The sequence below is a fragment of the Carcharodon carcharias genome, chromosome 9 (assembly GCF_017639515.1).
Source record: "Carcharodon carcharias isolate sCarCar2 chromosome 9, sCarCar2.pri, whole genome shotgun sequence".
In the NCBI taxonomy this organism is placed as follows: domain Eukaryota; kingdom Metazoa; phylum Chordata; class Chondrichthyes; order Lamniformes; family Lamnidae; genus Carcharodon; species Carcharodon carcharias.
In genome coordinates this window covers 73,063,954-73,208,132 of record NC_054475.1, presented here as the reverse complement: position 1 = coordinate 73,208,132, position 144,179 = coordinate 73,063,954, and the positions used below count along the sequence as shown (strand labels likewise).

The 144,179-nt window shown below is 48.2% G+C and overlaps 2 protein-coding genes across 3 annotated transcripts in view; one reads left to right on the top strand and one right to left on the bottom strand.

Annotated features, from left to right (window-relative positions):
• The first annotated feature begins 59,946 nt into the window (after positions 1–59,946).
• On the top strand, positions 59,947–117,388 carry LOC121282159 (gamma-aminobutyric acid receptor subunit beta-4-like). The gene is made up of 7 exons (XM_041195687.1): positions 59,947–59,982; positions 76,918–77,138; positions 93,874–93,956; positions 104,519–104,656; positions 106,898–107,050; positions 109,807–110,051; positions 117,038–117,388. Exons 1-7 carry the CDS (start codon positions 59,965–59,967, stop codon positions 117,386–117,388), a joined length of 1,209 nt encoding a protein of 402 aa, XP_041051621.1. The 5' UTR covers positions 59,947–59,964.
• A 6,372-nt stretch (positions 117,389–123,760) lies between these two features.
• nup62l (nucleoporin 62 like) overlaps positions 123,761–144,179 on the bottom strand; it is a 46,547-nt gene continuing 26,128 nt past the window's right edge. For both annotated transcript variants that reach the window (XM_041194714.1, XM_041194715.1), the window contains exons 7-13: positions 141,322–141,517; positions 138,332–138,476; positions 135,471–135,520; positions 129,135–129,269; positions 128,025–128,136; positions 125,502–125,568; positions 123,761–123,937 (exon numbers count right to left, since the gene is read on the bottom strand). In XM_041194714.1, coding sequence (XP_041050648.1) covers positions 123,846–123,937; positions 125,502–125,568; positions 128,025–128,136; positions 129,135–129,269; positions 135,471–135,520; positions 138,332–138,476; positions 141,322–141,517 — 797 coding nt within the window. In that variant the 3' untranslated portion in view covers positions 123,761–123,845. The remainder of the gene's footprint in view (positions 123,938–125,501; positions 125,569–128,024; positions 128,137–129,134; positions 129,270–135,470; positions 135,521–138,331; positions 138,477–141,321; positions 141,518–144,179) is intronic.

Here is a 144,179-nt window from a genome sequence, read left to right as displayed (position 1 = left end):
CTGGCTTAAGTGAATGTCTCAGTGTCTCCCCATGTTTGGTAATTGTTTGCCTCAGTTACACCCCATGTGGGGTAAGTGACTGTCTCAGTGATTCCCGGTATGGGGTAAGTGAATGTCTCAGTGACTCCCCGTGTGGGGAAATGAATATCTCAGTGACACCCCGTGTCAGTTAATTGAATATATCTGTGATTTCTGTGTGGGGTAAGTGAGTGCCTCAGTGACTACCATTGCAGGGTAAATGTGTGCCTCAGTGACACCCTGTGCGGGGTAAGTGAATTTCTCAGTGACTCCCTGTGTGGGGTAAATGAGAGCCTCAGTGAGTCTCCATGTGGGGTAAGTGAGTGTCTCAGTGACACCCCCTTTCGGGTAAGTGAATATCTCAGTGACTCCTCATGTGGGGTAAGTGAGTGTTTCACTGACACCCAATTTAGGTTGAGTGAATGTCTCAGTGATTTCCCGTGTGGGGTAATTGAGTCCCTCCGTGATCCCCGAGTTGGGTAAGTTAATGTCTCAGTGACTTCCCATGTGGGATAAGTGAATGTCTCAGTGACTCCCCCTGAGGGATAAGTGAATGTCTCTGTGACTCGCCGTGTCCATTAAGTTAAGGCTCAGTGACTCCTCCTGTTCGATACGTGAATGTCTCAGTGACTCCCCGTGTGGTGTAAGTGAGTGTCTCAGTTCCTCATGACTCCCCATGCAGGGTAAATGAGTGCCTCAGTGACTCCCTGTCTGGCGTAAGTGAATGTCTCAGTGACTCCTCGTGTTGGGTAATTGCATGCCTCAGTTACTCCCATGTGGGGTAAGTGAGTGCCTCAGTCAAACCCCGTTTGGACTAACTGAATGTCTCAGTGACTCCCCGCGTGGGGTGATCGAGTGCCTCAGCGACTCTCCGTGTGGGGTAAGTGAATGTCTCCGTGACTCTCCATCTGGTGTAAGTGAATATCTCAGTGACTCCCCGTGTGGGGTAATTGAATGTCTCAGTGATTCCCCGTGTGGAATAAGTCAGTACCTCATAACTCCCCATGCAGGGTAAATGAGTGTCTCAGTGACTCACTGTCTGGCGTAAAGGAATTTGTCAGTGACTCCCCGTGTGGGGTAAGTGAATGTCTCAGTGACTCCCCATGTGGAGTAAGTGAATGTCTCTGTGACCCCACGTGTGGGGTAAATGAGTGCCTCTGTGACTCCCCGTGTGTATTAAGTGAGTGCCTCAGTGACTCCCCATGCAAGATAAATGAGTGCCTCAGTGACTCCCCGTGCGGGGTAAGTAAATGTCTCAGTGACTCCCCGTGTGGGTAAGTGCGTACCTCTGTTATTCCCCATGTGGGTTAAGTGAGTGTCTCAGTGATTCCCGGTGTGGGGTAAGTGAATGTCTCAGTGACTCCCCTTATGGGGTAAATGAATGTCTCAGTGACTAACCCTGTGGGATAAGTGATTGGCTCAGTGACTCCCCGTGTGGGGTATGTGACTGCCTCTGAGATTCCCCATGTGGGGTAAGTGAAAGGCTCAGTGACTCCCCATGTAAGCTAAATGAGTGCCTCAGTGACTCCCCGTGTTGGGTAAGTAAATGTCTCAGTGATTCCCCCTGTGGGGTAAGGGCGTGCCTCTGTTACTCCCCATGTGGCGTAAGTGAGTGTCTCAATGATTCCCGGTGTGGGTAAGTGAATGTCTCAGTGACTCTCCATGTGGGAAAAGTGAATGGCTCAGTGACACCCCGTGTGGGTTAAGTGAATATCTCAGTGACTATCCGTGTGGGGTAATTGAGTGCCTCAGTGAAAACCCGTGTGGGGTCAGTGAGTTCCTCAGTGACTCCCATTGCAGGGTAAATGAGTGCCTCAGTGACTCCCTGTGTGGCGTAAGTGAATTTCTCAGTGACTCCCCATGTGGGGTAAGTGAATGTCTCTGTGAAGTCCCGTGTGGGTTAAGTGAATGTCTCAGTGACTCCCCATACAGGGTAAATGAGTGCCTCAGTTACTCCCTGTCTGGCTTAAGTGAATGTCTCAGTGACTCCCAATGTTTGGTAATTGTGTGCCTCAGTTACTCCCCATGTGGGGAAGTGAATTTCCCAGTGACTCCCCGAGTGGGGTAAGTGAATGTCTCAGTGACACCCCGTTTGTGGTATGTGAGTGCCTCAGTGACTCCCCGTGTCAGTTAAGTGAATGTCTCAGTGACTCCCAATGTAGGCTAAATGAGTGCCCCCGTGACTCCCCGTGTCAGGTAAGTAAATGTCTCAGTGGCTCCCCCTGTGGTGTAAGGACATGCCTCTGTTACTCCCCATGTGGCTAAACTGACTGTCTCAGTGATTCCCGGTGAGGGGTAAGTGAATGTCTCAGTAATTCCCCGTGTGGGGAAAGTGAATGTCTCAGTGACTCCCCGTGTGGATTAAGTGAATATCTCAGTGACTCCCCTTGTGAGCGCCTTGGTGAGTCTCCATGTGGGGTAAGTGAGTGTCAGTGACAACCCCTTTGGGGTAAGTGAATATCTCAGTGACTCCCCGTGTGGGGTCAGTGAGTTCCTCAGTGACTCCCCTTGCAGGGTAAATGAGTGCCTCAGTGACTCCCCGTTTGGGGTAAGATAATGTCTCACTGACTCCCAATTTAGAGTAGGTGAATGTCTCACTGACTTCCCGTGTGGGGTAATTGAGATCCTCAGTGACTCCCCGAGTGAGGTAAGATAATGTCTCAGTGACTCCCCATGTGGGGCAAGTGAATGTCTCTGTGACTCGCCGTGTGGGTTAAGTTAAGGCTCAGTGACTCCTCCTGTGCGATAAGTGAATGTCTCAGTGACTCCCCGTGTGGGGTAAGTGAGTGTTTCAGTTCCTCATGGCTCCCCATGCAGGGTAAATGAGTGCCTCAGTGACTCCCTGTCTGGCGTAAGTGTATGTCTCAGTGACTCCTCCTGTTGGGTAATTGCATTCGTCAGTTTCTCCCCATGTGGGGTAAGTAAGTGTCTCAGGGAAACCCCATTTGGGCTATGTGATTGTCTCAATGAATCCCCGTGTGGGGTAGATGAATGCATCAGTGACTCCCCGAGTGGGGTGATTGAGAGCCTCAGTGACTGCCTGTGTGGGGTAAGTGATATCTCAGTGACTCCCCATGTAGGGTTAAAAATTGCCTCAGTGACACCCCGTGTGGGGTAAATGCGTACCTCTTTTACTCCCCATGTGGGGCAAGTGAGTGTCTAGTGATTCCCGGTGTGGGGTAAGTGAATGTCCCAGTGACTCTCGGTATGGGGTAAGTGAATGTCTCAGTGACTAATCCTGTGGGATAAGTAAGTGGCTCAGTGACTCACCATGTGGGGTAAGTGAATGTCTCCATGACTCCCCGTGTGTGGTAAGTGAATGTCTCAGTTATACCCCATGCGGATTAAGTCAGTTCCTCATGACTCCCCATGCTGGGTATGTGAGTGTCTCAGTGACTCTCTGTCTGGCGTAAGTGAATTTGTCAGTGACACTCCGTGTGGGGTAAGTAAATGTTTCAGTGGCTCCCTGTGTGGGGTAAGTTAATGTCTCTGTGAATCCCCATGTGGGGTAAGTGAATGTCTCAGTGACTCCCCGTGTGTGGTAATTGAGTGCCTCAGTGCCTCTCCATTTGGGGTTAGTGAATGTATCAGTGACTCCCCGTGTGGGGTAAGTGAATGTCTCAGTGACTCCCTGTGTTGGATAAGTGAATGTCTCAGTGACTTCCCAAGCAGGGTAAATGAGTGCCTCAGTTACTCCCTGAGTGGCGTTAGTGAATTTCTCTGTGACTCTCCATGTGGGGTAAGTGAATGTCTCATTGACTCCCCATGTGGGCTAAGTGAGTGTCTCAGGGAAACCCCATTTGGGCTAAGTGAATGTCTCAGTGAATCCCCGTGTGGGGTAGATGAGTGCATCAGTGACTCCCCGAGTGGGGTGATTGAGAGCCTCAGTGACTACCCATGTGGGGTAAGTGGATGTCTCAGTGACTCCCCATGTAGGGTTAAAAAGTGCCTCAGTGACACCCCGTGTGGGGTAAGTGGGTACCTGTGTTACTCCCCATGTGGGGTAACTGAGTGGCACAGTGACTCCCCATGTGGGGTAAGTGAATGTCTCCATGACACCCCGTGTGGGCTAAGTGAATGTCTCAGTTATTCCCCATGTGGATTAAGTCAGTTCCTCATGACTCCCCATGCAGTGTAAGTGAGTGCCTCAATGACTCTCCATCTGGCGTAAGTGAATTTGTCAGTGACTCACCGTGTGGGGTAAGTGAATGTCTCAGTTCCTCATGACTCCCCATGCAGGGTAAATGAGTGCCTCAGTGACTCCCTGTCTGGCGTAAGTGAATGTCTCAGTGACTCCCCGTGTTGGATAATTGCATGCCTCAGTTATTCCCATGTGGGTTAGGTGAGTGTCTCAGTAAAACCCCGTTTGGGCTAATTGAATGTCTCAGTGACTTCCCGCGTGGGGTAGATGAGTGCATCAGTGACTCCCCAAGTGGGGTGATCGAGTGCCTCCGTGACTCCCCGTGTGGGGTAAGTGAATATCTCAGTGACTTCCCGTGTGTGTTAATTGAATGTCTCAGTGATTCCCACCGTGGAATAAGTCAGTACCTCAAAACTCCCCGTGCAGGGTAAATGAGTGTCTCAGTGACTCACTGTCTGACGTAAATTAATTTGTCAGTGACTCCCCGTGTGGGGTAAGTGAATGTCTCAGTGACTCCCTGCGGGGTAAGTGACTGCCTCAGTGACACCCCGTTTGGGGTAAATGAGTGCCTCAGTGACTCCCCGTGTCTATTAAGTGAGTGCCCCAGTGACTCCCCATGCAGGATAAATGATTGCCTAAGTTACTCCCTGCCTGGCATAAGTGAATGTCTCAGTGTCTCCCCGTTTTTGGTAATTGAATGTCTCAGTGACTCCCCATGTTGGGTAAGTGAATGTCTCAGTGACTCCCCGAGTGGGGTAAGTGAATGTCTCAGTGACTTCCCGTGTTGGGTAAGTGAATGTCTCAGTGACTCCCCGATTGGGGTAAGTGAATGTCTCAGTGACTTCCCATGTGGGCTAATTGAGACCCTCAGTGAATCCCCATGTGGGGTAAGTGGATGTCACAGTGACTTCCCATGTGGGGTAAGTGCGTGCCTCTGTTACTCCACATGTGGGGTAAGTGAGTGTCTCTGTTACTCCGCATGTGGGGTAAGTGAGTGTCTCAATGATTCCCGGTGTGGTGTAAGTGAATGTCTCAGTGACTAATCCCGTGGGATGAGTGAGTGGCACAGTGACTCCCCATGTGGGGTAAGTGAATGTTTCCGTGACTCCCTGTGTGGGGTAAGTGAATGTCTCAGTTAATCCCCGTGTGGATTAAATCAGTTCTTCATGACTCCCCAGGCAAGGAAAGTGAGTGTCTCAGTGACATCCGTCTGGCGTAAATGAATTTGTCAGTGACGCACCGTGTGGGGTAAGTGAATGTCTCAGTGACTCACCGTGTGGGGTAAGTGAATGTCTCTGTGAATCCCCGTGTGAGGTATGTGAATGTATCAGTGACTCCCCGTGTCGGGTAAGTGAATGTCTCAGTGACTCCCTGTGTTGGATATGTGAATGTTTCAGTGACTCCCTATGCAGGGTAAATGAGTGCCTCATTTACTCCCTGTCTGGTTTAAGTGAATGTCTCAGTGTCTCCCGATGTTTGGTAATTGTGTGCCTCAGTTACCCCCCATGTGGGTTATGTGATTTTCTCAGTGATTCCCGGTGTGTGGAAAGTTAATGTCTCAGTGATTCACCTTGTCAGTTAAGTGAATATCTCAGTGATTCCCGTGTGTGGTAAGTGAGTGCCTCAGTCACTCCCATTGCAGCGTAAAAATGTGCCTCAGTGACTCCCTGTGTGACGTAAGTGAATTTCTCTGTGACTCCCCATGTGCGGTAAGTGAATGTCTCAGTGAGTCCCCCTGAGGGATAAGTGAATATCTCAGTGAGTCCCCGTGTGGCGGAAGTGAGTGTCTCAGTTCCGCATGACACCCATGCAGGGTAAATGAGTGCCTCAGTGACTCCCTGTCTGGCGTAAGTGAATGTCGCAGTGACTCCCCAGTTGGGGTAAGTGAATGTCTCAGTGACACACCGTGTTGGTTAATTGCATGCCTCAGTTACTCCCCATGTGGGGTAAGTGAGTATCACAGTGACTCCACGTTTGCGCTAACTGAATGTCTCAGTGACACCCCGTGTGGTGTAGATGAGTGCATCAGTGACACCCTGAGTGGTGTAATTGAGTGACTCAGTAAATCCCCGTGTGGGGTAAGTGGATGACTCAGTGACTCCCCGTGTGAGGTAAGGGCGTGCCTCTGTTACTCCCCATGTGGGGTGAGTTAGTGTCTCAATGATTCCCGGTGTGGTGTGAGTGAATGTCTCAGTGACTCTCCGTGTGGGGTCATAGATTTTCTCTGTTACTCCCCATGTTGGGGAAGTGAGTGTCTCAGTGATTCCCGATGTGGTGTAAGTGAATGTCTCAGTGACTCACCCTGTGAGAAGAGTGAGTGGCTCAGTGACTCCCTGTGTGGGGTAAGTGAATGTCTCAGTGACTCCTCGTGTGGGGTAAGTGAGTGCCTCAGTGACTCCACGTGTGGGGTCAGCGAGTTCCTCAGTGACTCTCCTTGCAGGGTAAATGAATGCCTCAGCGACTTCCAGTGTAGCGTAAGTGAATTTCTCTGTGACTCTCCATGTGGGGTAAGTGAATGTCTCATTGACTCCCCGTGTGGGGTAAGTGAGTGTCTCAGTGACTCCCCGTTTGGGGTAAGTGAGTGACTCACTGACTCCCAATTCAGGGTAAGTGAATGTCTCAGTGACTCCCCGAGTGGGGGAAGATACTGTCTCAGTGATTCCCCATGTGGGGCAAGTGAATGTCTCTGTGACTCGACGTGTGGGTTAAGTTAAGGCTAAATGACTCCTCCTGTGCGATAAGTGAATGTCTCAGTGACTCCCCGTGTGGGGTAAGTGAGTGTCTCAGTTCCTCATGGCGCCCCATGCAGGGTAAATGAGTGCCTCAGTGACTCCTTGTCTGGCGTAAGTGAATGTCTCAGTGACTCCCCGTGTTGGATAATTGCATTTGTCAGTTTCTCCCCATGTGGGCTAAGTGAGTGTCTCAGGGAAACCCCATTTGGGCTAAGTGAATGTCTCAGTGAATCCCCGTGTGGGTTAGATGAGCGCATCAGTGACTCCCCGAGTGGGGTGATTGAGAGCCTCAGTGACTACCCATGTGGGGTAAGTGGATGTCTCAGTGACTCCACATGTAGGGTTAAAAAGTGCCTCAGTGACACCCCGTGTGGGATAAGTGGGTACCTGTGTTACTCCCCATGTGGGGTAACTGAGTGTCTCAGTGATTCCAGGTGTGGGGTAAGTGAATGTCTCAGTGACTCCCCGTATGGGGTAAGCGAATGTCTCAGTGACTAATCCTGTGGGATAAGTGAGTGGCTCAGTGACTCCCCATGTGGGGTAAGTGAATGTCTCCATGACACCCCATGTGGGCTAAGTGAATGTCTCAGTTATTCCCCATGTGGATTAAGTCAGTTCCTCATGACTCCCCATGCAGTGTAAGTGAGTGTCTCAGTGACTCTCCGTCTGGCGTAAATGAATTTGTTAGTGACACCCCGTGTGGGGTAAGTGAATGTCTCAGTGACTCCCCGTGTGCAGTAAGTGAATGTCTCAATGACTTCCCGTGTGGGGTAATTGAGTCCCTCAGTGACTCACCGAGTGGGGTAAATGAATGTCTCAGTGACTTCCCGTGTGGGGTAATTGAGACCCTCAGTTAATCCACTAGTGGGGTAAAATAATGTCTCAGTGACTCCGCAAATAGAGTAAGTGAATGTCTCTGTGACTCGCTGTGTGGATTAAGTTAAGGCTAATATACTCCTCCTGTGGGATAAGTGAATGTCTCAGTGACCCCCCGTATGGGGTAAATGAATGTTTCAGTGACTAATCCTGTGGGATAAGTGAGTGGCTCAGTGACTCCACATGTGGGGTAAGTGAATTTCTCCATGACTCCCCGTGTGGGGTAAGTGAATGTCTCAGTTATTCCCCATGTGGACTAAGTCAGTTCCTGATGACTCCCCATGCAGGGTAATTGAGTGTCTCAGTGACTCTCCGTCTGGCGTGATTGAATTTGTCAGTGACTCCCCGTGCGAGGTAAGTGAATGTCTCTGTGAATCCCCGTGTGGGGTAAGTGAATGTCTCAATGACACCCCGTGTTGGTTAATCGCATTCCTCAGTTACTCCCCATGTGGGGTAAGTGAGTATCTCAGTGACTCCACGTTTGCGCTAACTGAATGTCTCAGTGACTCCCCGTTTGGGGTAGATGAGTGCATCAGTGACTCCCCGAGTGGGGTGATTGAGTGCCTCAGTGACTACCCATGTGGGGTAAGTGGATGTCTCAGTGACTCCACATGTAGGGTTAAAAAGTGCCTCAGTGACACCCCATGTGGGCTAAGTGCGTACCTGTGTTACTCCCCATGTGGGGTAAGTGAGTGTCTCAGTGATTCCCGGTGTGGGGTAAGTGAATGTCTCAGTGACTCCCTGTATGGGGTAATTGAATGTCTCAGTGACTAATACTGTGTGATAAGTGAGTGGCTCAGTGTCTCCCTATGTGGGGTAAGTGAATGTCTCCATGACTCCCCGTGTGGGCTAAGTGAATGTCTCAGTTATTCCCATGTGGATTAAGTCAGTTCCTCTTGACTCCCCATGTAGTGTAAGTGAGTGTCTCAATGACTCTCCGTCTGGTGTAAGTGAATTTGTCAGTGACTCCCCGTGTGGGGTAAGTGAATGTCTGAGTGACTCCCTGTGTGGGGTAAGTGAATGTCTCTGTGAATCCCCGTGTAGGGTAAGTGGATGTCTCAATGACTTCCCGTGTGGGGTAATTGAGTCCCTCAGTGACTCACCGAGTGGGGTAAATGAATGTCTCAGTGACTTCCTGTGTGGGGTAATTGAGACCCTCAGTGACAACACGAGTGGGGTAAGATAATGTCTCAGTGACTCCCCAAATGGAGTAAGTGAATGTCTCTGTGACTCGCTGTGTGGATTAAGTTAAGGCTAAGTGACTCCTCCTGTGGGATAAGTGAATGTCTCAGTGACTCCCCGTGTGGGGTAAGTGAGTGTCTCTGTGAATCCCCGTGTAGGGTAAGTGGATGTCTCAATGACTTCCCGTGTGGGGTAATTGAGTCCCTCAGTGACTCACCGAGTGGGGTAAATGAATGTCTCAGTGACTTCCTGTGTGGGGTAATTGAGACCCTCAGTGACAACACGAGTGGGGTAAGATAATGTCTCAGTGACTCCCCAAATGGAGTAAGTGAATGTCTCTGTGACTCGCTGTGTGGATTAAGTTAAGGCTAAGTGACTCCTCCTGTGGGATAAGTGAATGTCTCAGTGACTCCCCGTGTGGGGTAAGTGAGTGTCTCAGTTCCTCATGGCGCCCCATGCAGGGTAAATGAGTGCCTCAGTGACTCCCTGTCTGGCATAAGTGAATGTATCAGTGACTCCACGTGTTGGGTAATTGCATTCATCAGTTTCTCCCCATGTGGGCTAAGTGAGTGTCTCAGGGAAACCCCATTTGGGCTAAGTGAATGTCTCAGTGAATCTCCGTGTGGGTTAGATGAGTGCATCAGTGACTCCACAAGTGGGGTGATTGAGAGCCTCAGTGACCACCCATGTGGGGTAAGTGGATTTCTCAGTGACTCCCCATGTAGGGTTAAAAAGTGCCTCAGTGACACCCCATGTGGGATAAGTGTGTCCCTGTGTTACTCACCATGTGGGGTAAGTGAGTGTCTCAGTGATTCCCGGTGTGGTGTAAGTGAATGTCTCACTGACTCCCCGTATGGGGTAAGTGAATATCTCAGTGACTAATACTGTGGGATAAGTGAGTGGCACAGTGACTCCCCATGTGGGGTAAGTGAATGTCTGCATGACTCCCCGTGTGGGGTAAGTGAATGTCTCAGTTACTCCCCATGTGGGATAAGTGAGTGTCTCAGTGAAACCCCGTTTGGGCTAAGTAAATATCTCAGTGACTCCCCGCGTGGGTTAGATGAGTGCATCAGTGACTACCCGAGTGGGGTGTTTGAGTGCCTCAGTGCCTCCTCGTGTGGGGTAAGTGAATGTCTCAGTGACTCCCCATGTGGGGTAATTGAGCGTCTCATTGACTCTCCATGTTTGTTAAGTGAATGTCTCAGTGACTTCCCGAGTGGGGTGAGTGAATTTCTCAGTGACTTCCCATTTAAGGTAAGCGAATGTTTCAGTTACTTGCCGTGTGGGGTAATTGTGTCCCTCAGTGACTCCCTGAGTGGGATATGTTCATATCACAGTGACTCCCCATGTGAGGTAACTGAATATCTCAGTGACTCCTCCTGTGAGATAAGTGAATGTCTCAGTGACTCCCCGTGTGGGTTAAGTGAAAGTCTCAGTTCCTCATGACGCCCCGTGCAGGGTAAATGAGTGCCTCAATGACTCCCTGTCTGGCGTAAGCCAATGTCTCAGTGACTCTCCGTTTGGGGTAAGTGAATGTCTCAGTGACTTCCCATTTAAGGTAAGTGAATGTCTCAGTTACTTCCCGTGTGGGGTAATTGAGTCCCTCAGTGACTCCCCTTTTGGGCTAACTGAATGTCTCAGTGACTCCTCCCGTGGGATAAGTGAATGTCTCAGTGACTCCCCGTGTTGGGACAGTGAATGTCTCAGTGACTCCCCATGTGGGGTAAATGAGTGTCTCAGTGACTCCGTGTGTGTTTAAAGTGAGTGCCTCTGTGACTCCCCATGCAGGGTAAATGAGTGCATCAATTATTCCCTGTCAGGTGTAAGTGAATGTCTCAGTGTCTCCTTGTGCTTGGTAATTGAATGTCTCAGGGACTTCCCAAGTAGGGTAAGTGAATTTCTCAGTGACATCCCGTGTGGGGTAAGTGAATTTCTCAGTGACATCCCGTGTGGGCTAAGTGAGTGTCTCAGTGACTCCCCGTGTGGGGTAAATGAATGTCTCAGTGACTCAGCCTGTGGGATAAGTAAATGTCTCAGTGACTCCCCGTGTGGGTTAAGTGTGTGCCTCTGTTACTCCCCATGTTGGATAAGTGAGTGTCTCAGTCATTCCCGGTGTGGGGTAAGTGAATGTCACAGTGACTGCCCATGTGGTGTAAGTGAATGTCTCAGTGACTCACCCTGTGGGAAGAGTGGCTCAGTGACTCCCCGTGTGGGGTAAGTTAATGTCTCCGTGACTCCCCGTGTGGGGTAAGCGATTGTCTCAGTGACTCCCCGTGTGGGAAAGTGAGTGCCTCAGTGACTCTCCGTGTGGGGTCAGTGAGTTCCTCAGTGATTCCCCTTGCAGTGTAAATGAGTGCCCCAGTGACTCCCTGTGTGGCGTAAGTGAAATTCACTGTGACTCCCCGTGTGGGGTAATTGAGTGCCTCAGTGACTCTCCATGTGGGGTGTGAGTGTCTCAGTGACTTCCCGTTTGGGGTAAGTGAATGACTCATTGACTCCCATTTTATGGTAAGTGATTCTCTCAGTGACTTCCCGTGTGGGGTAATTGTGTCCCTCAGTGACTCCCCGAGTGGGGTATGTTAATGTCTCAGTGACTCCCCATGCGGGCTAAGTGAATGTCTCTGTGACTCCCCTGTGGGATTAGTGAATGTCTCTGTGACTCACCGTTTGGGTTACGTAAAGACTCAGTGACTCCTCCTGTGGGATAAGTGAATGTCTCAGTGACTCCCCGTGTGGATTAAATCAGTTCCTCGTGATTCCCCATGCAGGGTAAATGAGCGCCTCAGTGACTCACTGTCTCGCATAAGTGATTTTATCAGTGACTCCCCATGTGGGGTAAGTGAATATCTCAGTGACTCCCCATGTGGGGTAAGTGAATATCTCAGTGAGTCCCTGTGTGGGGTAAGTGAATGTCTCAGTGACTCCCTGTGTGGGGTAAATGAATGTCTCAGTCACTCCCCGTGTTGCGTAAGTGAATGTCTCAGTGACTCCCCATGCGGGGTAAATGAGTGCCTCAGTGACTCCCCGTGTTGGGTAATTGCATTCGTCAGTTTCTCCCCATGTGGGCTGAGTGAGTGTCTCAGAGAAACCCCATTTGGGTTAAGTGAATGTCTCAGTGAATCCCCGTGTGGGGTGATTGAGAGCCTCAGTGACTACCCATGTGGGGTAAGTGGATGTCTCAGTGACTCCCCATGTAGGGTTAAAAAGTACCTCAGTGACACCCCGTGTGGGGTAAGTGCGTACCTGTGTTACTCCTCATGTGGGGTAAGTGAGTGTCTCAGTAATTCCTGGTGTGGGGTAAGTGAATGTCTCAGCGACTCCCTGTATGGGGTAAGTGAATGTCTCAGTGACTAATCCTGTGGGAAAAGTGAGTGGCTCAGTGACTCCCCATATGGGGTAATTGAATGTCTCCATGACACCCCGTGTGGGCTAAGTGAAAGTCTCAGTTATTCCCCATGTGGATTAAGTCAGTTCCTCATGACTCCCCATGTAGTGTAACTGAGTGTCTCAGTGACTCTCTGTCTGGCGTAAATGAATTTGTCAGTTACTCCCCGTGTGGGGTAAGTGAATGTCTCAGTGACTCCCCGTGTGGGGTAAGTGAATGTCTCTGTGAATCCCCGTGTGGGGTAAGTGAATGTCTCAATGACACCCCATGTTGGTTAATCGCATGCCTCAGTTACTCCCCATGTTGGGTAAGTGAGTATCTCAGTGACTCCACGTTTGCGCTAACTGAATGTCTCAGTGACGCCCCGTGTGGGGTAGATGAGTGCATCAGTGACCCCCTGATTGGTGTAATTGAGTGACTCAGTGAATCCCCGTGTGGGGTAGGAGGATGTCTCAGTGACTCCCAGTGTGAGGTAAGTGCATGCCTCTGTTACTCTCCATGTGGGCTAAGTTAGTGTCTCAATGTTTCCCGGTGTGGTGTAAGTGAATGTCACAGTGACTCTCCGTGTGGGATCAGAGATCTTCTCTGTTACTCCCCATGTTGGGGAAGTGAGTGTCTCAGTGATTCCCGATATGGTTTAAGTGAATGTCTCAGTGACTCACCCTGTGGGAAGAGTGAGTGGCTCGGAGACTCCCTGTGTGGGGTAAGTGAATGTCTCCGTGACTCCCCGTGTGGTGTAAGTGAATACTTCCGTGACTCTCCGTGTGGGGTAAATGAGTGCCTCAGTGACTCCCCGTGTGGGGTCAGCGAGTTCCTCAGTGACTCACCATCCAGGGTAAGTGAGTGTCTCAGTGACTCTCCGTCTGGTGTAAGTGAATTTGTCAGTGACTCCCTGTGTGGGGTAAGTGAATGAGTGACTCCTCGTGTGGGGTAAGTGAATGTCTCTGTGAATCCCCGTGTGGGGTAAGTGGATGTCTCAGTGACTTCCCGTGTGGGGTAATTGAGACCCTCAGTGACAACACGAGTGGGGTAAGATAATGTCTCAGTGACTCCCCAAATGGAGTAAGTGAATGTCTCTGTGACTCGCTGTGTGGATTAAGTTAAGGCTAAGTGACTCCTCCTGTGGGATAAGTGAATGTCTCAGTGACTCCCCGTGTGGGGTAAGTGAGTGTCTCAGTTCCTCATGGCTCCCCATGCAGGGTAAATGAGTGCCTCAGTGACTCCCTGTCTGGCGTAAGTGAATGTCTCAGTGACTCCACGTGTTGGGTAATTGAATTCGTCAGTTTCTCCCCATGTGGGCTAAGTGAGTGTCTCAGGGAAACCCCATTTGGGCTAAGTGAATGTCTCAGTGAATCCCCGTGTGGGGTAGATGAGTGCATCAGTGACTCCCCAAGTGGGGTGATTGAGAGCCTCAGTGACCACCCATGTGGGGTAAGTGGAAGTCTCAGTGACTCCCCATGTAGGGTTAAAAAGTGCCTCAGTGACACCCCATGTGGGATAAGTGTGTCCCTGTGTTACTCCCCATGTGAGTGTCTCAGTGATTCCCGGTGTGGGGTAAGTGAATGTCTCAGTGACTCCCCGTATGGGGTAAATGAATGTCTCAGTGACTAATCCTGTGGGAAAAGTGAGTGGCTCAGTGACTCCCCATGTGGGGTAAGTGAATGTCTCCATGACTCCCTGTGGGGTAAGAGAATGTCTCAGTTACTCGCCATGTGGGATAAGTGAGTTTCTCAGTGAAACCCTCTTTGGGCTAAGTAAATGTCTCAGTGACTCCCCGCATGGGTTAAATGAGTGCATCAGTGACTCCCCGAGTGGGATGTTTGAGTGCCTCAGTGCCTCCCTGTGTGGGGTAAGTGAATGTCTCAGTGACTCCCCATGTGGGGTAAGTGAGCGTCTCATTGACTCCCCATGTTTGTTAAGTGAATGTCTCAGTGACTCCCCGAGTGGGGTAATTGATTCCCTCAGTGACTCCCTGAGTGGGATATGTTCATATCACAGTGACTCCCCATGTGAGGTAAATGAATGTCTCAGTGACTCCTCCTGTGGGCGAAGTGAATGTCTCAGTGACTCCCCGTGTGTATCAAGTGAGTGCCTCAGTTACTGCCCATGCAGGGTAAATGAGTGCCTCAGTTACTCGCTGTCTGGCATAAGTGAATGTCTCAGGGTCTCCCCATGTTGAGTAAGTGAATTTGTCAGTGAATCCCCGAGTGGGGTAGATGATTGAATCAGGTACTCCCCGAGTGGGGTAAATGAGTGCCTCAGTGAATCCACGTGTAGGGTAAGGGAATATCTCTGTGACTCCCCGTTTGGGGTATGTGAGTGCCTCTGAGATTCCCCATGTGTAGTTAGTGATTGTCTCAGGGACTCCACATGTAGGGTAAATGAGTGCCTCAATGGCTCCCTGTGTGGGGTAAGTAACTGTCTCAGTGGCTCCCCGTGTGGGGTAAGTGCGTTCCTCTGTTACTCCCCAGGTGGTGTAAGTAAATGTCTCAGTGATTCCCAGTGTGGGTTAAGTGAAAGTCTCGGAGACTCCCCGTGTGGGTAAGGGAATGTCTCCGTGACTCCCCTTGTGGGGTAAGTGTTTGCCTCAGTGACTCTCTGTATGGGGTCAGAGAGTTGCTCAGTGACTCCCCCTGCAGGGTAAATGATTGCCACAGTGACTCACTGTCTGGCATAAGTGAATTTGTCAGCGACTCCCCGCGTGGGCTAACTGAATGTCTCTGTGACTTCCCGTGTTGGGTAAGTGAATGTCTCTGACTCCCCATGTGGGGTAAATGAGAGCCTCAGTGACTCACCGTGTGTATTATGTGAGTGCCTCCATGACTCCCCATGCAGGGTAAATCCCTAAACAAAAACAGAATTACCTGGAAAAACTCAGCAGGTCTGGCAGCATCGGCGGAGAAGAAAAGAGTTGATGTTTCGAGTCCTCATGACCCTTCGACAGAACTTGAGTTCGAGTCCAAGAAAGAGTTGAAATATAAGCTGGTTTAAGGTGTGTGTGTGGGGGGGCGGAGAGATAGAGAGACAGAGAGGTGGAGGGGGGGAGGTGTGGTTGTAGGGACAAACAAGCAGTGATAGAAGCAGATCATCAAAAGATGTCAACGACAATAGTACAATAGAACACATAGGTGTTAAAGTTAAAGTTGGTGATATTATCTAAACGAATGTGCTAATTAAGAATGGATGGTAGGGCACTCAAGGTATAGCTCTAGTGGGTTTTTTTTTTATTTTTTATAATGGAAATAGGTGGGAAAAGGATAATCTTTATAATTTATTGGAAAAAAAAGGGAAGGGGAAAACAGAAAGGGGGTGGGGATGGGGGAGGGAGCTCACGACCTAAAGTTGTTGAATTCAATATTCAGTCCGGAAGGCTGTAAAGTCCCTAGTCGGAAGATGAGGTGTTGTTCCTCCAGTTTGCGTTGGGCTTCACTGGAACAATGCAGCAAGCCAAGGACAGACATGTGGGCAAGAGAGCAGGGTGGAGTGTTAAAATGGCAAGCGACAGGGAGGTTTGGGTCATTCTTGCGGACAGACCGCAGGTGTTCTGCAAAGCGGTCACCCAGTTTACGTTTGGTCTCTCCAATGTAGAGGAGACCACATTGGGAGCAACGAATGCAGTAGACTAAGTTGGTTCTGTTCCGATGATGCTACATTCAAAAACAGTTCCTCTGACATGTCCTCCTTCTTCCTTAACCGAGGTTTTCCACCCACGGTCGTTGACAGGGCCCTCAACCGTGTCCGGCCCATCTCCCGCGCATCCGCCCTCACGCCTTCCCCTCCCTCCCAGAAACATGATAGGGTCCCCCTTGTCCTCACTTATCACCCCACCAGCCTCCGCATTCAAAGGATCATCCTCCGCCATTTCCGCCAACTCCAGCATGATGTCACCACCAAACACATCTTCCCTTCACCCCCCTTATCGGCATTCCATAGGGATCGCTCCCTCCGGGACACCCTGGTCCACTCCTCCATCACCCCCTACTCCTCAACCCCCTCCTATGGCACCACCCCATGCCCACGCAAAAGATGCAACACCTGCCCCTTCACTTCCTCTCTCCTCACCGTCCAAGGACCCAAACACTCCTTTCAAGTGAAGCAGCATTTCACTTGCATTTCCCCCAACTTAGTCTACTGCATTCGTTGCTCCCAATGTGGTCTCCTCTACATTGGAGAGACCAAACGTAAACTGGGTGACCGCTTTGCAGAACACCTGCGGTCTGTCCGCAAGAATGACCCAAACCTCCCTGTCGCTTGCCATTTTAACACTCCACCCTGCTCTCTTGCCCACATGTCTGTCCTTGGCTTGCTGAATTGTTCCAGTGAAGCCCAACGCAAACTGGAGGAACAACACCTCATCTCCCTCCCCCATCCCCACCCCCTTTCTGTTTCCCCCTTCCCTTTTTTTTCCAATAAATTATAAAGATTTTCCTTTTCTCACCTATTTCCATTATAAAAAATAAAAAAAACCCCACTAGAGCTATACCTTGAGTGCCCTACCATCCATTCTTAATTATCACATTCGTTTAGATAATATCAAAAACTTTAACTTTAACACCTATGTGTTCTATTGTACTATTGTCGTTGACATCTTTTGATGATCTGCTTCTATCACTGCTTGTTTGTCCCTACAACCACACCTCCCCCCCTCCACCTCTCTGTCTCTCTATCTCTCCGCCGCCCCACACACACCTTAAACCAGCTTATATTTCAACTCTTTCTTGGACTCGAACTCAAGTTCTGTCGAAGGGTCATGAGGACTCGAAACGTCAACTCTTTTCTTCTCCGCCGATGCTGCCGGACCTGCTGAGTTTTTCCAGGTAATTCTGTTTTTGTTTTGGATTTCCAGCATCCGCAGTTTTTTTGTTTTTATCTCAGGGTAAATCCCTGTCTGGCGTAAGTGAATGTCTCAGTGTCTCCCCATGTTTGGTAATTGAATGGGTAAGTGAGTGTCTCAGTGATTCCCTATGGCGTAAGTGAATGTCTCAGCGACTCCCCGTGCGGGGTTAATGAATGTCTCCCTGACTCCCCATGTGGGGTAAGTCAATGTTTCAGTGACTCCCCGAGTGGGGTAAGTGAATGTCTCAGTGACTCCCCATTTGGGGTAAGTGAATGTCTCAGTGACTCCCCATGTGGGGTAAATGAGTGCCTCAGTGACTCCCCATGCAGGGTAAACGAGTGCCTCAGTTACTCCTTGTATGGTGTAAGTGAATGTCTCACTGTCTCCCCATATTTGCTAACTGAATTTCTCAGTGACCTCCCATGTTGGGTAAGTGAATGTCTCAGTGACTCTCCGAGTGGGGTAACTGAATGGCTCAGTAACTCCCCATGTGGGGTAAGCGAGTGTCTCAGTGACTCCCCATTTGGGCTAAGTGAATCGCCGTGTGGGGTAAGCGAGTGTCTCAGTGACTCCCCATTTGGGCTAAGTGAATCGCCATGTGGGGTAGATGAGTGCCTCAGTGACTCAACGTGTGTATTATGTGTGTGCCTCAGTGACTCCCCATGCAAGGTAAACGAGTGCCTCAGTTACTCCTTGTATGGTGTAAGTGAATATCTCAGTGTCTCCCCATATTTGCTAACTGAATTTCTCAGTGACCTCCCATGTTGGGTAAGTAACTGTCTCAGTGACTCCCCGTTTGGGGTAAGTTAACGTCTCAGTGACTCCCTGTGTCGAGTAAGTGCATGCCTCTGTTACTCCCCATGTTGGGTAAGTAAGTGCCTCAGTGACTACCCGTTTGGGCTAAGTGAATGTTTCAGTGACTCCCCGCGTTGGGTAAATGAGTGCCTCAGTTAATCCCCGAGTGGGGTAAGTGGATTTCTCAGTGACTCCCCATTTGGGGTATGTGAGTGCCTCAGAGATTGCCCATGTGGGATAAGTAAATGTCTCAGTGACTCCCCGTGTAGGGTAAGTGCGTGCCTCTGTTACTCCACCTGTGGGGTAAGTGAGTGTCTCAGTGATTCCCGGTGTGGGTAAGTGAATGTCTCAGTGACTCACCCTGTGGGATAAGTGAGTGGCTCAGTTGTTCCCAGTGTTGGGTAAATGAATGTCTCCTTGTCTCCCTGTGCGGGGTAAGTGAATATGTCAGTGACTCCACGTGTGGGGTAAGTGAGTGCATCAGTGACTCCTCGTGTGAATGTCTCAGTGACTCCCCGTATGGTGTAAGTGAATGTCTCAGTGACTCCCCATGTGGGGTAAATGAGTGCCTCAGTGACTCACCGTGTGTATTATGTGTGTGCCTCAGTGACTCCCCATGCAGGGTAAACGAGTGCCTCAGTTACTCCTTGTATGGTGTAAGTGAATGTCTCAGTGTCTCCCCATATTTGCTAACTGAATTTCTCAGTGACCTCCCATGTTGGGTAAGTGAATGTCTCAGTGACTTTCCGAGTAGGGTAACTGAATGTCTTAGTCACTCCCCATGTGGGGTAAGCGAGTGTCTCAGTGACTCCCCATTTGGGCTAAGTGAATCGCCGTGTGGGGTAGATGAGTGCCTCAGTGAATCCCCAAGTGGGGTAAATGAGTGCCTCAGTGAATCCCCGTGCGGGATAAGTGAATGTCGCCGTGACTGCCCCGTTTGGGGTATGTCAGTGCCTCTGAGATTCCCCATGTGGGGTAAGTGAATGTCTCTGTGACTCCCCCTGTAGGGTAAATGTGTGCCTCAGTGACTCCCCCTGTGGCGTAAGTGCGTGCCTCTGTCACTCTCCATGTGGGGTATGCGAGTGTCTCACTGATTCCCGGAGTGGGGTAAGTGAATGTCTTAGTGATTCCCCGTGGAGTGGTAATTGAATGTCTCAGTGACTCACCCTGTGGGAAGAGTGAGTGGCTCAGTGATTCCCCGTGTTGAGTAAGTGAATGTCTCAGTGACTCCCCGTGTGCGGTAAGTGAATGTCTCCGTGACTCCCCATGTGGGGTAAGTGAATGTCTCAGTGACTGCCCGTGTGGGGTAAGGGAATGTCTCAGTGACTCCCCGTGTGCGGTAAGTGAGTGCCTCAGTGATTCTCCATGTGGGGTGTGAGTGTCTCAGTGACTCCTTGAGTGGGGTAAGTGAATGTCTCTGTGACTCCCCATGTTGAGTAAGTGAATGTCTCAGTGAATCCACCTGTGGGATAAGTGCATGTCTCTGTGACTCGCCGTGTGGGTTTCGTAAAGGCCCAGTGCCTCCACCTGCGGGATACTTGAATGTCTCAGTGAATCCCCGTGTGGATTAAGTAAGATCCTCATGACTCCCCATGCAGGGTAAAGAGTGCTTCAGTGACTCCCTGTCTGGCATAATGTCTCAGTGACTCCCCCTGTGGGGTAAGTAAATGTCTCAGTGTCGCCCCGTATTTGCTAACTGAATTTCTCAGTGACCTCCCATGTTGGGTAAGTGAGTGTCTCAGTGACTCCCCGTTTGGGGTAAGTTAATGTCTCAGTGACTCCCTGTGTCGGGTAAGTGCGTGCCTCTGTTACTCCCCATGTTGGGTAAGTGAGTGTCTCAATGATTCCCGGTGTGGACTAAGTGAATGTCTCAGTGACTCACCCTGTGGGATAAGTGAGTGGCTCAGTGACTCCCAGTGTGGGGTAAATGAATGTCTCCTTGTCTCCCCGTGCGGGTTAAGTGAATATGTCAGTGACTCCCCGTGTAGGGTAAGTGAGTACCTCAGTGACTCCTCGTGTGAATGTCTCAGTGACTCCCCATGTGGGGTAAATGAGTGCCTCAGTGACTCAACGTGTGTATTATGTGTGTGCCTCAGTGACTCCCCATGCAAGGTAAACGAGTGCCTCAGTTACTCCTTGTATGGTGTAAGTGAATATCTCAGTGTCTCCCCATATTTGCTAACTGAATTTCTCAGTGACCTCCCATGTTGGGTAAGTGAGTGTCTCAGTGACTCCCCGTTTGGGGTAAGTTAACATCTCAGTGACTCACTGTGCCGAGTAAGTGCGTGCCTCTGTTACTCCCCATGTTGGGTAAGTGAGTGCCTCAGTGACTACCCGTTTGGGCTAAGTGAATGTCTCAGTGACTCCCCGCTTTGGGTAAATGAGTGCCTCAGTTAATCCCCGAGTGGGGTAAGTGGATTTCTCAGTGACTCCCCGTTTGGGGTATGTGAGTGCCTCAGAGATTGCCCATGTGGGATAAGTGAATGTCTCAGTGACTCCCCATGTAGGGTAAAAGAGTGCCTCATTGACTCCCCGTGTGGGGTAAGTAAATGTCTCAGTGACTCCCCGTGTAGGGTAAGTGCGTGCCTCTGTTACTCCACCTGTGGGGTAAGTGAGTGTCTCAGTGATTCCCGGTGTGGGTAAGTGAATGTCTCAGTGACTCACCCTGTGGGATAAGTGAGTGGCTCAGTTGTTCCCAGTGTTGGGTAAATGACTGTCTCCTTGTCTCCCCGTGCGGGGTAAGTGAATATGTCAGTGACTCCACGTGTGGGGTAAGTGAGTGCATCAGTGACTCCTCGTGTGAATGTCTCAGTGACTCCCCATGTGGGGTAAATGAGTGCCTCAGTGACTCACCGTGTGTATTATGTGTGTGCCTCAGTGACTCCCCATGCAGGGTAAACGAGTGCCTCAGTTACTCCTTGTATGGTATAAGTGAATGTCTCAGTGTCTCCCCATATTTGCTAACTGAATTTCTCAGTGACCTCCCATGTTGGGTAAGTGAATGTCTCAGTGACTTTCCGAGTAGGGTAACTGAATGTCTTATTCACTCCCCATGTGGGGTAAGCGAGTGTCTCAGTGACTCCCCATTTGGGCTAAGTGAATCGCCGTGTGGGGTAGATGAGTGCCTCAGTGATTCCCCAAGTGGGGTAAATGAGTGCCTCAGTGAATCCCCGTGCGGGATAAGTGAAGGTCTTCGTGACTGCCCCGTTTGGGGTATGTCAGTGCCTCTGAGATTCCCCATGTTGGGTAACTGAATGTCTCTGTGACTCCCCATGCAGGGTAAATGAGTGCCTCAGTGACTCCCCCTGTGGCGAAAGTGCGTGCCTCTGTTACTCCCTATGTGGGGTAGGTGAGTGTTTCACTGATTCCCGGAGTGGGAATGTCTTAGTGACTCCCCGTGGGGTGGTAATTGAATGTCTCAGTGACTCACCCTGTGGGAAGAGTGAGTGTCTCAGTGATTCCCCATGTTGGGTAAGTGAATGCCTCACTGACTCCCCATGTGGGGTAAGTGAATGTCTCAGTGACTCCCCGTGTGGGGTATGTGAGTGTCTCAGTGATTCCCTGTTTGGGGTAAGTTAATGTCTCAGTGACTCCCTGTGTCGGGTAAGTGCGTGCCTCTGTTACTCCCCATGTTGGGTAAGTGAGTGTCTCAGTGACTACCCGTTTGGGCTAAGTGAATGTCTCAGTGACTCCCCGCGTTGGGTAAATGAGTGCCTCAGTTAATCCCTGAGTGGGGTAAGTGGATTTCTCAGTGACTCCCTGTTTGGGGTATGTGAGTGCCTCAGAGATTGCCCATGTGGGATAAGTGAATGTTTCAGTGACTCCCCATGTAGGGTAAAAGAGTGCCTCATTGACTCCCCGTGTGGGTTAAGAAAATTTTTCAGTGACTCCCCGTGTAGGGTAAGTGTGTGCCTCTGTTACTCCCCCTGTGGGGTAAGTGAGTGTCTCAGTGATTCCCGGTGTGGGGTAAGTGAATGTCTCGGTGACTCACCCTATGGGATAAGTGAGTGTCTCAGTGACTCCCAGTGTGGGGTAAATGAATGTCTCCTTGTCTCCCCGTGCGGGGTAAGTGATTGCCTCAGTGACCCCTCGTGTGAATGTCTCAGTGACTCCCCGTATGGGGTAAGTGAATGTCTCAGTGACTCCCCGTTTGGGCTAAGTGATTGTCTCAGTGACTCTCCGTTTGGGTTAGATGAGTGCATCGGTGACTCCCCGAGTGGGGTCAATGAGTGCCTCAGTGAATCCCCATGAGGGGTAAGTGCATTTCTCAGTGACTCCCCGTTTGAGGTATGTGAGTTGCTCACAGATTGCCCATGTGGGATAAGTGAATGTCTCAGTGACTCCCCATGTAGAGTAAGTGCGTGTCTCTGTTACTCCCCATGTGGTGTAAGTGAGTGTTTCTGTTACTCCCCATGTGGCGTAAGTGAGTGTCTCAGTGATTCCCGGTGTAGGGTAATTGAATGTCTCAGTGACTCCCCGTGTGGGGTAAGTGAATGTCTCAGTGACTGACCCTGAGAGATAAGTGACTGGCTCAGTAACTCCCCGTGTGGGTTAAATGAATGTCTCCGTGTCTCCCCGTGCGAGGTAAGTGAGTGCCTCAGGAACTCCTCAGGTGGGGTCAGTGAGTTCCTCAGTGACTCCCCTTGCAGAATAAATGAGTGCCTCAGTCAGTTCCTGTGTGGCGTAAGTGAATTTCTCAGTGACACCCCGAGTGGGGTAAGTGAGTGCCTCGGTGACTCCCCCTTTGGGGTAAGCGAATTTCTCACTGAATCCCCATTAAGGGTGACTTAATGTCTCAGTGACTCCCCGTGTGGGGTAAGTGCTTGCCTCTGTTACTCCCCATGTGGGGAAAGTGAGTGTCTCAGTGATTCCCCTTGTGGGGTAAGTGAATGTCTCAGTGACTCCCCGTGTGGGGTAAGTGAATGTCTCAGTGACTCCCCGTGTGGGGTAAGTGAATGTCTCAGTGACTCCCCGTGTGGGGTAAGTAAATGTCTCAGTGACTCCCCGTGTGGGGTAAGTGCTTGCCTCTGTTACTCCCCATGTGGGGAAAGTGAGTGTCTCAGTGATTCCCCTTGTGGGGTAAGTGAATGTCTCAGTGACTCCCCGTGTGGGGTAAGTGAATGTCTCAGTGACTCCCCGTGTGGGGTAAGTGAATGTCTCAGTGACTCCCCGTGTGGGGTAAGTAAATGTCTCAGTGACTCCCCATGTGGGGTAAGTGCTTGCCTCTGTTACTCCCCATGTGGGGAAAGTGAGTGTCTCAGTGATTCCCCTTGTGGGGTAAGTGAATGTCTCAGTGACTCCCCGTGTGGGGTAAGTGAAAGTCTCAGTGACTCCCCGTGTGGGGTAAGTGATTGCCTCATTGACTCCCCGTGTGGGGTCAGTGAGTGCCTCAGTGACTCCCCTTGCATGGTAAATGAGTGCCTCAAAGACTCCCTGTGTGGTGTAAGTGATTTTCTTAGTGACTCTCCATGTTGGCTAAGTGAGTGTCTCAGTGACTACCCGTTTGTGGCACGTGAATGACTCAGTGACTTCCGTGTGCGGTAATTGAGTCCCTCAGTGACTCCCCCAGGGGGTTAAGTTAATGTCTCAGTGACTCCCCGTGTGGAGATATTGCGTGTCTCTGTTACTCCCCATGTGGGGTAAGTGAGTGTCTCAGTAATTCCCCGTGTGGGGTAAGTGAATGACTCAGTGACTCGCCTTGTAGGCTAAGTGGGTGCCTCTTTTATTTCCCATGTTGGGTAAGTGAGTGTCTCAGTGATTCCCGATATAGGGTAAGTGAATGTCTCAGTGACTCCCCGTGTGGGGTAAGTGAATGTCTCAGTGACTCCCCGTGTGCGGTAAGTGAGTGCCTCAGTGACTCTCCATGTGGGGTGTGAGTGTCTCAGTGACTCCTTGAGTGGGGTAAGTGAATGTCTCTGTGACTCCCCATGTTGAGTAAGTGAATGTCTTAGTGAATCCACCTGTGGGATAAGTGCATGTCTCTGTGACTCGCCGTGTGGGTTTCGTAAAGGCCCAGTGCCTCCACCTGCAGGATACGTGAATGTCTCAGTGAATCCCCGTGTGGATTAAGTAAGATCCTCATGACTCCCCATGCAGGGTAAAGAGTGCTTCAGTGACTCCCTGTCTGGCGTAATGTCTCAGTGACTCCCCCTGTGGGGTAAGTAAATGTCTCAGTGTCTCCCCGTATTTGCTAACTGAATTTCTCAGTGACCTCCCATGTTGGGTAAGTGAGTGTCTCAGTGACTCCCCGTTTGGGGTAAGTTAATGTCTCAGTGACTCCCTGTGTCGGGTAAGTGTGTGCCTCTGTTACTCCCCATGTTGGGTAAGTGAGTGTCTCAATGATTCCCGGTGTGGACTAAGTGAATGTCTCAGTGACTCACCCTGTGGGATAAGTGAGTGGCTCAGTGACGCCCAGTGTGGGGTAAATGAATGTCTCCTTGTCTCCCCGTGCGGGTTAAGTGAATATGTCAGTGACTCCCCGTGTAGGGTAAGTGAGTACCTCAGTGACTCCTCGTGTGAATGTCTCAGTGACTCCCCATGTGGGGTAAATGAGTGCCTCAGTGACTCAACGTGTGTATTATGTGTGTGCCTCAGTGACTCCCCATGCAAGGTAAACGAGTGCCTCAGTTACTCCTTGTATGGTGTAAGTGAATATCTCAGTGTCTCCCCATATTTGCTAACTGAATTTCTCAGTGACCTCCCATGTTGGGTAAGTGAGTGTTTCAGTGACTCCCCGTTTGGGGTAAGTTAACGTCTCAGTGACTCCCTGTGTCGAGTAAGTGCGTGCCTCTGTTACTCCCCATGTTGGGTAAGTGAGTGCCTCAGTGACTACCCGTTTGGGCTAAGTGAATGTCTCAGTGACTCCCCGCGTTGGGTAAATGAGTGCCTCAGTTAATCCCCGAGTGGGGTAAGTGGATTTCTCAGTGACTCCCCGTTTGGGGTATGTGAGTGCCTCAGAGATTGCCCATGTGGGATAAGTGAATGTCTCAGTGACTCCCCATGTAGGGTAAAAGAGTGCCTCATTGACTCCCCGTGTGGGGTAGTAAATGTCTCAGTGACTCCCCGTGTAGGGTAAGTGCGTGCCTCTGTTACTCCACCTGTGGGGTAAGTGAGTGTCTCAGTGATTCCCGGTGTGGGTAAGTGAATGTCTCAGTGTCTCCCCATATTTGCTAACTGAATTTCTCAGTGACCTCCCATGTTGGGTAAGTGAATGTCTCAGTGACTTTCCGAGTAGGGTAACTGAATGTCTTATTCACTCCCCATGTGGGGTAAGCGAGTGTCTCAGTGACTCCCCATTTGGGCTAAGTGAATTGCCGTGTGGGGTAGATGAGTGCCTCAGTGATTCCCCAAGTGGGGTAAATGAGTGCCTCAGTGAATCCCCGTGCGGGATAAGTGAAGGTCTTCGTGACTGCCCCGTTTGGGGTATGTCAGTGCCTCTGAGATTCCCCATGTTGGGTAACTGAACGTCTCTGTGACTCCCCGTGCAGGGTAAATGTGTGCCTCAGTGACTCCCCCTGTGGCTAAAGTGCGTGCCTCTGTTACTCCCCATGTGGAGTAGGTGAGTGTTTCACTGATTCCCGGAGTGGGAATGTCTTAGTGACTCCCCGTGGGGTGGTAATTGAATGTCTCAGTGACTCACCCTGTGGGAAGAGTGAGTGGCTCAGTGATTCCCCATGTTGGGTAAGTGAATGTCTCACTGACTCCCCATGTGGGATAAGTGAATGTCTCAGTGACTCCCCGTGTGGGGTATGTGAGTGTCTCAGTGATTCCCTGTTTGGGGTAAGTTAATGTCTCAGTGACTCCCTGTGTCGGGTAAGTGCGTGCCTCTGTTACTCCCCATGTTGGGTAAGTGAGTGTCTCAGTGACTACCCGTTTGGGCTAAGTGAATGTCTCAGTGACTCCCCGCGTTGGGTAAATGAGTGCCTCAGTTAATCCCTGAGTGGGGTAAGTGGATTTCTCAGTGACTCCCTGTTTGGGGTATGTGAGTGCCTCAGAGATTGCCCATGTGGGATAAGTGAATGTTTCAGTGACTCCCCATGTAGGGTAAAAGAGTGCCTCATTGACTCCCCGTGTGGGTTAAGAAAATTTTTCAGTGACTCCCCGTGTAGGGTAAGTGTGTGCCTCTGTTACTCCCCCTGTGGGGTAAGTGAGTGTCTCAGTGATTCCCGGTGTGGGGTAAGTGAATGTCTCGGTGACTCACCCTATGGGATAAGTGAGTGTCTCAGTGACTCCCAGTGTGGGGTAAATGAATGTCTCCTTGTCTCCCCGTGCGGGGTAAGTGATTGCCTCAGTGACCCCTCGTGTGAATGTCTCAGTGACTCCCCGTATGGGGTAAGTGAATGTCTCAGTGACTCCCCGTTTGGGCTAAGTGATTGTCTCAGTGACTCTCCGTTTGGGTTAGATGAGTGCATCGGTGACTCCCCGAGTGGGGTCAATGAGTGCCTCAGTGAATCCCCATGAGGGGTAAGTGCATTTCTCAGTGACTCGCCGTTTGAGGTATGTGAGTTGCTCACAGATTGCCCATGTGGGATAAGTGAATGTCTCAGTGACTCCCCATGTAGGGTAAGTGCGTGTCTCTGTTACTCCCCATGTGGTGTAAGTGAGTGTTTCTGTTACTCCCCATGTGGCGTAAGTGAGTGTCTCAGTGATTCCCGGTGTAGGGTAATTGAATGTCTCAGTGACTCCCCGTGTGGGGTAAGTGAATGTCTCAGTGACTGACCCTGAGAGACAAGTGACTGGCTCAGTAACTCCCCGTGTGGGTTAAATGAATGTCTCCGTGTCTCCCCGTGCGAGGTAAGTGAGTGCCTCAGGAACTCCTCGGGTGGGGTCAGTGAGTTCCTCAGTGACTCCCCTTGCAGAATAATTGAGTGCCTCAGTCAGTTCCTGTGTGGCGTAAGTGATTTTCTCAGTGACACCCCGAGTGGGGTAAGTGAGTGCCTCGGTGACTCCCCCTTTGGGGTAAGCGAATTTCTCACTGAATCCCCATTAAGGGTGACTTAATGTCTCAGTGACTCCCCGTGTGGGGTAAGTGCTTGCCTCTGTTACTCCCCATGTGGGGAAAGTGAGTGTCTCAGTGATTCCCCTTGTGGGGTAAGTGAATGTCTCAGTGACTCCCCGTGTGGGGTAAGTGAATGTCTCAGTGACTCCCCGTGTGGGGTAAGTGAATGTCTCAGTGACTCCCCGTGTGGGGTAAGTGCTTGCCTCTGTTACTCCCCATGTGGGGAAAGTGAGTGTCTCAGTGATTCCCCTTGTGGGGTATGTGAATGTCTCAGTGACTCCCCGTGTGGGGTAAGTGAATGTCTCAGTGACTCACCCTCTAGGATAAGTGAGTGGCTCAGTGACTCCCTGTGTGGGGTAAGTGAATGCTTCAGTGTCTCCCCGTGTAGGGTCAGTGAGTGCCTCAGTGACTCCCCTTGCAGGGTAAATGAGTGCCTCAAAGACTCCCTGTGTGGTGTAAGTGATTTTCTTAGTGACTCTCCATGTTGGCTAAGTGAGTGTCTCAGTGACTACCCGTTTGTGGCACGTGAATGACTCAGTGACTTCCGTGTGCGGTAATTGAGTCCCTCAGTTACTCCCCCAGGGTGTTAAGTTAATGTCTCAGTGACTCCCCGTGTGGAGATATTGCGTGTCTCTGTTACTCCCCATGTGGGGTAAGTGAGTGTCTCAGTAATTCCCCGTGTGGGGTAAGTGAATGACTCAGTGACTCGCCTTGTAGGCTAAGTGGGTGCCTCTTTTATTTCCCATGTTGGGTAAGTGAGTGTCTCAGTGATTCCCGATATAGGGTAAGTGAATGTCTCAGTGACTCCCCGTGTGGGGTAAGTGAATGTCTCAGTGACTCCCCGTGTGCGGTAAGTGAGTGCCTCAGTGACTCTCCATGTGGGGTGTGAGTGTCTCAGTGACTCCTTGAGTGGGGTAAGTGAATGTCTCTGTGACTCCCCATGTTGAGTAAGTGAATGTCTTAGTGAATCCACCTGTGGGATAAGTGCATGTCTCTGTGACTCGCCGTGTGGGTTTCGTAAAGGCCCAGTGCCTCCACCTGCAGGATACGTGAATGTCTCAGTGAATCCCCGTGTGGATTAAGTAAGATCCTCATGACTCCCCATGCAGGGTAAAGAGTGCTTCAGTGACTCCCTGTCTGGCGTAATGTCTCAGTGACTCCCCCTGTGGGGTAAGTAAATGTCTCAGTGTCTCCCCGTATTTGCTAACTGAATTTCTCAGTGACCTCCCATGTTGGGTAAGTGAGTGTCTCAGTGACTCCCCGTTTGGGGTAAGTTAATGTCTCAGTGACTCCCTGTGTCGGGTAAGTGCGTGCCTCTGTTACTCCCCATGTTGGGTAAGTGAGTGTCTCAATGATTCCCGGTGTGGACTAAGTGAATGTCTCAGTGACTCACCCTGTGGGATAAGTGAGTGGCTCAGTGACGCCCAGTGTGGGGTAAATGAATGTCTCCTTGTCTCCCCGTGCGGGTTAAGTGAATATGTCAGTGACTCCCCGTGTAGGGTAAGTGAGTACCTCAGTGACTCCTCGTGTGAATGTCTCAGTGACTCCCCATGTGGGGTAAATGAGTGCCTCAGTGACTCAACGTGTGTATTATGTGTGTGCCTCAGTGACTCCCCATGCAAGGTAAACGAGTGCCTCAGTTACTCCTTGTATGGTGTAAGTGAATATCTCAGTGTCTCCCCATATTTGCTAACTGAATTTCTCAGTGACCTCCCATGTTGGGTAAGTGAGTGTTTCAGTGACTCCCCGTTTGGGGTAAGTTAACGTCTCAGTGACTCCCTGTGTCGAGTAAGTGCGTGCCTCTGTTACTCCCCATGTTGGGTAAGTGAGTGCCTCAGTGACTACCCGTTTGGGCTAAGTGAATGTCTCAGTGACTCCCCGCGTTGGGTAAATGAGTGCCTCAGTTAATCCCCGAGTGGGGTAAGTGGATTTCTCAGTGACTCCCCGTTTGGGGTATGTGAGTGCCTCAGAGATTGCCCATGTGGGATAAGTGAATGTCTCAGTGACTCCCCATGTAGGGTAAAAGAGTGCCTCATTGACTCCCCGTGTGGGGTAGTAAATGTCTCAGTGACTCCCCGTGTAGGGTAAGTGCGTGCCTCTGTTACTCCACCTGTGGGGTAAGTGAGTGTCTCAGTGATTCCCGGTGTGGGTAAGTGAATGTCTCAGTGTCTCCCCATATTTGCTAACTGAATTTCTCAGTGACCTCCCATGTTGGGTAAGTGAATGTCTCAGTGACTTTCCGAGTAGGGTAACTGAATGTCTTATTCACTCCCCATGTGGGGTAAGCGAGTGTCTCAGTGACTCCCCATTTGGGCTAAGTGAATTGCCGTGTGGGGTAGATGAGTGCCTCAGTGATTCCCCAAGTGGGGTAAATGAGTGCCTCAGTGAATCCCCGTGCGGGATAAGTGAAGGTCTTCGTGACTGCCCCGTTTGGGGTATGTCAGTGCCTCTGAGATTCCCCATGTTGGGTAACTGAACGTCTCTGTGACTCCCCGTGCAGGGTAAATGTGTGCCTCAGTGACTCCCCCTGTGGCTAAAGTGCGTGCCTCTGTTACTCCCCATGTGGAGTAGGTGAGTGTTTCACTGATTCCCGGAGTGGGAATGTCTTAGTGACTCCCCGTGGGGTGGTAATTGAATGTCTCAGTGACTCACCCTGTGGGAAGAGTGAGTGGCTCAGTGATTCCCCATGTTGGGTAAGTGAATGTCTCACTGACTCCCCATGTGGGATAAGTGAATGTCTCAGTGACTCCCCGTGTGGGGTATGTGAGTGTCTCAGTGATTCCCTGTTTGGGGTAAGTTAATGTCTCAGTGACTCCCTGTGTCGGGTAAGTGCGTGCCTCTGTTACTCCCCATGTTGGGTAAGTGAGTGTCTCAGTGACTACCCGTTTGGGCTAAGTGAATGTCTCAGTGACTCCCCGCGTTGGGTAAATGAGTGCCTCAGTTAATCCCTGAGTGGGGTAAGTGGATTTCTCAGTGACTCCCTGTTTGGGGTATGTGAGTGCCTCAGAGATTGCCCATGTGGGATAAGTGAATGTTTCAGTGACTCCCCATGTAGGGTAAAAGAGTGCCTCATTGACTCCCCGTGTGGGTTAAGAAAATTTTTCAGTGACTCCCCGTGTAGGGTAAGTGTGTGCCTCTGTTACTCCCCCTGTGGGGTAAGTGAGTGTCTCAGTGATTCCCGGTGTGGGGTAAGTGAATGTCTCGGTGACTCACCCTATGGGATAAGTGAGTGTCTCAGTGACTCCCAGTGTGGGGTAAATGAATGTCTCCTTGTCTCCCCGTGCGGGGTAAGTGATTGCCTCAGTGACCCCTCGTGTGAATGTCTCAGTGACTCCCCGTATGGGGTAAGTGAATGTCTCAGTGACTCCCCGTTTGGGCTAAGTGATTGTCTCAGTGACTCTCCGTTTGGGTTAGATGAGTGCATCGGTGACTCCCCGAGTGGGGTCAATGAGTGCCTCAGTGAATCCCCATGAGGGGTAAGTGCATTTCTCAGTGACTCGCCGTTTGAGGTATGTGAGTTGCTCACAGATTGCCCATGTGGGATAAGTGAATGTCTCAGTGACTCCCCATGTAGGGTAAGTGCGTGTCTCTGTTACTCCCCATGTGGTGTAAGTGAGTGTTTCTGTTACTCCCCATGTGGCGTAAGTGAGTGTCTCAGTGATTCCCGGTGTAGGGTAATTGAATGTCTCAGTGACTCCCCGTGTGGGGTAAGTGAATGTCTCAGTGACTGACCCTGAGAGACAAGTGACTGGCTCAGTAACTCCCCGTGTGGGTTAAATGAATGTCTCCGTGTCTCCCCGTGCGAGGTAAGTGAGTGCCTCAGGAACTCCTCGGGTGGGGTCAGTGAGTTCCTCAGTGACTCCCCTTGCAGAATAATTGAGTGCCTCAGTCAGTTCCTGTGTGGCGTAAGTGATTTTCTCAGTGACACCCCGAGTGGGGTAAGTGAGTGCCTCGGTGACTCCCCCTTTGGGGTAAGCGAATTTCTCACTGAATCCCCATTAAGGGTGACTTAATGTCTCAGTGACTCCCCGTGTGGGGTAAGTGCTTGCCTCTGTTACTCCCCATGTGGGGAAAGTGAGTGTCTCAGTGATTCCCCTTGTGGGGTAAGTGAATGTCTCAGTGACTCCCCGTGTGGGGTAAGTGAATGTCTCAGTGACTCCCCGTGTGGGGTAAGTGAATGTCTCAGTGACTCCCCGTGTGGGGTAAGTGCTTGCCTCTGTTACTCCCCATGTGGGGAAAGTGAGTGTCTCAGTGATTCCCCTTGTGGGGTATGTGAATGTCTCAGTGACTCCCCGTGTGGGGTAAGTGAATGTCTCAGTGACTCACCCTCTAGGATAAGTGAGTGGCTCAGTGACTCCCTGTGTGGGGTAAGTGAATGCTTCAGTGTCTCCCCGTGTAGGGTCAGTGAGTGCCTCAGTGACTCCCCTTGCAGGGTAAATGAGTGCCTCAAAGACTCCCGGTGTGGTGTAAGTGATTTTCTTAGTGACTCTCCATGTTGGCTAAGTGAGTGTCTCAGTGACTACCCGTTTGTGGCACGTGAATGACTCAGTGACTTCCGTGTGCGGTAATTGAGTCCCTCAGTTACTCCCCCAGGGTGTTAAGTTAATGTCTCAGTGACTCCCCGTGTGGAGATATTGCGTGTCTCTGTTACTCCCCATGTGGGGTAAGTGAGTGTCTCAGTAATTCCCCGTGTGGGGTAAGTGAATGACTCAGTGACTCGCCTTGTAGGCTAAGTGGGTGCCTCTTTTATTTCCCATGTTGGGTAAGTGAGTGTCTCAGTGATTCCCGATATAGGGTAAGTGAATGTCTCAGTGACTCCCAGTGTGGGCTAATTGCGAGCCTCAGTTACTACCCATATGGGATAAATGAGTGCCGCAATGAATCCCCGTGTGGGGCAAGTGAATGTCGCAGTGACTCCCCAGTTGGGCTATGTCAGCGCCTCTGAGATTCCCCATGTGGGGTAAGTGAATGCCTCTGTGACTCCCCATGTAGGGTATATGAGTACCTCAGTGACTCCCCTTGTGCGCTAAGTAATTGTCTCAGTGACTCCCCGTGTGGTGTATGTGCTTGCCTCTGTTACTAACCATGTGGGGTAAGTGAGTGTCTAAGTGATTTCCGGTGTGGGGTAAGTGAGTGTCTCAGTGACTCCCCGTGTGTGGTAATTGAATGTGTCAGTGACTCACCCTGTGGGGTAATTGAATGTCTCTGTGACTCACCCTGTGGGATAAGTGATTGGCTCAGTGACTCCCTTTGTGGGGTAAGTGAATGTCTCCGTGACTCGCCGTGTGGGGTAAGTGAATATCTCAGTGACTCCCCATGTGGCGTAAGTGAATGTCTCAGTGACTCCCCGTTTGGGGTCAATAAGTTCCTCAGTGAGTCCCCTTGCAGGGTAAATGAGTGCCACAGTGACTTTCCATGTGGGATAATTTAGTGTTTCAGTGACTCCCCATTTGGGGTAAGTGAATGTCTCAGTGACTCCACCTTTGATATAAGTGAATGTTTCACTGACTACCCGTGTGGGGTAATTGAGTCCCGCAATGACTCCCTGAGTGGGGTAATTTAATGTCTCAGTGACTCCCCTTGTGGGGTAAGTGAATGTCATTGTGACTCCCTGGTTGGGGTATGTGAGTGCCTCTGAGATTCCCTATGTAAGATAAGTGAATGACTCAGTGACTCCCCATGTAGTGTAAATGAGTACCTCAGTGACTCCCCGTGTGGGGTAAGTAAATGTCTCAGTGACTCCCCGTGTGGGGTAAGTAAATGTCTCAGTGACTCCCCATGTGGGGTAAGTGCTTGCCTCTATTACTCCCCATGTGGGGTAAGTGAGTGGCTCAGTGATTCCCCGTATGGGGTAATTGCGTGCCTCAGTGACTCCCCGTGTGGGGTCAGTGAGTTCCTCACTGACTCCCCTTGCAGGGGAAATGGGTGCCTCAGAGACTCCCTGTGTGGTGTAAGTGAAATTCTCATTGACTCCCCGTGTGGGGTAAGTGAGTGCCTCAGTGACTCTCCATGTGGGGTAAGTGAGTGTCTCAGTGACTACCCGTTTGTGGTACGTGAATGACTCAGTGACTTCCGTGTGCGGTAATTGAGTCCCTCAGTGATTCCCCGAGGGGGGTAAGTTAATGTCTCAGTGACTCCCCGTGTGGAGAAAGTGCGTGCCTCTGTTACTCCCCATGATGGGTAAGTGAGTGTCTCAGTGACTCCCCGTGTGGGGTAAGTGCTTGCCTCTGTTACTCCCCATGTGGGGAAAGTGAGTGTCTCAGTGATTCCCCTTGTGGGGTAAGTGAATGTCTCAGTGACTCCCCATGCGTGGTAAGTGAATGTCTCAGTGACTCACCCTGTAGGATAAGTGAGTGGCTCAGTGACTCCCCGTGTGGGGTAAGTGATTGCCTCATTGACTCCCCGTGTGGGGTCAGTGAGTGCCTCAGTGACTCCCCTTGCAGGGTAAATGAGTGCCTCAAAGACTCCCTGTGTGGTGTAAGTGATTTTCTTAGTGACTCTCCATGTTGGCTAAGTGAGTGTCTCAGTGACTACCCGTTTGTGGCACGTGAATGACTCAGTGACTTCCGTGTGCGGTAATTGAGTCCCTCAGTGACTCCCCCAGGGTGTTAAGTTAATGTCTCAGTGACTCCCCGTGTGGAGATATTGCGTGTCTCTGTTACTCCCCATGTGGGGTAAGTGAGTGTCTCAGTAATTCCCCGTATGGGGTAAGTGAATGACTCAGTGACTCGCCTTGTAGGCTAAGTGGGTGCCTCTTTTATTTCCCATGTTGGGTAAGTGAGTGTCTCAGTGATTCCCGATATAGGGTAAGTGAATGTCTCAGTGACTCCCCGTGTGGGGTAAGTGAATGTCTCAGTGACTCCCAGTGTGGGCTAATTGCGAGCCTCAGTTACTACCCGTATGGGATAAATGAGTGCCGCAATGAATCCCCGTGTGGGGCAAGGGAAAGTCTCAGTGACTCCCCGGTTGGGGTATGTCAAGGCCTCTGAGATTCCCCATGTGGGGTAAGTGAATGTCTCTGTGACTCCCCATGTAGGGTAAATGAGTACCTCAGTGACTCCCCTTGTGGGCTTAGTAATTGTCTCAGTGACTCCCCGTGTGGTGTATGTGCTTGCCTCTGTTACTAACCATGTGGGGTAAGTGAGTGTCTAAGTGATTTCCAGTGTGGGGTAAGTGAGTGTCTCAGTGACTCCCCGTGTGTGGTAATTGAATGTCTCAGTGACTCACCCTGTGGGATAAGTGATTGGCTCAGTGACTCCCTTTGTGAAGTAAGTGAATGTCTCCGTGACTCCCCGTATGGGGTAAGTGAATATCTCAGTGACTCCCCATGTGGGGTAAGTGAATGTCTCAGTGACTCCCCATGTGCGGTAAGTGAAAGTCTCAGTGACTCCCCGTGTGGTGTCAGTAAGTTCCTCAGTGACTCCCCTTGCAGGGGAAATGGGTGTCTCGGAGACTCCCTGTGTGGTGTAAGTGAATTTCTCAGTGACTCCCTGTGTGGGGTAAGTGAGTGTCTCAGTGACTACCCGTTTGTGGTACATGAATGGCTCAGTGACTTCCGTGTGCGGTAATTGAGTCCCTCAGTGATTCCCCGAGGGGGTAAGTTAATGTCTCAGTGACTCCCCATGTGGAAAAAGTGCGTGCCTCTTTTACTTCCCATGTGGGGTAAGTGAATGTCTCTGTGACTCCCCATGTGGTGTAAGTGCTTGCCTCTGTTACTAACCATGTGGGGTAAGTGAGTGTCTAAGTGATTCCCCGTGTGGGGTAAGTGAATGTCTCAGTGACTCATCCTGTGGGAAGAGTGAGTGGCTCAGTGACTTCCTGTGTGGGGTAAATGAATGTCTCCGTGACTCCCCATGTGCGGTAAGTGAATGCCTCAGTTATTACCCATGTGGGCTAAGTGAATGTCTCAGTGACTCCCCGTGTGGGGTAGATGAGTGCATCAGTGACTCCCCGCGTTGGGTAAATGAGGGCCGCAGTTAATCCCCGTGTGGGGTAAGTGGATTTCTCAGTGACTCCCTGTTTGAGTTATGTGATTGCCTCAGAGATTGCCAATGTGGGATAAGTGAATGTCTCAGTGACTCCCCATGTAGGGTAAAAGAGTGCCTCGCTGACTCCCCATGTGGGTAAGTAAATGTCTCAGTGACTCCCCATGTAGGGTAAGTGCGTGCCTCTGTTACTCCCCATGTGGGTTAGGTCTGTGTCTCAGTGATTCCCGGTATGGGGTAAGTGAATGTCTCCGTGTCTCCACTTATGGGGTAAGTGAATATGTAAGTGACTCCCCGTGTGGCGTCAGTGAGTTCCTCAGTGACTCCCCTTGCAGAGTAAATGAGTGCCTCAGTCAGTCCCTGTGTGGCGTAAGTGAATTTCTCAGTGACTCCCCGAGTGGGGTAAGTGAGTGCCTCGGTGACTCACCATATGGGGCAAGTGAGTATCACAGTGACTTCCCGTGTGTGGTAAGTGAGTGTCTCAGTGACTCCCCGAGTGGGGTAAGTTAATGTCTTAGTGACTTTCGAGTAGGGTAAGTGAATGTCTCAGTGACTCCCCCTGTGTGATAAGTGAATGTCTCTGTGACTTGCCGTGTGAGTAACGTAAAGCATCAGTGACTCCTACTGAGGGAAAATTCAATGTCTCAGTGACTCCCCGTGTGGATTAAATCAGTTCCTCATCACTCCCCATGCAGGGCAAATGAGTGCCTCAGTGACTCCCTGTATGGCGCAAGTGAATGTCTCAGTGACTCCCCGTGTGGGGTAAGTGAATGTCTCAGAGACTCCCCGTGTGGGGTAAGTGAGTGTCTCAGTGACTCCCCATTTGGGGTAAGTTAATGTCTCAGTGACTCCCCATGTGGAGTAAATGAGTGCCTCAGTGACACCCCGTGTTTATTATGTGTGTGGCTCTGTGACTCCCCATGCCTCAGTTTCTCCTTGTATGGCATCAGTGAATGTCTCAGTGCCTCCCCGTATTTGGTAACTGAATGTCTCAGTGACCTCCCATGTTGGGTAAGAGAATGTCTCAGTGACTCCCCGTGTGGGGTAACTGCGTGCCTCAGTTACTCCCCATGTGGGGTAAGTGAGTGTCTCAGTGACTCCCCATTTGGGCTAAGTGAATGTCTTAGTGGCTCGCCGTGTGGGGTAGATGTTTGCCTCAGTGATTCCCCAAGTGGTGTAAATGAGTACCTCAGTGAATCCCCGTGCGGGGTAAGTGAATATCTCAGTGACTCCCCCGTTTGGGGTATGTCAGTGCCTCTGAGATTCCCCATGTCGGGTAACTGAACATCTCTGTGACTCCCCATGTAGGGTAAATGTGTGCCTCAGTGACTCCCTGTGTGGGGTAAGCGCGTGCCTCTGTTACTCCCCCTGTGGGGTAACTGAGTGTCTCAATGATTCCTGGTGTGGGGTATGTGAATGTCTCAGTAACTCCCCGTGTGGAGTAATTGAATGTCTCAGTGACTCACCCTGTGGGATAAGTGAGTATGTCAGAGACTCCCTGTGTGGTGTAAGTCAATATCTCAGTGACTCCCCCTGTGCGGTAAGTGAATACGTCAGTGACTCCCCTTGTGGGGTAAGTGAATGGATCAGTGTGTCCCCGTGTGTGGTCAGTGAGTTCCTCAGTGACTCCCCTTGCAGGGTAAATGAGTGCCTCAGTGACTCCCTGGCTGGCATAATTGAATTTCTCAGTGACTCCCCGTGTGGGATAAGTGAATGTCTCAGTGACTCCCCCTGTGGGATAAGTGAATGTCTCTATGACTCGCCGTGTGGGTTACGTAATGGGTCAGAGACTCCTCCTGTGGGTTTAGTGAATTTCTCAGTGACTTCCAGTGTGGGCTAAGTGATTGTCTCAGTGACTACCAGTTTCGGCTAAGTGAATGTCTCAGTGACTCGCCGTGTGGGGTTGATGAGTGACTCAGTGACTCCCCGAGTGGCGTAAATGAGTGCCGCAGTGAAACCCCGTGTAGGGCAAGTGAAGGTCTCAGTGACTCCCCAGTTGGGGTATGTCAGTGCCTCTGAGATTCCCCACGTGGGGCAAGTGAATATCTCTGTGACTCCCCATGTAGGGTAAAAAAGTACCTCAGTGACTCCCCGTGTGGGCTAAGTAATTGTCTCAGTGACTCCCCGTGTGGTGTAAGTGCTTGCCTCTGTTACTCGCCATGTGGGGTAAGTGAGTGTCTAAGTGATTCCTGGTGTGGGTTAAATGAATGTCTCAGTGACTCCTCGTGTTGGGTAATTGAATATCTCAGTGACTCACCCTGTGGGATAAGTGATTGGCTCAGTGACTCCCTTTGTGGGGTAAGTGAATGTGTCCGTGACTCCCCATATGGGGTAAGTGAATGTCTCAGTGATTCCTCGTGTGGGGTCAGTGAATTCCTGAGTGACTCCCCTTGCAGAGTAAATGAGTGCCTCAGTGTATGGCGCAAGTGAATGTCTCAGTGACACCCCGTGTGGCGTAAGTGAATGTCTCAGAGACTCCCCTTGTGGCGTAAGTGAATGTCTCAGAGACTCCCCTTGTGGGGTAAGTGAATGTCTCAGTGACTCAGCCTCTGGGATAAGTTAATGGCTCAGTGACTCCCCGTGTGGGGTAATCGAGTCCCTCAGGGACTCCCCGAGTGGGGTAAGTTAATGTCTCAGTGACTCCCCATGTGGGGTAAGTGAATGTCTCTATGACTCACCGTGTGGGTTTCGTAAAGGCTCAGAGACTCCTCCTGTGGGATTAGTGAATGTCTCAGTGACACCCAGTGTGGGGTAATTGAGTGTCTCAGTGATTCCCCGAGTAGGGTAAATTAATGTCTCAGTGACTAGCTATATGGGGAAAGTGAATTTCTAAGGGACTCCCCCCTCTGGGATAAGTGAATGTCTCTGTGATTCGCTGTGTGAGTTACGTAAAGCCTCAGTGACTCCTCCTGTGGGATAAGTGATTGTCTCAGTGACTTCCCGTGTGGATTAAGTCAGTTCCCCATCACTCCCCATGCAGGATATGTGAGTGCCTCAGTGAATCCCTGTCTGGCGTAAGTGAACGTCTCAGTGACACCCCCGTGTGGGGTAAGTGAATGTCTCAGTGAATCCCCGTGTGGATTGTCAGTTCCTCATCACTCCCCATGCAGGATAAGTGAGTGCCTCAGTGAATCCCTGTCTGGCGTAAGTGAACGTCTCAGTGACTCCCCCGTGTGGCGTAAGTGAATGTCTCAGTGAATCCCCGTGTGGGGTAAGTGAATGTCTCCATGACACCCCGTGTGGGGTAAGTGAATGTCTCAGTGACTCCCCATGTGGGGTAATTGAGTGCCTCAGTGACTCCCCATGCAGGGTAAATGAGTGCCTCAGTTACTCCCTGTCTGGCGTAAGTGAATGTCTCAGTGCCTCCCCGTGTTTGGTAATTGAATGTCTCAGTGACTTCCCATGTTGGGTAAGTGAATGTCGCAGTGAATCCCCGAGTGAGGTAAGTAAATGTCTCAATGACTCCACATGTTGGGTATGTGCGTGCCTCAGTTACTTCCCATGTGGGGTAAGTGCGTGTCTCAGTGACTCCCCTTTTGGGCTAAGTGAATGTCTTAGTGACTCGCCATGTGGATTAGATGAGTGCCTCAGTGACTCCCCGAGTGGGGTAATGGAGTGCCTCAGTTAAACCCTGTGTGGGGTAAGTGAATGTTTCAGTGACACCCCGTTTGGTGTAAGTGAGTGCCTCTGAGATTACCCATGTGGGGTAAGTGAATTTCTCTGTGACTCGCCATGTATGGTAAACGTGTGGCTCAGTGACTCCCCGTGTGAGGTAAGTGAATGCCTCAGTGTCTCCCCGTGTGGGGTAAGTGAGTGTCTCAGTGACTCCCCATGTTGGGTAAGTGAATGTCTCAGTGACTCCCCATGTTGGGTAAGTGCGTGCCTCTGTTACTCCCCATGTGGGGTAAGTGAATGTCTCAGTGACTCCCCGTGTGGGTTAAGTGAATGTCTCAGTGACTCACCCTGTGTGATAAGTGAGTGTCTCAGTGACTCCCCGTGTGGGGTAAGTGAGTGTCTCAGTGACTCCCTGTGTGGGGTAAGTGAGGGCCTCAGTGATTCCTCGTGTGGGGTCAGTGAGTTCCTCTGTAACTCCCCTTGCAGAGTAAGTGAGTGCCTCAGTGACTCCCCGTGTGGGGTAAGTGAATGTCTCAGTAACTCCCCTTTTGGGCTAAGTGAATGTCTTAGTGACTCGCCATGTGGGGTAGATGAGTGCATCAGTGACTCCATGAGTGGGGTAAGTGAATATCTCATTGAAAACCCGTTTGGGGTATGTGTCTCTGGGATTCCCCATGTGGGCAAAGTGAATGTTTAGTGACTCCCTGTGTGGGGTAGATGAGTGCCTCAGTGACTCCCCATGTGGGGCAAGTGAATGTCCCACTGATTCCCGGTGTGGGCTAAGTGAATGTCTCAGTGACTCCCCGTGTGGGATATTTGAATGTCTCAGTGACTCCTCGCGTGGGGTAAGTGAATGTCTCAGTGACTCTTCATGTGGGGTAAATGATTGCCTCAGTGACTCCCCGTGTGTATTATGTGAATGCTTCAGTGACTCCCCATGCAGGTTAAATGAGTGCCTCGGTTACTCCCTGTCTGGCATAAGTGAATGTCTCAGTGTCTCCCAGTGTTTGGTAATTGAATGTCTCAGTGATTTCCCATGTTTGGCAAGTGAATGTCTCAGTGACTCACCGAGTGGGGTAAGTGAATGTCTCAGTGACTCCCCGTGTGGGCTAAGTGAGTGTGTCGGTGACTCCCCCTTTGGAGTAAGTTAGAGCCTCAGTTCCTCATGACTCCCCATGCAGGGTAAAGGAGTGTCTCAGTGACTCCCTGTCTGGCGTAAGTGAATGTCTCAGTGACTCCCCGTTTGGGGTAGATGATTGCATCAGTGACTCCGCGAGTGGGGTAAATGAGTGCCACAGTGACTCCCCGTGTGGAGTAAGTGCGTGCCTCTGTTACTCCTCATGTGGGGTATGTGAGTGTCTCAGTGATTCCCAGTGTGGGGTAAGTGAATGTCTCAATGACTCCCCGTGTGTGGTAAGTGAATGTCTCAGTGACTCACCCTGTGGGATAAGAGTGGCTCAGTGACTCCCAGCATGGGGTAAGTTAAATCTCCGTGTCTCCACTTGTGGGGTAAGTGAATTTCTCAGTGACTCCCCGCGGGGGGTATTTGAGTGCCTTAGTGACTCCCCTTGTGGGGTCAGTGATTTCCTCAGTGACTCCCCTTGCAGGGTAAATGAGTGCCTCAGTCAATCCTGTGTGGTGTAAGTGAATTTCTCAGTGAATCCCCGAGTGGGGTAAGTGAGTGACTCGGTGACTCCCCCTTTGGGTTAGGTCAATGTCTCACTGACACCCCATTTAGGATGAGTGAATGTCACAGTGACTTCCCGTGCGGGATCAGTGAGTTCCTCAGTGACTCCACTTGCAGGGTAAATGAGTGCCTCAGTGACTCCCTGTGTGGCGTATGTGGCGTATGCCTCAGTGACTTTCCAGTTGGGGAAAGTGAATTTCTCAGTGACTCCCCCTGAGTGATAAGTTAACGTCTCTGTGACTTACGTGTGAGTTATGTAAAGCATCAGTGACTCCTCCTGAGGGATAAGTGAATGTCTCAGTGACTCCCCTTGTGGATTAAGTCAGTTCTTCATCACTACCCATGCAGTGTAAATGAGTGCCTCAGTGACTCCCTGTCTGGCGTAAGTGAATATATCAGTGACTCTCCATGTGGGGTAAATGAGTGCCTCAGTGACTCCCCGTGTGTATTAAGTACCTGCCTCAGTGACTCCCCATGCAGGATAAATGAGTCCCTCAGTTACTCCCTGTTTGGCGTAAGTGAATGTCTCAGTATCTCCCCGTGTTTGGTAATTGAATGTCTCAGTGACTTCCCATGTTGGGTATGTGACAGTCTCAGTGACTCCCCGAGTGGGGTAAGTGAATGTCTCAGTGACTCCCCATGTGGAGTAAGTGCGTGCCTCAGTTACTTCCCATGTGGGGTAACTGAGTGTCTCAGTGACTCCCCTTTTGAGCTAAGTGAATGTCTTAGTGAATCGCCGTGTTGGGTAGATGAGTGCCTCAGTCACTCCCCGAGTGGGTTAAATGAGTGCCTCAGTGAATCCCCGTGTGGGGTAAGTGAATGTGTCTGTGATTACCCATGTTGGGTAAATGAGTGCCTCAGTGACTCCCCGTGTGGAGTAAGTAAATGATTCATTGACTCCCTGTATGGCGTAAGTGCATGCCTCTGTTACTCCCCATGTGGGGTAGGTGAGTGTCTCACTGATTCCCGGAGTGGGGTAAGTGAATGTCTCAGTGACTCCCCATGTGGGGTAATTGAATGTTTCAGTGACTCACCCTGTGGGATAAGTGTTTGGCTCAGTGACATCCCGTGTGGGGTAAGTGAATGTCTCTGAGACTCACCGTGTGGGATAACTGAATTTCTCAGTGACTCCCCGTGTGGGGTAAGTGAGTGCCTCGTTACCTCCCTATGTGGAGCAAATGAGTGCCTCAGTGACTCGCCATGCAGGGCAAATGAGTTCCTCAGTTACTCCCTGTCTGGCGTAAGTGAATGTCTCAGTGTATCCGTGCGTTTGGTAATTGAATGTCTCAGTGACTCCCCATGTGGGTTAAGTCGGTTCCTCATCAATCCCGATGCAGGGTAAATGAGTGCCTCAGTGACTCCCTGTCTGGCGTACGTGAATGTTTCAGTGACTCCCCGTGTGGGCTAAGTGACTGTCTCAATGACTCCCCGTGTGGGATAAGTGAATGTCTCTCTGACTCCCCATGTGGGATAAGTGAATGACTCAGTGACTCCCAGCATGGGGTAGGTGAATGTCTCAGTGAATCCACATGTGGGGTAAATGAGTGCTTCAGTGAGTCCCCATGCAGGTTAAATGAGTGCTTCAGTTACTACCTGTCTGGCTTAAGTGAATGTCTCAGTGTCTCCAAGTGTTTGGTGATTGAATGCCTCAGTGATTTCCCATGTTGGACAAGTGAATGACTCAGTGACTCCCCGAGTGGGGTAAGTGAATGTCTCAGTGACTTCCCTTGTGGGGTAAGTGCGTGCCTCAGTTACTCCCCATGTGAGGTAAGTGAGTGTCTCAGTGACTCCCCTTTTGGGCTAAGTGAATGTCTTAATGACTCGCCATGTGGGGTAGATGAGTGCATCAGTGACTCCCCGCGTGGGGTAAGTGAATATCTAATTGAGAACCCATTTGGGGTATGTGAGTGCCTCTGAGATTCCCCATGTGGGCAAAGTGAATGTTTAGTGACTCCCTGTGTGGGGTAAGTGAATATCTCACTGATTTCAGGTGTGGGGTAAGTGAATGTCTCAGTGGCTCCCCGTGAGTGGTAAGTGAATGTCTCAGTGACTCACCCTGTGGGATAATTGAGTGCCTATCTAACTCCCCCTTCGAGTAAGTGAATGTCTTAGTGACTCACCGTGTGGGATAAGTGAGTGTCTCAGTGACTCACCGTTTGGTGTAAGTGAATGTCTCAGTGAATCCACATGTGGGGTAAATGAGTGCTTCAGTGAGTCCCCATGCAGGTTAAATGAGTGCTTCAGTTACTACCTGTCTGGCTTAAGTGAATGTCTCAGTGTCTCCAAGTGTTTGGTGATTGAATGCCTCAGTGATTTCCCATGTTGGGCAAGTGAATGACTCAGTGACTCCCCGAGTGGGGTAAGTGAATGTCTCAGTGACTTCCCTTGTGGGGTAAGTGCGTGCCTCAGTTACTCCCCATGTGAGGTAAGTGAGTGTCTCAGTGACTCCCCTTTTGGGCTAAGTGAATGTCTTAATGACTCGCCATGTGGGGTAGATGAGTGCATCAGTGACTCCCCGCGTGGGGTAAGTGAATATCTAATTGAAAACCCATTTGGGGTATGTGAGTGCCTCTGAGATTCCCCATGTGGGCAAAGTGAATGTTTAGTGACTCCCTGTGTGGGGTAAGTGAATATCTCACTGATTTCAGGTGTGGGGTAAGTGAATGTCTCAGTGGCTCCCCGTGAGTGGTAAGTGAATGTCTCAGTGACTCACCCTGTGGGATAATTGAGTGCCTATCTAACTCCCCCTTCGAGTAAGTGAATGTCTTAGTGACTCACCGTGTGGGATAAGTGAGTGTCTCAGTGACTCACCGTTTGGTGTAAGTGAATGTCTCAGTGACCACCCATGTAGGGCAAGTGAATATCTCAGCGACTCCCCGTGTGGGGTAACTGAATGTCTCAGTGACTCCCTGTGTGGTGTAATTGAATTTCTTAGTGACTACCCATCTGGGATAAGTGCGTGCCTCAGTGAGTCTCCATCTGGGGTAAGTGAATGTCTCAGTGACTCCCAATTTGGGGTAAGTGAATATCTCAGTGACTTCCCAAGTGGGGTAAGTTAATGCCTCAGTAACTCCACCTGTGGGACAAGTGAATGTCTCTGTGACTCGCCGTGTGGGTTAAGTTAAGGCTCAGTGACTCCTCCTCTAGGATAAGTGAATGACTCAGTGACTCCCCGTGTGGATTAAGTCAGTTCCTCATGACTCCCCATGCAGGGTAAATGAGCGCCTCAGTGAATCACTGGTGTAAGTGAATGTCTCAGTGACTCCCCGTGTGGGGTAAGTGCATGCCTCTGTTACACCCCATGTGGGATAAGTGAGTCTCAGTGAGTCCCCTTTTGGACTAAGTGAATGTCTTAGTGACTCGCCTTGTGGGGTAGATGAGTGCCTCAGTGACTCCCCGAGTGCAGTAAATGAGTGCCTCAGTGACTCCCCGTGTGGGGAAAGTGCATACCTCTGTTACTCCCCATGTGGGGTAAGCGAATGTCTCAGTGATTTCCGGTGTGGGGTAAGTGAATGTCTCAGTGACACCCCGTGTGATGTAACTGAACATCTCAGTGACTCCCCACGTGGGTTAAGTGAATGGCTCAGTGACTCTCCGTGTGGGGTAAGTGAGTGCCTCAGTGACTCCCCGAGTGGGGTAAGTGAATGTCTCATTGAAAACCCGTTTGGGGTATGTGATTGTCTCTGGGATTCCCCATGTGGGCAAAGTGAATGTTTAGTGACTCCCTGTGTGGGGTAGATGAGTGCCTCAGTGACTCCCCATGTGGGGCAAGTGAATGTCTCACTGATTCCCGGTGTGGGCTAAGTGAATGTCTCAGTGACTCCCCATGGGGGATATTTGAATGTCTCAGTGACTCCCCGCGTGGCGTAATTGCATGTCTCAGTGACTCTCCATGTGGGGTAAATGATTGCCTCAGTGACTCCCCGTGTGTATTATGTGAGTGCTTCAGTGACTCCCCATGCAGGTTAAATGAGTGCCCCAGTTACTCCCTGTTTGGCATAAGTGCATGTCTCAGTGTCTCCCAGTGTTTGGTAATTGAATGTCTCAGCGATTTCCCATGTTTGGCAAGTGAATGTCTCAGTGATTCCCCGAGTGGGGTAAGTGAATGTCTCAGTGACTCCCCGTGTGGGCTAAGTACGTGCGTCAGTTACTCCCCATGTGTGGTAAGTGAGTGTCTCAGTGACTCCCCTTTTGGGCGAAGTGAATGTCTCAGTGAATCCCCATATGGGGTAAGTGAGTGTCTCAGTTACTCCCCCTTTGGGTTAAGTGAGAGTCTCAGTTCTTCATGACTCCCCATGCAGGGTAAATGAGTGTCTCAGTGACTCCCTGTCTGGTGTAAAGTGAATGTTTCAGTGACTCCCCGTGTGGAGTAAGTGAGTGTCCCAGTGACTCCCCGAGTGGGGTAAATGAGTGCCTCAGTGACTCCCCGTGTGGAGTAAGTGCGTACCTCTGTTACTCCTCATGTGGGGTATGTGAGTGTCTCAGTGATTCCCGGTGTGGGGTGTGAATGTCTCAATGACTCCCCGTGTGTGGTAAGTGAATGTCTCAGTGACTCACCCTGTAGGATAAGAGTGTCTCAGTGACTCCCAGCGTGGGGTAAGTGAATATCTCCGTGTCTCCACTTGTGGGGTAAGTGAATTTCTCAGTGACTCCCCGCGGGGGGTATTTGAGTGCCTTAGTGACTCCCCTTGTGGGGTCAGTGATTTCCTCAGTGACTCCCCTTGCAGGGTAAATGAGTGCCTCAGTCAATCCTGTGTGGCGTAAGTGAATTTCTCAGTGAATCCCCGAGTGGGGTAAGTGAGTGACTCGGTGACTCCCCCTTTGGGATAAGTCAATGTCTCACTGACACCCCATTTAGGATGAGTGAATGTCACAGTGACTTCCCGTGCGGGGTCAGTGAGTTCCTCAGTGACTCCACTTGCAGGGTAAATGAGTGCCTCAGTGACTCCTTGTGTGGCGTATGTGAATTTCTCAGTGACTCCCCGTGTGGGGTAAGTGAGTGCCTCAGTGACTTTCCAGGTGGGGTAAGTGAGTGTCTCTGTGACTCCCCCTTTGGGGTAAGTGAATATCTCACTGACTCCCCATCTAGGGTGAGGGAATGTCTCAGTGACTCCCCATGTGGGGTAAGTGAATTTCTCAGTGACTCCCCCTGAGGGATAAGTTAACGTCTCTGTGACTTACGTGTGAGTTACGTAAAGCATCAGTGACTCCTCCTGAGGGATAAGTGAATGTCTCAGTGACTCCCCTTGTGGATTAAGTCAGTTCTTCATCACTACCCATGCAGCGTAAGTGAGTGCCTCAGTGACTCCCTGTCTGGCGTAAGTGAATGTCTCAGTGACTCCCCTTGTGGATTAAGTAGGTTCTTCATCACTACCCATGCAGTGTAAATGAGTGCCTCAGTGACTCCGTGTCTGGCGTAAGTGAATGACTCAGTGACTCTCTGTGTGGGGTAAGTGAGTTTCTCAGTGACTCCCCGTGTTGGTTAATTGAATATAACAGTGACTACCCATGTGCGGTAAATGAGTGCCTCAGTGACTCCCCGTGTGTATTAAGTACCTGCCTCAGTGACTCCCCATGCAGGATAAATGAGTCCCTCAGTTACTCCCTGTTTGGCGTAAGTGAATGTCTCAGTATCTCCCCGTGTTTGGTAATTGAATGTCTCAGTGACTTCCCATGTTGAGTAAGTGATTGTCTCAGTGACTCCCCGAGTGGGGTAAGTGAATGTCTCAGTGACTCCCCGTGTGGAATAAGTGCGTGCCACAGTTACTCCCCATGTGGGGTAACTGAGTGTCTCAGTGACTCCCCTTTTGAGCTAAGTGAATGTCTTAGTGACTCGCCGTGTGGGGTAGATGAGTGTCTCAGTCACTCCCCGAGTGGGGTAAATGAGTGCCTCAGTGAATCCCCCTGTGGGGTAAGTGAATGTGTCTGTGATTACCCATGTTGGGTTAATGAGTGCCTCAGTGACTCCCCGTGTGGAGTAAGTAAATGATTCATTGACTCCCTGTATGGGGTAATTGTGTGCCTCTGTTACTCCCCATGTGGGGTAGGTGAGTGTCTCACTGATTCCCGGAGTGGGGTAATTGAATGTCTCAGTGACTCACCCTGTGAGATAAGTGATTGGCTCAGTGACTCCCCGTGTGGGGTAAGTGAATGTCTCTGTGACTCACCGTGTGGGGTAACTGAATGTCTCAGTGACTCCCCGTGTGGGGTAAGTGCGTGCCTCAGTTACTCCCCATGTGGGTAATGTGTGTCCCTCAGTGACTCCCCGAGTGGGGTAAATGAGTGCCTCAGTGAATCCCCATGTAGGGTATGTAAATTTCTCAATGACTCACTGTGTGGGGTAATTGCGTGCCACTGTTACTCCCTATATGGGGTAAGTGAGTGTCTCAGTGATTCCCCGTGTGGGGTAAGTGAATGTCTCAGTGACTCCCCGTGTGGGGTAATTGAATGTCTCATTGACTCACCCTGTGGGGTAATTGAGAGCCTCAGTGACTCCCCATGTGGGGTCAGTGAGTTCCTCAGTGACTCCCCGTGTGGGGTAAGAAAGTGTCTCAGTGACTCGCCGTTTGGGGTAAGTGAATGTCTCAATGACTCCCCTTGTGGGGTAAGTGCGTGCCTCATTTACTCCCCATGTGGGGTAAGTGAGTGACTCAGTGACTCCCCTTTTGGACTAAGTGAATGTCTTAGTGAATCGCCTTGTGGGGTAGATGAGTGCCTCAGTGACTCCCCGTGGGGAGCAAGTAAATGCCTCAGTGACTCCCCGTGTGGGGTAAGTGCTTGCCTCTGTACACCCCATGTGGGGTAAATGAGTGTCTCAGTGATTCCCGGTGTGGGGTAAGTAAATGTCTCAGTGACTCCCCGTGGTGGGTAACTGAATGTCTCAGTGACTCGCCCTGTGGGATAAGTGAGTGTCTCAGTGAGTCCCCTTTTGGGGTAAGTGAATGTCTCAGTGACACCCCGTGTGGGGTAAGTGAATGTCTCAGTGACTCCCTTTGTGGCATAAGTGAACATCTCAGTGACTCCCCAAGTGGGGTAAGTGAGTGCCTCAGTGACGCTCCATGTGGGGTAAGTGAGTGTCTCAGTGACTCCCCCTTTGGGGTACGTGAATGTCTCACTGACTCCCCATTTAGGGTGAGGGAATGTCACAGTGACTTCCCGTGTGGGGTAAGTGAGTGTCTCAGTGACTCCCTGTCTGGCGTAAGTGAATGTCTCAGTATCTCCCCGTGTTTGGTAATTGAATGTCTCAGTGACTTCCCATGTTGAGTAAGTGATTGTCTCAGTGACTCCCCGAGTGGGGTAAGTGAATGTCTCAGTGACTCCCCGTGTGGAATAAGTGCGTGCCACAGTTACTCCCCATGTGGGGTAACTGAGTGTCTCAGTGACTCCCCTTTTGAGCTAAGTGAATGTCTTAGTGACTCGCCGTGTGGGGTAGATGAGTGCCTCAGTCACTCCCCGAGTGGGGTAAATGAGTGCCTCAGTGAATCCCCCTGTGGGGTAAGTGAATGTGTCTGTGATTACCCATGTTGGGTTAATGAGTGCCTCAGTGACTCCCCGTGTGGAGTAAGTAAATGATTCTTTGACTCCCTGTATGGGGTAAGTGTGTGCCTCTGTTACTCCCCATGTGGGGTAGGTGAGTGTCTCACTGATTCCCGGAGTGGGGTAATTGAATGTCTCAGTGACTCACCCTGTGAGATAAGTGATTGGCTCAGTGACTCCCCGTGTAGGGCACAGTGACTAACCGTGTGGGGTAAGTGCAAGCCTCAGTGACTCCCCATGTGGGGTAACTCAGTGTCTCGGTGACTCCTCTTTTGGGCTAAGTGAATGTCTTAGTGACTCCCCGTGTGGTGTAGATGAGTGCCTCGGTGGCTCCCCGAGTGTGGTAAATGAGTGCCTCAGTGAATCATCGTGTGGGGTAAGTGAATGCCTCAGTGACTCCCCGTGTGGATTAAGTCAGTTCCTCATCACTCCCCATGCAGGGTAAGTGAGTGCCTCAGTGACTCCCCGTTTCGGGTAAGTGAATGAATCAGTGACTCCCCGTGTGGGGTAAGTGAGTGTCTCAGTGAATCCCCATGTGGGGTAAATTAATGCCTCAGTTTTTCCCCGTATGTATTAAGTGAGTGCCTCAGTGACTCCCCATGCAGGGTAAATGAGTGCCTAGTTACTCCCTGTCTGGCATAAGTGAATGTTCCCGTGTGTCCCTCTGTTTGGTAATTGAATGTCTCAATGAATGCCCTTTTGCACTAAGTGTATGTCTTAGTGACTCGCCTTGTGGGGTAGAGGTTTGCCTCAGTGACTCCCCATGTGTGGTAAATGAGTGCCTCAGTGACTCCCCATGTGGAGCAAGTAAATGCCTCAGTGACTCCCCGTGTGGGGTAAGTGCGTGCCTCAGTTACTCCCCATGTGGAGTAAGTGAGTGTCTCAGTGACTCCCCTTTTGGACTAAGTGAATGTCTTAGTGACTCGCCCTGTGGGGTAGATGAGTGCCTCAGTGACTACCCGAGTGCGGTAAATGAGTGCCTCAGTGACACCGCGTGTGGAGCAAGTAAATGCCTCAGTGACTCCCCGTGTGGGGTAAGTGAATCTCTCAGTGATTTCCGGTGTGGGGTAAGTGAATGGCTCAAAGACTCTCCGTGTGGGGTAAGTGAGTGCCTCAGTGACTCTCCATGTGGGGGAAGTAAGTGTCTCAGTGACTCCCCCTTTTGGGTAAGTGAATGTCTCACTGACTCCCCATTTAGGGTGAGTGAATGTCACAGTGGCTTCCCGTGTGGGGTTACTGAGTTTCTCAGTAACTCCCCGAGCGGTTTAAGTTAATGTCTCAGTGAGTCCCAATGTGGGCTAAGTGAAAGTCCAGTGACTCCCCGTGTGGGTTAAGACAGTTCTTCATCACTCCCCATGCAGGGTAAATGACTGCCTCAGTGACTCCCTGTCTGGCGTAAGTGAATGTTTCAGTGACTCCCCGTGTGAGCTAAGTGAATGTCTCAGTGAATCCACATGTGGGGTAAATGAGTGCCTCAGTGACTCCCCATGCAGGTTAAATGAGTGCTTCAGTTACTCCCTGTCTGGCTTAAGTGAATGTCTCAGTGTCTCCCCGTGTTTGGTAATTGAATGCCTCAGTGATTTCCCATGTTGGGCAAGTGAATGTCTCAGTGACTCCCCGCGTGGGGTAAGTGCGTGCCTCAGTTACTCCCCATGTGGGGTAAATGAGTGTCTCAGTGACTCCCCTTTTGGGCTAAGTGAATGTCTTAGTGACTCGCCATGTGGGGTAGATGAGTGCATCAGTAACTCCCCGAGTGGGGTAAGTGAATGTCTCATTGAAAACCCGTTTGGGGTATGTGAGTGTCTCTGGGATTCCTCATGTGGGCAAAGTGAATGTTTAGTGACTCCCTGTGTGGGGTAGATGAGTGCCTCAGTGACTCCCCATGTGGGGCAAGTGAATGTCTCACTGATTCCTGGTGTGGGCTAAGTGAATGTCTCAGTGACTCCCCGTGTGGGATATTTGAATGTCTCAGTGACTCCCCGCGTGGGGTAAGTGAATGTCTCAGTGACTCTCCATGTGGGGTAAATGATTGCCTCAGTGACTCCCCGTGTGTATTATGTGAGTGCTTCAGTGACTCCCCATGCAGGTTAAATGAGTGCCTCAGTTACTCCCTGTTTGGCATAAGTGAATGTCTCAGTGTCTCCCCATGTTTGGTAATTGAATGTCTCAGTGATTTCCCATGTTTGGCAAGTGAATGTCTCAGTGACTCCCCGAGTGGGGTAAGTGAATGTCTCAGTGACTCCCCGTGTGGGCTAAGTGCGTCCGTCAGTTATTCCCCATCTGTGGTAAGTAAGTGTCTCAGTGACTCCCCTTTTGGGCTAAGTGAATGTCTCAGTGACTCACCGTGTGGGGTAAGTGAGTGTCTCAGTGACTCCTCATGTGGGGTAAGTGAGTGTCCCAGTGACTCCGCGAGTGGGGTACATGAGTGCCTCAGTGACTCCCCGTGTGGAGTAAGTGCATGCCTCTGTTACTCCTCATGTGGGGTATGTGAGTGTCTCAGTGATTCCCGGTGTGGGGTGTGAATGTCTCAATGACTCCCCGTGTGTGGTAAGTGAATGTCTCAGTGACTCACTCTGTGGGATAAGAGTGTCTCAGTGACTCCCCTTTGGGGTTAAGTGAATGTCTCAGTGACTCCCCGTGTGGGATAAGTGAATATCTCAGTGACTCCCTGTGTGATGAAATTGAATTTCTCAGTGAATCCCCGAGTGGGGTAAGTGGGTGCCTCAGTGACCCCCCCTTTGGGGTAAGTGAATGTCTCAGAGACTACCCGAGTGGGGTAAGTTAATGTCTCAGTGACTCCTCCTGTGGGTAACTGAATGTCTCAGTGACTCCCCCTGTGGATTAAGTCAGTTCCTCATGACTCCCAATGCAGGGAAAATGAGTGCCTCAGTGACTCACTGTCTGGCGTAAGTGAATGTCTCAGTGAAACCCCATGTGGGGTAAGTGAATGTCTCAGTGACTCACCATGAGGAGTAAATGAGGGCTTCAGTGATTCCCCATGTGAATTAAGTGAGTGCCTCAGTGACTCCCCATGCAGGGTAAAAATGTGCCTCAGTTACTCCCTGTCTGGCGTAAGTGAATGTCTCTGTGACTCCCCATGTGGGGTATGTGAATGTCTGTGTCTCCCCGTGTTTGGTAATTGAATGTCTTAGTGACTCCCCATGTTGGGCAAGTGAATGTCACAGTATCTCCCCGTGCGGGGTAGATGAGTGCCTCCGTGACTCCCCGAGTTGGGTAAATGAATGCCTCAATGAATCCCTGTGTGGGGTAAGTGAATGTCTCAGTGACTCCCCATGTAGGGTTAATGAGTGCCTCTATGACTCCCCGTGTGGGGTAAGTAAATGTCTCAGTGACTCCCCGTGTGGGGTAAGCGAATGTCTCAGTGACTCACCCTCTGCGATAAGTGAGTGGCTCAGTGACTCCCCGCGTGGGGTAAGTGAATATGTCAGTGACTCCCCGTGTGGGGTAAGTGAATTTCTCATTGACTCCCCGTGTGGGGTAAGTGAAAGTCTCAGTGACTCCCCGCGTGGGGTAAGTGAGTGCCTCAGTGATTCCCCGTGTGGGGTCAGTGTGTTACTCAGTGATTCCCCATGTGGGGTCAGTGTGTTACTCAGTGACTCCCCTTGCAGGGTAATTGATTGCCTCAGTGACTCCCAGTGTGGCATAAGTGAATTTCTCAGTGACTCTCCATATGGAGTAAGCGAGTGTCTCAATGATTCCCCCCTTGGGGTAAGTGAATGTCTCAGTGACTCCCCGTGTGGGGTAAGTGAGTGCCTCAGTGACTCCCCGTGTGAGTTAAGTGAGTTCCTCAGTGACTCCCCTTGCAGGGTAAATGAGTGCCTCAGTGACTCCCCTTGCAGGGTAAATGAGTGCCTCAGTGACTCCCCATGTGGAGTACGTGAATATCTCAGTGAATCCCCATTTTGGTTACGTGAATGTCTCAGTGACTCCCCGTGTGGGGTAAATGAAAGTCTCAGTGAATCCCCATTTTGGTTACGTGAATGTCTCAGTGACTCCCCTTGCAGGGTAAATGAGTTCCTCAGTGACTCCATCTGTGGGATAACTCAGTGTTTCAGTGACTCCCTGTGTGGGGCAAGTGAATGTCTCAGTAACTCCCCTTGCAGGGTAAATGAGTGCCTCAGTGTCTCCCAGTTAGTGAATTTCTCAGTGACTCCTCGTGTGGGGTAAGTGAGTGCTTCAGTGACTCTCCATGTTGGGTAACTGAGTGTCTCAGTGACTCCCCATTTAGAGTAAGTGAATGTGTCAGTGACTTCCGGTGTGGGATTAGTGAATGTCTCAGTTCTCCCCATGCAGGGTAACTGAGTGCCTCAGTTACTCCCTGTTTGGCGTAAGTGAATTTCTCAATGAGTCCCCGTGTGGGGTAAGTAAATGCCTCAGTGACTCCCCATGTGGGTAAGTGAATATCTCAGTGACTCCCCATGTGGGATAAATTATTGTCTCTGTAACTCCCCTTGTGGGGCAAGTGAATGTCTCAGTGACTCCCCATGTGGGGTAAGTGAGTGCCTCAGCGACTCCCCCTTGTAGCATGTGAATATCTCAGTGACTCCCCATGTGGGGTAAGTGAGTGCCTCAGTGACTCGCGCTGTGCATTAAATGTGTGCCTAATGACTGCCCAGCTTCCCCTAATGAGGAATCAATGTGCCTCTGTCACCAGCGCACACACTCCTACACCGGAGACAACAGGCAAGACCAATGAGTGATTCTACTGCCACTGTGAGGAATCACCAGCCCAAGTCACAGCCCATGACAAACTGATCCTCCCCAGAGATTTCAACACCAGAGTTTGGAATGCTGTAAATCTGTGGAAGGGTGAAATTGATGAGGAAGGAATTGAGAATGCAATCTCCAACAAAGTCCTTCCCCTGACAAAATGCCTCGAACATGACCCTGTCATAACCAACACCCTGTTCCACCATTGAGACAAACACAAGAACTCATTTCAACACCTGCAGTCCAAACACTGGCACTTGCTCAACCACGTCATGCTTGGAACAAGGGACCATTGAGGTGTCCATGTTACCCACGCCTGGCAGGTACTGACAACTGCTGACACTGCCTTGTCCGACCTACCTTTTCTGCCAGCCTGGCCCCCAAACAGCAGAGGCAGCAGAAGCAATGTTGCCAGAAGATTAACATTGAAGACCTCAAAGACCCACAAAGGTGACCCTCCTCACTGCCAAGTTCCAGCCACCAGGAGAGACAGTATGCCCTTCCTGCCTGAAGGAGGCACAAAGCTTTTGTTGTCTGGAAACTTCAACAGACTCGATAGAAAAGCAGCTCTCTTATTATATCTGAAAGCAGTGGTGAAAAATAAAACCCACAACATAAAGAAAATATGGTGGCCAGAAAGCGGTCAGGAGATCCAAAAACTCGCAGATACCAATGAAAAGCGCTTTCTTCAGCGTTGTTAAGATCATCTGTGGCCCAAACCCTCAAATGCCCACACACTGAGAGCTAAACATAGAAGGAGCTAATCAAGGACAGGGAGGCAGACAGTGCTCACTGGAGAGAAGATCTTGAAGAACCCTTCAGTCAAGACCCTACCTACAACTTGCCTGCATTCAACTCCATTCCTCAATAACCCACCTGGCTCAGCTTTGGTGTTACCCCAGTCCAGAGTGAAGTCGGAAAAGCCAAATGAAAACTGGAAAACAACAAAGCCCTTGGAGTAGAGTTTGGTCTCTCAGGGTATCACGGGATATGAGAAGCAGGCAGGAAAGTGGTGTTGAAGCTAAATATCAGCCATGATGATATTGAATGGTAGAGTGGGCCATGTGGCCTACTGTTTCTATTTCCTGTGAATTCTTGCTGAAACACAGCAGAGATACACCCTTGGCACAGCTGCACAACCTGATATTCCACCATCTGGGATGAATAACACAGGCCAGGGCCACTGTGATCATGGCAAGATAATGATTGACATACAGTACCCCAGATAGTTACTGACACCCCTATGGTGGTGGTTCTAGGAAGTTGCATGTTGTAGCCTGGAGCAATGGAGCAATGGATGGTGATGGTAGAGGCTCTAGTTTCTTTCCATCTCATGGCTGACCAGGATTCTGTCTCCCGCTTACCACCGGCTATTGGAATTAAGGATCTACAGCTTAATATTCAACCTCAAACTGGAGGAACAGCACCTCATTTTCTGACTAGGCACTTTACAGTCTTCTAAACTTAATATTGAGTTCAACAATTTCAGATCATGAACTCTCTCCTCCATCCCCACCCCCTTTCCGAACGCCCTTTTTCAATAATTTATAATTTTTTACAAATATATTCTTTTCCCATCCATTTTTAAATTTATTTTGATCTTTCATTTTATCTCCACCTTTTAGCCCATTTCAATCCCTTCCCCCCCACTCCACCCCCACTAGAGCCATCTGCCACTAGCTTGTCCTGCTAGCTAGCCTTAATGTCTCCATTAGCACATTCCTTAGATAATATCACCACCGTCAACACCCCTTTGTCCTTTTGTCTATGACATCTTTGGCAATCTCTTCTTGGCCTCCACCTATCACTGGCCTCCTATTGAGCTCTACCTGTCTCACTCCCTTCTAAGCAGGGTGGAGTGTTAAAATGGTTTCCTCTACATTGGAGAGACCAAACGCAGACTGGGTGACCGCTTTGCAGAACACCTTCGGTCTGTCCGCAAGCATTACCCAGACCTCCCTGTCGCTTGCCATTTTAACACTCCAGCCTGTTCTCTTGCCCATATATCTGTCCTTGGCTTGCTGTATTGTTCCAGTGAAGCTCAACGCAAACTGGAGGAACAGCACCTCATCTTCCAACCAGGCACTTTACAGCCTTCCGGACTGAATATTGAGTTCAACAATTTTAGATCTTGAACTCCCTCTTCCATCCCCACCCCCTTTCTGTTTCTTCCCCCTCCTATTTGTTTTTTCCAATAATTTATATAGATTTTTCTTTTCCCACCTATTTCCATTATTTTTAAATATATTCCACCCATTGGTTATTTCACCCCACCCGCACTAGAGCTGTACCTTGTGTGTCCTGCCATCCATTCTTAATTAGCACATTCTTTTAGATAATATCACCACCTTCAACACCTCTTTGTTCTTTTGTCTGTGACATCTTTTGGCTATCTCCTCCTATCACTGCTTGCTTGTCCCAACAACCGTGCCCCCCCCTTCAGCAACCCCCCCCCCCCCACTTAAACCAGCTTATATTTCACCCCTTTCCTATTTCTACTTAGTTCTGTTGAAGGGTCACGAGGACACGAAACATCAACTTTGCTCTTCTCCACCAAATTTAGACTGGAGGCGGATGTTTGAGGGCAAATCGACAACTGACATGTGGGGGGCTTTCAAACGTCAGATGATAAGAATTCAGGATTGGCATGTTCCTGCTAGGATGAAGGATAAGTATGGCAAGTTTTAGGAACCTTGGATAAGGAAGGATATTGTGAGATAAAAACAAAAAATAAAAACAAAAAACTGCGGATGCTGGAAATCCAAAACAAAAACAGAATTACCTGGATAAACTCAGCATGTCTGGCAGCATCGGCGGAGAAGAAAAGAGTTGACGTTTCGAGTCCTCATGACCCTTCAACAGAACTGAGTGAAAATAAGGAAAGGGGTGAAATATAAGCTGGTTTAAGGTGGGAGGGGGGGATGGGTACGAGTGGCATGGTGGCCTCTGAGTCAGAAGATGATGGGTAAGATTAGCACCGTGGTCTCTGAGCCAGAGGGCTTTGGGCACAAATGCCACTGTGGTCTCTGAGTCAGAGGTCAATGGGTACCAGTGCCACTGTTTTTTCCGAGTCAGAGGATGATGAGTACGAGTGGCACAGTGGTCTCTGAGTCAGAGGACGAAGGGCAGGAGTGGCACGGTGTTTCTCTTTTCAGAGAGTGATGGGTACCAGTTGCACTGTGTTCTGAGTCAGAGGGTATCTCCCCCACCTACCTTAAACCAGCTTAAATTTCACCCCTCTCTTAATATTCACTCAGTTCTGTTGCAGGGTCATGAGGACTCAAAATGTCAACTCTTTTCTTCTCCGCCGATGCTGCCAGACCTGCTGAGTTTTTCCAGGTAATTCTATTTTTGTTAAGGATATTATGAGATTAGTCAAAAAGAAAAGGGAAGCATTTGTAAGGGCTAGAAGGCTGGGAACAGATGAAGCCCGTGGAGAATATAAAGAAAGTAGGAAGAAACTTAAGGAGTCAGGAGGGGTAAAAGTGGTCATGAAAAGTCATTGGCAACCAGGATTAAGGAAAATCCCAAGGCCTTTTATACATATGCAAAAAGCAAGAGGGTAGTCAGGGAAAGGTTAGGCCCACTCAGGGACAGAGGTGGGAATCTGTATGTGGAGCCAGAAGAAATGGGAGAGATACTAAATGAGTACTTCCCATCAGTATTCAACAAAGAGAAGGAATTAGCGGTCGATTTGTCTAGGGAAGAGTGTATAGATAGCTTGGATCATGTTGAGATCAAAAAAGAGGAGGTGTTAGGCATCTTGAAAAATCTTAAAATGGATAAATCCCCAGGGCCAGATGGGATCTACCCTAGAGTAATGAGGGAGGCAAGGGAGGAGATAGCTGGGGCCTTGACAAATCTTTGTATCCTCACTGACTATTAGTGAGATCCCAGAGGACTGGAGAATGGCCAATGTTGTTCCATTGCTTAAGAAGGGTAGCAGGGATAATCCAGGAAATTACACACTGGTGAACTTCAGTGGTACGGAAATTATTGGAGAAGATTCCTCGTGACAGGATTTAGGACAATTTGGAAGCAAATGGGCATATTAGTGAGAGGCAGCATGGTTTTGTGAAGGGGAGGTCGTGTCTCACTGACTTGATTGAGCTTTTCGAGGAAGTGACAAAGATGATCAATGATGGAAGGGCAGTGGATGTTATATACATGGATTTCAGTAAGACCTTTGACAAGGTCCCTCAAGGCAGACTGGTACAGAGGGTAAAGTCGCACAGGATCAGAAGTGAGTTGGCAAGATGGATACAGAATTGGCTTGGTCATAGAAGACAGAGGGTAGCAGTGGAAGGGTGCTTTTCTGAATGGAGAGTTGTGATTAGTGGTGTTCCGCAGGAATGAGTGCTGGGTCCTTTGTTGTTTATAGTATACGTAACCGATTTGGAGGAAAATGTAACTGGGCTAATTAGTAAGTTTACAGACGACACTAAGGTTGGAGCAGTTGCAGATAGTGAAGAGGATTGTCAAAGGATACAATGGGATATAGATCGGTTGGAGACTTGGGCGGAGAAATGGCAGATGGAGTTTAATCTGGACAAATGCGAGGTAATACATTTTGGAAGGTCTAATACGGGTAGGAATTATACAGTAAATGGCAGAACCCTTAAGTGCATCGACGGGCAGAGGGATCTGGGTGTACAGGTCCACAGGTCACTGAAAGTGACAACGCAGGTGGATTAGGTGGTCAGGAAGGCATATGGCATGCTTGCCTTCATCGGCAGGGGTATTGAGTATAAAAGCTGGGAAGTCATGCTGCAGCTGTATAGAACTTTGGTTCGGCCACACTTGGAATATTGCATGCAATTCTGGTCTCCACATTACCAGAAGGGTATGTAGGCATTGGAGAAGGTACAGAGAAGGTTTATCATGATGCTGCCTGGTCTGGAGGTTATTAGCTATGAGGAGAAACTCAGATTGTTCTCACTAGAGCAATGGAGATTGAGGGGCGACTTGTTAGAAGTTTACAAAATTATGAGTGTCATAGACAGAGTAGATAGTCAGAAGCTTTTTTCCAGGGTGGAAGAGTCAATTACTAGGGGACAGAGATTTAAGAATAGAGGAGAAAACTTTAGAGGAGATGTGCAGGGCACGTTTTTTATGCAGAGGGTAGTGAGTGTCTGGAATTCGCTGCCAGAGGAGGTGGTGGAAGCAGCTACGACAGTGGTATTTAAGAGGCAGCTTGACAAATACATGAATAGGATGCGAATAGAGGGACACGGGCCCCGAATGTGCAAAGTGTTTCAGTTTGACAGGTAATAGGATCGTCACAGGCTTGGAGGGCCGAAGGGCCTGTTCCTGTGCTGTACTTTTCTTTGTTCTTTGTTCTTTGTTCTTGTTCAATCTGAGTCAGAGACCACAGTGCCACTCATACCCAACTCCCTCTGACTCAGAGACCAAGTGCCGGTTGTAGCCATCACACACTGACTCGGAGGCCACAGTGACACTGGTCCCCATCACCCTCTAACTCAGGGGCCAGAGCGCCACTCGTGCCCATCGCCCTCTGACTCGGAGACCACAGCGCCACAGGTCCCTATCACCCAATGACTCAGGGGCAAGAGTGCCACTCGTGCCCATTGCCCTCTGACTTAGAGACCACAGAGCACTCGTAACCATCACCCTCTGACATAGAGACTGCGTTGCCACTCGTATCCATCGCCCTCTGACTCAGACACACAGTGCCAGTCATACCCATAGACTCTGATGCAGAGACCACAATGCCACTTGAACCTATCACCCTCTGACTCAGTGAACACAGTGCCAATTGTACCCAACACTGTCTGACTTAGAAACCACAGTGCCACTCGCAACCATAGCCCTCTGACTCAGAGACCACAGTGCCACTTGTACCCATAGCCAATGCCTCAGAAACGACAGTGCCAATCGATCCCAAAAACCTCTGACTCAGTGACCACAGTGTGACTCGTAGTATGACTCGTACCTATCACACTCTGACTCAGAGACCACAGTGCCTCTCGAACCCATAGCCCTATGACTCCAAAAAAACTTGCCACTCGTACCCAGAGCCCCCTTACTCAGAGACCACAGTGCTACTCGTACCCATCGACCTCTGACTCAGAAACCACAGGTCCACTCGTACCGATAGCCTTCTGATTCAGTGACCACATTGCCAGTCGTACCCATAGCCCAATGATTTAAAGACCACAGTTCCATTTGTAACCATTGGCCTCTGACTCAGAGTCCACAGTTCCACACGTACCCATCAGCCTCTGATTAAGAGACCACAATTCCACTCGGACCCATCTCGCTTTGACTCAGAGACCACATTGCCATTCGTATCTATCACCCACTGCCTCATAGAGCACAGTACCACTCATACCGATAACCTTCTGTCTCAGAGCCCACAGTGCCACTCATACCCATTGCCCTCTGACTCTCAAGCCACAGAGCCACTCGTACCCAGCGCCCCCCAGACTCAGAGACCACAGTGCCACTCTAGCCCATAGCACTCTGTCTCAGAGATCACAGTGTCATTTGTACCCATAGCCCTTGGACTCAAAGACAACAGTTCCACTCTTACCCATCACTCTCTCAGAGACCACAATGCCACTCGTACCCATCACCCTCTGATACAGAGATCACAGTTCCACTCGCACCCATAGCCAATGCCTCACAAATGACAGTGCCAATCGATCCCAAAAACCTCTGACTCAGAGACACACAGTGCTGCTCGCACCTATCACCCTCTGACTCAGAAACCACAGTGCCTCTCGTACTCATCTTCGTCTGACTCAGAGACCACATTTCCACGCGTACCCATCAACCTCTGACTCAGAGACCACAGTGCCACTTGTCGCCATAGCCTTCTGACTCAGAGACCACAGTGCCAATCGTACTCAGAACTCTCTGACTCGGAGACCACATTGCAACTCATAACTCTCACCCTCTGACTCAGATACCATGGTGCTACTTGGAACAATAGCATTCTGTCTCAGAGACAAGAGTGCCTCTGGTACCCATCACTCCCTTACTCGGAGACCACAGTGCCTCTGGTACCCATTACTCCCTTGCTCGGAGACCACAGTGCCTCTCGTACCCAACACCCTTGGACTAAGAGAACACGGTGCAACTTGTACCCATCACTATCTAATAACAGAAACACAGTGCCACTCCTGCCCCTCGTCCTCTGAATCAGAGACCACAGTGCCAATCTCACCCATGGCCCTCTGATTAAGAGACCACAGTGCCACTTGTACCCATAGCCCTCTGACTCAGAGCACAGAGTGCTATTCGTACTCCTAGCCCTCTGACTCAGAGACCACAGTTCCACTCGTATCCATTACCCACTGACATAGAGACCACGTTGCCACTCGTATCCATCGCCCTCTGACTCAGACACACAGTGCCAGTCATACCCATAAACCTCTGATTCAGAGACCACAATGCCACTTGAACCTATCACCCTCTGACTCAATGTCCACAGTGCCAATCGTACCCATCACTGTCTGACTCAGAGACAACAGTGCCACTCATACCCATCACCCTCTCACTCAGTGACCATATTGCCACTCATACCCATAGCCCAATGATTTAAAGACCACAGTTCCATTTGTAAAAATAGGCCTCTAACTCAGAGACCACAGTTCCACACGTACCCATCAGCCTCTGACTCAGAGACCACAGTTCCACTTGGACCAATTATCCACTGACTCATAGACCACAGTGCCACTCGTACCCATCTCCCTTTGACTCAGAGACCACATTGCCATTCGTATCTATCACGCACTTCCTCAGAGACCACAGTACCACTCGTACCAATAACTCTCTGTCTCGGAGGCAACAGTGCCACTCATACCCATTGCCCTCTGACTCACAAGCCACAGAGCCACTCGTACTCATCATCCTCTGACTCAGAGACCACGTTTCCACTCGTACCCATCAACCCCTGACTCAGAGACCACAGTGCCATTTGTCGCCATAGCCTTCTGACTCAGAGACCACGGTGCCAATCGTACTCGGAACTCTCTGACTCAGAGACCACACTGCAACTCATAACTCTCACCCTATGACTCAGATACCATGGTGCTACTTGGAACAATAGCACTCTGTCTCAAAGACAAGAGTGCCTCTGGTACCCATCACTCCTTTACTCAGAGACCACAGTGCCTCTCGTACCCAACACCCTCGGACTCAGAGAACACGGTGCAACTGGTACACATCACTCTCTAAAAAGAGAAACACAGTGCCACTCCTGGTCCTCGTCCTCTGACACAGAGACCACAGTGCTAATCGTATCCATTACCTACTGACATAGAGATCACATTGCCATTCGTATCAATCGCCCTCTGACTCAGACACACAGTGCCAGTCGTACCCATAGCCTCTGACTCAGAGACCACAATGCCACTTGAAGCTATCACCCTCTGACTCAGTGACCACAGTGCCAATCGTACCCATTACTGTCTGACTCAGAGACAACAGTGCCACACGTACCCATCACCCTCTGACTCAGAAACCACAGTGCGTCTCATACCCATCATCCTCTGACTCATAGACCACATTTCCACTCGTACCCATCGACCTCTGACTCAGAGACCACAGTGCCATTCGTACCCATAGCCTTCTGACTCAGAGACCACAGTGCCAATCGTACTCGGAACTCTCCGACTCAGAGACCACATTGCAACTCATACCTCTCACCCTCTGACTCAGATACCATGGTGCTACTCGGAACAATAGCACTCTGACTCAGACAACAATGCCTCTGGTATCCATCACTCCCTTACTTGGAGCCCACAGTGCGTCTGGTACCCATTACTCCCTTACTTGGCGACCACAGTGCCTCTCGTACCCAACACCCTCGGACTCAGAGAAGACGGTGCAACTGGTACCCATCAATCTCTAAAAACAGAAACACAGTGCCACCCCTGCCCCTCATCCTCTGACTCAGAGACCAGTGCCACTCATACCCATAGCCCTCTGAATCAGAGACCACAGTGCCAATCTCACCCATGGCCCTATGATTAAGAGACCACAGTGCCACTTGTACCCATAGCCCTCTAACTCAGAGACCACACTGTCACTCGTACCTATCACCCTCTGACTCAGGTACCATGGTGCTACTCGGAGCAATAGCATTCTGACTCAAAGACAACAGTGCCTCTGGTATCCATCACTCCCTTACCCGGAGACCACAGTGCCTCTCGTACACAACACCCTCAGACTCAGAGAACACGGGGCAACGGGTACCCACCACTCTCTAAAAAGAGAAGCACAGTACCACTCCTGCCCCTCGTTCTCTGATTCAGAAATTGCAGTGCCAATCGTACGCATTACACTCTGACTCAGTGACCACACTGCCACTCATACCCATAGCACTCTATTACAGAGACCACAATTCCACTCGTACCCATGGACAATGCCTCAGAAATGACAGTGCCAATTGATACCAAAAATCTCTGACTCAGAGACCACAGTGCCACTCGTACCTATCACCCTCTGACTCAGAAACCACAGTGTCTCTCATACTCGGAACTCTCCAACTCAGAGACCACATTGCAACTCATACCTCTCACCCTCCGACTCAGATACCATGGTGCTACTCAGAACAATAGCACTTTGGTATCCATCACTCCCTTACTCAGAGACCACAGTGCCTCTCGTACCCAACACCCTCGGACTCAGAGAACACGATGCAACTGGTACCCATCACTCTCTAAAAACAGAAACACAGTGCCACCCCTGCCCCTTGTCCTCTGACTCAGATCACAGTGCCAATCGTACCCATTACACTCTGAATCAGAGACCACAGTGCCACTCGTTATAGCCCTCTGACTCAGAGACCAGTGCCACTCGTACCCATAGCCCTCTGAATCAGAGACCACAGTGCCAATCTCACCCATGGCCCTATGATTAAGAGACCACAGTGCCATTTGTACCCATAGCCCTCTAACTCAGAGACCACACTGCCACTCGTACCTATCACCCTCTGACTCAGGTACCATGGTGCTACTCGGAACAATAGCATTCTGACTCAAAGACAACAGTGCCTCTGGTATCCATCACTCCCTTACTCGGAGACCACAGTGCCTCTCGTACACAACACCCTCGGACTCAGAGAACACGGGGCAACGGGTACCCATCACTCTCTAAAAAGAGAAGCACAGTACCACTCCTGCCCCTCGTTCTCTGATTCAGAAATTGCAGTGCCAATCGTACGCATTACACTCTGACTCAGAGACCACAGTGCCACTCGTACCCATCACCCACTCACTCAGTGACCACACTGCCACTCATACCCATAGCACTCTATTACAGAGACCACAATTCCACTCGTACCCATGGACAATGCCTCAGAAATGACAGTGCCAACTGATACCAAAAACCTCTGACTCAGAGACCACAGTGCCAATCGTACCTATCACCCTCTGACTCAGAAACCACAGTGTCTCTCGTACTCAGAACTCTCCGACTCAGAGCCCACATTGCAACTCATACCTCTCACCCTCCGACTCAGATACCATGGTGCTACTCAGAACAATAGCACTTTGGTACCCATCACTCCCTTACTCGGAGACCACGGTGCCTCTCGTACCCAACACCCTTGGACTCAGAGAACACGGGGCAACGGGTACCCATCACTCTCTAAAAAGAGAAACACAGTACCACTCCTGCCCCTCGTCCTCTGACTCAGAGATTAGAGTGCCAATCGTACCCATTACTGTTGGTGACATCTTTTGATGATCTGCTTCTATCACTGCTTGTTTGTCCCTACAACCACACCACCCCCCTCCACTTCTTTCTCTCTCTCTCTCTCTCCCTCCCCCCCCACACACCTTAAACCAGCTTATATTTCAACTCTTTCTTGGACTCGAACTCAAGTTCTGTCGAAGGGTCATGAGGACTCGAAACGTCAACTCTTTTCTTCTCCGCCGATGCTGCCAGATCTGCTGAGTTTATCCAGGTAATTCTGTTTTTGTACCCATTACACTCTGACTCAGAGACCACAATGCCACTCGTACTCATAGCCCTCTGAATAAGAGACAACAGTGCCAATCTCACCCATGGCCCTCTGATTCAGAGCACAGAGTGCTATTCGTACCCTTAGCCCTCTGACTCAGAGACCACTGTGCCACTCGTACCCATAAACCTCTGATTCAGAGACAACAGTTCCACTCGTATCCATTACCCACTGACTCAGAGACCACAATGCCATTCGTACCTACCACCCTCTCACTCAGACACCACAGTGCCACTCGTACCCTTCACCATCTGACTCAGAGACCACAGTGCCACTCTAGCCCATAACCCTCTGTCTCAGAGACCACAGTGTCATTTCTACCCATAGCCCTTGGACTCAAAAACCTCAGTTCCACACGTACCAATCACCCTCTGACTCAGAGACCACAGTGCCACTCGTACCCAACACCCTCGGACTCAGAGAACACAGTGCCTCTGGTACCCATCGCTCAATTACTCAGAGACCACACTCACTCCTGCCACTCGTCCTCTGACTCAGAGACCACAGTGCCACTTGCGCACATAGCCCTCTGACTCAGACACCACAGTGCCACACGTACCCATCACCCTCTGATTCGGAAAAACAGTGGCACTGGTACCCATCGACCTCTGACACATAGACCACAGTGGCATTTGTGCTCAAAGACTTCTGACTCAACGGTGGTTATCTTACCCATCATCTTCTGACACAGAGACCACCTTGCCACTTGTGCCCATCACCCTCTGACACAGAGACCACTGTGCCACTCGTGCCCATAACCCTCTGACTCAGATAACACAGTGCCACTCTCATCCATCACCCACCGACTCAGAGACCACAGTGCTACTCATACCCATCTCCCTTTGATTCAGAGACCACAATGACATTCGTATATATCACCCTCTGACTCAGAGACCACAGTGCCACTCATACCCATCACCCGCTGTCACAGAGATCACAGTACCAATCGTACCCCTAACCCTATGTCTCGGAGCCCACAATTTCACTCATACCCATTGCACTCTGACTCACAGGCCACAGTGCCACTCGTATCCATAGCATTCTGGCTCATAGCACAGAGCCACTCATACCTATCACCCTCTGTCACAGAGACCACAGTACCACTCTTACCCATCACTCTCTGACTCAAAGGTCACAGTGCCATGTGTACCCGTACCCCTGTGACTCAAAGACCACAGTTCTACTCGTACCCATAGTCCCCTGATTCAGAGACAACAGTGCAACTTGTACCCATCACCCTCTGACTCAGGGACCACAGTACCACTCGTACCAATCACCCACTGACTTAGATACAAAAGTGCCACTTTTACCCATCGACCTCTGACTCAGAGACCACTGTGCCACTAGAACCCATGGCCCAATGACTCAGAGACCACAGTGCGTCTCATACCCATCACCCTCTGACTCAGAGACCACATTGCAACTCATACCCCACACCCTCTGACTCAAATACAATGGTGCTACTCATAACAAAAGCACTCTGACTGAGAGACAACAGTGCCTCTGCTATCCATCACCCTCTGACTCAGAGTACACAGTGCAACTGGTACCCATCACTCTCTGTAAAGAGAAACACAGTGCCACTCCTGCCCTTCATCCTCTGACTCAGAGGCCACAGTGCCAATCGTACCCAACATACTCTGATTCAGAGGCCACAGTGCCAATCGTACCCATCACACTCTGACTCAGAGACCACAGTGCCACTCGTACCCAATACCCTCGGACTCAGAGAACACAGGGCAACGGGTACCCATCACTCTCTGAAAAGAGAAACACAGTGCCACTCCTGCCCTTCATCCTCTGACTCAGAGACAACAGTGCCTCTCATACCCATCACCCTCTGATCCACAGTGCCACAAGTACCCAAAACTCTCGGAATCAGAGAACACAGTGCCTCTGGAAAACAGCACTCCCTTACTCGGAGACCACAGATCCACTCCTGCCCCTCGTCCTCTGACTCAGAGACCACAGTGCCACTCGTGCAAATAGCCCTCTGACTCAGAGACCACAGTACCACTCGTACCCATCACCCTCTGACTCGGAAAAAACAGTGGCACTGGTACCCATCGACCTCTGACTCATAGACCACAGTGGCATTTGTGCCCAAAGACCTCTGACTCAGAGACCACGGTGCTAATCTTACCCATCATCTTCTGACTCAGAGAACACAGGGCCACTCTCACCCATGGCCGTCTAATTAAGAGACCACAGTGCCAATCTCACCCATGGCCCTCTGATTAAGAGACCACAGTGCCACTTGTACCCATAACCCTCTGTCTCAGAGACCACAGTTCCAATTGTATCCGTTACCCACTAATTCAGAGACCACAGAGCCACTCGTACCCAGCTGCTTACGACTCAAGACCACAATGCCATTCGTACCTATCACCCTCTGACTCAGACACCACAGTGCCACTTGCACCAATCACCTTCTGACTCAGAGGCCACAGTGCCACTCTAGCCCATAACACTCTGTCTCAGAGACCACAGTGTCATTACTACCCATAGCCCTTGTACTCAAAGACCTCAGTTCCACACGTACCCATTAACCACTGACTCAGAGACCACAGTGCCACTTGGACCCATCACCCTTTGACTCAGAGACCACAATGCCATTCGTACGTATCACCCTCTGACACAGAGACCACTGTGCCACTCGTACCCATAACCCTCTGGCTCATAGAACAGAGCTACTCATACGCATCACGTACTGACTCAGAGACCACAGTGCCACTCGGACACATCACCCTCTGTCTCAGAAATCACAGAGCCACTCATACCCATCACCTTCTGACTCAGAGACCACAGTGCCACTCTAGCCCATAACACACTGTCTCAAAGACCACCATGTCATTTGTACCCATAGCCCTCAGACTCAAAGACCACTGTTCCACACGTACCACTCACCCTCTGACACAGAGACCACAGTACCACTCTTACCCATCACTCTCTGAATCAGATGTCACAGTGCCACTCGTACCTATACCCCTGTGACTCAAAGAACATAGTTCTACTTGTACCCATAGTCCCCTGATTCAGAGACAACAGTGCAACTCGTACCCATCACCCTCTGACTCAGGGACCACAGTGCCAGTCGTACCCATCACTTTCTGACTCAGTGCCACTCATACCAAGCACCCACTGACTAAGATACAAAAGTGCCACTTGTACCCATCGAACTCTGACTCAGAGGACACTGTGCCACTGGAACCCATGGCCCACTGACTCAGAGACCACAGTGCCTCTAGTACCCATCACCCTCTGACTCAGAGATCACATTGCAACTCATAAACCTCACCCTCTGACTCAGATACAATGGTGCTACTCATAACAATAGCACTCTGAATGAGAGACAACAGTGCCTCTGCTACCCATCACCCTCTGACACAGAGTACACAGTGCAACTGGTAACCATCATTCTCTAAAAACAGAAACACAGTGCCACTCCTGCCCTTCATCCTCTGCCTCAGAGGCCACAGTGCCACTCGTACCCAACACTCTCAGACTCAGAGAACACAGTGCAGCTGGTACCCATCACTCTCTGAAAAGAGAAACACAGTGCCACTCCTGCCCTTCGTCCTCTGACTCAGAGGCCACTGTGCCAATCGTTCCCAACACCCTCAGACTCAGAGGCCACAGTGCTACTCGTACCCAACACGCTCGGACTCGGAGAACACTGTGCAACGGGTACCCATCACTCTCTGAAAAGAGAAACACAGTCCAACTCCTGCCCTTCATCCTCTGACTCAGAGACCACAGTGCCACTCGTACCAATCACACACTGACTAAGATACAAAATGCCACTCGTACCCATCGACCTCTGACTCAGAGACCACTGTGCCATTGTACCCATAGCCCTCTGACTCAGAGACCACAGTACCACTCGTACCCAATACCCTCTGACTCGGAAAAAAGAGTGGCACTGGTACCCATAGACCTCTAACTCATAGACCACAGTGGCATTTGTGCCCAAAGACCACTGACTCAGAGACCGCGGTGCTAATCTTACCCATCATCTTCTGACTCAGAGAAAACAGTGCCACTCTCACCCATGGCTGTCTGATTAAGAGACCACAGTGCCACTCGTACCCATAACCCTATGACTCAGAGACCACAGTGCCACTCATGCACATAGTCCTCTGAATCAGAGACGACAGTACCACTCGTACCCATAACCCTCTGACTCAGAGCCCAGAGTGGCACTCATACCCATTGCACACTGACTCACAGGCCACATTGCCACTCGTACCCATAGCCCTCTGGCTCATAGCACAGAGCCACTCGTACCCATCACCCTCTGACTCAGATACCACAGTGCCACTCATACTAATCACCCACTGACTAAGATACAAAAGTGCCACTTGTCTCCATCGACCTCTGACTCAGAGACCACTGTGCCACTCGAACCCATGGCCCACTGACTCAGAGACCACAGTGCCTCTCGTACCCATCACCCTCTGACACAGAGGCCACATTGCAACTCATACACCCACCCTCTGACTCAGATACAATGGTGCTACTCATAACAATAGCACTCTGACTGAGAGACTACAGTAACTCTGCTACCCATCACCCTCTGACACAGAGTACACAGTGCAACTGGTAACCATCACTCTCTGAAAAGAGAAACACAGTGCCACTCCTGCCCTTCGTCCTCAGACTCAAAGACCACAGTGCCACTCGTTTATGGCCCTCTGACTCAGAGACCACAGTGCCACTCTAGCCCATAACCCTCTGTCTCAGAGGACACAGTATCATTTGTACTCATAGCCCTTGGACTCAAAGACCACAGTACCACTCTTACCCATCACTCTCTGACTCAGAGACCCCAGTGCCACTCGTACCCATCACCCTCTCACTCAGAGACAATAGTGCCACTCATACCCATAGCCCTCTGATACAGAGACCACAGTTCCAATCGTACCCATAGCCAATGCCTCAGAAATAACTGTGCCAATCGATCCCAAAAACCTCTGACTCAGAGACCACAGTGCCACTCGCACCAATCACCCTCTGACTCAAAAACCACTGTGCCTCGAGTACACCTCATCCTCTGACTCAGAGAACACAGTGCCAATCGTACTTGGAACCCTCTGACTCAGAGACCACATTGCAACTCATACCTCTCACCCTCTGACTCAGATACCATGGTGCTACTCGGAACAATAGTACTCTGACTCAGACAACAGTGCATCTGGTACCCATCACTCCCTAGCTCGGAGACCACAGTGCCTCTGGTACCCATTACTCCCTTGCTCGGAGACCACAGTGCCTCTCGTACCCAACACCCTCGGACTCAGAGAACACGGTGCAACTGGTGCCCATCACTCTCTAAAAACAGAAACACAGTGCCACTCCTGCCCCTCGTCCTCTGACTCAGAGACCACAGTGCCAATCGTACCCATTACACTCTGACTCAGAGACCACAGTGCCACACGTTTATAGCCCTCTGATTCAGAGACCCGTGCCACTCGTATCCACAGCAACTCTGACTCAGAGACAACAGTGCTAATCTCACCCATGGCCCTCTGATTAAGAGACCACAGTGCCACTTGTACCCATAACCCTCTGATTAAGAGACCACTGTGCCACTCGAACCCATGGCCCACTGACTCAGAGACCACAGTACCACACGTTTATAACCCTCTGACTCAGAGACCAGTGCCACTCGTACCAATAGCCCTCTGACTCAGAGACAACAGTGCCACTCATACCCATCTCCCTATGACTCAGAGACCACAATGCCATTCGTACCTATCACCCTCTGACTCAGACACCACAGTGCCACTCGTACCCATAACCCTGGGACTCAAAGACCACAGTTCTACTCGTACCCATGGTCCCCTGATTCAGAGACAACAGTGCAACTCATACCCATCACCATCTGACTCAGGGACCACAGTGCCAGCCGTACGCATCACTCTCTGACTCAGAGACAACAGTGCCACTCGTACTAATCACCCACTGACTAAGATACAAAAGTGCCACTTGTCCCCATCGACCTCTGACTCAGATAACACTGTGCCACTCGAACCCATGGCCCACTGACTCAGAGACCACAGTGCCTCTCGTACCCATCACCCTCTGACTCAGAGACCACATTGCAACTCATACACCTCACCCTCTGACTCAGATACAATGGTGCTACTCATAACAATAGCACTGTGACTGAGAGACAACAGTACCTCTGCTACCCATCACCCACTGAAACAGAGTAAACCATTCCACTGGTACCCATCACTCTCTGAAAAGAGAAACACAGTGCAACTCCTGCCGTTTGTCCTCAGACTCAGAGGCCACAGTGCCACTCGTTTATAACCCTCAGACTCAGAGAACACAGTGCCACTCGTTTATAACCCTCAGACTCAGAGAACACAGTGCCACTCGTTTATAACCCTCAGACTCAGAGAACACAGTGCCACTCGTTTATAACCCTCAGACTCAGAGAACACAGTGCCACTCGTTTATAACCCTCAGACTCAGAGAACACAGTGCCACTCGTTTATAACCCTCAGACTCAGAGAACACAGTGCCACTCGTTTATAACCCTCAGACTCAGAGGCCACAGTGCCACTCGTACTCGGAACCCTCTGACTCAGACCACATTGCAACTCATACCACTCACCCACTGACTCAGATACCATAGTGCTACTCGTAACAATAGCACTCTGGCTGAGAGACAACAGTGCCTCTGGTACACATCATTCCCTTACTCGGAGACGAAAGTGCCTCTCGTACCCATCACCATCTGACTCAGAGACCACTGTGCCACTCATACCCAAAACCCTTGGAAGCAAAGAACACGGTGCCTCTGGAAAACATCATTCCCTTACTCGGAGACCACATTCCAACTCCTGCCCCGCGTCCTCTGACTCAGAGACCACAGTGCCAATCGTATGCATTATCCACTGACTCAGAGACCACAGAGCCACTCGTACCCATCTCCCTCTGACTCAGAGACCACAGTGCCACTTGCACCCATCACCCTCTGGCTCAGAGGCCACAGTGCCACTCTAGCCCATAACGCTCTGTCTCAGAGACCACAGTGTCATTACTACCCATAGCCCTTGTACCCAAAGACCTCAGTTCCACACGTACCAATCACCCTCTGACTCAGAGACCACAGTACCACTCTTGCCCATCACTCGCTGACTCAGAGGTCACAGTGCCACTCGTAACCATACACCTGTGACTCAAAGATCACACAGCCACTGGTACCCATAACCATCTGACACAAAGACCACAGTTCTACTCGTATCCATAGCTCCCTGATTCAGAGACAACAGTGCAAATCGTACCCATCAATCTCTGACTCAGAGACCATAGTGCTACTTGTACCAATCACCCACTGACTAAGATACAAAAGTGCCACTTGTACCCATCAACATCTGCCTCAGGGACCACAGTGCTACTCGTGCACATAGCCCTCTGACTCAGAGACCACATTGCAACTCATACCTCTCACCCTCTGACTCAGATACCATGGTGCTACTCGGAACAATAGCACTCTGACTCAGACAACAGTGCCTCTGGTACCCATTACTCCCTTGCTCGGAGACCACAGTGCCTCTCGTACCCAACACCCTTGGACTAAGAGAACACGGTGCAACTTGTACCCATCACTATCTAATAACAGAAACACAGTGCCACTCCTGCCCCTCGTCCTCTGACTCAGAGACCACAGTGCCAATCGTATCCATTACACTCTGACTCAGAGACCAGTGCCACTCGTACCCATAGCACTCTGACTCAGAGACAACAATGCCAATCTCACCCGTGGCCCTCTGATTAACAGACCACAGTGCCACTTGTACCCATAACCCTCTGACTCAGAGACCACAGTTCCAATCGTATCCATTACCCACTGACTCAGAGACCACAGAGCCACTTGTACCCATCTCCCTATGACTCCCTATGACCACAATGCCATTTGTACCTATCACCCTCTGACTCAGACACCACAGTGCCACTTGCACCCATCACCCTCTGGCTCAGAGGCCACAGTGTCATTTCTACCCATAGCCCTTGTACCCAAAGACCTCAGTTCCACATGTACCAATCACCCTCTGACTCAGAGACCACAGTACCACTCTTGCCCATCACTCTCTGACTCAGAGGTCACAGTGCCACTCGTAATCATAACCCTCTGACACAAAGACCACAGTTCTACTCGTACCCATATCCCCCTGATTCAGAGACAATAGTGCAAATCGTACCCATCAATCTCTGACTCAGAGACCATAGTGCCAGTCGTGCACATAACTCTCTGCCTCAGAGATCATAGTGCTACTTATACCAATCACCCACTGACTAAGATACAAAAGTGCCACTTGGACCCATCAACCTCTGCCTCAGAGACCACAGAGCCACTCGTATCGATTAACCACTGGCTCAGAGACCACCATGCCACTCGGACCCATCTCCCTTTGACTCAGAGACCACAATGCCATTCGTACGTATCACCCTCTGACACAGAGACCACAGTGCCACTTATACCCATAACCCTCTGTCTCAGATAGCACAGTGTCATTTGTACCCATAGCCCTCAGACTCAAAGACCACAGTTCCACACGTACCAATCACCCTCTGACTCAGAGACCACGGTATCATTCTTACCCATCATTCTATGACTCAGAGGTCACAATGCCAGTTGTACCCATACCCCTGTGACTCAAAGACCACAGTTCTACTCGTACCCATAGCCCTCTGATTCAGAGACAACACTGCAACTCGTACCCATCACCCTCTGACTCAGAGACCACAGTGCCACTTGTACCAATCACCCACTGACTAAGACACAAAAGTGCCACTCGTACCCATCGACCTCTGACTCAGAGACCACAGTGTCAATCGTACTCGGAACCCTCTGACTCTGACCACTTTGCAACTCATACCACTCACCCACTGACTCAGATACCATGGTGCTACTCATAACAATAGCACTCTGACTGAGAGACAACATTGCCACTGGTACACATCACTCCCTTACTCGGAGACCACCGTGCCTCTCATACCCATCACCCTCTGACTCAGATACCATGGTGCTACTCTTAACAATAGCACTCTGGCTGAGAGACCACAGTGCCTCTGGTACGCATCAATCCCTTACTCGGAGACCACAGTGCCTCTCGTACCCATCACCCTCTGACTCAGAGACCACAGTGCCACTCGTACCCAACACCCTCGGACTCAGAGAACACAGTGCCTCTGGTACCCATCGCTCACTTACTCGGAGACCACACCCACTCCTGCACCTCGTCTTCTGACTCAGAAATCACAATGCCAATCGTACACATCACACTCTGACTCAGAGACCACAGTGCCACTTGTACCCATCGTCCTCTGAATCAGAGACCACAGTGCCACTCGTGCACATAGCCCTCTGACTCAGAGACCACAGTGCCACTCATATCCATCACCCTCTGATTCGGAAAAAACAGTGGCACTGGTACCCATTGACCTCTGACTCTCAGACCACAGTGGCATTTGTGCCCAAAGACATCTGACTCAGAGACCACGGTGGTAATCTTACCCAACATCTTCTGACACAGAGACCACTATGCCACTCGTGCCAATCACGCTCTGACACAGAGACCACTGTGCCACTCATGCCCATAACCCTCTGACTCAGAGAACACAGTGCCACTCTCACCCATCACCCACTGACTCAGAAACCACAGTGCCATTCATACCCATCTCCCTTTGACTCAGAGAACACAATAACATTCGTACCCATCACCCACTGTCTCAGAGATCGCAGTACCACTCGTACCCGTAACCCTCTGTCTCGGAGCCCACAGTTTCACTCAGACCGATTGCACCCTGACTCACAGGCCACAGTGCCACTCGTACCCATAGCATTCTGGCTCATAGCACAGAGCCACTCATACCCATCACCCTCTGACTCAGAGACCACAGTACCACTCTTACCCATCACTCTCTGAATCAGAGGTCACAGTGCCACGTATACCCATACCCCTGTGTCACAAAGACCACAGTTCTACTCGTACCCATATCCCTTTGATTCAGAGACAACAGTGCCACTTGTACCAATCACCCACTGACTAAGATACAGAAGTGCCGCTCGTACCCATCGACCTCTGACTCAGAGACCACAGTGATTCTCTAGCCGATAACACTCTGTCTCAAAGACCACAGTGTCATTTGTACCCATAGCCCTCGGACTCAAAGACCACCGTTCCACACATACCAATCACCCTCTGACTCAGGCACCACAGTGCCACTCGTACCCGTATCCCTGTGACTCAAAGGCCACAGTTCTACTCGTACCCATAGTCCCCTGATTCAGAGACAACAGTGCAACTCTTACCCATCACCCTCTGACTCAGGGACCACAGTGCCAATCCGTACTAATCACCCACTGACTAAGATACAAAAGTGCCATTTGTACCCATCGACCTCTGACTCAGCAACCATAGTGTCACTCGAACCCATCACCCTCTGATTCAGATACCACTGTAGAACTTTTACCCATCACCCTCGGATCGGAGAACACAATTCCACTTGTACCCATTTCCTTCCGACTCAGAGACCACAGTGCCCTTCGTGCCCATCGCCCTCTGACTCAGAGACCACAGTGCCACTCGTACCCATAACCCTCTTGTCTCAAAGACCACAGTGCCCCTCGTACAATTCGCCCCCTGACTCAGGTACTACAGTGTCACTTTTTCCTATCACACTCTGTCTCAGAGACCACAGTGTCTCTCGAAAACATCACCCTTTTGAATCAGAGATAACAGTGCCAATCGTACCTATCACTCTCTGACTCAGAGACCACAGTGCCATTCGTACCCATCACCCTCTGACACAGATACCCCAGTGACACTTGTACCCACAGCCCTCTGAATCAGTGACCACAGTGCCAATTTTATCCATCACCCACTTAATCGGAGACCACAGTGCAACTCATGCCCATCGTCTCTGACTCAGAGACCACATTGCCGCTCGTACCCATCACCCGCTGAATCAGAGAACACAGTGCCACTCGGACCCATCACCTTCTGACTCAGAGACCACAGTGCCACTCTAACCCATAACCCTCTGTCACAGAGACCACAGTGCCACTCGTAGCCATAACCCTCTGACACAGAGACCACAGTGCCACTTGTAACCATAACACTCTGACACAGAGACCACAGTGCCACTCGTACCCATGGCCCTCTGAATCAGCGACCACAGTTCTCCACGTACCCATCGACCACTGACTCAGAGACCACAGTGCCACTTGTGCCCCATCACACTTTGACTCTGAGACCAAATGCCACTCGTACCCATATCCCTAAGACTCAGAGACCAGAGTGCCTCTCGTACCCATAACCCTCTGACTTATCGACCACAATATGTCAGTTGTACCCATAGCTCTCTGACTCAGAGACCAAGTTCCACATGTACCCATCACCCTCTGACTCAGAAACCACAGTACCATTCGTACCCATCACCCTCTGACACAGAGACTACAGTGCCACTCGTACCCATAACCCTCTGACTCAGAGACCATAGCGACACTTGTACCCATCATCCTCTGACTCAGATTCCACAGTGTAACTTGTACCCATAACCCTCTGACTCAGAGAGCACAGTGCCACCCCTACCCAGCAACCTCTGACTCAGAGTCCACATTGCCGCTCGTACCCATCACCCACTGACTCAGAGACCACAGTGTCACTCGAACCCATCACCCTCTGATTCAGATACCACTGTAGAACTTTTACCCATCACCCTCGGACTCGGAGAACACAATTCCACTTGTACCCATTTCCTTCCGACTCAGAGACCACAGTGCCCTTCGTGCCCATCACCCTCTGACTCAGAGACCACAGTGCCACTCGTACCCATAACCCTCTGACACAGAGACCACAGTGACACTCATACCCACAGCCCTCTGAATCAGTGACCACAGTGCCAATTTTACCCATCACCCACTTAATCGGAGACCACAGTGCAACTCATGCCCATCATCCTCTGACTCAGATTCCACAGTGTAACTTGTACCCATAACCCTCTGACTCAGAGAGCACAGTGCCACCCTTACCCAGCGACCTCTGACTCAGAGTCCACATTGCCGCTCGTACCCATCACCCACTGACTCAGAGACCACAGTGTCACTCGAACCCATCACCCTCTGATTCAGATACCACTGTGGAACTTTTACCCATCACCCTCGGACTCAGAGAACACAGTGCCATTCCTACACAGCACCCTCTGACTCAGAGTCCACAGTGCCACTCGTAGCCATCTCCCTTTGTCTCAAAGTCAACATTGCCACACGTACCTATCACCCTCTGAGTCAGAGACAACAGTGCAACGTGTACCCATCACCTTCTGACTCAGAGACCACAGTGACACTTGTACACATCACCCTCTGACTCAGAGACCACAGTGACACTTGTACCCATCACCCTCTGACTCAGAGACCACAGTGACACTTGTACACGTCACCCTCTGACTCAGAGACCACAGTGACACTTGCACACATCACCCTCTGACTCAGAGACCACAGTGACACTCGTACCCACAGCCCTCTGAATCAGTGATCACAGTGCCATTTGTACCCATCACCCACTTAATCGGAGACCACAGTGCCACTCATACCCGTCGTCTCTGACTCAGAGACTGCACTGCCGCTTATACCCATCACCCGCTGAATCAGATGCCACAGTGTCACTTATACCCATCACCATCTGATTCAGAAACTACTGTAGAACTTGTACCCATCACACTCGGACTCGGAGAACACAGTGCCACTGGTACCCATAACCCTCTGACTCAGAGACCACAGTGCCATTCCTACACAGCATCCTCTGACTCAGAGTCCATAGTGCCCCTTGTACACTTCGCCCCCTGACTCAGATACCAGATTGCCACTTTTTCCTATCACACTCTGTCTCAGAGACCACAGTGTCTCTCGAGAAACATCACCCTTTTGAATCAGAGACCACATTGCCAATCGTACCTATCACCCTCTGTCTCAGAGACCACAGTGCCACTCATACCCATCACCCTTTGACTCAGAGACCACAGTGCCACTCGTACCCATCAGCCTCTCACTCAGAGTCCACATTGTCAATTGTACCCTTCACCCTCTGACTCAGATTCCACAGTGCCACTCGTACCCATAGCCCTCTGTCTCCGAGACCACAGTGTCACTCGAACCCATCACCCTTTGAGTCATAGACAACAGTGCTTCTACACAGCTGATATTTATTGTTAGTATTTCTGATTCGATATAATTGATCAGTTGCCCATAGCACAACAAAAACAGCAGCAAATTGTTGTTGTAGTGAACTTTATCATGTATAAGGGGGATCTTTTGTAAATCACTCTTTTAAAATTTGGGCTTGAGCTTCTGGGCAGGTAGAATTCACCTGCATGCTATTGTTTTTCAGGATTACACCATCACTATGTATTTCCAACAAGGTTGGCGAGACAAGCGCCTATCGTATACCGCACTCCCACTCAACCTCACTCTAGACAATCGAGTCGCCGACCAGCTCTGGCTCCCAGACACCTACTTCCTGAATGATAAGAAATCCTTCCTGCATGGAGTGACAGTGAAAAACCGCATGATCCGCCTGCATCCGGATGGTACCGTGTTGTATGGACTCAGGTATGTGGTGAGTGAGTGGGATGCAATTTAATTATTCCCCCAGCCCTGAGTGCCTGTGCACTTGACTAAACTCCACAATTAACACTGACAGGGAGCTCAGTCACCAGAGAAAGCAGAGTTAAACTACTTGCATAAAAACCAAGGGGAGACGATAAGAATTTTTATTCTAATGAGTTGTTGTGATCTGGAAAGGGTGGTAGAAACAGATTCAATAATAACTGTCAAATTTGAATGGGATAATTTGATAAATATTTGAAACTTTACAGATTTCTGGGGAAAGAACAGGGGAGTGGGACTGATTGGATAGCTCTTTCAAAGAATCAGCACAGGAACAATAGGCCAAATGGCCTCCTCCTGTGTTGTACCATTCTATGACACAATTTAATTATCTGGTTCAAATTGTAAGTTAAGAATGTTTCTACACGACAAATTGTCATTTCCAAATGACCAGTAGCTGAAGGAGCTGAAAACCAAATGGGAATTAATGTTGAGAAACACACAAATCAAATCGGTGCTTAAAGAGCCAAAATGATTGGACGAGAAATTCTCACCAAAGATTCAATATAAACAGTGTACTACATAGAATTAGAAACCCACAGTTAAGGAACAATATTAAAAAGAGTGGAAATTCAGTCCAATAAATTCTTCAAACAGAATTTCCCTTTCATAAAACCGTGTTGACTTCGCCTAACTACACTGTGATACTCCAAGGATATTGTTAAGACTTAATAACAGATTGCAGCATTTTCCCAATGACCGATGTCAGGCTAACTGGTCTGTAGTTCCCTTTTTCTCTCCCTCTCTCTCTTCATTCTTTCTTGAATGGCGGTGTTACATTTGCTTACTTCCAATCCACTCCGACTGTTCTGCAAGTTTTAGAAAATCTTAATTTCGGAAAATTCTCCTCTACCTCTTCTTTCCATTGCCCCTCTCCGCCTCCCCTCCTCTCCTCCTCTCTTTTCCATTGCCCTCCTCCTCTTCCCCTTATCCTCGCTCATCTCCTCCCCTCCTACTCTCCTCCTCTCCTCCTTTCCATTGCCTTTCTCCTCCTCCCCTCCTCCTCCTCTCTCCTCCGCTTCTCTCCTCCCCTCCTTCCCATTGCCCCTTCCCTCCTCCCCTCCTCCCCTCCCCCTCCCCTCTTCTTCCCCTCTCCTTCGATCATCCTCCGCTTCTCTCATCTCCCCCTCCCCTCCTCCTTCCCTCTCTTCCCCTCCTCCTCTCCTCTCTTCTCCTCCTTTTCATTGCTTCCCTCCTCCTCCCCTACTCTTCTGCTCCTCTCGTCCCAGTCTCCTCTCCCCCCTCCTTTCCATTTCCTCTTTCTCCCTCCCCTACTCCTCCGCTCCTCTCCTCCCCTCCCCTCCTTTCCATTGCTCCTCTCATTCTCCCATAGTCCTCCGCTCCTCTCCTCCCCTTCCCGATTTTCCATTGCCCTTTTCCTCCCCTCTCATCCTCCCAACTCCTCTCCTCCCCTCCTTTCCATTGTCCCTCTCCTCCTCCCCTCCTCTTTCCTCCCCAGCTTTTTGTCTCTATCCCCCTGTCAGCTCTCTCCTTCTGCACCTTGATCCACAAGAACATAAGAAATAGGAACAGGAGTAGACCATTCGGCCCTTTGAGCCTGCTCCATCATTCAATATGATCATGGCTGATCTTGGGCTTCAACTCCACTTTTCTGCCTGTCCCCATACCCTTATTCCCTGAGACACCAAAAATCTGCCTACCCCAGCCTGGAATACTGTGTGCAGTTACGGTCGCCACATTTGGAAAGGATATACTTGCATTGGAGGCAGTACAGTGAAGGTTCACTAGATTGGCCCCTGGGATGAGGGAGTTGTCCTATGATGAGAGGCTGAGTAAATTGGGTCTTTATTCTCTGGATTTTAGAAGGATGAGAGGCGATCTCATTGGAACATACAAAATTCTGAAGGTGTTTGACAGGGTGGATGCTGAGAGATCGTTTCCACCGGTTGGGGAACCTAAAACATAGGGACAAAATCTCAGGAGAAGGGACAGATTATTTAGGACTGAGATGAGCAGTAATTACTTCATTCAAAGAGTTGTGAATCTTTGGAATTCTCTACTCCAGAGGGTTGTGGATGCTCCATCATTGAGTATATTTAAGGCTACACAAAGACTGGAAAAGTCAGATGGACGAATGTAGCCTAGATGAGAAGTTCATAGAACTTTCCCGGGATAATTTCTTACAATAACACATTCTGAAGCTAACCAGAGAGCAGGCTATACTAGACCTGGTATTGCGCAACGAGATGGGATTAATTGATAACCTCATAGTGAAGGCACCCCTAGGTAGCAGCAATCGTAATATGCTTGAATTTGAGGGAGAGAGGATTGTGCCCGAGACTATTATTAAACTTAAATAAGGGCAATTACAAGGGCATGAAAGCAGAGCTGGCTAAAGTGCATTAGCAAATTAGGTTAAGGGATAGGTCAATAGAGATGCACTGGCAAACATTTAAGGGGGATATTTCAGAATACACAGAATAGATACATTCCAACAAGTAAGAAAAAGTCCAAAGGACGGACACACCATCCATGGTTAACTTGCAAGGTTAAAGATAGTGTCAAACTTAAAGAAAAAGCTTGTAAACTTACAAAGATAGATGGAAGGCCAGAAGATTGAATAGAATATAAAGACAAGCAAAGAATGACTTAAAGATTAATAAGGAGGGAAAAATTAGAGTATATAAGAAAGCTAGCCAGAAATATAAAAACAGACAGTAAGAGTTTCCATATATATTTTAAAAAGAAATGAGTTAACAAAGTGAGTGTTGATCTTTTAGAGAGTGAGCCTGGAGAATTGATAATGGAAAACAAGGAAATGGCAGATGAATTAAACAGCAATTTTGCATCAGTTTTCACTATAGTGGATACAAGCAACATCCCAGAAGTAGCTATAAATCAGGAAATGGAAGGGAGGGAGGAACTCAGGAAAATTACAATCACCGGCAAAGTGGTACTGAGCAAATTGTTGGAGCTGCGGGCTGACATCGAATCTGGACAATATGAAGTCTCATGACATCAGGTCAAACATGGGCAACATGTTATATTAGACCTGGTATTGCACAACAAGATGAGATTAATTGATAACTTCATAGTGAAGGCACCCCTAGGTAGCAGCACCCCTGGGTATGCTTTAATTTGAGAGAGAGAAGATTGTGCCCAAGACTGTTATTAAACTTAAATAAGGGCCATTACAAGGGCCTACTTCCAATTACCACGCACTGCCCTTCCTCAGCTGATGAATCAATGCTCCTCCATGTTGACCATCACTTGGAGGAAGCACTGAGAGTGGCAAGGGCGCAGAATGTACTCTGGGTGGGGGATTTCAATGTCCATCACCGAGAGTGACTCAGTAGCACCATTACTGACCAAGCTGGCCGAGTCCTAAAGGACATAGCTGCTAGACTGGATCTGCAGCAGGTGGTGAGCGAACCAACAAGAGGGAAAAACATACTTGACCTCATCCTCGCCAACCTGCCTGTCGTAGATACATCTGTCCATGACAGTATTGGTAGGAGTGACCTCCGCACAGTCCTTGTGGAGACGAAGTTCCGCCTTCACATTGAGGATACCCTCCATCATGTTGTGTGGCACTACCACCATGCTAAATGAGATAGATTTTAAACAGATCTAGCAACTCAAGACTGGGCACCCATGAGGCACTGTGGGCCATCAACAGCAGCAGAATTGTACTCAAACACAATCTGTAACCTCATGGCCCAACATATCCCCCACTCTGCCATTTGCATCAAGCCAGGGGATCAACCCTGGTTCAATGGAGAGTGCAGGAGGGCATGCCAGGAGCAGCACCAGGCATACCTAAAAATGAGGTGTCAAATTGGTGAAGGTATAAAAAAACAGGACTACTTGTGTGCCAAACAGCATAAACAGCAAATGATAGATAGAGCTAAGCAATCCCACAACCAACAGATCAGGCCCTGCAGTCCTGCCACATCCAGTCATGAATGGTGGTGGACAATTAAACAACTCACCGGAAGAGGAGGCTCCACAAATATCCCCATCCTCAATGATGGAGGAGCCCAGAACAGCAGTACATAAGATAAGGCTGAAGCATTTGCTACAATCTTCAGCCAGAAGTGCCAAGTCAATGACCCATCTCAACCTCCTCAGAGATCCTCAGCATCCCAGAGCATCTTCAGCCAATTCAATTCACTCTACATGATATCAATAAATGGCTGAAGGCACTGGATAGTGCAAAGGCTATGGGCCCTGACAATATTCCGGCAATAGCACTGAAGACTTGTGCTCCAGAACTTGCCACACCCCTAGCCAAGCTGTTCCAGTATAGCTACAATATTGGCATTTACTCTGCTATGTGGGAAATTACCCAGGTATGTCCTGTACACACAAAGCAGGACAAATCCAACCCAGCCAATTACCGCCCCATCAGTCTACTCTCAATCATCCGTAAAGTAATGGAAGGGGTCATCAACAGTGCTATCAAGCAGCACTTGCTTAGCAATAACCTGCTCACTGATGCCCAGTTTGGGTTCTGCCAGGGCCACTCAGCTCCTGACCTCATTACAGCCTTGGTTCAAACATGGACAAAAGAGCTAAACTCCCGAGGTGAGGTGATAGTGACTGCCCTTGACATCAAGGCAGCATTTGACCAAGTGTGGCATCAAGGAGCCCTAGCAAAACTGGAGTCAATGGGAATCAGGGGGAAAACTCTCCGCTCGTTGGAGTCATGCCTGGCACAAAGGAAGACGGTTGTGGTTGTTGGAGGTCAGTCATCTTAGTTCCAGGACATCACTGCAGGAGTTCCCCAGGATAATGTCCTAGGCCAAACCATCTTCAGCTGCTTCATCAATGACTTTCCTTCCATTATAAGGTCAGAAGTGGGGATGTTCGCTGATGATTGCACAATGTTCAGCACCATTCTTGACTCCTCAGATACTGAAGCAGCCCATGCCCAAATGCAGCAGGATCTGGACAATATCCAGGCTTGGGCTGACAAGTGGCAAGTAACATTCACGCCACACAAGTGTCAGACAATGATCATCTCCAACAAGATAGAATCCAACCATCAACCTTTGATGTTCAATGTCATTACCATCACTGAATCCCCCACTATCAACTTCCTGGGGGTTACCATTGACCAGAAACTGAACTGGACTAGCCACATAAATACTGCGGCTACAAGAGCAGGTCAGAGGCTTGGAATTGTGTGACGAGTAACTCACCTCCTGACTCCCCAAAGCCTGTCCACCATCTACAAGGCACAGGTCAGGAATGTGATGAGTGCTGAGATCCACTTGCAGCTCCTACAACACTGAAGAAGCTGGACATCTTCCAGGACAAAACAGCCTGCTTGACTGGCACCGCATCCACAAACCTTCATTCCCTCCACCACCGATGTACAGTAGCAGCAGTGTGTAAGCAGCACTTACGAGATGCACTCTGGGAATTCACCAAGGCTCCTTAGACAGCATCTTCCAAACCCACAACCACTGCCACCTAGAAGGACAAGGGCAGCAGATAGATGGGAGCACCACCACCTGGAAGTTCCCCTTCAAGTCAGTCAGCGTCCTGACTTGGAAATATATCATCGTTCTTTCACTTTCACTGGGTCAAAATCCTGGAACTCCCTCCATAACAGCACAGTGGGTGTACCTACACTACATGAACTATATTGGAAGATAGCAAATGAAACTTCATTATTCAAAAAAGGAGGGAGACAGAAAGCAGGAAACTCTAGGCCAATTAGCTTAACATCTGTCATCGGGAAAATGTTAGAAGCTATTATTAAAGAAGTTATAGCAGGGCACTTAGATAAGCTCAAGGTCATCAGGCAGAATCAACATGGTTTTGTGAAAGGGAAATCAGGTTTAACCAACTTATTGGAGTACTTTGAGGAAGTAACATGTGCTGTGGATAAAGGAGAACTGGTGGATGTACTGTATTTAGATTTCCAGAAGGCATTTGATAAAGTGCCACATCAAAGGTATTGCAGAAAATAAAAACTCATGATGTAGGGGGTAACATATTGGCATGGATAGAAGATTGGCTTGCTTACAGCAAGAGTGTAGGCATAAATGGTCTTATTCAAGTTGGTAAGATGTAACAAGTGGTGTGCCACAGGGATCAGTGCTGGGACCTCAACTGTTTACAATTTATATCAATGACTTGGATGAAGGGATGAATAGGATGATTTCCAAATTTGTTGATGACACAAAGCTAAGTAGGAAAGTAAGTTGTGAGAAGGACATAAGAGAGGGTCTACAAAAAGATATAGATAGATTAAGTGAGTGGGCAAAGATCTGGCAAATGGAGTATAATATGGGAAAATGTGAAATCGTTCATTTTGTCAGGAAGAATAAAAGAGGAGCACATTATCTAAATGGTGAGAGATTGCAGAGCTCTGAGATTCAGAGGGATCTGGGTGTCCTAGTGCATGAATCACAAAAGGTTAGCACGCAGTTACAGCAAGTAATTAGGAAAGCTAATAGAATGTTATTACTTATTGTGAGGGGAATTGATTACAAAAGTAGGGAGGTTATGCTTCAGTTTTGTAGGGCACTAGTGAGGCCCACATTTGGAGTAATGTGTGCAGTATTGGTCACCTTATTTAAAGAAGGAAGTAAATGCATTGGAAGCAGTTCAGAGAAGGTTTACCAGACTAATACCTGGACCTTGTATCTGCTGGAGTTTAGCAGAGTGACTTGATTGAAATGTTTAAAATCCTGAGTTTCGGATCGTCTGCTCAGCCCACCAATAGTGAGCCACATTCTTCCCATCTGACCTCGGGAACCTCATTGTAACACATCAACATATCGGTATTCAGCCTGTCTACTGGATCGTCCACCCACGTCAGTGGGAAAACACACCGGTGCAGAACACATTGTGACAACTGTGACGTGCAGAAGTTGGGACTTACCCGCCAGGGCCTTGCTCATATTGCGGACATCCACGGAGCAGATAAGGCTGGAGCCCAACAGCCACGGCACATTGGAGGAATGTCCATGTCATATTGGGTTGATTCTCATGGATGTGGCTCTGCTGCAAAGCAGCTCACGGAAGTTGGAAAGTCACCGTTGACTTACTCACAACAGATGATGGCCAAGGAGATGGGAGAGAAAGGGCTAGGGTCGGTTGGGTGAGGGAGACGTGTCGGGGGTGAGGTTGGTGGGGGAAATGAAGGTGTCAGGATGGGGGGGAGGTTGGGAGGGGGGAGGGAAGGTGTAGGGCGGGAGGTTTGGAGGAGGGGAGGAAAGAAGAATGGCAGAAAAGAAGGAAATTGGGGAGGTAAGTGTAAGGCGGGGGGGTGGAAGGTGCAAGGGAAGGGGTGGGGAGAGGGGAGGGTGTCCGAGGGGGAGGAAGAGATGCGGAGAAGAAAGGGTGTCCGGGGGGAGGAAGGGGTGCGGAGAGGAGAAGATGTCCGAGGGGGAGGAAGGGGTGCGGAGAGGGGAGGGAGTAAGGGTGGAGGAAGAAGTAAGAGTGGAGGAGGGAGTTCAGAAGGGGATAGGAGTAAGGCTGGAAGAAGAAGGTAGGCTAGAGGAAGGAGTCGGTGGGGGAGGGAACCAAAGGTGGCAGAAGAGGTAAGGGTGAAGGAAGGAGTCAGGAACGGGGGGGGGGATTAAGCAGGTGGGGGAGTCTGAGGGGAGAGGACTGGGGGGGGTCAGGTTCCGGGGGTAGGGGTTCTGGTGGGAGAAGGAGTTCTGGGGGGGGGAGGGGTTCTGGGGTGAGAAGGGGTTCCAGGGGCGAAGGGGTACAGAAGAGGGAAGGGGTGCAAAGAGGAGGAGTAGTGCATGGGGGAAGTGGTGCGGACAGGGGAAGGGGTGCAGAGTGGGGAAGGTCCTGAGGGGGAAGAGGTCGAAGGTGGGGTGAAGGCGTGGGAAGAGTGGAAGGGATGCGGAAGGGGGAAGGGGTGCAGAGGGGGGAAGGGGTGCAGAGGGGGGAAGGGTTCTGTGTGGAAGGGGTGTGGAAGGTGGTGGATGTGCATGTGAAGGTGCAAAGGAGGGGTCGGATAGGTCCATGTCTGTCCCCTGGAGAGTGAACTAAGGGTTGGCATGGTATGGAGGAAGGGTGAGAATGACCGAGGGCAGAGTGAGGGTGAATGTAGTGGTAGAAGGGATGGCGAGGGTGGTTGGTGGAGACCCAGAGGCAGACACGGACCCTGGAGGTGGGAAAGAGGAAGTTGAGGAGGTGAATGTGGATGGGGGTGGGATTTTTGAGAAGGAAGGGAACATATACGTTCACCTGGACATCCCCGAAGGAAAAGGATTGCGGCTTGTGGGTAAGGGAGGTGAAGTGGAAAGTGATACTGGAGGGGGGCCAAATGTAATGGGGGAGGGTAAAAGATGGGGGAGCGCACAATGCTGTGAAACCAGACCATGCTGGCTAAATCGAAAGTGAAACGAGGGTCGTGGTGGGCGAGAACAGGTGCTGCATGGGAATGTGATCAGTGGGTGGGCGGAGATGCAGGTCAGCTCAGATAGACAACTGAAAGCGAACCCCAGCAGGCAGCACTGAAAATGCTCAGGACATTGAGATAAGTGCGAAACATGAAGGATCCGTGTGTGTGGGAGAGTGCTTGCACGAGGCTCTGAAAGGCCCTGCCACTCACACACTTTTCCATCCAGAATCACTCATTGGCTGGTTGCTCCCTCTGCGGTGACGGGCCTTCCGGGCCGCTCATTTCCATCTCTTCATTGGAGGAGGAGTCCTCTTGGCTGCAGATGAGGACATGGATGGAGCTAAGGGACTGGCTGAGGGTGTCAGTTGCTTGGCAGAGCTCCCTGTGAACCAAAGTAGAGATCTTGAGTGCAGAGTCAAAAGCAGGAGAGAGAGCACTCCTAGTTGTGGTGGAGGGATGATGTGGTGCAGGATCCTCAGGTGCGTGTTTGCCACTGATCTTGCCGTCTCCACAAGCAGGGTCCACGTCCTCACCAGTCAGCACGATGGCACATTCCTCAAAGTGAGTGAGGGCCTAATATGGGCCACTCCACTCCCGGTCTGGGATCTCACTCTGCTGTTGTGAGCCAGCTTCTCCTGCATGGAAACAGATGGAGAGAGTGTGAGCAGGACACATGGCACAGGGTGGAATGTTTGTGTGATGGGCGGAGCCATGGACGGAATGGGGACGTGAGCTCCAGAGGATATGAGCCTGATGGAGATGTGAGGGTGTGTGTGAGAGTTAGTGGTGTTTCCCTTGAAGTGTGAGATCCCTGTGGATGTGTGATTGGTTTGTGAGTATGTGAGTTGAGAGTGATGAGAAGAGTGAGTTACCCTGGCAGAACGGATAAGACCATTCATCCTGTAGTGGCACTGGGTGGCTGTCCTCTTTTGCCGGGCATTGGTGCTGACCACCACTACCAACGCCAAGCCTGTTTGGTGACGCCGCTGCCCATCTTGCAGCCAGAGTGGGGGTAGAAGAAATCACGGCGGGCCTCCAAGGCATCCAAAAGGTGTTCCAGTGATGCGTGGCTAAACCTGGGAGCTGCAGTCCTGTTGCATTTTGTGGACAGCTTCCCTGCAGTAGTCGTGGCCTGGAAGCACTAAGATGTGTGCGCGTGGCTGGGATTTAAATATGGCACTCGGCGTGATGAAGTGGCAAGGTTATGGCATGGTGGGTGAATGAGACCCCGCCCACCATGGAAAAGGCATGTTTCCTGAGAATGCAGCAGGATTGGGACAATACAGCTGAAAACCCACCATCATGGCCAGAGGAGTAAAACATCATTTCACCTGCCCGCTTCCGCACTTAGTGCAAATCTGGGACAACTCCACCCAGAGTCTTTGAATATTTTTAAGGCAGAGGTGGTTAGATTCTTGGTAAACAAGGGGGTGATGGTTATCGGGAGTAGGTGGGATGCAGATTTGAGGTTACCATCAGATCAGCCACGATCTTATTAAATGGCAGAGCAGACTCAAAGGGCTGAATGGCCTACTCCTACTCCTTGGATTTTACAACATGGCAATCAAACTGTTCAGGTACATTCCTTGAGGCTGATTAACACTGAGCATACATTTACAGAATCTGAACAGGTAACAGAAAGTGAAGAGGCGCCATACACTTCACATACTCACATGTTGGACACTTATAAGGAGCAGACTATGGCAGATGAAGGGTTGACTGAATATGAACAAAGTGATACTGAAGTGCAGGATTTATCCCAAAGGTCAGCTACTGAAAGTTAGCACCAGAGCAACATATATGCCAGTAGGGGCCAATGAATGGACGGATGTCACCATTATAGGGACAGCAGGAAAAACCAGTGGCAAATACAAACATTGGGTGAATTTGCAAGATGAGGGACAGAAGATATGACCCATGGATTAGCAAAATGAAGTAAAGATGTGGAAGGCCAGAAAATGCAGCGTGAGTTCTGAAAGTGGACCAGGAAGTGATCACGGCCCTAGGAAAAGATCACAGACTTGCAAAAGGAACTCTGATCGTAGGAGGGAGAGATTGTGTAGCAATAGTCCAAAAGAGAGAGGAGGGCAAGTAGAGGTTGTAGTTTCACAATTCAAGAACCATTGAACAGGCTAGGAATGCCACTAGAATCCCTTTTGATTGAGAAGCTTTAATGGTTACTAACAAATGAGAAGATAAGTTGAGAAAGAAGCCAAATAAAAAGAATTGGAAAGTTAGAAAAATTTGGTGTATACACTGATTTACCAGACAGGGGACAGCAACCTAATCACACAGGTAGATATGCACAGAAACAGTACTTCCTGACGGCACATATAAGGCTAAAGCTAGACTAGTGGCTCAGGGTTTTGAAGAAAGACTTAGTGATCAGGATGTCACGGTGGACATCCCTACTGCAGGGAAAGTGAGCTTGAAGATTTCCTGAGCTCTTTTAGCAACATGTTCCTAGGAATGTGAATCGATTGATGTAAAAGCCGCATTTTACAGGGTGAGGAATTTCAAAGGCAAGTCTTTTTGAAACCACTGAAAGAAGGGAAATTGTGGAAATTAAACAAGTTTGTTTCTGGGTTGAATGATGTGTCAAGGGCATGGTGTTTCTCAGCTCGGCCCATCCTGTTAAAAATGGGTTGCATTCAGGCAGATGAGGCAGACCCAGAAATGTTCTATTGGTATCACAAGGAGAAACTAGCAGGCCTCTTTATGATGCATATTGATGATTTTCTGTGGGGAGGTTCTGCAGAATTTCAGCAATGGGTGATAGGTAAAATAAAGTAAGAGTTTAAGATTGGAAGTCAGGCCTCAGGACATTTAAGAATATAGGATCAGACATTAAGCAGAATCAACATTCTTTTTAGAAAACATCAATTACATCCCAATGAATCAGGCCAGGTCCTCACAAAAAGAGGATCCTGCATCCCAGGAAGAAACAGACCAATCAAGAAGTTTGAATGGACAGTTGAACTGGTTGTGCACTCAGGCTAGATCTGATGCTAGTAATGATGTATTGGAGCTGAGTACTATGATGAAACATATTACATTTGAGAAAGTTCTGAGAGCAAATAAAACATTAAAGAAAATAAATTCAGAGAAATGCATGCTGAAATTTCTAGCCTTGGGTGATCCAGAAGTTTTGAGGGCAGTCATTTTTAGCGATGCTTCACATGCCAATCTTCCAGATGGATATTCTAGCACAGCAGTGTTTATCATATTCTTTGTGGGAAAGAATAATAAATGTTGTCCATTGGCCTAGGAAGTGAAAAAAATTAAAATGGTAGTAGAAAGATCCTTAGCAACTGAAATACTGGCATTAGTAGAAGCAATAGGTATGGGGATGTATTTATCCAATATACTGACAGAAATACTGTACAAGGGGCAATGTGAGAAAAGTTTGCCCATAGAATGCTATGTGGATAATTGCTCTCTTTGAGACAATGTTCATTCGATACAGGATGTCACTGAAATAAGGTTGAGGATTGACCTTGCCAGCATTAAGGAAATGTTGGAAAGAAGAGAGATTTCCAGAATAAAATGGGCAGATGCAAGTTACCTATTGTCAGACTGTTTTATGAAGAGAGGTGCTTACTCTAAGAAATAATTAGATGTATGGAAGACAGGCACCTTGTGGGATTTTTTAATTCATTCATGGGTTGTGGGCTTCTCTGGCTAGGCCAGCATTTATTGCCCATCCCTAATTGCCCTTGAGAAGGCGGTGGTGAGCTGCCTTCTTGAATGGCTGCAGTCCATGTGGTGTAGGTACACCCACAGTGCTGTTAGGGAGGGAGTTCCAGGATTTTGACTCAACGACAGTGAAGGAATCACAATATTTCCAAGTCAGGATGGTGAGGGGCTTGGAGGGGAGCTTCCAGGTGGTGATGTTCCCATGTGTCTGCTGCCCTTGTTCTTTTAGATGGTAGTGGTCGTGGGTTTGGAAGGTGGTGTCGAAGGAGCCTTGGTGAATTCTTGCAGTGCATCTTGTAGATGGTACACACTGCTGCTACTGTGCATCAGTGGTGGAGGGAGTGAATGTTTGTGGATGGGGTGCCAGTCAACCATGCTGCTTTGTCCTGGATGGTGCCAAGCTTCTTGAGTGTTGTTGGAGCTGCACTCATCCAGGCAAATGGAGAGTATTCCATCACACTCCTAACTTGTGCCTTGTAAATGGCTTTGGGGAGTCAGGAGGTTGTTACTCACCACAGAATTCCTAGCCTCTGACCTACTCTTGTAGCCACAGCATTTGTATGGCTAGTCCAGTTCAGTTTCTGGTCAATGGTAACCCACAGCATGTTGATAGTGGAGGATTCAGTGGTGGTAATGCCATTGAATGTCAAGAGGCGATTGCTAGACTTCTTGTTAGAGATGGTCATTGCCTGGCACTTGTGTGGCATGAATGTTACTTGCCACTTGTCAGCCCAAGCCTGGATGTTGTCCAGTTCTTGCTACATTTGGACATAGACTGCTTCAGTATCTGAGGGGCTGCAAATGGTGCTGAACATTGTGCAATCATCAGCGAGCATCCCCACTTCTGACCTTATGATGGAAGGAAGGTCATTGATGAAGCAGCTGAAGGTGGTTGGGCCGAGGACACTACCCTAAGGAACTCCTGCACTGATATCCTGGAGCTGAGCTGATTGACCTCCAACAACCACAACCATCTTCCTTTGTGTTAGGTGTGACTCCAATCAATGGAGAGTTTTCCACCTGATTCCCATTGACTCCAGTTTTATTAGAGCTCCTTGATGCCACACTCAGTCAAATGCTGTCTTGATATTGAGGGCAGTCACTCTCACCTCACCTCATGAGTTCAGCTCTTTTATCCATGTTTGAACCTAGGCTGTAATGAGGTCAGGAGCTAAGTGGCCCTGGCAGAACCCAAACTGGGCATCAGTGAGCAGATTATTGCTAAGCAAGTGCTGTTTGATAGCACTGTTGATGACCTCTTCCATCAATTTACTGATGATTGAGAGTAGACTGATGGGGCGGTAATTGGCCGGGTTGGATTTGTCCTGCTTTTTTTGTACAGGACATACCTGGGCAATTTTCCACATAGCTAGGTAGATGCCAGTTTTGTAGCTGTACTGGAACAGCTTGGCTAGGGGCATGGCAAGTTCTGGAGCACAAGCCTTCAGTACTATTTCCAGAATTATCAGGGCCCATAACTTTTGCAGTATCCAGTACCTTCATCCGTTTCTTGATATCACTTGGAGTGAATCGAATTGGCTAAAGACTGGCATCTGTGATGCTGGGGACCTCTGGAGATGGATCATCCACTCGGCACTTCTAGTTAAAGATTGTAGCAAATGCTTCAGCTTTATCTTTTGCACTGATGTGCTGGGCTCCTCCGTCATTGAGGATGGGGATATTTGTGGAGCCTCCTCCTCCAGTAACTTGCTTAATTGTCCACGACCATTCACGACTGGATGTGGCAGGACTGCAGAACTTAGATCTGATCTGTTGGTTGTGGAATCACTTAGCCCTGTCTATCACTTGCTGCTTATGCTGTTTGGCACGCAAATGGTCCTGTGTTATAGCTTTACCAGGTTGACACCTTATTTTAAGGTATGCCTGGTGATGTTCCTGGCATGCCCTCCTGCACTCTCCATTGAACCCCAGTTGATCCCCTGGCTTGCTGGTAATGGTAGAGTGGGGAATATGCCAGGCCATGAGGTTACAGATTGTGGCTGAGTACAATTCTGCTGCTGCTGACGGCCCACAGCGCCTCATGGGTGCCCAGTTTTGAGCTGGTAGATCTATTCGAAATCTATCCCATTTAGCATGGTGGTAGTGCCACATAACACGATAGAGGATACCCTCATTGTGAAGATGGGACTTCATCTCCACAAGGTCTATGCAATGGTGACTCCTATCGATACTGTCATGGACAGATGCATCTGCGTCAAGTTGGTGAGGATGAGGTCAAGTATGTTTTTCCCTCTTGTTGGTTCCCTCGCCACCTGCCGCAGACCCAGTCTAGCAGCTCTGTCCTTTAGGACTCGACCAGCTCGGACAGTGGTGGTGCTACCGATCTACTCTTGGGGTGGACATTGAAGTCCCCCACCCAGAGTACATTCTGCAACCTTACCACCCTCAGTGTTATAATGAGGATATGGAAAAGCAATATTTTATTTAATTGTTTTGTAATTATTTATACATGGTAAAGAAGAAAAATAATTTGTTTAACAGGGGGAATGTAGGATCTATTGATGGTTACACTATAATATGAGACAAAAAAGATGAAAAATAAATGTATAATTTTGTTTCATTTTTGGTTTGAAAGATTGTGCTTGTGTTTTCAAAAGTTTTAATTTTAAAAAAATGGGGAATCTGTCAATGTCTAATCAATTACATTGTTACAGTTTGTTAATGTCAATTACATTGCTAAGGGAAATATGTGATGGGCATTTGAACACATAAATAGGGGATAGCTGGGACACTGGGTATGCATGAGGAGTGTTGACACTGGATAAGTCAATAAACTCTCTGAAGAAGGAAAGGCTCTGTGTCTTAGTTTTGACTTCACCAACAGTTATGGACTCAACAACCTTCAGGTCCCTCTGACCTAGCACACTTATTTAAATTGCGCCATTAAGTCTATATTGCCTCTCCTTATCCCTTCTGCCAAAATGCATCACCTCACACTTCTCTGTATTAAATTCTATCTGCCACTTGTCTCCCACTCTGCTAGCCCATCTATATCTTGTATCATCCTCATTGTTTACCATTCCTCCACATTTGGTATGATCAGAAATTTTTGAAATTTTACTCAGAATTCCTAGGTCCAATTCATTTATAAATAGCAAAATAAGTAGCAAAATAAGCACTGACCCTTGAGGAGCACCCGGTGCCTCTGATCCTCCAGTCTGAAAAATAGCGATTTACCACAACTCACTACTTTCTGTCCTTAAAACAATTTTTTTTTATCCAAGCTGACACTGACCCTTCTATTCCATGGGCCTCAATTTTGTTAACCAGCCTTTTATGTGTCACTTTGTCAAAGGCTTTCATAAATTCTATATGGACAGCATCGACCACATTCCCTTCATCAACCTTTTTTTTTTACTTTATTAAACAACTCAGTTAGATAGTGAAGCACAATCTACCTTTTACAATTCCATGCTGACTGTCCTTAATTAACTGAAACCTCTCCAAGTACCTGGTGGTTTTTCCATGATTATTGTTTCTAAAACCTTACTGACCGTCCTGTAGACACTAGGACTGTCCTTACATCATTTCTTGAATAAGGGGGTCACTTTTGCCACTGTCCAATCATCCGACACCTCCCCCGTATCTAGGGAAGATTGGAAGATGAAGGCAAACCCTTCACTATCTCCACCCCAACTTCCTTTAGCAACCTGGGATACAAGCCACCCAGACCAGGTGGTTCATCTACCCTCAACATAGCCAGTCATGGGATGTGGGCATCACTGGCAAGGCCAGTATTTGTTGCCCATCCCTAATTGCCATTGAGAAAGTGATGGTGCATGATCTGGTGATTTGGGGGCTGAAGGATCTAGTGAGTTGGGGCTGAGGGATCTGGTGATTTGGGATTGAGTGATCTGATTAAGTGGTGTTGAGGGATCTAGTGAGGTGGGGTGGAGTGGTCTGATGAAGTGGTGTTGAGGGACCTGATGAGATGGGGTTGAGGGATCTGGTGAGGCGGGGTTGAGTGATCTGATGAAGTGGTGTTGAGGGATTCGGTGAGGTGGTGTGGAATGATCTAATAAAGTGGTGCTGAGGGATCTGGTGAGGTGGACAGGTGGGGTTGGCCTGTCCTTGCTTGTTTAGCCTAATGGAATGTTTTTCACTGTTACAGCTTGAGAACACAAATATAAACCCTTTCCCCAAGGTTGGTTTACTTCACTTGTCTTGGACAGTGATCAGCCGCCTTGTCAGACCCTCATTCACATGGCCCCACTTCACCTAGAAAATCAAAATCGATTTGACAGCCTATCTGTATTTCAGATGAGACATTAAACCCAGAATCAGCTTCCCCCTCTCAAGTGGGCAGATAAAATTGAAAAAGAGTGAGAAAGTTCACAGTTATGTCCACAGTTATTTATCCATCCCCGAACATTACAACACTGGCAAGACCTTTACTTAGTGTCGTCATTGAATCTTGTCCAGGATTGTCTATTGATGTAAGAGTTGTTGTTTGGCGGAGACTTGAGGTGTTGACACAGGGAGAGGTTTTGTTGGTTTCTGGAGGACAGAGTGATGGTATTCCCAATGATCAGCATGAATGAATCGGGTAGAGTGAACTGAATAGAGCTCGGTCCTTCTGAGGAGCACCCACAGCAACTGTGCTTCATGACTTTTTGTTTTCAGGATCACCACCACAGCAGCTTGTATGATGGATCTACGGAGATACCCCCTGGATGAGCAGAACTGTACGTTGGAAATAGAGAGCTGTAAGTATGATTCAGAGAATCACCACCTCATTCAGGAGCCATAAAGCTGAGAGATTCAGAGTGTAACACTCTGAGACAGAAGAAGCCAATCCCTTCTCTCCTCTCACTTACCTCCTTCTCGAAGGTACTCACTCGGTCATCAGGCATCTTTAGCCAGTGCTCAGACACCCAGTGGAAAGAAGTACAGTAACAGCAGGATAATTACACACACATACACACACAGAGAACAACACATAGGTGCACATGCAGACCTAAATGCAGACCCACACCTGATCCACATACAGAACCACACACAGGCCTGGATACAGACCCACACACCAGACCCACACATGGACCTAGATTCAGATCCACCCACCAGACTGACAGACAGACCCACACACAGGCCCACACACAGGCCTACATACAGGCCCACAAACATACCCGCACACAGAACTACAGAGCAACACATAGACCCACAGACAGACCCACACACAGATGACATGCAGACCACAAACAGAGCTACACACAGAACCACATACAGACACACACACAGACCCAGACACAGATCCACTCATATACTTGCATACAGACCCACACGCAGACCGACTTACAGACCCAACCAGAGAGCTACATACAGGCACACAAACAGGCACAAACACAGTCTTTCGTACAGATAGTCAGGCCCCCACACAGACCAGTACACAGGCCCACACACAGACCTGTATACAGACCCATACACAGACTCAAATGCAGATGCACACATAGACCTACAAACAGACACACACACAGAACTAAATACAGACCCAAACAGAAACCTACATACAGCCCTATATACAGACCCACACACAGACCTACAAACAGACCTACACAAAGAACTACACAAAGACCTATGCACTGAACCATACATAGACCCCACACACGGGCCCACATACGGACCCATACACAGACCCACACACAGAACTGCATACAGACCCACACACCGACCCACATACAGACACACACACAGACCCACTCACATACTTGCATACAGACCCACACGCAGACCGACTTACAGACCCAAACAGAGAGCTACATACAGGCACAAACACAGTCTTTCATACAGACAGTCAGACCCACACACATTCCAGTACACAGGCCCACACACAGACCTGCATACAGATCCACACACAGACTCACATGCAGATGCACACACAGACCTACAAACAAACACACACACAGACCTACATACAGACCCAACCAGAAACCTACGTACAGGCCTATATACAGACCCACACACAGATCTACAAACAGACCCACACACAGACTCGCACAAAGAACTACACACAGACCCATGTACTGATCCACACACAGACCCACACACAGGCCCACACATGGACCCACAAACAGACCCACACAGAACTACATACAGACCCACACACTGACCCACACACAGACACAAACACAGGCCTACATATAGACTTACAAACAGACTCACACACAGACCTACAAATTAACCCACACATAGACCTACAAAGAGACCTATACACAGACCTACACACAGACCTACATACAGACCCACAAACCGACCTACATAAAGACCCACTGACAGACACACACACAAATCAATGAACAGATCCATGCATGCACCCTCACACGGACCCACACAGAGACCCAGAGAGAGACCCACAGTCCCACCCACAGACCTACATACAGACCCACTGATGGACACACATACAGACCAACAAACAGATCCAAGCATGGACCCACACAAAGACCCACCCACACAGGGACCTACATACAAACCCACACACAGGACCACACACAGGCAAACAAACAGATCCACGCACAGACTCAAACAAAGAACTACCCACACACCCACACACAGACCTTCATACAGACCTAAGTGGAGACCTACACACAGACACACACAAAGACCCACAAAGACCCACAACAGAACTACCTACAGACCCACACACAGACCCACAGACAGATGGACACTCAGGCCAACACACAGAACCACACACAGGCCTGCATACAAATCCACAAACAGACCTACACACAGATGTACATACAGGCCAAACACACCTACACACAGACCTACATAGAGGCCCACACACAGGCCTACACACAGGCCCACACATAGACCTACAAACAGACCCACACACAGGCCAACATACAGATCCACACAAAGACCCACACACATACCCACATAAATTTCACACAGAGACTCACACACACAACTACATACAGACCCACACACGGACACACCGAGACCCACACACAGACCCACACAAGACCTACAGACAGATGGACACACAGGCCAACACACAGAACCACACACAGGCCTGCATACAAATCCACAAACAGACCTACACACAGATGTACATACAGGCCAAACACACCTACGCACTGACCTACAAACAGACCCACACACAGACCAACATACAAACCCACACACAGACCTACAAACAGACCCACACACAGGCCAACATACAGATCCACACAAAGACCCACACACATACCCACACAAAGTTCACACACAGACTCACACAGACACACACACACAACTACGTACAGACCCACACACAGACACACTGAGACCCACACACAGACCCACACATACAGACCCATACACAGATCTAGATAAATACCCACACAGACACACACACACAGACCAACACACAGATTCACAAACAGCCCAACACAAAGACCCACTCACAGACCTACATACATACTCACACACAGACCCACACACAGACACATGCTCAGACCCTCACACAGACCCTCAAACAGACCTACAAATAGGCACACAAACAGACTCACACACACACATCCACACACAGATACACAGAGACTCACACAAAGAGTTCCACACACAGACCTACATGCAGACACACACACACAGACCCACAAAGATACCTACATACAGACACACACAAAGGCACACACACAGACCTACATACAGACACACACACAGACTTACAAACAGATCCACACACAGACCTACACCAAGTCACACACAGGCCCACAGGCTGACCCACACATAGAGCTACATACAGACCTACGCACACACTCACCCAGACCCAAACACAGAACTAGATAAAGCCCCTCACCAGACCTATATACAGACCCACACACAGACCTACACACAGACCTACATACAGACCCACAAACAGACCAACACATAGACACACAGACCCACACACAGACCTACAAACAGATGCACATACAGACCTACACACACACAAAACCACACAGAGACCTTCACACAGACCCACACAGAAACCTACATAAAACCCACACAGAGACCTATGGACAGACTTACACATAGAACCACACACAGACCTACAAACAGACCCACACACAGACCCATGCAAAGACCTACACACAGAGCCATGTACACAACCCCACACAGAAATACATACAAACCCACATACAGACCCACATACAGACCCACAAACACACCTAAACATGGACCAACACACACACACACACACACACACACAGACTAACACAAAGATCCATGCACAGAACGCACAAACCTACATATAAAGCCACACACAGACCTACATACAGACCCAAACAGAGACCTACATACAGACACACACACAGACACAAACACAGTCCTACATACAGACACGTAGTCAGACCTACACACAGACCCACACACAGACTAAGACATAGATCCAAACTCAAAACCACACATAGACCAACACACAGACCTACATGCAGATCCACACACAGACCCCACAAAGACCCACATACAGACCAACACAGATCCACACATAGACCTACACATAGATCCACACACAGACATGCACACAGACCCACATGCAGACCCACACACAGAATTACATACAGGGCCACACACAGACCCATACACAGACCCACACAAAGACCCACACACAGGCCCACATGCAGATGAACACACACAACTACATACAGACACACACACAGACACACACAAAGACCCACACAGACCCATGTACAATCCCATACATAGATCTATATACAGACCGGCACACAGACCCACATACAGACCCACAAACAGAACCTACACACAGACCAACACACAGATACGCACACAGGCCAGCACACATACCCACACACATACCCACATACAGACACACACACAGAACCAAATACAGAAGCACACACAGACCCACATGCAGACACACACATAGACTCACACACAGACCCACACAGAGAATTACATACAGACCCACACACAGACGCACACAGACCCATACACAGAACCCTACAAAGACCCACACACAGGCCCACATGCAGACCAACACACACAACTACATACAGACCCACACAGATGCACACACACAGGCCTACACAGACACCCACACGCAGACACACTCACAGAACTACCTACAGATCCACACACAGACTAACACACAGACCTAAAAATAGACCCATACACAGACCCACGCAAAGACCTACACACAGACCCATGTACCAAATCACACACAGACCCACACACACGGAAACCCATACACAGACCCACACATAGAACTACATACAGACCCACAGGAGGACAAACACACAGACCCACACACAGACCAAATTCATACCTATATATAGACCTACATACAGACTCACCAACAGACCTACAAAGGGACCCACACACAGACCTACAAAGACACCCACATATAGACCTACATGCCTATCTATATACAGACCCATGCACAGACCTAAAAATAGACCCATGCAAAGGCCTACACACAGACTCTTGTACAATCCCATACACAGACCTACATACAGACCGACGCACAGACTCACATACAGACCCACAAACAGAACCTACATACAGACCAACATGCAAACACACACACACACCAGCACACAGGTCGATGCACAAAACAACATACAGACCCACACGCAGACCCGCACAAAGACCTACATACAGGCCCACACACAGATCAACACACAGACCCACACACACACCCCATGCAGACCCACACAGACCTGCACACAAACCCACACACAGAACCATACAGAGACCTGCACACAGACCCACACAGAGACCTACATAAAATCCACACACAGGCCTACATACAGACCCACACACAGGACCACACACAGACATACATACGGACCCACACACAGACACACACACAGGCGAACAAACAGATCCACATACAGAAACACACAAAGACCTACCCATACACTCACACAGACACCTCCATACAGGCCCACACAGAGACCTAGTCACAGATACACACAAAGACCCACAACAGAACTACCTACAGGCCCACACACAGACCCACAGAAAGATGAACACACAGGGGCAACACACAGGCCCACACACAGGCCCACACACAGGCATGCATACAAACCCACAAACAGACCTACATACAGGCCCAAACACAGACCCACACACAGACCTACATAGAGGCCCACACACAAAGCCACACACAAGCCTACGTATAGACCCACACACAGACCTACATACAGACTTACATACAGACCCACACACAGACCTACAAACAGACCCACACACAGACCTACATATAGACCCACACACAGGCCTACATACAGACCCGCACACAGACCTACATACAGGCACACACACAGGCCTACATACAGACCCACACACAGATCCAGACACAGACTCACACACAGACACACACACAACTACATACGGACCCACACACAGACACACTGAGACCCACACACAGACATACAAACAGTCCCACACACAGACCAACATACAGACCCACACACAGACCTACAAACAGACCCATACGCAGACCAACATACAGACCTGCACACAGACCTACAAACAGACTTACATACAGACCACATACAGACTCACACACAGACACACACACAGAACTGCAAACAGACCCACAAACAGACACACCAAGACCCACACACACACCCACACACATGCACATACAGACCCATACACAGACTTAGATAAAGACCCACACAGAGACACACACACAGACCAACACACAGATCCACTAACAGACCAACACAAAGACCCACTCACAGACCTACATACATACTCACACACAGACCCACACACAGACACACACACAGACCCACACAGACACCCACACACAGAGTTCCACACACAGACCTACACACAGGCCAACACACAGATCCATGCACATACCCACACAAAGATCCACCCACACACAGACCTACATACAGACACACACAGGCCAACACACAGATCCATGCACATACCCACACAAAGATCCACCCACACACAGACCTACATACAGGCACACACAAAGGCCCACACACAGACCTACATACAGACCCACATAGACCCAAACACAGATCCATGCACATAACTAGATAAAGACCCTCACACAGACCTACATACAGATCCACACACAGACCAACACACAGACCCAAGTAAAACCCACACAGAGACCTACATGCAGACCCACACATAGAACCATACACAGATCCACACATGACCCACAAACAGACATACATACAGACCCACACACAGACCTATATACAGGCCCAAACACAGACCTACTTACAGACCTACATAGAGACCCACACACAAAGCCACACACAGACCTACAAGCAGACCCACACACAGACCTATAAACTGAACCACAGACAGACCCACACATACACCTACATACAGACCCACCCTGCAGACACACACACAGCCCAACAAACAGATCCATGCACAAACCCACACAAAGACCCACCTACACACAGACCTACATACAGACTCACACACAAGACCACTTACAGACCTACATACAGACCCACACACACAGGTGAACAAACAGATCCACACACAGACCCACATAAAGACCCACCCACACACCCACACATAGACCTACATACAGACCCACATACACCCACACAGACCAACACACAGTCCCATGCACAGACTCACACTCAGACGTACATAGAGACCCACACACATACCTACATATAGAACCATATACAGGCCCATACAGACACCCACACGCATACCCACACACAGACCCACATACAAGCACACAGAGACCCACTCACAGACCTACATACATACCCACACATAGACACACACACAGACCAATATACAGATCCACACACAATCCAACTCAAAGACCCACACACAGACATACATACAGGTCCACACAGAGATCTAAATACAGACCCACATAATGACCCACAAACAGCCCTACATACTGACCCACACATACACCAACATACAGACCCACACACAGACCCACATGTACAATCACACACAGACCCAAGCACAGACTTACATACAAGCCCACACACTAACCTACATACAGACCCACACATAGACCCACGCAAAGACCTATACACAGACACAAGTATTGACCCACATGCAGACCAACTCACAGACTGACACACAGACCCACATGCAGTCCCTCAAACAGACCCACACACAGACCTACATACTGACCCCCACATAGACCCACAACAGGCCCAAACACAGACCTACATACCGACCCACATACAGGCCTACATACTGAAAACACAGAGACCCAAACACCAACCTACATATGACCTACACACACTGACCTACAAATGAACATACACATATACCCACACACAGACTTACAATCTGACCCACACACAGGCCTACATACAGACCCACACACAGACCTACATGCAAACCGACACACAGACCTACATACAGACCCAGACGTAGGGAAGAATTTTCCCCCTGTCGGGGGGGGAAGTGCAGGAGTGGGTTCGGGCAGGCACGCCTCCAATTGGTGACCCTGAACAAGGGCGTGTTGCCATTTTACATGGGTGGGCCAGTTAAGGCCCGCCCAGTGTGACATCCGCCAGGAAGCACTATGCACTCCCTGTGCAGGTGGGATGGGGGGGCGGGGATTCCCTCAGCAAGTGCGCTAAAAAGCGCACTCATCTCCCTGAGGCTAAGTGCTGCCTCAGGGAGATCGGCGCCAAATTTAAAAATGGTAAAGATACAAAAGCAAAATATCCCTGACATGTCCCCTCATGTGATGCTGTCACATGACTTGGGAAATGTCCACCATTTTAAATCATACATTTATTACATTTTTAATACCCCTCATGAAACCTCATCCCGCCCGTGGATAGTTTTCATGCTTTTTCCAAAGCCCGCCAGGGCTCCCGGCATGACCACCATCCCTAAGGTTGGATGGGTTGGTCCATTAATGAGGTTAATGACTTTTTAAATGGCCTCGATTGACAGGTCGGTGGGTGCACAGCTGATTCAGCTGCTCCCCCGCCAACCTGAAAATGGAAATGATGCAGGGTGACATCGGGAGTCAGCGAACGGGCCCCGCCCCCCCGTTCACTGACCTAAAGATCCTGCCCATAGGCCCACACACAACCAGATCCACATACAGACCCACAAACAAACCTACATACAGACACACAAAGACCCACACGTAGACTCACACATAGACACATACACAAATCAACACATAGGTCCACGCACATACCAACCCAAAGACCCACACACAGACCCACACCAGACCAACACAAACAACCACACATAGACACACATACAGACCCACATAAAGAGCCACACACAGACCTATATACAGACCCACAGCAGACCTACATACAGATCCACATACAAATCTACATACAGACCCAAACATGGACCCACATACAGACCCACAAATAGACCCAGACACAGACCTACAAACAAACCCATACACTGATTCACACAATAACCTACACACAGATCCACATATAGACCTCCACATGGACCTATATACAGACCCACACACAGAAGTAAATACAGACCTACAAACAGACCCACACAAAGGCCTACACACAGACCCATGTATAGACCCACAAACAGACCTACATACAGATCCACATACAAATCTACGCACAGACCCAAACACGGACCTACATACAGACCCACAAAAAGACCCAGACACAGACATACAAACAAACCCATACACTGATTCACACAGTAACCTACACACAGACCCACATACAGACCTCCACACAGACCTATATACAGACCCACACACAGAAGTACATATAGACCTACAAACAGTCCCACACAAAGGCCAACACACAGACCCATATATAGACCCACACACAGACCCCCATGCAGAACCACACAGAAACCCACACACACAACTACATACAGACTCACACACAGAACAGCACCCAGACCCACACACAGACCCACACACAGACCCACAAACAGGCCTACACATAGGCCCACACACAGACCTACATACTGACCCACACACAGACCTACAATCAGATCCACACAGAGACCTACACAAAGACCTATACACAGACTTATTTACAGACTGACACACAGAACCACATGCAGTCCCACACACAGACACACACACAGACCTACACACAGGCCTCCACCAGACCCACACACAGACCCATATACAGACTTACACACAGACACACATACAGAACTACATGCAGACCCACTCACAGACCCAAACACAGACCCCCCAACACACCCACACACAGGCCTGCAAACGGACCCATACACAGACATACATAAAGAACCACACACATACACACACACAGTCCAACACACAGATCCATGCACACAGCAACTCAAATACCCACAAAGAATGCTACATACAGACCTACATACAAACCCACACACAGACCTACACACAGACCCACACAAAGACCCGCATATAGACCCACACACAGACCCCCACACAGAACCACACACAGACCCACAACAGACCTAATTACAGACCCACAGACAAATCTACATACAGACCCACACATAGACCTGCATACAGGCCCACAAATAGACCCACATACAGTCCTACAACACACCCACACACAGAACCACACACAGACCTACATACAGACCCAAACACAGACCCACACATGGCCTGCACACTGACCTACATGTATAGCATAGCCATACAAAGACTCACACACAGGCCCACACACAGATCAACACACAGACCCACATGCAGACCCACACACAGACCTACATTCATACCCACACACAGCCCACATGTAGACCCACACACACGCCCACACAAAGACCCTCACACAGGCCCACATTCAGACCCACACATAGACCTTCATAAAGAACCACATACATACACATACACATCCACATACACACTAACAGAAATAGCCACAAAGAGTGCCAAACACAGACCCACACACAAACCTATGTATAGACCTGTATACAGACCTACATACTGACCCACATGCTGACCCACATGCTGACCCACACAGGGATTTGATGATACTGTAGCATTATTTCACTAGTCAGTCTCTTTGTGTCTCTTCAGTTTGGTTTAGTTTTCTGTGGACCAATTTGAGCCTTGTGAAACTCTTTGAGTGACCGCAGTGATCGAGATAGCCATCTGGCCTGGCCTTATGAATAGAGACTCATAGATTCCGAGTTCCTTTAGAAATCTAACTCAAGCTTTCAAATCAGCTTGCTCATTCTTTTTAACACCTCATCCATGCCATTGTGAACCTAGTTTGTGACAGATGGGGTGATTAGGACAACAGAGTTCATGATAGTTGTAATAAAAAAGTGCCTCAGCCTGTCGTTCTCAGTTTAATATCCATGCACTGGACTGAATATTAGCATCAATCAACAAATTCCTTTGACTCTTTTTCCACCATCTTTGCAGATGGCTACACAACGGATGACATCGTGTTTCACTGGGAAGGAGGTGATGGAGCAGTGACTGGAGTAGACAATCTTGAACTGCCTCAGTTCACTATCGTTGAACTGAGTTTGGTGTCAAAGGAAGTAGCTTTTGCAACAGGTGAGATTCTTTGCAAGTTTTTGGACTGTGTTCTGTATTGTTCACAGATGGGCACCAACTACATCTGCATTAATACATCCAAAGTTCCTAAGTCTCACAATTCTAACCTCAGACACTGTCCCCACACCTTTCACAATTACTGTTGTCACCCAACATCATGACTTTGTCTCTCACCATTCCCTCTTGATTCCTGCAGTCCAGTTTCAATTGCACCACGCTCACCAATGACATCCTGCTTACCTCAGCATATCAGCCCAATCCATCCTCAACATATCCTTACCTTGACAGCCCCAATGTCCCTTCTTCTCCAAGGTGCCATTTGTTCCACTTACACTTAGATCTGTCCCAGTGCAGTTGCAAATTCTCTTGAAGTGATTTCTCCAGGTTCTCCCCTGTGATCAGTATTTACATGATGCTGCACATCCATAAGCACGAAGCTGGCTTCTAATGATGTCCAACTCTTTCCTCACACACCAGCGACTTCAAGCCTCCTGTTATCATTTCTGTCTGCCTGATCTCAGCAATGGCTCCCTTTCTTCAGGCCCCAGCCCTCACCTTTTTAAAACTACTGTCATCAATTTCCACTCAAAATTCTCATCCTTGACACATCCGACCACCTCCACCATCACATCTTTAGCCTTTGTTCCCTCTTGAAGGGTCTCAGAATTGTTGTAGAGTCCGAGTTCCATCTCCATTCTTCTTGAGACTCTTCCTTCAAATCTTCAGCTTCTCCTGACTTCTCATTGTACTGAAGCATCCCATAACAAGTCATGAATACATCCTTTGTGACACTGACTATCACACATCATCCCTCTGCTTGACCTGCCCATAGCGTTTTTTAAAATTCATTCATGAGATGTGGGCATCGCAGGCTAGGCCAGCATTTATTGCCCATCCCTAAATGCCCTTGTTCAGAGGGCATGTAAGAGTCAACCACCTTGCTATGGGTCTGGAGTCACATGTAGGACAGACACATTTCCTTCCCTAAAGGACACTAGTGAACCAGATGGGTTTTTACAACAATTGCCAATGGTTTCATGATCCTCATCAGACTTTTAATTCCAGATTTTTATTGAATTGAAATTCTACCATTTCAAATCACGGTCCACCCAGGGTCTCTTGATTACTAGTCCAGTGACAATACCACTACGCCATCACCTTCCAAAGTTTGGCCATGTTCTCCTGTCCCAGTGTTTTGTTTCGAAGAGCTTTCTCAATGAGATGGCCCTAACCATACCCACCATCATCCACGTATGTCCCTGTAAAAATCTACTGTCTGTTCCACCTTTACCAGCCTCAAACCAGCTTTGTCTCAATACCTGCATACTGCGTTTCACAAACACCATCCACAAACATGGGCTTAGCTCCATGTGTATTTCTAACTCTCCTCTCAACATCTCTACAGTTTCTCAACAATCAAGACAGAGATGAGTTACAACCAGCTGCAGCTCAACATCACAAAGTCCAAAACCATTGTTTTTGGTCCCCAATATGAATGTCACCCTTGTGCTCACTGACTTACACTGGATCCTGATATGACAACACCGTTTTATAAAGTGTGACTGGTTCCTTTAGCTGGGTCTGTGAGGGTTGAGTTGGAAATGAAGACCAGGCACACAATGCATGAACCCATTTCAGATCAAATACAAGCCCGAACAGAGGGTCAAATTATCTCTTGGGTCTCATGTCAACATCAACATCTTCCAGTGAAAGATCAGGACCAATGTCATTATTATCAGACCCAAAGCTACTCCTCTGCACACTCGCTCCTCCCATAAACAGAGTCCCCATCTCCTCCCAAACAAACTCAAAAGCCCCCACACCCTACCTCCTTCTTCGCTTCCCCACACTTTAGCCACACATACAACTCAGATAAACCCGCGGTGATATGCGCAGTATATTGCAATATTTTTATTTTGATAGGGTCGGCGTAGAGGGAGTTTTACCCTGTACCTAACCCCATGCTGTACCTGTCCTGGGAGTGTTTGATGGGGACAGTGTAGAGGGAGCTTTACTCTGTATCTAACCCCGTGCTGTACCTGTCCTGAGAGTGTTTGATGGGGACAATGTAGAGGGAGCTTTACTCTGTATCTAACTCCATGCTGTACCAGCCCTGGCCCTAGACATTATTATATTTGTACTGGTGATTTTATGTGATAAACTGCTCATTGATTGGCTTCCCTATGCAGTGAGTCTACCCTTACCCTCACCCCCCCATTACTTTATGTTCTTTTCTGTTAGGTTCATATCCTCGCCTGTCGCTCAGTTTTCGTATCAAGAGGAATATTGGATATTTCATTCTGCAGACCTACATGCCATCAATCCTCATCACCATCCTGTCCTGGGTCTCCTTCTGGATTAATTATGATGCTTCAGCTGCACGGGTGGCCCTCGGTGAGTTATGACCAAATAAACACTCACAATCCTCACATCCCTTCATAGCCATGATGTCTAGGCCAATTGACTCAGATTGGGAACACCCTATAAGACCCACGCTCCATAAGCAGAGAATGGTTACAACAGTCAAGGAGGCCATTTACCCAACATCCACACCGGTACATAATTGAGAACTTGGATCAAGATCATCAGCGGCGGTCCAATTTTGTTTGCAGCATCAGATCAATAACTACAAGCTTCAAAGCACCTTGGGATGATCGATGCTGTGAAAATGCTATCTCTTTAGTTCCATTTCCCATTCCTAGCCCAAAGAACTAGGGTCAATTGCAGTGCCCCAACTGTTGTGTGGGCCAGGACCACAGACTGGGGATTGGATCTGAAACTCGCAGCGCCATACAGTTCTGTACCAAATAGTTCTCTCTGGCTGTTTACCATGCAGTGAAATCCAGCTGTGTAACACACAGTGACATCCATCTGTGTACCACAGTGATATCCATCTGTGTACCACAGTGAGATCCAACTGTGTACCACAGAGAGATTCAGCTGTGTACCACACAGTGAGATCCAGCTGTGTATCAGAATGAGATTCAGCTGTGCACTACAGTGAGATTCAGCTGTGTACCACAGTGACATCCATCTGTATACCACTGTGAGATCCAGCTGTGTACCACACTGAGATCTAGCTGTGTACCACACTGAGAACCAGATGTTTATCACACAGTGAGATTCAGCTGTGTATCACACACTGAGCACCAGCCGTATACCACAGTGAGAACCAGCTGTTTACCACAATGAGATCAAGCTGTATATCACACAGTGAGATCTGGTTGTGTATCACACTGTAGGGTGCAGCTGCATCACCAGTGAAATTCAGCTGTGTAATACACAGTGAGATCCAGCTATGTACCACAGTGTGTTCCAGCTGTTTATCACACAATGAGATCCAGCTGCGTATCACAGAGATTGTAATCGAGTTCCTGTTGAGAGTTCTTGAATTAAGAGGAAATATCACAAATGATGCTTTTAAAAAGTGACACTGTAGCGCTGGTACTCAGTGACAGATCCAGAAAATTAAACTCCAGCCAGTTATGGGGGTGTTAATATCAGCAGAATCAAAGCTAATACTATCTGACTATCAGTCCTGGATGTGACTAACGGCAGCAATAACAGCGAAATCCAATGGTTCCAGTTCTGTACCAGACAGAGATATCAACCTGTGTACACCACAGTGATATCCAGCTGTTTACCATGCAGTGACATCCAGCTGTGTACACGCAGTGATATCCTGCTGGGTACAACACAGTGATATCCAATTGTGCACCACACAGTGACACCCAGCTGTGTGTCACAGTGAGATCCAGCTGTGTATCACACAATTGAGATCCGGCTGTGTATCTCACTGTAGGGTGCTGCTGTATCACACAGTGAAATCCAGCTGTGAAACACACAGGGAGATCCAACTGTGTGCCACAGTGAGATCCAGCTGTGTATTATAAAGTGATATCCAGCTATGTACCGCACAGTGCTATCCAGCTGTGTACCACACAGTGAGATACTGCTGTGTACCACAGTGAGATCCAGCTGTGTACCACAGTGAGATCCAGCTGTGTACCACACAGTGAGATCCAGCTGTGTACAATACATGATATCCAGCTGGGCAGAAATTCGCACGCGAGTGTAAAATGACATATATCAGCTAGGGCGAGTGTGCCGACGTCCTTACATACTCGCACGACATTCCATTTGACAGGCATGTGCTCCCGCTGACAATTGACAGACCTATTAAGGCCATTAAAATAATAATTAACTGAAATATTTTGCTGCCCATCCAATCTTACGGTCGGAGGTGAAAATTCCAAGCGGCCTTTGGATTTTTTAGACAACCTCGTCCATCAATGTCGGGGCCCAATTGCGGGCAGCAGTCAGCTTCACAGCCACTCCCACACCTGCCCACTGCACCCACAGTGATATCCTCCTGTGTACCGCTCAGTGACACCCAGCTGTTTACCACAGTGAGATCCGGTTGTGTATCACACTTTAGGATGCAGCTGCATCATACAGTGAAATCCAGCTGTGTTATACACAGTGAGATCCAGCTGTGTATCACAAAGTGATATCCAGCTGTGTGCCATACAGTGATATCCAGCTGTGTACCACAGTGATGCGCAGCTGGCCCACACAGTGAAATCCAGCTGTGTATTGCACTGTGGGGTGCTGCTGAATCACTCAGTGAAATCCAGCTGTGTAATGCACAATTAGATCCAGCTGTGTACCACAGTGAGATCCAGCTGTGTATCATACAGTGATGTCCAGCTATGTACCACACTGTGCTATCCAGCTGTATATCACACAGTGAGATCTGGCTGTGTACCACATTGTGATATCCAGCTGTGTACCACACAGTGATATCCAGCTGTGTACCACACAGTGATATCCAGTTGTATATCACACAGTGAGATCCAGCTGTGTATCACCCAATGAGATCTCGCTGTGAATCACACAGTCATTTCCAGCTGTGTATCATACAGTGAGATCCAGCTGTGTATCGCACAATGATATCCAGCTGTGTATCACACATTGAGATACAGCTGTGTATCACACAGTGAGATCCAGCTGTGTATTGTGCAGTGAGATCCAGCTGTGTATCACAGTGAGATCCAGCTCTGAAAATTCTTGCTATGACTGAATTTCAAATTGAACATTGAAAGTCAGTCTGATATCTCTAACCAGGCTTCACCTTTTTTTTGTCCCAGGTGTAACAACTGTACTCACGATGACCACAATCAACACCCACCTGCGGGAAACTCTTCCAAAGATCCCTTATGTTAAAGCCATTGACATCTATCTGATGGGCTGCTTTGTCTTTGTCTTCCTGGCCTTGCTCGAGTATGCCTTCGTCAATTACATCTTCTTTGGCAAAGTGCCATCACAACCGAAGAAACCAACTGGGAAAGTCAGCAAGAGTAACACAGAGAGGGGCAGACTTGGGAACACCAGGGTGAGTAGGCATTGTTTGGTGAGATCATGGGATTAGTGCTGCTATTGAACTCTGGGATGCAGCACCAGTGGAACATCCACAACCTCCAACCAGAGCCCTTCAGCAAGACCTAGGACACAAAGGCAGGTCAACCATTGGTCAGTCTTCACATGAGACTATTCAATCACAGGAATTGTCCAGATGATTAACCTGGACTGTAGTCATTTACAAAACTGAAATATATGGCTGTGTTGTTTTGTTGTTAACTGGTGTAGGAACTGCCCCACATAGGCCAGAGTCAATCCTGGTCCTGGCTGGGAAGGGTATGGTAAGGACATGATGTCCTTCACTGTGCCTATAAAGAATAGGTGGCAATAAAAGAGACTGCTAACACTGGAACAGTGTCCAGTGTCAGACAGCGCCTGATTGCAGGCTTGGTCTAATGGCAGGCAGTCTGTAGAAAGCATTTCATTGCGAGCTGTGTGTTATGTTGGATTCTGGTTTACAACTGTCTGCAGACTTCACCTGATCGTGGACTGCACTGCGTGGATTCGGGACTGTGTCAGATTGATATCTACGGTATCTATTGGTATCGGCGGACAGCACCAATATGCAGACTGTGGTTGATGGGGCATGACATCTGATTTTAGATGGTGCCTGATTTCACCTTCCTGTGAATAGTGGATTGTGGTTTAGAACTGGGATAACCAATTACAGATGAGGTCAGATTTTGGCTATGCCTGATTTATGTTTATTCATCACAGGGTATGGGCGTCACTGGCTAGTCCAGCATTTATTAGTCATCCATAAATTCCCTTGAGAAGGCGGTGGTGAGCTGCCTTCTTGAACTGCTGCAGTCCATGTGTGTAGGGAGTTCCAGGATTTTGATTCAGAGACAGTGAAGGACCAGCGATACATTTCCAAGTCCGGATGGTGAGTGGCTTGAAGGGGAGCCCCCAGGTGGTGGTATACCCATCTGTCTGCCGCCCTTGTCCTTCTAGATGGTAGAGGTCACAGGTTTGGAAGGTGAGATACTGCAGTACATCTACAGGACTGCTACCACTGTGTGTCAGTGATGGAGGGAGTGAATGTTTGTGGATAGGGTACCAATCAAACGGGCTGCTTTGTTCTGGCCGGTGTCGAGCTTCTCAAGTGCTGTTGGAGCTGCACTCATCCAGACAAGTGGGGGGGTATTCCATCACACTCCTGACTTGTGCCTTGTAGATGGTGATAGGCTTTGGGGAGTCAGGAGGTGAGTTACTCTCTGCACAATTCCCAACCTCTGGCCTGCTCTTGTAGCTTTTGTAGCTCTTGTATAGCTAGTCCAGTTCAGCAATGAGACACTTCAGTTATGAGGAAAGATTGGAGAAGTTGGGGCTGTTTTCCTTGGAGAAGAGAAGGCTGAGAGAAGTTTTCAAAATCATGAGGGGTCTGGACAGAGTAGATAGGGAGAAACTGTTCCTGCTCGTAAATGGATCAAGAAGCAAAGGGCATAGTCTTAAAGTGTTTTTCAAAAGAAACAAATGCGAAATGAGAAAAAACTTTCTCACACAGCGAGTAGTTAGGGTTTGGAATGCACTGCCTGGAAGTGTTGTGGAGGCATGCTCGATTGAGGCATTCAAGAGGGCATTGTATGATTAAATAGAAACAACGAGCTGGGTTACGGGGAAAAGACAGGAGATTGGCACTAAGTTAAAATGCTCAGAGAGCTGGTGCAGACACGATGGGCCAAATGGCCTCCTTTTACAATTCCGTGATTCTGAGTTCAGTTTCTGGTCAATGGTAATCCCTAAGATGTTGATAGTGGGAGATTCAGTGCTAGTAATGCCATTGAACATCACGGGTGATGATGGTTAGATTCTCTCATGTTGGAGATGGTCATTGCCTGACATTTGTGTGATGCAAATGCTACTTGCCACTTGTCAGCCCAAGCCTGGATATTGTCCAGGTCTTGCTGCATTTGGACATGGACTGCTTCAGTATCTGAGGAGGTGCAAATGGTGCTGAACGTTTGTGCAATCATCAGCGAACACCCCCACTTCCGATCTTATGATGGAAGGAAGGTGATGGAGCAGCTGATGATGGTTGGGCCGAGGACACTATCCTGAGGAACTCCTGCAGTGATGTCCTGGAATTGAGATGACTGAGCACCAACAACCACAACCATCTTCCTCTGTGCTCTGTGGGTCTGGAGTCACATGTAGGCCAGACGAGGTAAGGATGACAGATTTCCTTCCATAAAGGACATTAGTGAACCAGGCCCTCAACCGTGTCCGGCCCATCTCCCGCGCATCCGCCCTCACGCCTTCTCCTCCCTCCCACAAACATGATAGGGTCCCCCTTGTCCTCACTTATCACCCCACCAGCCTCCGCATTCAAAGGATCATCCTCCGCCATTTCCGCCAACTCCAGCATGATGCCATCACCAAACACATCTTCCCTTCACAACCCCTATCGGCATTCCGTAGGGATCGCTCCCTCCGGGACACTCTGGTCCACTCCTCCATCACCCCCTACTCCTCAACCTCTTCCTATGGCACCACCCCATGCCCACGCAAAAGATGCAACACCTGTCCCTTCACCCTCAGTGCTTCCTCCAAGTGGTGTTCAACAAGAAGGAGCACTGATTCATCAGCTGAGGGAGGGGGGTACCTGGTAATCAGCAGGAGGTTTCCTTGTCCATGTTTGACCTGATGCCCTGAGACCTGAGTGGCCTGAGTTATGATCCCTGGTGAGGTCACAACTAGAGTATTGATTGCATCCAGTTTTGCTCACTTTAATATGCTTGGTCTCATTGTGCTAAAACAGAATGCTCACAGGGGCTGTTGACGGAAAGAAAATACAAACTTTATTAAGAATTATCTTACAGTGACTTCATCTTACTGTTGCAATTCCAGCTGATGTTAATGTTGGACAAGTCAGATCCCAACGTGAAACCTGGCTTGTTGGATCCTAACTTTTATTTTTTATCTTTTGAAACCGCGGAGGAAAGTTCCTGAACAAATTCAAGGGAGTCTGCTGATAAACTTTAACACTAGGAATAAGAAACAAGAAAATATTGAACAAGAAAAATGAACTATAATACACCAGACAAAAAAGTCGGAAAGATTTCAATATAAACACAGGAGAATTATTCAAATATTCACTATTCTTTGACTCCAGCTGTAACTTTACAGACACATACAAATTGGGAAAGATAAAACAATTTACCATTCCTATCTTGTACCACACACCTACCCCGAATATTAGAGTATATGTGAATTAACAGGCAAACTTTGGTCAGACACACCACACTCCAAGGTAAATGACAGATGTGACCAAAGCTGATGCTATGGATTTCTCAACAACCCACCCAGGTGTGTATCACACCTAAAGCCAACTGGTCTCACTGAAACTCTGTCTTTCTCACGTTGGTTTCCAATCTCCATGTTTGAAAATCTCACCTTGGAATTTTCTCCAAACATTGCTCCCCCTCACAAAAACAGAATTACCTGGAAAAACTCAGCAGGTCTGGCAGCATCGGCGGAGAAGAAAAGAGTTGATGTTTCGAGTCCTCATGACCCTTCAACAGAACTTGAATGAATCCAAGAAAGGGGTGAAATATAAGCTGGTTTAAGGTATGTGTGTGTGGGGGGGGCGGGGTTTGGGTTGGGGGACAGAAGTGGAGGGGATTGGTGTGGTTGTAGGGACAAACAAGCAGTGATAGAAGCAGATCATCAAAAGATGTCACAGACAACAGAACAAAAGAACACATAAGTGTTAAAGTTGGTGATATTATCTAAACGAATGTGCTAATTAAGAATGGATGGTAGGGCACTCAAGGTATAGCTCTAGTGGGGGTGGGGGGAGCATAAAAGATTTAAAAATATTTAAAAATAATGGAAATAGGTGGGAAAAGAAAAATCTATACAATTTATTGGAAAAAACAAAAGGAAGGGGGAAGAAACAGAAAGGGGGTGGGGATGGAGGAGGGAGCTCAAGATATTCAGTCCGGAAGGCTGTAAAGTGCCTAGTCGGAAGATGAGGTGTTGTTCCTCCAGTTTGCGTTGGGCTTCACTGGAACAATGCAGCAAGCCAAGGACAGACATGTGGGCAAGAGAGCAGGGTGGAGTGTTAAAATGGCAAGCGACAGGGAGGTTTGGGTCATTCTTGCGGACAGACCGCAGGTGTTCTGCAAAGCGGTTGCCCAGTTTACGTTTGGTCTCTCCAACGTAGAGGAGACCACATTGGGAGCAACGAATGCAGTAGACTAAGTTGGGGGAAATGCAAGTGAAATGCTGCTTCACTTGAAAGGAGTGTTTGGGCCCTTGGACGGTGAGGAGAGAGGAAGTGAAGGGGCAGGTGTTACATCTTTTGCGTGGGCATGGGGTGGTGCCATAGGAGGGGGTTGAGGAGTAGGGCATGATGGAGGAGTGGACCAGAGTGTCCCGGAGGGAGCGATCCCTACGGAATGCCGACAGTGGGGGTGAAGGGAAGATGTGTTTGGTGGTGGCATCATGCTGGAGTTGGCGGAAATGGCGCAGGATGATCCTTTGAATGCGGAGGCTGGTGGGGTGATAATTGAGGACAAGGGGGACCCTATCATGTTTGTGGGAGGGAGGAGAAGGCGTGAGGGCGGATGCGCGGGAGATGGGCCGGACACGGTTGAGGGCCCTGTCAACGACCGTGGGTGGAAAACCTCGGTTAAGGAAGAAGGAGGACATGTCAGAGGAACTGTTCTTGAAGGTAGCATCATCGGAACAGATGCGACGGAGGCGAAGGAACTGAGAGAATGGGATGGAGTCCTTAAAGGAAGCGGGGTGTGAGGAGCTGTAGTCGAGGTAGCTGTGGGAGTCAGTAGGTTTGTAATGGATATTGGTGGACAGTCTATCACCAGAGATTGAGACAGAGAGGTCAAGGAAGGGAAGGGAAGTGTCAGAGATGGACCACATGAAAATGATGGAGGGGTGGAGATTGGAAGGAAAATTAATAAATTTTTCCAAGTCCCGACGAGAGCATGAAGCAGCACCGAAGTAATCATCGATGTACCGGAGAAAGAGTTGTGGAAGTGGGCCGGAGTAGGACTGGAACAAGGAATGTTCCAAATACCCCATAAAGAGACAGGCATAGCTGGGGCCCATGCGGGTACCCATAGCCACACCTTTTATTTGGAGGAAGTGAGAGGAGTTGAAGGAGAAATTGTTCAGTGTGAGAACAAGTTCAGCCAGACGGAGGAGAGTAGTGGTGGATGGGGATTGTTCGGGCCTCTGTTCGAGGAAGAAGCTTCTCCCCCCAACCCAAACCCCCCCCACCCCCATCCCACACCCCTTAAACCAGCTTATATTTCACCCCTTTCTTGGATTCACTCAAGTTCTGTCGAAGGGTCATGAGGACTTGAAACATCAACTCTTTTCTTCTCCGCTGATGCTGCCAGACCTGCTGAGTTTTTCCAGGTTTTTGTTTTGGATTTCCAGCATCCGCAGTTTTTTTGTTTTTATTATTGCTCCCCCTCAGTCAGCTTCAACAAGGATTCACCTCCAGGGTTTCAATCTCGCCTCCTGATATTCCTTTCCTCTGGATCTCCACATAGACTCAAACTCCACCTTCCAAGCACAATTTCAGCTCTTCAACCAGGCCAAGCAGAACTGCACTGCTCCAAAAGGGTTCCTTTGCCATTAGGGCCCACAGCACAGAGTCACCACCCTTTGGCTGCCCACTCAGGAATTCTGGGTGTCTCTCAAGCCCACTTCACTTCCAGTCTGCTCCTCACAGCTTTCTTTAACTTGGAGCGCTTTCCTCTGCTCCTGTCTCTCAGCTTTACTTAACAAGATCTGTTTCTGATCCCTGGATTTGTCCATTACATGGGACTGTCTTCTGGAACCTCTGTCCCACTCCCTGCTTTGGGACCTTCTCCCTGTCCCCTTCCCTGTGTCCTTTTCCTTGGGACACCTTCGCTGGAGTGGCTCTGATTCCAGGTCACTTGACCCCTGTTCCACACCATTTCATGTCTTTCCTCCTGCGCTTATGCGCAGAGCCAGCTCTTGGCCTGAAGTCTGTGAAATCAACGAGCCACATGTGTGTGGCCATTCACTGGCTGGCACTCGCACAGAAGTCCCGGTGCCTGCTGGGAACTGTAGTTCCCTATTTCTAAACTCCCGATTTAGGTGAGTAATTTTGGGCTTCCCAACACCGACGATGATGTTGCATCTCTGCCTATTACACGGTTAGAATTCAATCCTAATACCACACTTTAGGAAGAATGTGAGGGTCCTTGAGAGGGTGCAGATTTACCAGAATGGTTCCAGGGTTGGCGGAGTTTAATCACAAGGTTTGGTTGGAGAATCTGCGGCTGTTCTCCTTGGAGCAAAGGAGATTGAGGGGAGATTCAATAAAGGTGTACAAGATGATGATAGCTTTAGAGCAGATAAAGAAAAGCTCTTCTCATCGGCTGATGATACAAGGAGTAGGGGACACAGATTTAAGGTTTTAGGCAAGAGATGCAGAGAGGATGTGAGGAAGAATTTTGTTACATAGCAAGTGGTGATAACCTGGAACTGCTGCCCACAAGGGTGGTGGGACCAGAGACAATAATTTCAAAAGGGAATTGGATGGGCACTTGAGGGGAGCAAATTTGCTGGTTGGGGTGGGGGAATGGGATTGATTCAATGGGTCTGTAAAGAGGCGGCATGGACTCAATGGACAAATGACCTCCTTCTGTGCTGTAATGACTCTCTGGTTATAAGACTGTAATGATCCAGATGGGTTTTTACAGCAATGATCATCATTACAGAAACCAGCTTTTTATTCCAGATTTATTTAAGGAACTGAATTTATATTACCTCGCTATCATAGTAGGATCACGTTTCCAGATTATTAATACTAGTCAAGTAACATTACCACTATAATACTGTGCCTTCAACAGTGAACTGTGCCTGCTTGTGGACTTTGTCTGTGGAACTGAGGGTCAGGTTTTACCTTGTGTAAGAGTAAGCAGTGTAACATTAATGCTGTGTTTTCTCTTCATTTAGATTGATGCACATGGAAATATCCTCCTGAGCACCTTGGAGCTGAATGATGAAGTCCTGCCATCAGAGGTTGCCAGCAGTGTGAGTGATTCACGCAATTCTGTCATGTCCTTTGACAGCTCTGGAATCCAGTTCCGTAGGGTCGGGTCCAGGGATGGTTTAGGGCTCAGCACTAGGGAGCGGAATGTAGACCGTGACCTTGCTAAGAGCCGCCTGCGTCGCCGATCCTCCAAACTCAAGCTGAAGATCCCAAAGTTGACAGATGTTAGTGCAATCGACAAATGGTCAAGAGTTGTGTTCCCCATAACCTTTGGTTTTTTCAATGTCATCTACTGGCTGTACTATGTGCACTGACAGAGAGAGAGAGAAGGACAGATAGACAGGTCGCATGGTCATGTTAAACCAACTGCCATTCTTCATGTGGCCAGGACTTTGTACACATGTAAAAACAGACAAGGAGGAAATGTCTTCACATTCACTGCAGATGTTCCATTCGCCTTTCTATTTCCAGCTCTTTGGTTTCCCCTGAAATCCTAACATGCTTTCTGACCTCCTGTTATGCTGCATGATTCTCATTTTAAACATGTCCAGATCACTACCTATATTGTAGATCGCTTACATCGACAGCTGCATCTTGTTACAAACGATTACTTTGAATGACTGAACCTTCCTCATTTACAAAGCATGGTTGAAATGAAACATTGGGCAAAGTGTGTGCAGGGAAGGTGAGGAGTCACTGGGGGGGTGGTGGGGAGTATGATTGAATGAAAAATAAAAACAAAAACAGCTCATAAATAATTATTCTGGACTGTGGGTCTGGATAGCAAAGGTCTGGATGAATATTTGGGTTGTTCAATGGTAGACTAGAGGAGCAGAGTGACCCATCTGTAAACCTATTTACAAGGAATACTGAGTGAACTCTCACTGTGGACCAGGCAACATGACCTAACTTCCCCTGGTCAAACATGAGCATCTTTCTTATCAACTAATAATACAGGAGAGTCCAGGGTCCAGTCAAGAGCCATCTACAATCCCCACTCTCATCTCTACATTCAATCCTTGTTAGCAATCAGCAATGATTGGTTCCTCCTGTATTCTGCAAAGACCACTGCCACCTGACCCCACTGCCGTGCCCCCCCCCAACCACCCCCCTACCCCCACCAGCCCCCTGCCCCCACTCCAACTGCCCCCACCCCCAGACACACACTGAGCTGAATCAAGTTTCCTCTGTATGCCCAGAGACATCTCCTCTTTCTCACAACCTGGTCCAATGCACTGACCAAGAGGATGAGTTGTTCTCTCACCGGCCACCAAAACACTCCCTGTTGTTTCCAGCAGGGATTTTCCAAGATTCCTGCCCATTCTCATCTTGTAGTCACATAGATTTAGCAGCAGCACACTGGGCTTAAAGGCTGAAATCATCCAGAGAAGTTTCAGAATCCTCATCTCTATCGCGTTGAGTTCAGAAAGTGTGGGGATTATCTGATCAAGTGTTTAAAATAATAAATGTGGGAGCGAGGGAGGGAGGCAAGGGGGAGATGGTAACCGAGGAGGGAGGAGGAAGTGGGGGCCAAGGGTGGGAGGGGGAATGATGGAACCTGTGATGGGGAGGGAGGAAGATGGGGAGGGGAGAGTGGAGATGGTGAGGAGAAGAGGTGAGAGGAGAATGGGGAGATGGTGAGATGAGGTAAGGGGAGGGAAGGGGAGGGGAGAGTGGGGAGAGGGTGAGGAGAAGGGGAGATAGTGAGGGGGGAAACTGCGTTTCACTAGTAACTCACTGAAACTGTCAATAATAATGAAAGTAAACGCTCTTTCTCCTTATTAGCTAAAGTACAAGAATTCACTGATCATCTGGATATAACTGGCAGTAACAGGTTTCACACTCCAATAACCAATCTGTAACAAACTATAATCCCATTACTCACTTAAACTTACCTCACAACTAGCCTCAATCCTATTCCTATGTAACAAGCTCAATAGTCTCCTCCTGTTCCTATGTAATAGACTCGAGGGGCTGAATGGCCTCCTCCTGTTTCTATGTAACAGGCTCGAGGGGCTGAATGGCCTCCTCCTGTTGCTATGTAACAGACTCAAGGGGTTGAATGGCCTTCTTCTGTTTCTATTTAACAGACTTGAGGGGCTGAATGGCTTCCTCCTCTTTATATGTAACATTTGAGAGGCTGAATGGCCTGCTCCCGTTTCTATGTAACAGAGTCGAGGGGCTGAATGGCCTCCTCCTGTTCCTAATGCTGCTCTTTTTGGGAATGAGGAAAAAACACTTTGTTTATATCACACCTTTCAAGATGTCAGGTTGTCCTAAAGCCCTTTACACCTAATGAGGTTCTTTCTCTGTACTCGGTGTTCTCTGTTGATTATCCATGCCTGAATGTGACTATTTCATCACACCCCTGACTGGCTTCCACATTCTACTCTCTGTAAACTTGGGGTCATCCAAAACACTGCTGCCCATGGCTTCAGTTATACCAAGCCCAATTTCTCCTATTCCCCATGTGCTCACTGACTTACACTGGCTCCTGGCCAAACATCTTCATTTCAAAATTCTCATCCTTGTTTTCTAAATCCTCCATGGCCTCACCCCCAGCCCTATCGTTGCAATCTCCTCCAGCCACATAACCCTCCAAAATATCTGCGCTGATGCACTTCTGGCCTCTAAGCATCCCGTTTTTATCACTCTATCATTGGTGGCCATGCCCATCACTGCAGCCACCAGTTTTAACAGATACTAATCCTAATATAGTCTATTCCCTAGTTTGTCCCTCAACATATTGTTTTAGAAAACTCCCACAAATGCATTCCATGAATTTATCCTTGAAGTTACTTTTGCCAATTTGGTTTTCCTGTCCTGGGAGTGTTTGATGGGGACAGTGTAGAGGGACCTTTACTCTGTATCTAACCCTGTGCTGTACCTTTCCTGTGACACAATGTGCTTTAATATATTCTGTTCACCAGCAATTGCATTCCTCATCTTGACTTGAAGAAACAAAAATTCCTCCCTGGCTCTCAGCTGCCAGTGAAAAGCACTTTCAGTTCCCGCAGGGGTTTGGAAAGGAATAGAACACATATGAGGAATGATGAAGTTCCTGAGGATGGTGCTCATTCTACTGCAGAGGAATGAAACTTCCATTACTGCCCAGTGTGCTCCTTCCTTCATTGAGATCAACAGTCACGTGGGAACCCAGTCAGCTTAATGGCAACTTGCAGACCCGACCCCCTCGCCTGCGACCCAATCCCCTCTCGCCCGTGTCCCCGACACCCTCGCCGCCCGCATCCCCGACCCCCTCCCTCACATATCCACTGATGGAAGGACATACTGAGGATTTCCTCCCTCTATAAAGAAACGGGCACCCAGTTATTTGTGTAAATAAAGAGCTGATCTGACCTCAGGGCCACCAGGTGACTGACTTTCTATTTCACTCAAAATGCAGTGAAGAGCCGAGAAGCTGCAGGAAGAATGGGGCATGTATAACCCTGGACAATAGTCAATTAGCTGTACAGATAGCTGACTAATGAAGACTTGTGAAGGTCCTGGATTGAAACAGATTTCTGTGGTTGGTTTTTTGTGGGCTGGTATGTTTACACTCAAGTACCCACAAGGAGGTAGCAAACCTTTCACTAAAACCACTGCAGTCCAGGTGGTGAAGGTGCTTCAACAACAGGGTCGAGGAATTTTATCATCACTGATACATACCAGCAAGACTTGGAGAGATGGTGTACTTTAATTTAACATTGCCAGTAGTGAGTGGACAGTGCTGCAGTTTGCAATGTGCACTGAAATAACCCAGTCTGTGTATGACACAGGTCAGTGGTGCAGGAAACAGGGTGGGGGACATTTAATGTTGATGTATAGCATGGCTTTCCTTCCTGAGTGAATGGAGCCGTAAACTAGTTACAATAAATGAGTTACTGCTTCTAATAAAAGTGAAAAAAATATTCTGGAAAACATATTGATGGTTTGCTAGTATTTCAGCGTTAATTTGAGCATCGATTTCAGCATTTGCTTCAGGCTATCAAGAGACATGGGGTTTAGTGAACCCTCCCCCCAAAGTTTGGGTGTCCTGTGACCCTCTTCCCCCGCTGCCCATCCTGACAGTATGCAGTGACCATCTCCTCACATCCCTGTCTCTCCCAGCCCCATCAAGATGCAGTTCCTGGTGACCATGAAATGGTGATCATTATTACTCAGAAATTGAATCAACCATTTTGAGAGGAGAGATGCTTTCCACAACAACCCTGGACCCTCCCCTGTAGGCCCTAAGCCCACCCCCCCACCCCCCACCAAACCATCTGAGGAACTTACTAAAAAAATGATAATGAAATACAAAGTCTGAAGGATTAGAAGCTTGAAAACACTGTTTACATCAACTTCAAATGACTCAAAAATCCCCAATAGTAACATGCCTTTTACAATTGAGTGCTTTGTTCAAATGGTCATGTGTTGATTGTCAGGGTTGAACATAGCTACTGATTCATACCCACAAGAAAGAGTCAAGAGCTCCTGCACCTTACCTTGTCTTTGCCTGAAAATAAATGTGCCAGTGTGTAAATACAGATTACTCTATTTCAATCCAATCAGCATTCCTCCCTACTCTTGAAATTATAGGTCATTCTTCCAGGTTGTTCTTGCTTTTCTCAAAGTATTGGCCAGTCTGATAGGACCCAGTTCATGAATCACTTCAAACAAAAACACACAGTACTATCATGTAAGGACACTGAAGAGTTTGAAGAAGCAGCTCATACTTGCCCTGTAATAATATTTACAGGATTATTACACATATGCTGCTGGTGGCACTTCAAGGCTTTGTGAACATCACTGTTTAAAAAAAACTAGGATACGGAGTGGCTTTGGGTCCTAATCATAGCTGTGTTTGGAAGCACATGGGTTCCAAATTACAACTTTGGGAGGTCATCTGACATTTCCCTCCAGACTGGCATCTAGTAGTCAGAGACTTCAACTGCCTCTGCTCAGCATGATTACCCTTCAGAACAATGAATTCTACAGCTCAGGCATGCACCTTTGGGCACTGATATTCTAACAAACCCTATGATTTTCCCAAGCAGCACATCCCACCACCCTGAACCATATTCCTCCTCAAATCAGGAATGAGATTGTGGGGGACAAATGGCAGAAGAGGCAAAGGCCAGGAGCAAGAGCAGAGTGAGGCTGATGGGGGATATCAGAGTAAAGGGAGAGGAGAGGGGGGAACTTTCTTGGTCAGCATGTTCTTGGCCCAACCAGGAGGGAAGCATTAATGGCATCAGGTGCTGGGGAATGAGGTGGGCCAAGTGTCTGTGGGAGAACACTTAGGTTAGAGTGATCATTAGGTTAGCAATGGAGAAAAGCAAGGGAAACCTGAAGTATAACTTCTAAATTGGAAAAGGGCTAATTTCAATTGGATGAGGGGGGGAATCTTGCTAGGGAATTTTATGGAAGCAAAGACTAAAACAGGGAAAGCACAAAAAGTGGATTGTGTTTTAGGAGATGTTTTGGGTACATGCTAAGTGCATTCCAACAAGAGCAAAGGTAGGGGAAACAAAGCCAGGATTCCTTGGGTGATGTGGGAGACAGAATAGAATGAAGCCAAAAACAAAAGGGTGCATGATGCAGGTCAGGTGAATTCTTCAACCAAAAACCAGGGCAAAAAATAATAAGTTGAGAAAGGAAGTGAAGAAAGTGAAGAGGGAAAGAAGACTGGGGGAGAGAGAATATATAGCAGTTAACATAAAAGGAAACAAGATAATCTACCGGCAAATAAATGGTAAGCAAGTAAGAGGTGGGATGAGGCTTATTAGGGACAAAGAGGGTGATATGCACTTAGCGGCGCAGGGCAAGGTTGGAAAGCTTAATCAGTTCTCTATTGGTAAACACTAAAGAGAAATCTGAAAATATCAGAAGGAGGGATGGTAGCAGTAATGGATGGGGTGAAAATTGATAGGAAGAATGTACCGGAAAGGTTAGTTAGACTTAAAGTGGTAAGTCACCTGGTTCAATGACTTGCATTCCCTGTTGCTAAGGGAAGTGTAAAACTAATCCAATTGAACTTTTGATGAAGTACAGAGAGGGTTAAAGAAGGGAATGTGGTGGATGTTGCCTATATGATACAAAATGCCTCATAAAATGCTGGTTAACAAATTTGAGGCTCGTGGAATAGGAGGGTCAGTGTCAGCTTGAATAAAAAATTGGCATAAGGACATAAATCGAGTCATGGTACTTAGTTGTTTTTCAGACTGGAGGGTAGGAGACATTGGTGTACTCTGACCACTGTTTTTGTGATATATAAAAAGTGATTTGGATATTGGCGGCTGCAATGTAATACAGAGAAGTGTGAGGTGTTACTTTTTGGTAGAAGGAATAGGGAAAGGCAATATAGACTTAATGGCAGAAAATGGTAATAACCTGGAACTCTCTACCTATGAGGGCGGTGGAAGCAGAGATGATCAATGATTTCAAAAGGAAAGTGGATGGGCACTGGAGGGAAATAAACTTGCAGGATTACGGGAATAGAGCAGGGGAATGGGCCTGACTGGATTACTCTACAGAGAGCCAGCATGGATTCAATGGGCCGGATATCACTATGACAGATTCCAAGATTTCTCTTGGACTGCTGATTTCAGCACAACGTCCTATACCTACTTCATGAAAAAACCTATTAGCTTTAAAATCCAAACTTGACATGAAACCCTTACACACAATCAGTCTTACGGCTATTGAGCAATAATGGGATTCTTTATTGAAAACTAATTGAAAAAAGAACGATACAGGTTCATGGTGCAAGTTAAATCCTGGCAGGATTCAGTCAAATGTAATTCTGCAGTTCCTCTCTTGCTCTCTCCGTCGCATTTCAAATTGTTTTGAGACATCCTCCACTTTCTTCTGGAGCAAGACTGAAGGAAAGCAAAACGATTATCAGCATTAAGTTAACACAAGCTTTGACAAGAACAGCAAGTGGATGAGTTGGGCAGCACGGTGCTATTAAACACCAAATCTCAGTCCAAAATCAATTCTTTTTTACAACAACTTCTTAAACAAGAGCCACAGAGCCAAGGGAAATGAATGGCACATACTGACCCCAACAGCTGTCTCTCTACTTCACTTTCCTCCTTTAAGACACTACTTAAAACTTGCTTCTCGGACCAAGCTTTTGGACACCTGAACTAACATGTTACTCGGTTTCATATTTTGTCTTATAATGTTCCTGTGAAGCATCTTGGGATGTTATGTTAAAGGCACCAGATAAATCCAGGTTGTTTTAATGGGCTCTCTCAACATTAATGTAAGTGACCATTCTCTACTGGAGGTTAAACAGCGTGTGCTGGCCGAATACTAAACCTCGGTGTGAATATGAACCTGATCTACTGTTTCTGGTAGAACCCACTGCAGGGCAATCATGTGTGGAAATCCTGGCAATTTTGTTCATTCCTACCTCAGGAATGTGGAGGATAATTGCAGCATCTCAACTATTACTAGCTTGAGATCAGCAGACCTTGCTAGGTCCTGGATGTGTGTGTGTGCCAGTGTTCATATGCCAGGCGCCAGTTGACTCTTGCTTGCAAAATCAAAGATATTGCCTGGGATAGTATTGTACTGTCAAATCTGCAGGAGCTTTATAATGGAAATCAAATCTACCTGATTGTAGTTCTTGCCTGTTCTAAAGGATAGAAGAGCAAATGCTTTGAGGGGAACGAGAATAATCCCCGGCACTGAGCCCACTCCATAGCCACAGCTGGTGGTACTGTGAGTAATCAGATCTTAGACTAATAGTATATGCAAGAAAAGCCTGAAGAGCTTAAAAGAGCTCTGAATACTTCAGCTCTGTGATAATGTGGCTGCAGCAATAAAGACTTGCATTTAGATAGGCCACCTCAAGTGCTTTACAACCAATGAAATGCTTTCGAAATGTAGCTATTGTATTGTAGGAAATGCACAGCCAATTTGTGCACAGTAAGCTCCCACACATACCAACACAATGGCAACCAGAGAATCTGTTTATACTGATGTTAATTAAGCAATAAATATTGGCCAGGAGACCGTCAGAACTCCCTTGCTCTTTGAAATGGTGCATTGGAATCTTTTACATCCACCCAAGACTGGTCTCCGTTTAAAGTCTCATCTGAAAGATGACATCTCCAATTGTGCAGCACTCCCTATGTACAACACTGGATTGTCAGCTGAAATCTCCGGAGGGGGACTTGAACCCATGAACTTTGACTTGGGGGCATGAATGCTACCCACTAGGTCAATACTGACAGTCCAATAGAGAACTTCACAGGAAACTTTGGCAATGGGAGAATTTGGAAATCAAATAGTTAAAGAGAAAACAGAGGGAACCAGCCAGCACACGTTCAACTCTGAGTATACACCATTTGCAGTGTAAGAACTTCTAGCGCTTTTGAATATCATGTCCTTGATGCCTCTTTAAAGATAACCCAAAAAAGCCGTAATAAATACCTGAGCTCTGGTCAATCCACTGCAGTGAATCCATGTGCGCATTGAGAATTTTGCAAATCTGTTGCAGCTGAAAGAGAGGTAAGTGAGAGATCGATGCGATAATTTAATAAAGGCTGTAACCCATTCAGAGAATCTCAGTAGCAGCTTTCTATACTTAATAATCACTTGTATTTTGAACACTGATGCCTGGGCAAATGGCAATGCTGCACTCACATGGCACCAAGCAACAGCATTGGCAGGAGCAGAAACAAAATGCTAAAATGGTCAGTATGAGAACTCTAGCTTTCCAGTTCACTTTGTGCTTCATATAAGAGACGAGTGACTCCATAAGGAACATTTTATTCTGCAGGCAACCCAACTTAAAACTTGGAAATCTGTCATTTAAAGACTAGGATTTTTTTTTGTGGGGGGGAGCTGAATCTATGCTGGCTGCAACATGGCAAATAATTATTTTTACATCCATGACTGCTCAGAGTAGTGTGTCTACAATCCAATGACCCCTAATATTCATGTCAGCATCACTTTGGCAGGATACACAGTGCCAACTATGTTAGTTCTAGTTCACATACATGGTGCTGGGACCACCGTTGTTTATCATTTCTATCAATGATTTTGACTCGGGAATCAAAAGTACAACTTCAAAACTTGCAAATGACACCAAATTGGGGGCATGCTTAATGCAGAGGATGACAACATCAAAATACAAGGCCGTCCCTAATCACCCTTCAACTGAGTGACTTGCTAGGCCATTTCAGAGCGCAGTTAAGAGTTATAAATTTGTAGAATTGGCAAAGAAATTCTATATGGTTAAGCATGAGATGGTACATTTTAGTAGGATGAATACGTAGGCTACATGTATCTAAATGGGGTAGAGGAACAGAGAGGTCCAGAATAGATACACAGGTCACTTAAAAGTAATGGCACAGGTCAATAAGGCTATCAAAAAAAAAGTGAACAAAGGAGCAGGGGCACAACTAGTCTAGTTCTGGTCACCACACTGGAGGAAGAATGTGAGGATCCTTCAGAGGATTTACCAGAATGGTTCCAGGGATGAGGGATTTTAGCTACAAGATTAGGTTGGAGAAGCTGGGGTTGTTCTCCTTGGAGCAGAGGAGATTGAGGAGAGATTTGACAGAGGTGTACAAGACAATGACAGCATTGGATAAGGGTTTTTTTGTTCTTTCATGGGATATGGGCGTCACTGGCAAGGCCAGAATTTGTTATCTAAGCCGAATTGCCCTTAAACTGAATGGCTTGCTAAGGCCATTTCAGAGAGCAGTTAAGGGTCAACCATGCTGTGGGTCTGGAGTCGCATGTAGGCCAGACCAAATAAGGATGGTAGATTTCTTTCCCTAAAGGGCATTAACGAACCAGATGGATTTTTGCGACAAATCAATGATAGCTTCGTGGCTGCCATTACTGAGGCTAGCTTTTAATTCCAGCTTTCTAGCTTTTAATCCTGCTGTGGTAGGATTTGAACCCTCTGTCCCTAGAGTATTAGTTTGGGCCTCTGGATCACTAGTCCAATGGCATTGCCCTTACCCTTTCAAAGGCAGTCAAGGAAAAGCTCTTCCCATTAGCTGATGGCCAAGGATGAAGGGGACACAGATTTAAGCCTTCTGGCAAGAGATGCAGGGGGAATGGGAGGAAGAACTTTATATGCAGTGAATGATAATGATTTGTAACTTGCTGCCCACAAGGGTGATGGAAGCAGAAACAAGGATTTCAAAAGGAACTTGGATGGGCACTTGAAGGGAATAAACTAACGAGTGGGGGGAGTGGAATGTACTGGACCGCTTATGGATTCTGTGCATAGACTTGATGGGTTGAATGGCCTCCTGGTGTCATAAAAGGCTACTGACTCTCCACATCAAAAAAGGATTTGAGGCACTGGAGATGAACAGAACTGAGAGATTATACGAAATGGGTGAGATTGAACAGACCGTGGCTCTTTTTTCTACAATAGAAAAGACTGAGGGGGGACTTGATAGAGATCTTGAATATTATGAAATGGTTTGACAGGATAACAGAAATGTTTTCACTTGAGGGTAAGCCCCTAAAGAGTGATAAATAAGATCATAACTAATCAATTAAATAGGGAATACAAAATAGCAAAGAGTGGTGAGAATGTGGAACTCACTACCAAAAGGCAACTCAAATAGACAGTTAAGGAGCAACCAGAAGAAAAAAAAAGATAAGGAATAGAAGGACATTCTGCTTCACATGAGATGAACCAGGGTGGCAATGGGGTCCTGTGGATGATAAACATCCACTTGGATTAGGTGGGCTGACAGCCTATTCTGATAATTACTATGGAGGAGTTTGTAATGATAATAGAGGAACACATCAACACTAACCTGTCCAAGATGACCATTTGAATAGGCCAGCCACCACCCCACTCCCCAACCCCAACATTATTTACGCACAGCTTCAGGTGATGAGCTAGCAGACAGTTTGATGGGCTGAACAGTCTCCTTCCTACACATTACCAAATCTTTATCAACCGACATTGCATCCACTTACAGGATCGCTGATCTCAGAGGAGCTGTTGGTGGTGTTGAGATGCTGGATAATTTCTTTCAGATCCTGGGCCATCCTCTTCAGCTGAGCATCAATATTCTCCGCCAATTTATAACTAGACAGGAACACAGAACAGAGTAACAGGTCTGTCTTTTTTTGGTTCGGGACAGGGAGAGGAGGACAGCAGTGGTCATGAACATTTACCATGTTGAGTTCAATTCTGACATCCTGACACTGTCCCACCATCAGCTGAGAACAGAGCCCAGAAAATGAACTGACATGGTCGCAGCTGCAACTTTGTAGAAATGACTCGGCAGCTCGTCCACCATACGTAGGTACACCACACAAACACTGCTGAAATAAGCGTCACCACTATAAGGATCTGAGCACCTTGCCAGTTTGGATCCCAAATATTTCCCTCCCAGTTTCATGAGATTACCACACTGTTTCTCACATCTCTGAGCTGCTTTGTGATCGCCTTGATTATCTACATTTTCAAAGTCCACCAGCGCACTCAATTGTGCTGAATGGGTGCAAATTAACTATTCATGTCATATTTTAATCTGTTTTTAACAACAGGGAATAGCGAAGTCAATGTCTTCAATGTCAATCAAACTCTGTTACATAGTCACCAACACAACCCCATTCCGTCACTATTCCAGACTGCTCAGAAATTTAAAATCCAATTTGGATTCTAAAAAGTGAGCTTCCAAGCACTCCCTCCTCTCCATCACCTACTTTCACCTCCCATCCTGGCCACAGCTCAAATTTTCAACAAATCCTTTTCCTCTTTCTTGCTCACTCAATGATTTCCTTCCCCCTGTTTCTCACCCAAAAGGGCTTGCTGACACTCACTGGATTGTACATGCCTAATCCTTCAAATTTAAAATTCTTATTCTTGTGGTTAAGTAACTCCATGTATGGATTCACCCCTTCACATCTGTTCTGGAAGTGTTTAACGAGGACAGTGTAGTAGGTAGAGCTTTACTCTCTATCTAATCCCATGCTGTACCTGTCCTGGGAGTATTTAACGGGGACAGTGTAGAGGGAGCTTTACTCCTTTATTTAACTCTGTGAAATACAGGGCCCTGGATATAAATACCCAACACTCACGTGTGCTCCCGTTCTTCATCTGCATGCTGCAGGTAAATGGTACCATGTTGATCCCTGACAGATTGCTCCAGCGGTGCCAGCAGGTCTTCCAGTTCCTTCTGCTGTGACAAGATGAAGTCAAGCTCCTGGTCCAGTCTACCAGAGAAAAAAGTTCACATGAATCACATGTTCCATTCTCTCCGTGCGTTTACTAATTTAAAATCAAGTAGACCAGGGATGATCTCATCTCCTTTCTGTTCACTTCCAAAAATACAGTCTATCAGACAAATCATTCAAATTCAGGCACTCCACATTACGATAATAATATTCTGTCTGCCCTGTTGTTCTGGGGTTCACCTCTACTCTTTGCAGAAGCAGCAGCAGAAATAGCATGCTGATGGAAAGTTCTCAGTCACACACAAACGTAGGCCAGAAAGAAAATCCTGGAGTAGGTAGAACCACAGGATCTACAGCTCTGCCTCAAATGGCTAACAAATGCCATTGCACAAAAGGACTGTTCAATAATTAATTTAAAAAAAAATTCATTCACAAGATTTGGGTGTTGGCGGCAAGGCTTTATTCCCCATCTCTATTAAAGCAAATAACTTGCAAGGCCATTTCAGAGGGCAGTTAGGAGTCAACCATATTACTGAAGTCCAGATGGGCAAGGATAAATTTCTGCCACAATAATGACAACCCAGTAGCTTCATGGCCATCATTACTGATACTAGCTTTTGTTAATTAAATTTAAATTGGAAATAATCATTGGAAATAATCATTGCCTGTGTGATGCAAATGTCAACTTGCTAATTATCAGCCCAAGCCTGAATGCTGTCCAGATGCACGTGGGCACAGGTTGCTTCAATATCGGAGGAGCTGCAAGTGATACTGGACATTGCAATCATCAAAGATCCCCATCTTCTGATTGTATGATGGAGGGAGGGTCATTGATGAAGCAGGGCACTACACTGAGGAGCTCCTGCAGCGATGTCCTGGGACTGAGATTATTGACTTTCCATAGCCATCTTCCTTTGGGCACAGTGCGACTCCAGAGGAGAGTTTTCTCTGATTTCCACTGACTTCAATATTAATTAGGTTCCTTGATGTCACACTGTTAAGATGCTGACTTGATGCCAAGGGCAGTCTTGGAACTCTTGAATGCAGCTCTTTTTGTCTATGTTTGGATGTCTGGACTAAGGCTGAGGTAAGGAGCTGAGTGCCTCTGGCAGAACCCAAACTGAACATAGGTGAATAGTTCGTCGCTGTCCAAGTGATGCTTGATAACACCGCCAATGACCCCTTGCATCACTTTGCTGATGGACAGTAGACTGATGCAGCTGGAGTTGGCTGGATTCTATTTGTCCTGCTTTTTATGGACAGGACATAGCCAGGCAATTTTCTACACTGTCGGGTAGATGCCCATGTTGTAGCTGCACTGGAGGATGGTGCTAGTCCTGGAGCACAAGTACTGGAGTACCATAGCTGGAATGCTGTCAGAACCCATTGTCTTTTGCGGTATCCAGTACCTTCAGCTGTTTCTTAATATCACATGGAGTGAATTGAATTGGCTGAAGACTGGCATCTGTGATGCTGGGGACCTCAGGAGGAGGATGGATCATCCATTCAGCACTTCTGGCTGTAGCAAATGCTTCAGCCTCATCTTTTGCACTGATGTGTTGGGCTCCTCCATCATTGATGGGGATATTTGTGGAGCCTCCTCCTCCAGTGAGTTATTTAATTGTCCACCACCATTCATGACTGGATGTGACAGGACTGCAGAGCTTAGATCTGATCCATTGGTTTTGGAATGTCCTATTTCTGTCTATCACATGATGTTTCCACTGGCCAGCATGCATGTAGCCGTGTTGACACCTCATTTTTAGGTATGCCTGATGCTGCTCCTGGCGTTACTTCCTGCACTCTTCATTGATCTCCTGGCTTGATGGTAATGGTAGAGTGGGGGATATACTGGGCCATGAGGTTACAGGTTTGAGTACAATTTTGCTGATGCTGATGGCCCACAGCGCTTCATGGATGCCCAGTCTTGAGCTGCTAGATCTGTTCGGAGTTTCTCCAATTTAGCATGGTTGTAGCGTCACACTTCATAACGGAGGGTATCCTCAGACGGGATTGCGCCTCCAAAAGGACTATTCAGTTGTCACTCCTATCATGACTTTCACGGACAAGATGAGTCTATGACAATTAGACTGGTGAGGACAAGGTCTAGTATGTTTTTCCCTCTTGTTGGTCCCCTCACCACCTACCGCAGACCCAGTCTAGCAACTACGTCCTTCAGGACTCAGCCAGCTCGATCAGTGGTGGTGCTATCGAGCCACTCTTGGTAATGGACATTGAAGTCCCCCACCCAGGGTACATTTTGCACCCTTGCCACCTTCAGTGCTTCCTCCAAGTGGTGTTCAACATGGAGCAGCACTGATTCATCAGCTGAGGGGGGACGCTAGTTGGTAATCAGAGCTCCTTACCCCTGTTTGACTTGATGCCATGAGATTTCCTGGGGTCCGGAGTCAATGTTGAAAGCTCTCAGGTCAACTCCCTCCCAACTGTATACCACTGTGCTGCCACCTCTTGTGTCCTGTCCCACCGGCAGGACAGACCCACACAAGGGATGGTGAGAGTGGTGTCTGGGACATTGTCAAAAAGGTGAGATTCGGTGAGTATGACTATCTTAGCTTGTTTGTTTTTAATAAATCTTCATTTTTAAAGAAACTTTTTTTTTTTTACAACAGTCATAATGAGTAATTGTACAAAAAAGCTTACAGTGCAGCAATAATTCAATATGCTTACATTTGGAAGAGAAAGAGAAAGGAAATAGAAGTAGGAGGATGAAGAAAAAGGATGGAAAAAAACCCTTCCCAACCCCCAAGTAAATAATAAGAAAACCAACAACAATCAGAGGTCAGATAGAGTCCCACCTGATACAATACATACAACCTAACAAACCTAGAGAGCTGTAGTTCCTCAGGCTGCCAGAAAAGGCTGCCAAGCTACATAAAATCCCATCAGTGGAGCCTCTTACAGTGTATTTTATTTATTCAAGTTTAAGATTCTGCATAAGATCACGTATACAATTAGTAAAAGAAGGTGGGGGCAGACTGTTTCCAATTTATAGAATAATATGTCTAGCCATTAACGTTGAAAAGGCGAGTGCATCAGTCTGGATTTTTGTAAGGAGGATGCCATTTGGTTCCACTCCAAAGAGTGCTGTAAAGGAGAAGGTTCAATGTTGTTACTGAAGATATGAGAGAGTGATGTGTCAGCCTGTTGTTTGACTAGCCTGTGGAATAGCGCTCCTAATTTTGGCACAAGCCCAGATGTTAGTCAGGATGACTTTGCAGGGTTGACTGGCAAGTGCTTTGTCAATTCTAGTGCCAAGGATGATGCCAGGTGGTCCATCCAGTTTTATTCTTCAATTTTTCTGTAGCGGTTTGATAACCATTTGGTCAGTCATGCCTGTCCTGGCTCTTGAAAAGCACGACCTTGTATCATTTCAGTTTTTTGTCAGTAACCCTATCAGTCCTCATCTTCAAATACCAGCTTAATTTCCCCTTTAAAAACTTATTTATGTATTCCAGTACCTTTTCAGGTAGAGTGATCCCCATCCCAATGACTCCGTAAATAAAAAAAAAATATCCTTATCTCCAATCTGGACCTTTTGCCAATGATTTTCAATCTCAGATCCACTTTTCTCCTTTATTTACACAATTAAAATCGATCTTCAAAACCTCAAATAGGTCACCTCTTAACATTCCTAACCTCTCCTCATAACTGCAATCTCTCAGGCCTGCTAACATCTGGGTAAAACTCCTCTGTAACCTTTTTAGGCCCCTTATGTTTTTCCTGGACTGTCCACAATATTCCAGCTGAAGTCTAACTGGTGATTTATAGAGCTCTAACATGATCTATTTGATTTTATATTCTACTCAAACTCAAGTGATCCATATCCTTTTTATTCCCATCTTATCAACTTGTCCTGTCACCTTTAATGATTTGTGTAGATGGACACCAAGGTGTCTGTGCTCATCTACACTTTTCAAACAACTCCATTTAGAGTGTGTTCTGCCTTTCCATATTAGTCTTCCCAAATCACATTTCATACTTCTCCACATTAAACTTCACCTGCCATGCTTCTATCCATTCCACCACCCCAAAGCCTATAAACTACCTTCATACTGACCTATTTTGTCAAATTACTTGGCATAGGTTCATAGAATGGTTACAGCACAGGAGGTCATTTGGCCCAGCGTGTCAGTGCTGGTTTTGCCAAAGAAGCAATTCACTAGTGCCATTATCTTGCCTTCTCCCTGTAACCCTGCACATTTTTCCTTTTCAGATAATCTAATTACCTCTTCAATGTCTTGATCGAATCTGTCTGCACAACACTTCAATCAAATCTCCTCTCAACCTTCTCTTCTCCAAGAGAAACAATCCCAATGTCTCCAAGCTTTCTACATAACTAAACTTCCCTGGAAGTCCTTGTGAATCTTTCTGCACTGTCTAATGCCTTCACATCTTTCCTAAAGTGCGGTGCCTAGAGCTGGACACAATACTCTAGTTGAGGCTGAACCAATGTTTAATACAGGTTTACCATAATCTCTTTGCTCTTGTACTCTATGCCCCTGTTTAAAAAGCCTAGGATACTGTATGTTTTATTAACTTCTCTCTCAATCTGTCCTGCCACCTTCAATAATTTGTGCAAGTATACGTCCAGATCCCTCTGCTCCTGCACCCTCTTTAGAATTGTACCTTTTATTTTACATTGTCTGTCCATGTTCTCCTCACCAAAATGAATCACTTCACAGATCTGTAAGCTTTATAATCCTGCTCCCTAACCTGAATCTAGTGCATTTATAAAAATTAGAGTAATGGACGCAACACTGACTCTTGGAGAAACATGGCTGAAAAATACCTCCCAGTCAAAAAAAATCTATCCATCAATGCCCTTAGCTTGCTGTCACACTACTTTCCTTTTAATTCCATGGGCTTCCATTTTAATAAGCCTCCTGTATATCACTTTGTTAAATGCCTTCTCAAAGTCCATATTTACATCTACTGCGCCATCTTGATCAATTTTCTCTGTTACCTCAAAGAATTAATTCAAAGAAGTCAAATTTCAGCAAATCCATGCTGGATCTCTTAAACTAACCCTTCCAAATAAAAGCTTATTTTGTTCCTAATAATAGAGGAGACATCATCGTTGAATCGAAGGACAGCTATCCAATATTGGCTGACCAATATCCCATAACTGGCCTTGCTGAGTCATGCCTCTGTTAATGCAACCACATTATAACCACATGTCTGGGGTTATTTATGCCTGCAACACACCAGCCACTATGGATATTGACATAAACACCACCTGGAACACACAAGCAAACTCTCAGGCTCCAGCCATTCCTCAAGTTCCAAAGCACAGAGCTCAAGCAACTGGTGGCACTTGCTGCATGACAGTCATGCAGGAGGTATCAAATGTCCTAAAGTTCCCACAATGAAAGGGGTGCTCAAGCAATGGCCTGTATGATTGTCAATCCACTGGCTTTTGAATCACTGAGGACCAGGCCACAAACTCCAAATCCAAGCAACTGTGTCCAAGACACTGATCTATAAAACTCTAAGAATCTTTCCTAGGAATGACAGTAAATTAGTAAAGGTTACTAAAGGCACTGGAAATTAAATAGCAGGTGCAGAAATTGTAGATGCTCAAATCAATCTCTGATAACTCTTTTGATTCAGGAATGATCTGCTCAAATTGACAATTTTCTAATGTCACTTCATTATTCAAAAGAAGCCCTGTTTTCTTTAACGAAAAATATCTTTTAGCACAAAGAGAAGCGGGTAATTCTCCCAATGCCTTGGCCAGCATTCAATGCTCAACATGACCTAAAGCAAAGGCGTAGTGGTAATGTCACTGGACTAGTAATCCAGAGACCCTATGGACATGGGTTCAAATCCCACCATGGCAGCTAGTGGAATTTAAATTTAATTAATAAATTAAACTACATTGGATTGTCATAGAAACCCATCTGGTTCACTAATGTACTTTAGGGAAGGAAATCTGCCGTCCTTACCTGGTCTGGCCTACATGTGACTCCCGACCCACAGCAAAGTTCTTAACTGTCCTCTGAAATGGTCTAGCAAACCATTCACTCAGGTCAAGGGCAATTAGGAATGGGCAACAAATGCTGACCCCACATCTCACATTTGTGGGGCCTTGGCGGTTGACCATTGGAATGGAACAGCTGTATTAATAAACAACATTAGAGCATAATGATATTCTAAGGGCATGAGGAAGACAGAATCCACAACACCACACCAAAATGACAATATTGAACAGAGACTTACCTCTTCTGATCCAGTTTCACTTTCTCTGCTTCTCGGTGCAAGGCAGTGATCTAAGAAAAAGCAAACAGGTGTGTTGGGTAGAAGACATTCAACATTCACCTGCTAACTCACCGGGAGCAACCCTTAGCAAAAGTTGATTAATACCTAGTGGCTGCAACCAGGAATATACAGGGATTGTAAATCTCCCAGTCAGAACCAAAGTGATACACTGAAAAGATGCCAGCTAGGATTTATATCCTATTATGAAGTTTCTGTACGAGGGAGGTCGTTTGTCGAGCTTCTTTCTACAACACAGCATTGTGACATGATCTCACACTTGTATTAAAGCTGAAAGATGCCAGAAAATATTCCAATTTCAGCTACTAGACATTGAGTAGAATGCTGTCCAAAATACCCCATGCTCAGCCTCCTCTTTAGAAGATAACCAGGGTTTATTTCCCTCACTTCCCACAGCAGCCACGCTGATAAATTCACCTGTTTTCAAGGTAGTATGGAGCAATGGTATCATTCCCATGTGGAATTGTCTCCAGACCGAACACAATCATTTCACAAAAGACCTTTCCAGCTAGTGCACAGAAGCACAGACACTTCAACAGGGCCTTCACCAATGAACACTTTGTGTTGGCCTTCACAATGGAAAAGGACGATGCAGGTATAGACATCAGTGTGGAGGACTGTGAAATATTAGAGCAAATTAACATATAGGGAGAGGAGGTGCTAGCAGGTTTAGTGGCCTTAAAAGTGGATAAATCTGCAGACCTGGATGAGATGTATCCCAGGCTATTCAGGGAGGCAAGGGAAGAGATATCAGGGCCCCTGGGAGTAATTTTCAAATCCTGTCTGACCACAGGTGAGGTGCCAGAAGAATGGACGAATGCTAACGTTGTTCCATTATTTAAAAAGGGAAGAAGGGATAGACCAGGAAATTTCAGGCCAGTCAGTCTAACCTCAGTGGTGGGGAAGTTACTAGAAAGAATTCTGAGGGACAGAATATATCTGCACTTGGAGAGACATGGATTAATCAGGGACAGTCAGCATGGATTTGTTCAGGGAAGGTCGAGTTTGACAAATTTGATTGAATTTTTTGAGGAGGTAGCCAGGGGTGTTGATGAGGGTAATGCATTTGATGTGGTCTACATGGACTTTATCAAGGATTTTGATAAGGTCCCTCATGGCAGACTGGTCAAGAAAGTAAGAGCCCATGGAATCCAAAATTGGTTGAGAGGCAGGAAGCAGGGGGTGATGGTAGAGGGATGTTTCTTTGACTGGAAGTCTGTTTTCAGTGGGGTTCCGCAGGGCTCGGTGCTGGGGCCCTTGCTGTTTGTGGTGTACATAAATGATTTGGACTTATTATAAGGGGTATGATCAAGAAGTTCACAGATGACACGAAAATTGGTAGGGTGGTAAATAGTGAGGAGGATAGCCGTAAACTGGAGGTTACCAATGGACTGGTCAGGTGGGCAGAGCAATGGCAAATGGAATTCAGCCCAGAAAAGTGTGAGGTAATGCACTTGGGGAGGGCTAACAAGGCAAGGCACTATGAATGGTAGGACCCTGGAAAAGTAATGAAGATCAGAGGGACCTTGGTGTGCTTATTCATAGATCCCTGAAGGTAGCAGGGCAGCATATGGAATACTTGCCTTTATTAGCTGAGGCATAGAATACAAAGCAGGGAGGTTATGCTGGAACTGTAAAAAATACTGATTAGGCCACAATTGGAGTACTGCATGCAGTTCTGGTCACCACGTTATAGGAAGGATGTGATTGCACTGGAGAGGGTGCAGAGGAGATTCACTAGCTTGTCTGGAGGGTCTGAGCTATGAGGAGAGATTGGATAGGCTGGGGTTGTTTTCCTTGAAGCAACGAAGGTTGGGAGGGGACCTGATAGAGGTGTATAAGATTATGTGGGGCATAGATAGGGTGGATAGGAAGGAACTTTTTCCATTAGTAGAGGGGTCAATATCCAGGGGCATAGATTTAAGGTAAGAGATAGAAGGCTAAGAGCGAAGTTGAGGAGAAAGTTTTTAACCCAGAGGGTGGTGGGGGTCTGGAACTCACTACCTGAGAGGGTGGTTGAGTCAGAAACTCTTGTAACATTTAACAAGTATTTAGATATTTACTTGCGTTGCCATAGCCTCCAAGGCTATGGGCCAAGCGCTGGAAAATGGGATTCGTGTAGTCAGATCTTTGTTGACCGGTGTGGACACAATGGGCCGAATGGCCTCCTTCTGAGCTGTGGGCCTATAAGTCTATAACACTCATTACTGCTCACTTGAACTTGGGTCCAAGACGTGAAAGGGCAACATTTCACCCATTGGAATATCTAGTTTCTAACACCACTCTCTCCCATTCTACACAATTATTTCATTGGAACAATAAATTAGTCCATTTGTTCAGTGATTGGGTGTGGGTGGTGGAGGGGGTGTTTTGTTTTTATTACATGAGTTCTTGGTACATGAACGAGGTTGTACTTGTTAACCTGAGAAGATGGTGTGTGACTTTCTACCTCAGCCACTGCAGTCCTTGCGGTTCTGGTGCTCCCATGATAAAATTAGGCATGGAATTCAAAATTCTGATCCAGCAAAAAAATTTAAGGTAAGAGTTGCGGAACAATTAGCAGCAACAAGGACGATTACAAACCCAAACAATATCCTTCACAAAGGAGACATATGATGTGCTTGCTTGATTGCTAACTGGTTAGCTATCTCTTCTTTAACCTTAACTAAAGTCCAACAATTTAAATCAGCAAGGCAGGGAGGGAAGAGAAAAATAACGTGAGCAAGATAGTAAAACTCTGGACAGATTTGAACACTCAGTATCAACTCTTTTTACGACAATTGGATAGTATGTATTTTGCTTACCTTCTCCCCATTCTCGATGAGCATTCGGTCCCAGGCGTTGACTTGGGTGGCCTGGTGCAGGAACTGTTTCTCTTGATCCTCCAGCTCCACACTCCACTTGTTGATGAGACTCTCCAGCTGAGCATATGACATAACTGGAGGGGCACTGCAAACAGAAAGGACATCAACACTCAAACCAACTTCAATTCAGGCCACATCTCCAAAATCCAATTCCATACCAGTGTCATTTCAACACAGTAGTCCAACATCCTTCAACGTTGTAATTGAGCCCTGCCATAACCTGGTGTTCAACCTCTTGTTAGACTCCGTTCCTCACGCAGTTTTCTATTTGAGAGGAAGTTATGGGATTCTTTAAATGAATATTTAACAGAAGTAGGCAAGGTACCTTTGCATGGAACTAAAGAGGGAGAACGTGATGCCATCAACCAAGTGATATTCCCTAATCTCAGCCCAACCTTCTTCAATGGCCTTCCTTCCATTGCAAGGTCAAAGGTGGGGACGTTTGCTGATGATTGAACATTGCATCATTTGCAACTCCTCAGATAATGATGCAGCCCATATCCAAATGCAGCAAGACCTCGACAATATCCAGGCTTGGGCTGACAAATGGTAAGTAACCTTCACACCACAAGTGGCGGACAATGGCCATCTCCAACAAGACAGAATTTAACCAACGCCCCTTGACCTTCAATGGCATTACCATGGCTGAATCCTCCACTATCAGCATCCTGGGGGGAGTTACCATTGACCAGAAACTGAACGGGACTAGCCAGATAAACACTATGGTTACAAGAGCAGGTCAGAGGCTGGGAATTGTACAGTAAGCAACTCAACTTCCGACTCCCCAAAATCTATCCACCATCTCATCGTCAGCAATCCCTTGGAATAGAGGATGACGCCTGTCCGTCAGGCTTGGTGAGACTTCAGATGACTGAGGAGCCTAATTCTGGATCCACATGTGCTTCTGAATTGGAGACACGTTGTTGCACAGAGGAGTGGAAATCACAGCCTCGGGTTGGCTTCCTTCTCCTTCCTCTGCCACCATTTCACCTTGCTGTTGAGTCGCTGAGCCTCGAAGTGGCTTGCGCCTTGATGGACCATGCCAAGCAACCGGCAGCAACTTCCACTCAGTCAGTGAGCTTTAGGGCAACCTTGAACATATCCTTATACCTTTTCCTTTGGCCACCCTTTGAACATCGGTCAATGGAGAGCTGAGAGAAGAGAACCTGCCGAGGGAGATGGTTCTCAGGCATCTGGATACAATGGCCGGTCCATCAGAGTTGGTTTCACAGGAACAGGGCTTCAATGCTGGTAAACGCAGCTTCGTGGAGGATGCTCGCATTAGTCTGGCAGGCCTCCCATTTCATCCCCAGGATTCGATGCAAGCACTACCGATGGAAGCTCTCAAGGATCTTAATGTGGCGTAGGTAGACAGTCCACGTTTCGCTGCAGTAGAGAAGGGTAGTCAACACAACAACCTTATAAACTAGAACCTTTGTTGACTTCCAAAGGTCCCTGTTGTCAAAGACACGTTGGCGCAGCTTGAAGGCAGCAGCGCTGGCACAGTTGACTCAGTGTTGGACTCTCTCATTGATGGTATTCCCTAGGGAGAGGTGGCTGCTGAGATAAGGAAAGTGCTGCACATACTCCAGAACCATCCCATCTTTGTGGTGTCAGCATTCAATATCGTCTGGCCGGGAAGCTCTTCAATCTTTGTCATTTCCGGACAAAAACAAAACTCACCACCATGGGCATCCATGACCTTCAGCTTGATGACAACTCACTCTGTACACGACATGCAAAGGACGCTTGACCCCTTCAATATCTCGTAAAAGAGGCTTGGCCTGTCCTTAAACATTGCCAAGATGAAGGTCCTTCACCAAACTTCCCTGGGCCAGTTGAGCATCCCACTGCACCATCCATCCACCATCTACATGGCACAAGTCAGGAATGTGATGGGACACTCTCCACTTGCCTGGATGGGTGCAGCTCCCACAACACAAGAAGCTTCACACCACCCAGGACAAAGCAGCCCGCTTAATTGGCACTACATCTACCACCTTCAACATCCATCTCTCCATCACAGATGCACCGTGGATGCACCTCATGCCATCTACAAGATTCACTGCAGCAACTCACCAAGGTCCTTCAACAGCATCTTCCAAACCTCTGATCTCTACCACCTAGAAGGACGACGGCAGCAGATGCATGAGAACACCACCACTTGGAAGCCACACACCATCCTGTCACTGGGTCAAAATCCTGGAACCAGCACTGTAAGTGTACCCAAGCCACATGGACTGCAGAGGTTCAAGGCAGCAGCTCACCACCACCTTCTCAGAGGTAATTCAGGATGGGCAGTAAATGATGGTCTTCCCAGCTACACTCACATCCCATGACTAAAGTAAAACCAAAAGACATGATCTAGTGACACCAGTAAGAGCTCAGATAGAGAAAAAACTAACAGTATGAAAGCACAAGGATTTAGGTGGGTGGGAGTAAGATCTGTGCAAATACCTCCAAGAACCCAAGGATTTCTGGCACCTAAACTACCAGTGCCACAACCTCCTTGAATACACTATCCTGGAACAGACCAAACCCTCCCCCCCACCCCCCCCCAACCCACCCTCCCAACCACAACACACCATGCTCCATCACATCAATCACCACCTTATGCTAAACCAACACCGACCCCCGGCCACCTTAATTGCCTCCCTGAAGGTAGGAAAATTGACGTTTTGCAAATAAGCCAATTAATTAAAAATTTTGTGAAGATGCCATTTTCTGCGCATAATAAAAATTGCGCTTCGAGCTATACCAAGTGTTCTATCCTGTGCCCTTCTGGCATGGGACTGTTAACACCCTATGGCTGCCAGACCATAAGCATTCTGCTGTGTAGAGGCACAAATGATGATAGGAAGACTTTGCACAAACATCAGGGAACATAGCAAACTCATCCCTTCCAGTAGCTGACAGAAGGATTCTCTTACCTACTGGTAATGGGAGCAGCACTGGTGGTGGTGATGGTGGCAGCAGTGGTGCCAACAGCAGTGATGGTTGCAGCAGTGGTGGTGCTCACACTCGTGGTTGCCGCAGCTGGTCCTGGCGTTAGAGAGAAACTCGCTGGTGTCTTCAACCCCAGAGAAAACCCAGTGTTGGTGGTCGTTGTAGCAGCGGAGGTGGAAGCTACAAGGTAAAGGCATTGGCTGTTATCTCCTGACAACAGCAGTGATTTTACTTTCTACATACAAGCACGTGAATTAGAAGGAGTAGGTCACAAGGCCCCTCGAGCCTGCTCCGCCATTCAATAAGATCATGGCTGATCTGAATGTAATCTCAACTCCACATTCCCATGTACTGCCTTTCACCCTCTTGCTTATCAAGAGTCTATCTACCTCTGTCTTAAAAATATTGAAAGACTCGTTTCCACTGCCTTTTGAGGAAGAGAGTTCCAAAGATTCATGACACTCAGAAAAAAATTGTCATTTCTGTCCTAAATGGGCAACACCTTATTTTTAAAACAGTGACCCATAGTTCTAGATTCGCCCAAAAGATGAAACATCCTTTCCATATCCACCCTGCCAAGACCCCTTAGAGTCTTAAATGTTTCAATCAAGCCACCTCTTATTCTTCTAAACTCCAGCAGATACAAAAACAGAATTACCTGGAAAAACTCAGCAGGTCTGGCAGCATCGGCGGAGAAGAAAAGAGTTGACGTTTCGAGTCCTCATGACCCTTCGACAGAACACCTGACAGCACTGTACCTACACCACATGGACTGCAGCAGCTCAAGAATGCAGCTTGCCACCACCACCTCAAGGGCAATTCGGGGTGGGCAATAAATGCTGGCCCAGCCAGCAAAGCCCACATCCTGTAAATGAATCAAAACTGTCCAACCTTTCCTCATAAGACAAACCACCCATTCCAGGTATTAGCCTGGTAACCCTTCCCTGAACTGCTTCCAATGCATTTACATCCTTCGTTAAATAAGCAGACCAATACTGTACACAGTGCTCCAGATGTGGTCTCACCAATGCCCTGTATAACTGAAACATAACCTCCTACTGTTGTATTCAATTCTCTTTGCAATAAATGATGACATTCTATTAGCTTTCCTAATTACTTGCTGTATCTGCATACCAGCCTTTTGTCATTCATGCACTAGGACACCCAGGTCTCAGAGCTCTGCAATCTCTCACCATTTAGATAATAAGCTTCTTTTTTATTCTTCCTGCCATAATGGACAATTTCACATTTTCCCACATTATACTCCATTTACCAGAGCTTTGCCCACTCACTTAACCACGTCCCTTTGTAGGCTCCTTATATCATCACAACTTACCTTCCTACCTATCTTTGTGTCTTCATAAAATTTAGCAATCATACCATCAGCCCCTTCATCCAAGTCTTTTATATAAATTGTAAAAAGTTGAGGCCCCAGCACTGATTCCTGTGGCACACCACTCACTACAACCTGCCAACCAGAAAATGGCCCATTTATGCCTACTGTTTCCTGTTAACTAGCCAATCTTCTATCCAATCTATATGTTACTCACTATACCAGGAACTTTTATTTTCCGCAATAACCTTTGACGTGGCACTTTATCAAATACCTTCTAGGAATGTAAGTACAGTACATCTACTGGTTCCCCTTTGTCCACAATATATGTTACTTTTTCAAAGAACTCGAATAATGAGTTCCCTCTCACAAAAGCATGTTAACTCTGCCTGATTGTCTTGAATTTATCCAAGTGCCCTGCCATAACCACTAACTACAATTACAGGCCAGTCAATTTAATTTCAGGGGTGGGCAAGATTCTAGAAAGAATTATTCGGGATAGAACTAGTCGTCACATGGAAAAATATGGGTTGATAAGGAAGTGCCAGCATGGATTCCTAAAGGGCAAATTGTGTCTTGGGAGCTTTTTTTTTTAAAGAGGTAACAGAAAAGGTTGATAAGGCTAATGCTGTTGAGATGGTGTACAAGCACTTTGAAAAGGCATTTGATACAGAGCCACACAACAGACTTGAGAGAAAAGTTATTACTCATGGAATAAAAGGAACAGGAGCAACATGGATACAAAATTGGCTGAAAAATAGGAAGCAGAGAGCAATGGTCAATGGATATATTTTGGGCTTGAGGAAGGTTTGTAGTGGAGGACCCTTGCTTTTCCTGATATATATTAATGGTCTTGGCGTGCAGGGGACAATTTCAAAGTTTGTGGATGATACGAAGTTTGGGAGTGTTGTGAACTGCAAAGAGGATGGTGTGGAACTTCAAGAGGACACAGACAAGTTGGTGGAGTGGGCAGATAGGTGGCAGATGAAGTTCAATGTGGAGAAGTGTGTGATGCGATGCATTTTGGTAGGAAGAACATGGACAGACAATACAAAATAAGGGGTGAAATGTTGAAGGGGGGGCAGGAGTAGAAAGACCTGGGTGTATATCTGCATAGATCATGGAAGGTGGCAGGACAGGAGAGAGAGCAGTTAATAAAGCATATAGTGTCCTGGGCTTTATTAATAGGGGCACACAGTACAAGGGCAGGAAGGTTATGCTGAATTTATATAAAACACTTGTTAGACCTCAGCTGGAGTAGTGTACACAGCTCTGGGCACCACACTACAAGAAGGATGTGAATGCATTAGAAAGGGTGCAGAAGGGTGCTGAAGAGTTTTACAAGAATGGTTCCAGGGATGAGAAACTTTAGCTATGAGGATAGATTGGAGAGGTTGGGGCTGTTCTCCCTGGAGAGAAGGCGACTAAGAGGAGATTTGATAGAGATGTTCAAAATCATCAGGGGGCTGGACAGAGTAGATAGGGAGAAGCTGTTCCCACTTGTAAAAG

What these genes read in the sequence shown, in the direction of transcription:
- LOC121282159 (XM_041195687.1), top strand. An exon ending in TACGTTGGAAATAGAGAGCT is followed by an intron (nt 93,957 to 104,518) that starts GTAAGTATGATT and finishes CCATCTTTGCAG; the next exon opens with ATGGCTACACAACGGATGAC. An exon ending in GGAAGTAGCTTTTGCAACAG is followed by an intron (nt 104,657 to 106,897) that starts GTGAGATTCTTT and finishes CTTTTCTGTTAG; the next exon opens with GTTCATATCCTCGCCTGTCG.